Genomic DNA, 110,877 nt, shown 5'->3' with positions numbered 1-110,877 from the left:
TTGACTGACACATTATCTAGTGGAGCTCAGTGGACTCCCTGGAAAACCTTTCACTGATTTGATTTGAGCGGGATGTCCCTTTAGCTCCACCGTGTGGCTCATTCCTAGTATTACATCCCAGGGACGTGGCCCACGTTAAACTGAACTGCACGTTTAACCATGAACATTCAAACATCTTAAAACAGAAGGAAGCTGCACTGAGTTTGGTTTGAGGCACGTTTGTATGGATCCTTTTTATTATTTTAAATTACTCAGATGATTCTACCGTAAAATCATTTGATTTATTACTTTAGAAACATGTTTTGTTTTAATGTATAAAAGATATCTAATATTAAATTACGAATATATTTGTGTTTATTCTTTAGATGGGCCCTATAAAAGTCTATCATGGTCACTGAAAGGTGACAGCATGCTTCATTTCATTGATAGTTTCAGTCGGATTGTTTTAATGAGCGAACAGGAAGAAAAGACTTCAGAAAAAGCTTCAGTGCAGAGCTGAGGGCAGCTTCTGATCATTGTGTCTCCTCACCGTGGACACTGAAATGATGTGAGTGAGGGATCGAAGCCGCTGATCGACCTGTCACGTATCACACGTAGCGGACTGGAAATGACAGGAAGCAACTAATCAGGAAGCAGCAGGAGTCACATAAGATCAGCGCCTCCACCCAGCTGCTGCTGCTGAAGAGGCGAAGCTCCGCTTTCAACACTGCAACTACTCACAGAGGGTCGACACAGAGAGGTCGGTATGAAGCTGGCGGTCTCCCTGCTCCTCCTCCCCCTCCTGCTCCTCCAGGCGTCCGAATCCGCGCGCAGCAGGTGCTTCTGTGAGGTGAGCGACGTCATAAACCTCTTGTTATTCAGCATGTTCAACATTTCTGCCCGTAGGTTCTGCTGGAAGGCGACTTTCTGCATTTATCTTAACACTTTCACTTCCTAAAGCGCCACATGCTGTGTTCAAATGTATAGTTAAAATTAAAAGTACCTTTAACAGGTGTTACCTGTAAATAAACAACATATAGACCCGGCACGTGCTGTTACAGCAGCAATCCTCCAATAAGAAGCCAGCTAGAGCAGATTCATAACACTCATATAGTCCTCAAACAATCAATATGTCAAATATCAGCAGAGAATTTTAATTCAACTCTGACTGACTTATGTATTGGTCACAAAAGGTAATGATAATGATGATTATAATAAATTGAGGCAAATTCATTTTCCTGAGCACTTTGCGACCAGGTGTGGAACAGATAGGTCTTCAGTGAGCCCAGTTTATGTGAAAGAAACGCACAGGTCATCAGCTGTTTGAGTTTCCTCAGGTGACAGGAGAGCTGGACGACTGCACCTGTGACGTGGAGACCATCGACCACTTTAACAACAAGCAGCTTTTCCCCAAACTTCAAACACTTCTGGAGTCTGACTACTTCAGGTTCTACAAGGTAATGGCACGCGCGCGCACACGCACACTCACACACTCTCACAGTTGTGTTTTAATGCCTTCAGAGGACATTACATTAACTTACATTCTTTTTCTGGAGACTGAAGTCTTCACCCTAAAACTTAATGATTGACATCATGAGGACATTTGTCTCCATGAGGAAGGCGGGTCCCCACAATGTGATTGTGTACGCAGATTTATGTCCCCACAACATCAGTAATGAAAATGATGGACGTCTGTACTGTTCTGTACACATGACATCTACTTCCTGTCTGTCCGTGCTGGAAGAGGGTCCCTCCTCTGTCGCTCCTCCTGAGGTTTCTTCCTCGTCGAGGGGTTTTTGCGGGAGTTTCTCCTCATCTGAATGCACAGAGGGTGTCATCTGCTGTGCAGACTGTAAAGCCCCTCAAGGCAGGTTGTGATCTGTGGTTCTGGGCTACAGACTGTTTGTAACGCTTCCATCAGGAAAGCGGTACAGGAACATCCGCACCACCACCAACAGACTGAGGGACAGCTTCTTCCCCAGAGCTGTCAGAACTATCACCCCTCACTGGAGTGAGAGACTGTGAGGACTATGAACCACTGCACACTGCACTTTGTCCACCTTCACCTGCACCTTCTGTGTACTTAACATTTAAGTACACACACGCTTACCTAATTGTCAGCTGCATTTTAGTATATGCATTTTAGTATTTTTACTGCATGAGTGTTTATTTTATTCTTCTTTATTTATTATTAATAAAGGCAATCTTGAATCTTGAATCTTCTGAGCTTTGCCTGTTGCTGAGGACTTGCTGTGTTTGGACCTGATCCTCTGCAGGTGAACCTGAATAAGCCGTGTCCGTTCTGGACGGTCAGCAGTCACTGTGGTCTGAGGGACTGTGCCGTGAAGCCTTGCTCTCCTGTGAGTTCCTCCTCTCATCTACCTGCCGTAAAAGAAACCAATCACCTCCATTCACATCACACTGACTAAAACTCTGCTCACAGAACGAGGTGCCAGAGGGGATCCGATCGCCCGCCCACAACAAGGTGAGTCCGTCCACTATGTTCTGGGATTTCTGAGAAACTTTAGGGATTGAGGGGCAGAATGAAAAAAAAACAGGATCGGATTACAAAAGTTTAAGGGAGATATTAAAAACTAGACAATTCCGGCACCGCCGAAATTTTGACAGTGGCACGAGGGGGCTGCTGGTGTTATCTATGCACTGTTTCTCAAGCCTGGTCCTGGAGTACCACTGCCCTGCATGTTTTAGATGTATCCCTGCTCCAGCACACCAGATTCTAACGAATGGCTTGTTATCAGGCCTCAGCAGAGCCCAGTAACGAGCTGAGCATTTGAATCAGGTGTGTTGGAGCACACCTTACATGGAGCATGGAGTATTGGCTTACATGGAGCAGCAGAGCAGGGCAGCTGGTGCAAAATCCCTCTTTATTTAAATTTGGTGGAGGCCAACCCTTTAAAATCGAAATCAGGGGCGAGAAGAGACGCTTGTCTACAAAAGGATCCAAAAATTATGTGTCTCCTATTCTCCTATTATGGTCTTCAGATGGTCAGGGATCTAAAACCATAAGAGAGATCAAAAAGTGAGCCGAGGTTCATTTTGAGCTGACAAAATTATCTACGTTTTAAAGTTTGAATGAAGTCTCTAGGAGAAAGTATGTTAATTTCTTATGGGAAAATTTTCGCAGTTTTTTGCGAATAACTTTGCGAATTATTAACGAATCCCGTCATAAGTACATAGCACCATTCCCGATCGAACCACACGTCTTGATATATAGTTTGTGAGGGTTTTCTCAATAAAAAAATACACTGGAACCAATAACGAACTATGGAAGTTAAAGGCATTATATCAGAGTTCTGTATTACATCAGATTTTTGGATGGGAAAAAATAACAAATTGTGAAGTATTTAATACATTTGGGATTGTAACAAGTAACAATTTCTCAGTTTTATGTCTGAATGTTTGATTTTGGGACACTGTAACAATGTTTTGAGATTTAAAAAATTAGGAAATTAAGCCTATGGAATCATTTAGTCCAGGCATGTCAAACTGATTCCATAAAGGGCCGTGTGGCTGCAGGTTTTCATTCCAACCAAGGAGGAGCACACCAGGCTGGAATTAGTTAATCAGATGATCTCAGTCTTCAGCTGATAACTAAGTGATCCCTTGATGTTGATTGGTTGGCCTGGTGTGCCAAAACCTGCAGCCACACGGCCCTTAATGGAATGAGTTTGACATGCCTGATTTAGTCCATTAATGTGCATGTGTGTGTGTGAGTGTGTGTGTGTGTGTGTGTGTGTGTGTGTGTGTGCGCATGTGTGTGTGTGTGCTCAGTATTCAGCAGAGGCAAACGAGCAGCTGGTTGATTGTGAGCAGGCGAAGCAGCTCGGAGCCGTCGACGTCTCTTTAAGGCGAGTGTCGATCAGGATCGATCATTGTGCAAACATTAAAAATCAATCCAGCAGCGGTGGAAGAAGCACTCAGATCTGCTGCTTCAGTAAAAGTAGCAGTACCTCTGTGTACAAATACTCTGCTGCAAGTAATCATCCTGTGTTTAACATTGCACTGAAGTAAAGCACTCGTTGTGCAGAGTGGCACATTTCAGAAAAATATGTTTATTTTTGCAGTATGATTATTGATGTTCATCACTATAATATTGCAGCTGGTCTTAGTCTATTTTAACTTGCAGTATAATAATACACTTATTTATTGATTATATTTTATATTGTGGATCTGAATCCACTAAGTAACTAGTAACTAAAGCTGATCAATATAATTGAATAAAAAGTAAAATGAGTCCTCTGACATGTAATAATGATAATGATAATTATAATAATACCTTTATTTGTACAGCACTTATATAAGCAAGGCTACAAAATGGTTTAAAAAATATGTGAGAATAAAACAACAATAAATAGATGAATGTAGTGGTAATGGAAATACTCAGGTGAAGTACAAGTACCTCAAGTACAGCACTAGAATAAACATACTTTGCATGAATACTGTTAAAGATACTCAGGCTCATCCACAGTTCATGTGAGATGCCACGACACCTTTAAAGGTCGATGTTGTGGAATCAGCTCTGACTCAGCTGTGAACACTGGAGCTCCTGTGTGACCTTTGACCTCCGGACGCTGACAGACTCCTCTGCTTTCATTCCCAGCGACGAGACCAGAGAGGCTCTGCTCAGCTGGAGCAAACACGACGACGAGGCCGAGCGCTTCTGCGTGGTCGACGGTAAAATTCTAGCCGTCGGCTGAGCGGCTGGTGATGATGGTTGATGTGTGTTTTGACTTCCGTCACTTCAGCACATGTTGTCTTGACTCAGACCTGCTGACTGACACATGACATCCTCCTTTAAGCTGTTTGTGTGTGTGTGTTTGATCCCAGAAGTATCCGCTAGTTCTGCTGTCATCAGAATGGTTTTGGAAAGATTAAAAAAAAAAAATACGACATGTTTTCATTATTATTAATCAATCTGAAAGTATAAATGAAGAAAATACATCATTTTTGGGGAATGTGATGGCAAAAATACATTAAATATCAAAGATCACAATGCTAATCATTCATATTTTTGAAGAATGTCTTTGTTTAGGTGATGTGATGACATGCAGATTTGTTTCCTTGTATTTAGATTTCTTAACACTTCGCTCTGTTAAAAAGATGACAGCTCACAGATCCTAGCTGACTGAAGTGTTGCTGTTTCCCAGACGAGGCGTCACCAGACTCCCAGTACGTGGACCTGCTGCTGAACCCGGAGCGCTTCACGGGCTACCGAGGACCGGAGGCCTGGCAGATCTGGAACAGCATCTATGAGGAGAACTGCTTCAAGTAAACACTTTACATTAAGAGCTTCTACTGTAGAACACAGTTAAAGCAGTCATGCTATTAGCTCTGTGTGGCTGTAGGTGCATGAACCAATGCATATAAATGTATAGAAAATATACTGATACTGCTTATATGTGGTGTATATAAACTTAAGCTTAATTTTAAATTCCAGACATGTATTTGTAAAGAAGTATTTCTGTGTTGGGCTAAGTCTACTTGTGCTTATCTGAATACTTCAACAGCTCAGAAAAACAGCCTGTTTTGAGCGGGGTAACGATACATTTTACTGCTAATCCAAGAGGCTTTTTAAAGAGCTTATTTAGCTGAAGAAGGAGGAGAATTTTCTCCACCCGCAAAGGAAAACTTCATCCTTCAGTTCATCAGAAATATTCAAATTTAAAATCACTAAATCTGCAGTAAAACGTCCAATATTTCCCTCCGAGATGTAGTGGAGTGAAAGAGTACTTCAATTTCATTTGTACCTAAGTGCAGCAGTTGAGTAAATGTACTCGGTTCCATTCCACCACTGGGTGGTGTTTGTGTTAGTTCATCGCTCTTCCTTTACTCCCCCTCACAGACCGTTTACCATCAGACGTCCACTGATTCCCAGCAGCTCAGGAAGTGAAGGTAACAGCTCTCCTCCTTCATCTGAGCAGTCAGTTTATTCTGCCTGTCTGTGCACAACACCGGTCTGTTTATTACAGCAAAGACCTTCTACAGCTGGCTGGAAGGTCAGTGTGTCGAGAAGAGGGCGTTCTACCGGCTCATCTCTGGCCTCCATTCCAGCATCAACGTACACCTGAGCGCCAGATACCTCTTGGATGGTGAGACATGTTGTTGCACGACCGTTGCACAAAGACTTGAAGTCAGTAGCAAGACAGGAACGGACTGAATGTGTGTAGTTTGGACTTTCAAGAAAATCCTCCTCTGGCTGACTGATTGATTCCTCAGCTGTGCTGGTTTTCACTCTGGACCTTCCCTCCCTCTGTGAACCCCTTCAGACAGCTGGTTTCAGAAGAAGTGGGGTCACAACGTTTCGGAGTTCAGACAGCGGTTTGATTCAGAGCTGACGGCCGGCGAGGGGCCCAAGAGGCTCCGCAACCTCTACTTCCTGTACCTGATCGAGCTGCGAGCGCTGGCCAAAGCTCTGCCGTTCTTCCAGCAGCCGTCCTTCCGGCTGTACACCGGCAGACCCGAGGAGGACCAGAATCACAAAGACCTGCTGCTGCAGATCCTGCAGCTGGCCAGGTCAGTCTGAGTCCAGAACAGGCAGTCTGAGTCCTGTAGCTGACCCCAGAACAGGCAGTCTGAGTCCTGAAGCTGACCCCAGAACAGGAAGTCTGAGTCCTGTACAGACACCAGAACAGGCAGTCTGCGTCCTGTAGCTGACTTAAGAACAGGCAGTCTGAGTCCTGAAGCTGACACCAGAACAGGCAGTCTCAGTCCTGTAGCTAACCCCAGAACAGGCAGTCTCAGTCCTGTAGCTGACCCCAGAACAGGTAGTCTGAGTCCTGTAGCTGACCCCAGAACAGGCAGTCTGAGTCCTGAAGCTGACACCAGAGCAGGCAGTCTGAGTCCTGTAGCGAACACCAGAACAGGCAGTCTCAGTCCTGTAGCTGACCCCAGAACAGGTAGTCTGAGTCCTGTAGCTGACCCCAGAACAGGCAGTCTGAGTCCTGTAGCTGACCCCAGAACAGGCAGTCTGAGTCCTGTAGCAGACACCAGAACAGGCAGTCTGAGTCCTGTAGCTGACCCCAGAACAGGCAGTCTGAGTCTTGAAGCTGACCCCAGAACAGGTAGTCTGAGTCCTGTAGCTGACCCCAGAACAGGCAGTCTGAGTCCTGAAGCTGACACCAGAGCAGGCAGTCTGAGTCCTGTAGCGAACACCAGAACAGGCAGTCTCAGTCCTGTAGCTGACCCCAGAACAGGCAGTCTGAGTCCTGTTGCTGACCCCAGAACAGGCAGTCTGAGTCTTGAAGCTGACCCCAGAACAGGCAGTCTGAGTCTTGAAGCTGACCCCAGAACAGGCAGTCTGAGTCTTGAAGCTGACCTAAGAACAGGCAGTCTGAGTCCTGTAGCGGACACCAGAACAGGCAGTCTGAGTCCTGTAGCTGACCTCAGAAAAGGCAGTCTGAGTCCTGAAGCTGACCCCAGAACAGTGATGGGGGCAGTGACAGTGTGTTGCTGCTGTATTTATTGTGTAACTGGCGGTTTGTCCAGTGTTTCCTGTCGCTCTCTGTCTCCAGATCTTTCCCGCTGCACTTTGATGAGACGTCTCTGTTTGCTGGGGACGAAAAGGAAGCAGCCAAACTGAAGGTCGGCAACCATTTAAAACTCTGCCGAACCTGTAAACCGTAGGAATAAAGTCATGACACACTCATGACTCGACATCAACTGAAAACAGCGCAAAGACAATATATTTAGTGTTTGACCTCATCAATACTAATGGAATCATAATTCCAAAATCTGATCAGTATCATTCATTTCTTTTATATCTTTGTTGCAGTGAATTGTATCAGTGTAACATGGACAGACGAGTATTGATTAAGAAAGGTCTGTCCTGGTCCATCAAAGCAACACGAGTGTGTTTTCTTTCTCCGTGCCAGGAGGACGTCAGACTGGCCTTCCTCAACATCTCCAGGATCATGGACTGCGTGGGCTGCTTCAAATGTCGACTGTGGGGGAAACTGCAGGCGAGGACACTTTTCCAGCACTCGCATTGCTGATGTTCAGTGTGGGAAATGTGAAATAATGCAGTCCAACCCTCACATGTATCGCATTGTGATTTGCTGCCTTGTTTTGATCTCTCTCATCATCAGACTCAGGGATTAGGAACAGCGCTAAAGATTTTGTTTTCAGAGCGACAGATTGAAGCTCTGCCCACATCCAGCGTCCAGCGACCCAGTTTCCAGCTCAGCCGACAGGAGATCGTCTCCCTGCTCAACGCCTTTGGAAGGTGGGAGAGTTTCTGTCGCCATCACATCAGAATTTGCGCCATCTGTAAAATAACTCATATATGCATATTGATATCTATCAAATTATTGGATTAGAATTATTGATGCACCAGTGTTTTCATCACTTTAATGATGCAGCTGGTAGAGCTTATTATTAATTAATTTTTAATTACTTAAGATACTTCTGGGTAGCTTGCGAATATATCAGTAAAGTCTTATATACATATAGTAGTGAATTTATTTGTTGATTACATTTCATGTTATTAATCTAAATCTGCAAAGTATCATGTAACTAACTTGACAAAGTAAAAAAAGTATAGTAGTTCCCTCTGAAATGTACTTAGTTACTTTGCACCACTGGTTTTTGTGGTTTTGTGCCACATGTTGAAACCCGTCATGTTGTCTCTCCCTCAGACTCATCTTCAGGTTAAAGGTTGATCAGACAAACTTCTATTAAAAGTGACGTTTGTTAATCAAAGCAAACAACAAAATATGTGGATTGTGGATATGTGGATAACTGCCTCTTCATGTAATGTCCCACAGGATTTCCACCAGCATCAGAGAGCTGAAGACCTTCAGGTCGCTGCTAGCGGAGGAGCCATGACGATGGTGATGGGCCAACGTCCATCGAGCCTTCAGTCCTGCTGAAACACGACGTCAGAGTTCGGCATGAAGACGGAGTCACACTTCTGGTGAAATCTGAATCTTCTTCCAGGTGCCTGTCATTTCAAATGCGGCTGAAAATATTTTGCTGAGTGAGAGGCCACTCATTCAGTGTTTTTGTGATTGCGCTTGCGTCCTGAAGAGGGCGCTGTTTGTAAAGCAAACTCATTTTTACTTCTATGCAAAATGTAATTGCTTTGATAAGTCTTCATTTTAATGTAATCAAGAAAAATATGCAGCTTATTCAGTGGAAGAACTGGATGGAAATCAAATTAATATATTTTTGTTTAATTTCAGATGATTTTCTCTATCTACTGTCATGTTTTCATAAGACCATGACATGGTGTGTGTGTGTGTGTGTGTGTGTGTGTGTGAACAGTAAAACATCCACCCAGTTCTATCAGTGGGTCTAGGTTAATGGTGCCTTCAGGTACACCTTGTGAACTGAAACTTAAATGTATAGCTTGTAGTTGATATTTATTCATGATTTTTTAGCATTTTTTAAAATCAAAAATAATACTGAAACTTGTTTGCATGCTGGTGGTAAATTGTCAGTGAGCACAAATCACAAAACATTTATATACTATGATATAATAAAAAGTTTTGACACAGATATACAGGTGATGCACATTGAAGTCATTGTTATTTGCTGTTTCCAACAATGACAAATGTCACCATTGAGCTGTTGGATGAATTTAAAGTGTCAAATGATTAAATAAAAGGTGAAAAGAAAATGTGGCAGGGGGCAAAATGTGAAAGACACAATCTAATGTGTTGTAGGGCTGAAAAAAGTTTGAAAATAAAAGTATATGTTGATATCAACAAATAATTTAACTAAACTTTGTTTGGAGAATTATCTCATTATTATCATTATTTATTTTATTTACAAGACAATTCATTGTATTTATCTTACAAACATAAGATGAATTGGCTTGTAAAATAAATGTGTTTTATTATAATTAATCATTTGAATGATGCTTGATGCTGACAGACGACAGATTATATATATATGTATATAACACTTTAATGTCCTTTCAACCGTGGACTCTCTCTGTATGTATATATATATATATATATATATGGGAATGTGCCATTCCTGGCAAGAAAGGGACTCTGTGGGAAGGGGGCCTCTTCAAACTGCACATGTTGTTCAAGAATGGCTCCTTCACCTTCAAAATGTAAATTTGAGCCTCAACTCTTTCATCCAAACGTGTATCCATCATGCACAGTATGTCTATCTATTCTAGAGGAGGACAAGGACTGGAGACCAGCCATCACAATAAAGCAGATCTTATTAGGTATCCAGAAACTCCTAAATAAACCAGATATCCAGGATCCAGCCCAAGCAGAGGATTACACAATCTACTGCCAAAACAGAGTAGAATATGAAAAAAAAAAAAGTTTGAGTTTGGAGGTAAAAGAAAAATTATAAAGTTAAATTTAAATTTCACGGGTGAGAGAGATGAATTGGTTTATAAAATAAACTTATTTTAAAAATCCACCATCAATAATAATTTTAACTATTCTATGTATGTATGAAGGTAAAGGGAGATTAACATTTTGTTTTTACTATTTACAGGCTAATATATCTTACAAGCATGATGTGAATTAAAATAGATTTATGTTTAAATATCCACAATAATTTATACTATATTCAGAGGTATATGTTTTTTGTGTTTTTTTTACAATTATAGATTTAATTCACTGTATTTGTTTTCAGTAATTCTCGTGTGACGGGGATGTTTTTACATCCCGCAGTAGCGGTTTTTCCGACAGCCCTTAATGCAGCATAAAGCCGCGCCGCAGACACTGAAGGGTTAAACTGTGTAATAGGATGAATGGATATTGTGGTGAGCAGCATCTGATTACACGGAGACGCCAGTAGACATCGGAGGGGGAAGACACTTATTATCTAACAGAAGAAACTCGTTTTCATTCCCCTCCGAAGAGGACAAACTCAGTTTTTCCTTTATTTCAACGTTTCGCTGTGGAAATACAAGTTTACTTTTCAACCGAGGAGAGACGGTTTGTTGTGGTGAATATCTGGAGGAGCAGAGGGCTTCAGGTCGGGTCTTCTTATCGTATAAATGGCTGTGGGGGACCGACGGGTGACGGCGGAGCAAACTTGCAAGATGTCGCAGTTAGTGGAGGCTTAAAAGAGGACAAAATACTGCGTTTTTTTAACGACGAAACACATCTGAGTGTTAATCTGTCAGTCTGAGAGGAGGGCGGCTGCAGCTCAAGAAGGAGGATTTAAGTTTTGGTTTGTGCCTCCAGGTCGGAGCGAAACAGGTAAGAAACCTCACCTGTCTGCCGACAGCACATGTTGATCTTCTGCGGGCTTGTAATCCTGTTTTAGATGTATATTTATGTTACTGCGCATGTACCATCAGGAGTTTTTAACAGTAGCAAACCGAACGGTGTCCTCAACTGCCTTATACTGACAGTTGTCAGTGGCACCTAAGCTAACGTTAGCTTACACCCAAAGTTAGCTAGCATTTTTAAAGCTTTTTCAGATTATTGCCATTTCATTTGATATTGCCATCTTTATAACACCTTTCGTAATTTTACCTTATGTTTTTATATGAAACTGTATCCTTACTGGCTCAGTGCAGTGACATCTACAATTTATTTATAAATTAATGTAATGTTCTGTAATGTAGCAACTTAAACAAACCAATTGTTAACTTTAGCTAGCATCAAGGCGCTGCTGATAGTTTGTGTTGTTCCACCAGCCTGCCATTAACCTGCTTTCTGGAAATTTGCTCACATTTTGTTAATATTAAAAGGCTCTAAATATGCACTCTCATTCTCCTTTAGCTGACACTTTAAAGCTACAATAAGAGATTTTTGATCAGTAGGGGGCAGAAAAACTCCTAAAAAAAACTGCCCTGACATACCGTTAGCTTATGACATTGCTAAGGCTAAAATATTATTATTATTGTATATTTACAAATCTAGCAAACACAGGGTGACTGTATTATCCTGTAGGCAGCAGACATTTTGCCATATGAGGAGAAGCACAGATGTTAGTAAATAAAAGTTTAATACTAGCACTTAACACTAGCTAGCTTTAAAGATGTCCCTGTCTGTACAGTGTTATTAACTTTCTATTCTCAAAATATGTCAAAAATGAACACATCAGTACTCACGTAAATTATGCAAAGTTTACAGAGGCAGTTCTTCATTCTTCTTTTTCAGATTGTGTTTGAGTCATTGAACAATTCTTAAGTAATGGCCTTAAAACTATTTTAAGTGATTTTTGACAACTATTAGCTTTATTTATCCGCAACAGGGGATAAATTAAGTCTTATCTTATCTTATCTTATCTTATCTTTTCTTATCTTAGCAAGCTGCTATGGCTAATATGTCGTCTGACAATGGTTAATAAAGTTGCTTGTCATCCAACAGACACTGAGCAACGTTATCATCCCATTATAGTTGTCTGTGTCCATCTGATGAATGCAAGTCCAATCTTCACTCTCATAGCTCTGTTTTGGTCTCCACCACCAACAACCAGCTGGTCACTACATGTCTCAGTCTGTCACGGGTGCTGACAGTAGCCTACAGTAAACTTATGAGTTATGTGTTTATTTGCATACACACAGCACACAAGTCAGCTGTGTGAAAATAGAAACCAGTTTGAATGGTCTGAGTAAAATAACAGGTTACAACCACATAAAGGAATTATACAGTAACAACAGAGGTAGTGATAAATTCAAGAAGCCCAGAGGTTTATCATATGATGCCTTTTGAGAGATACACCAAACATCTGGAGCAAAATAAACCACGACAATACACTCATCTGTACAAGCTATGTAAAATGCAGGTCAAAGCTGATGATTTTTCCTACTTTGCTGGGTGTGAATGATGCCAAGTCTGCTGATACAATAAATAAAGTCAGAGGAAATGTGGCTTTTATAAAGCTTTAGAGATGCAGGATAATTATTTGTTTTTCAGTTGTAGTTGTAGTTTGACAGTACAGGTTACCTTTCACTGTTCCAGTGTCACAGGATTTAACGGTATGATATAAAAATGCAATATAATGAAAGTTTAAGGTTTCAGAAAGTACATTACTACTAAATAAGAATGCACTCTATTGTAGTGGCCCCGATTGTGGCCCTTTTGAAAACCCTTTTGATGTGTAATTTAGCAGTATTTGTCATGTTTTTAGTTTTGCATTATTATGGTAACAAATTGCAAACATTCGTAGGTTTTGAAGCAGCAACATTTCTCGTGACTTTTACTTTGGAAAAACAGGCAATTTACAGATCTCAGACCATAAAAATGACTTAAAATGCTTGTGAATCTGACACTTCATGATGGCATAGGAGAATAATTACCATTTGTTTTCATGCCTTGTGCTGAATGGACACAGTCTCCACTGAATAACCTCGAACCACCAACGGTTTCATCAGATGATGTGAAATCTCACCAGCCGGTAGTGTGTTTGCTGATAGAAATTCATGTGTGGGAGTTGCGTCGACAAGCTCCCTGACAAGCAGCAGTATTGCAGTAGGATATATGGAGGGGTGGGGCAGGCAGGTACAAACTTTCCCCCAGCTTCAGGCTTCAAATCCTGACAAGCAAGTGGAATTTCATGGAAACGTGAAATATGTCAACGGTGAACGTTAACTCCCACCCAGTCTGTCAGCTGTCCTCCGGTTGGCTCATTCATCAGCTTGTACTTTTTTCAAATTAAACTCAGGAAAGTGACACCAGAAATAAAAAGCTGAAGAGTAGGACACCAGGTTTTCTGCTTATTTTTTAATCACCTTTTCACACAGTTTTAAAACCCAGCTGATTGAAGTAGAGGACATTTTAACACGTGAGTTTTGTTCCCCATCAGAATTTTCTACTTTCTGATTATCTGTTTGCCGACATTTGTAGTCATTATTTTCCATCGGGTAGCATAATGACATTTTACAGTTACCGTAATGTAAAAGAGTATGTAAAATAGACAGACGTGTGTACTTAAAAAAACATTTTTTAAAGTTGATAAAAACATTAGATCAGGAGGAATGAATGTAATAAATATTTTAAAGATAAAAACAAAGCATAAAGAAACTAGAAGGACAAGAGTAAGAAATAAAAAATTAAACCTAGAAATTAATTTAAAAAAATCAGTGAAATGATCTGACAGGATTACTTCAGTCTATGCTAAGATGTAGTGTACATTTTTTTAAGGCACTTTTAGTTTATTTTTCAAATATTCCGGAAGGGCTGCTGCTCACAGTTACTTTCATTATTGATTCAAATACTGCGTATTTTCTGGGTTAATCAGTTGGTGTATAAAACATCAGAAAATTGTTAAAAATGCCTGTCAAAGTATCCTTTAGGTGCCGTCTGACCAACAGTCTGAACCTGCGAACCAGCAACAAATCCCCACATGTGAGAACCTGTAACCTTCAATTTTTTGGCATTTTTGCCATGAAAATGATTTGAGTAATAAGAAAAATTGCATTAATAATTTCTTAAAATAGCCGGTGATTAATCTGTTTGTCAGAGCTGTGTTTTGTCTCTTTGTCAGAGATTATAAATCCTGGGATCTCTGTGTTGCATTTTCTAGACAGTGAGGCTTAACGCAGTCATGCTGGAGTCAAATGTGAACAGCAGGGAAAACAGGTTCTGGGTTAATCTTTGGCAGTATTGCCTGAGACATGCAACAGATTGTGCCAAGCCAGCCCCAGCCAGCGTCCCGCATGCAGAACTCGGTGCAGAGCTGGGGGAGCTGGCATGGAGGCGGTTCTGGTCCTCAGTGATGTGGTTATGGTTAGAGATGAGCTGGGAGAGCAGCTGTGTGTGGGAACAAGGCTGAGTTGTCCTTTTCCTTCAGTCTCTGGTCTGCTGTGCTCCGCCTCTCTGTGATCTGCTTTCGTTTTGTTTTCTGTCCTCGCCTCGCCTGTCAGACGTTACAGGAGTGAGATCACCACATGAGTGGGAGTGTGAAATGTTGACTTAATTACTAAAGACCTGCAACTACATGTGATTCACGGCTTAGAGATCAAATGTTGCTACGGTGTTTCATGAAAATGAAAAATGTTTTCAGTAGTGTGATACTTAGGGGACAATTATATGTGCTTTCATTGGATGAGAAATGATGACTAATTATCATATGATAAAAGAAATAAAAGATCAAAGATCAGATGTATCAAAGATTTTATCCATCTATCTTTTTATCATGATGTTGCAACATCCATTATTCTCAGATGTGTCCGCTTCTCCTGATATTAACATTTGAGCATACTCCATGTCTGGTTGGAAATGAAGAGGTCGAGACCAGTTTTTTCCACTCAGCATTCTGGATTCTGTAACTCTTGGCCGGAGTTGCATGCTCATGAAATAAACACTGGATTTACAAATGAGACTTTTTTTTATCCCTGTAGAATGGGGAAAGATAAAAAGTAAGGAATTGGCTAAAAGTTTGATTTAAAGATTTAAATAATCATGCTTTTTGAAGCCAGGATGAGTCACTCTTTATTTGTAGCAGGCTGATATAACTAATCTCCATCATTGGGGATGAAGCATTGAAATAAACGACACATGAAGTTTGTGGATGTTTTGCTTTTGTTTTTTTGGAACAGGCCTGTCTTTGTATCGCACCTGTTATTCCGCCTCTGAGCTCTAATATCTGACCTCATGTGGTTTGTATTATTTAATGCCGTTTTCATTACTAACCTATTGCATTCATTGTTTGTGTTCTGAGTTAAGAGGGTGGGGCTGTCGGCTCTGGCTTGTGAAAATTCAAAAGTACTAATACTGGTGTCGAATTAGAAGTGATCCAGTCATCATAATGGCAGGCATTCAGAGAAGCAGTCTTTATCATGAGGATGAAGCATTTTTAATTCATAGAGATCAAATATAGTGTTCGCTGATAAGAAAACTTTACCAAAATTGGAGAGACGTTTTGTGATATTCAGCTATCACTGGAGTTTTAGGTTAAGCCAATCTTTTGATCCTACAAATATAAGTCAAATATCTGAAAAAGCCTTGATTTTTTTTTCAATCCCAGGTTTGGATCACAACAAAAACAAGAGCTCCTTGATGCAAAGTTTGTTTTCACAGTAAGGCAGCATGATGTTTTGTCACCATACGATGTATCATATGTTGCATCATCATGACTGCGTTGGATTTCAGACAAAGACATCATCTATATTACAACAGCTAAAATCAAAAAAGACAGAAAAGACAAAAGAGGAATTGATGTGTAGTAAATCAGCTGATGCAAAATCAGTTTTCAAAGCTGACACTCCTGTCCAAACTCATTGCCCAGGCAGGTAATTTTAGAGGTGTGAGCTAACTGCTCTGACCTCCTCTTATAGGGGCCGCTGCTCTCTGGCTGTTTCATTAGCCCTCCGCTACAGGCTCCATGTGTGGCATTTCACCACAACTCCCAGAATGTGCCACCTTCCAGCCGGCACCGGGCCATATAACGGCTGCTCGTCCAGCCCTGAGCGCCGCTGGTCTGCAGGGGGATCTAACCGCATGCTGCTCCGCTGTCTAACAAACCTCTCTGTGTTTTCCCTTTGCTGTCACGTCTGCTCCTGAGACATCCTCCTCTCCCCGTCTGTCCCTTTCTGTCTCTCAGGTGCCAGGAGACAAAAGGCTGTCTTCTGTTTGGACATCTGTCCGTCTCTATTTTCGTCTCTGATAAGGTAAGTTCTGCTGTCACTCTGGGCTCTGCTCTTCAACAGTGCTTGCATTGTTTTGGCGTGCAACATGTGGTTTGTCTGCTGTTTCTGTTGTTAATTTACTGTGCATACTCATGCTTATTGTGCTGCTGTCCTCTAATAACAGCAACATTTAACATGTTGCATTTGTGAGTCATGGAATTGCCTTCTGGTTGGTTTTTAGGGTTTTACACTCAGTGATTTCTGCTTGCACTTGCTGCCAGCTACATATCATCCTCTCAGTATCTTGTTTTGATGTCTTTTAGCCTCACAAATCCAGATGATATCAGTGAAGTCTAAAAACATACTTTGAAATGGGATTGAGCTGGATTAGATACGTATCAGACCAATGAAGTAAGAGGATTTTACAGCTAAATTACAGGACTCATCAGCTATCAAAATGTCCCCAACAGAAATTTATGTTTAAGTAAAATAAGGCACTGTCTATTTCTTGCCTCACGTTTATTCTAAAACAGATTTTGGCGTATAGTTTGGGAAAATTTGATGTTTTCAGAAGAGGGGCAGTGTTTTTCTAGATTGGAAATCAGAAGCAAAAGCAATGACGCCAGTCAGATGAAGGATGGGTTCATGTTGTCGTCGTGAGGAAGAGTCAAACACCTATTCTGCAGCCTTTTCTTTAAATGACATCTGTCTCAAGCAGATGTCTCCTCAGCCGTCCCACACCGCAGTGAGCAAAGTGAGTTTTCAAGCTAACGCTGACAGCACGCCCAGTTTAATTCAGAAGCAATGCGACATGTCCCTGTGTGTAAAGCCAGGTCAAACAAACATGCAGAAATGTTCGCAGGACATTGTTCACCACATACTCCGGTGTGTCATGTGATGGGACGAGCCGTGACAAATAATCCAGGATGTCCTGTGGTTTTTGTGTCCTTTATAGTTCTGATTTACTTCTGTGAAATTATGAAAAGAACAGGTTTTAGTGATATCTGTATTCTCTGTTTGGAGACTTGAGTCTACTCCCACCATGACTCAGCAGCTGGTCTGTCTGCCAGGATGCATTTAACAAACAGAGTGACTATCTGGGATCTAATGATGCCGTCAGCAGACGGTATCACAGGGTTCACAGTTCGATGCACTTGGAATGAAAAGAAAATATGACTTTACCAGATCTATTATTTATCCCGCCTGCAGTGCAAAATGTACAAACACCAGATTTTTTTTTACAGGTTTAGTATAAAAGTGCAAATCACCTCCTCAATAAAAAACAACAAGATAGAACATGTTGGTGATCTTTAGAGATTCTGGTAGGCTGATTTTTTTACCTTAGGACTCAACCAGGTCAGCTGTTTCCAGACAGGCTAAGCTAAGCTAACTAGCTGCTGGTTTAGCTTCATATTTATTGTACAGACATGAGAGTGATGTTGATCCTCTCACATAACTGAGCGAGAAAGCGAATGTGTGTGTTTCACAAAATGTGGGACTACTCCTGTAGTTTTCATTTTTAATCCTCACACAAACAGTGTTTCTGCAGGACATTTTTTAGAGCTCGTCAGCATTTACAGGCAGCAGTTGAGACCATTTCAAAGTGCTAATGGATGACTTTTAATTTCACCGTCTGACAGTGCGGTCCATCTTTCCGCTCCGTGATGCATGTTGTCACATTTTTGTTTTGTTTTATAATTTTGCTCAATATAATGACATTCGTATTGAGTAGTTTACTGTTGACTGTGAATAGTATGCTGTTAAACATTGGATTGAAGATTTAAAGCTGCTGGTTGTGACGATGGGGAGGAACTTCTTCCTTCTTACATTCTTACAGTCTTTACTCTTCACTCAGCATGTTTGTACTAACTTGGCAGTTGCGACGCCACCAGAAGCAGGAGGAGCAGTGAGAGTCCTGTCCTGTTGGCATTTTAGTGAAGTGTAACGTGGAAACAGGGCTAATAAAACAGCTTGTGGCCAAGCTCATCCAAGAAATGATTCATTCCAAAGACTACACTTACATTTACAAACTGTTTTTAGATGGATTTTAGTTCCTGACTTCCCTCAGTTGCCATTTCAAGGGACAGATAGTCGTTTATCAAAACAAAGCATGATGGTGGCTTCCAAAGTAGCCCATAATGTGGTTTATTTTTGCCAGCAGCAATCATCTTTGTGAGCATGGTTGTCATTTTCTTTCTTTAAACAGTCAGTGAGTCTCTCATTTGGGAAAGAGACGCAGCAGCGCTCTGGCACATAGCTGTTTCTCAGGCCAGCTGTTGGCACAGTAACAGCAGCTGGAGCAAAAAAGTATCACAAAACGCTTCTGTTTCTGGACGTCTGAAGCCTCCAGGCCCTGATGTGTACCTACATACTCTCAGAAACTCTGCTGGAATGCAGACATGCAGTAGCAGAGCAGCTTATGGACTAATAATCCTGCAGACCTCCACATGCTTGATGTGTAGAAGCATCTAGACGGAGCCCGGCTGCAGGGAAACTGTTGGTGTACATTAATCAGATTAATGACCGTGAGTTTTCCAGTGGAGCTTATGAGGTCTGGACCTGCCTCTCTATCTGTCACTCCCTCCTCCTCATCCCTCCCTCAGCTGGTCTCTCCCCTCCTCCTCCTCTTCACTGGCCTGACCCATTTCTGTATAAACCAACAACCAGAATCTCCTCCTGCCTCGCCGTGACTGTCTCTCTCTCTGCCATCACCCACCTCTTTAGCAGGCCTGTGTTAGATGCAGATATCTCAGGATTGTGTATTGGAATGACACGATCTGCAGAAATTCTTCACTTTGATCCTCCTTGTGCTTCTGAACTGAGATGTCTAGTTATTTTAAAAAAAACATGAAACTAAGACATAAATAGTGAAGAGACTTGTACTTTACATTGAGTGTGAGATGACTCATTCATCATCTATTTATTGTCATTGAGCTGACATGAGAATCCAGCCAATGGAGTTCTTTTGGCGACAGAATTAGGGTGTTTTTTCTGTGGTAGTTCACAAATGTACAGCTGTCCCACAGGTTTACAGCTATAAAAGTCTAAATAAAATGCTGTAACCTCAAGCAGAACCCTGATGTAAAAACACAGATGACAAATGCAACCGCAACATTTAAAGAAGTACTGCACGGAGAGCCTTTAATGCGTGTCCTGTAGGTTTAAAGGTGGTTATGAAAGGTTTGTATCTTGTCTGCGTGAATTCACGCGGACTCCCAGAGTCATGGCGAAAAAGTGTTAGCAGCACGGCTCTGTGTATGGCATATTAGCATTAGCTTAAAGCACTGCTGTGGCTAAGTTTAGCCTCACAGAGCTAGGCTCACTTAACTTTTTCATGTCAATCAAAGAAATTAACGCTGATTGAGGACTTGTTAAAGGGGTCTGTAGATGAAGTCATAAAGTAAACTCGTACATGTGCTCGTCACCATTTTCACTGCACTTTTTCTGATGACAATGGAAAATCATGTCCCCATTATTTAAGTCCGCCATACAGAGCTCTGATTGGCTCAGTTGTTTTTCCGACCAATGGAAAGAGCCACCAATGAGCACACATCTATTTTAATCACTGAAAGGTTTTTAAATGTGAGCAGCGATCAGAAGTCTGGAACCAGGTGTGCTTGGTACTCAACAGACACATTATTTCTTTAACGTACAGGCCCACTAGATAAAAAGACCGGTGTTTATGTCTTGTGGTGAGGCAGCCACACCTCAGTACTGCAGCACAAAGAGAAGCAGAGGTGTAGAATTCTGCTGTGAATGTCATTCGATATCTGTCTTATTTGTTTGGCTGGTGTATGTGTGTTTTAGCATCTGCATTTTGTGCACACATGCACTTCTCTTGCATTTATATGAGTTCGACAAACCAGCTCCACATGCCCTTTAAGCAGTATGATGGTGCTGTGTGACGGAAAAACCACATCAGAAGTTGTTTGCTTGTTGTCCTCCTCCTCTTCCTCTTCCTCGCTGCCCTGCTGTGTCTCTTAAGCTGGTAAACTTCCGTCTCTGTTTCACAATTTTTTTCCACACAGAAGCAATGTGCTGCACTTAGCTCGTCCCAAACTGAGTGTGTGCTCTCCCGAACTTCGCTCGTCTTTATCGCTTATCACTTCACTCTCTCATTCCTGTCTCTTCCATTTCTTTTGCTCTCTTTCAACACTCCTCCTGTTCTCTGTTGGTCAGGCCTGACAGTCTGCTGCCCAGCTTTGGATCAAGGGCCAGCCTATAGCTTTTGGATACCTTCAGGTGGTTAATGGACTGAATGAAAGTCAAACCAGGGGCTGACATTCAACGATCTAGAGATAAAGAAGGCATAAAAACAGAACTGTGATTGAAGACATTTGTATTGAGTTGGTGATTGAGTATTTGAGTAAGATCAGAAGTTATGAAAGCTGTTTTTAGATATAGTCTGAACAGGACAGTATGTCTGGAGATTATAGGTGATTTATAACCTGGATGGTTGAAAACAAGGAGAGTAGCTACTTAAAGGAAAAGTTTGACATGCTCATTGGATTTCATTCCAAGACTTAAAATATTGATACCACACTCGAGTCTGTATGGTACACGTGAAGCTGCCGCCAGCAACTCAGCACTTCTACACAGTTTGTACTTTTTGGAATTGATTAAATATTCGGTCATTTAAAGAGCACGACAAAGTGTTATCGAGTTATGTTGAACTCTGCAATAATTTCAGCAGCTTGATAAAACTGTGGCCTCTTGTGTCATAGAAGCCGGACTCAGAGATGTTGGCTTGAATCTGAAATCATCTCTCATACATGATAATTTATCACCTTTAGATCATCACATTGGCTCATACAATATGTCCCGTATGTATGTATGTATGTACATACTCTCCTACCCCTGTGCCCCCCTGGAAAACCCCAGTGACCATACTTTCCACAGCCCCAGCAGGTCCCAGACCTCCGGATGTGACATGAGGTCCTGGATGGCATGTGTGTTAGTGCCTGTCTGGTTAAACTGAGGGGATTGAACCTGAGTTCATTATCAGGAATTGAGGAATGTAAACACTCTCAAAGAACACACACACACACACACACACACACACACACACACACACACACACACACACACAGTTGGGATGGTGGTTCTCTTTTGGACTCTTCACATAAACTAAAACCAGCTCTTTCAACTGAGCACCTGCTCGTGGAGATATTCCTCCAGGCACGAAGGGCCCATGGAGCAATTAAAGGAAGTTGATACTAAAATATTGAGTTGGAATTATGTAGTAGTGTTTTTATCAATATTTCAACAAGATGTATTCTAAAAGGCATTGTGTAACTGTAAAAATGTGTACTAACCAGCTGTGATTGGTCAGTATCTCTTCACTAAATGTGAATTTCTTGAAATGACACACTGTTCAGTTGGCTTTATCTCTCCTATCTAGAGATAAACTTGTTAACAGACATTAGCTGAGAGCGCAGATCAGCGTGCATACTTCTTGCCACTCTAGCCTTCTCAGTGGCTCGATTAGGTAGCCCGTGGCAGGTACATACAGACTGAAACTGCACAGTATGTGGGACTGTCGTGACTCAAGGCAGTTGATGTAATCCGGCATCAACTGTGTACATATTGTTTTACTCAGTTTGCACAATGTTGACATTCTGCAGCGAAACAAGCTGGACCTCGTCTACCTTCACTCCTCCCTTTGTCTTGGCTTGTTTTTAGCTAAGCGTGTACTGCTTAATGCTAATGCAACTTTTGTTGTATATAGTAAGTAAGTATAAGTATTCAGCTCAGGCTACAGTACAGCTAATGTGGTCCGCCTGTTAGAGTCTAATCCCTTTACTGCTGGCTGTAGTTACTGCTGAACACACACAAATACACTCCTGGGACCTTCTCAGTGTGATCTTCCTTCCTAGCAAACAGGCGTTGAGTGCTGTGTGTCAGTGTGAGTCTGATAATGGACGCATTAGGAATTTAGAAAACAAAATACAAGATCAGAAATGAAAAATCTGTGCACTTCCACTAAGCCTCTGCTCCTGGAAACATCTCTTCTTTCATACTCATTACCATTCAGCTACAATGTAAGCAGACTTCAGAGTATTAACATGACATCTAATGACATTCCGATAAGGTTAGCAAGCGAACTTGCTAAGCTAAGATGGTATCGTGCTAAAAATCAACATGTTAGCATTGTCACCGTGAGAATGTTAGCATGCAGCTGTTAGCATTTAGCTCAAAGCGCTGTCGACAGCCTTTCAGAGATTGTAGCATGGCAAGAATTAAAGAATTAGATTACTGGGTATCAACCTCTGTTAAGACTTGTAATACAGAGCTGTTTGTGTTTGAATGTGGTTGGCCATGACAGTGGTTTGTAGCGAATTATGCGGTATGGAAGGGTAGCTCTCTGTTGACTTTTATGATCAGCGTCTGCACACCTCCAGCAGGTAAAGAGCAGCCAAACCTACTTGATTTCAGTGAGCCGCACCCAGATACTGACACACACACACACACACACACACACACACACACACACACTGCTCTCCTGTAGGCCACAGGACCAGTAATTAGCGGTCCATGGCAAAGTCACTTTTCTCATACTCACTCATGTTCTAGCATGCTGGTGACAGATACCTATGCTGCTAGCATACTTGACATTTTCCTGTGACACACACACACACACGCACACACACGCACATGCACACACACACACACACACACACACACACACACATCCTTCTTTTGTTCTGACCTGTGCTGTACAGTGTGGAGAGAAACTGAGAGCTCGGCTGTCTGAAGTGGATTAGCTACAATCTCTAAGAGGTGTGATGTTGCGCCGCTGTGTTGTTGAACGTCAGCATTCTGCTAATCTTGAACGTCACTCGTCTCCTCAGACACAACACACCCACCCGCACCTACAAATACATATTAAACCTGATCTCAAGTAGGAACACGCTCCTGCTTCTGCCGTTGGCTGGTCTGTCATTTCAGTGTTACAGTCTGGGCTAACTGTAGAGTTTATTTAGACTCACTCCCACATTTTTCCCTGCAGATGTCACCAAGCCTGCAGTTGTACACTACATCTAATTTGCCACCAGCGTGCTCCCAGTGCACAGATCCGTCGCTGTTATTTCGAGAGTCAGCTAGTTATTTTCAGCAAGAGAGAACATTGTGAAACACAGAGGAGGAAAAAGAACCAGGAACTTCTCACAGGCTTCTCAAGTCAAGCCTTGTTGTGGAGAACAGTCTCCTACAGATACCATTCAAAGTACTTTACAGAGTGATAAGTCTGTTCGAAGTAAGTCATAGGTATTATTTAGTCTAGTCATTTTGACACATTGGCCCACAGTATCTTTTCGACCATTTAAATCACATGTATGTTTACATTGTATGTGTGACGGCGGAGCCACTTTCACTGAACTTCATGACGGCTCTTCAGAAACCTGTGGGTGACGCCACAGAGACAACAACCATGTTTCATCCAGTCTGTGGCTTTAAATGACTCTTGTCAGTTCCCAACTTTAAATCCAACATTTCCTCCATCTGTTTTGCATTAAAACCCTCCCAACAGGGAACGGGATAGCTGCGGGAGGTTTTTAGTTTAATAAATGGCTATCTTTCCATCGAGAGAGCTCTGCAAAGTAGAGTCAGACAGTGAGTAAAAACTGTATACCGTATGTGCTAAAAATATAAACTCACAGCAACAGAGTATGACATTATTTGATGTCCTCAAATAATCTAACATTGCACTCCCAAAACACTGTCAGCTGATACTGGACAGTTAAAAAAGAATGACTCAAAATTAAAGAGGCAGAACCATTTTTTTTTCTTTTTTGTTCCCTGTATTCTTCTTCCTTGTGAAAACATTGGGGCTTCATTACCAACAATGCGACTTGGATCAGCATCGGTGTTATTGCTAAGTAGGTTTTCGTTTAAAAGGCATTTGCTTTGGTGCATAATAATAAACCGCCAACAGTCCAGTCAGAGATTTGGTTATGTTATGCTAGTGGTGGCTAATGTTGCCTTATATATGTTGAGCTGCAGTTTCTTCTCCAGCCTGAAGTTTGCAGATGTTCCAGGATCCAGTTTCTACATCCTGAAGTAGCACATGAACCAATATGCAATGCACGAAGCTTTAACTGGCTTTTTAAGTGACTTTGACAGAGAGGAGACTTGAGTTTTCCACAGTCTGCTGATCTGTGTTGAGCAGTAGGGTTCTGGTTTGTTGCACACAGCCAGGACTGGAGTAGTGGCATTGGTTTCCTCCCAGGTTGTTGTGTCTGCCACAGGAAGTCGTCTGGCCTTGAAACAGGTTTTTGCCCAATGAGAGGACGGGGTGGAGGAAGTGAATGTACAGAGAAGTCAGGTCACAGTGAACTGTTGACCGGGTTCATCAGTGGATTCACTGCAGAGCTGCACAGCTGAAGAAGTCTGAAATGACGAGATAATAAAACTGTTCTAATAATGTAAAATATGTCTTCAGGAGAAGTTACTACAATAACAACAACTACAATACTTTCCTTTTCTGCTTACAACTGATGTTTAAACCATGTATTTGTTGTGTATATACTATTTCTAAATGTTAAATGATGGGCTTTTATCATTGGCTGATGGTGACTCTGATTGACAGCCAGTCATCAACCTGGCAGAGAGTCGATGAGAAGTTGATCATGAAAAGAATGAGACCACTCTTATATCTGTCTGTTTGGTTTTTTCAGCTGTTGTATGAGGAAGGAAATGCATTCAGCTCATTTGTTAGAGCTCAAGGATACACACAGAAAGTTCAGAGTCACACTGAATAAACATCACTTTTGTTGGTTTACAAGACTCCAGCGGGCACCTTTAAGGTGCAGTGACAGGTGGTGTCATCTTCAGACTGTATCTCATCGCTCCGTCTGTCTTAGTCGTAGTTTTGATGATCATGAAGAGGCAGACACATCACACCATTCAAAGTGATCTACAGTATATGATATACGCATTATGATCAGAGATGTTTCTGTAGAAAAGTTTGCACAGCCTCTCTCTGATGAATGGAATCCATTGTGGAAGAAGAGGACTGGCTGACACAGATTCCTGCCTCAGTAACGGAGCGGATGTGTTAGACAGGGCATCAGTGTTTGTGGGACACACACAGTCCAGTTGTGTGCAAAAGGAAAATTGGGCAGCGACGTGGAGAAAACAGCCCAGTGGGCAGCGGGCGGTGAAGACTCTGCAGCTTCCTCAGTTGACTGCTGTGGAGCTGCAGTTTGCCAGAGGCTTAAAACTGTAGAGCTGCGTATAGCTGAGACGAGAGTGATGCCTGAAATAGAGGACACGTACTCTTTTAAAAATGTCTCAGAGAAATCAGAAAAGCCGCCTGACCCGTCTACAAACAATGCATGTTTTGGATTTTTTAGTATATGTTTATTTTACGTGTATATTTAGTTATTTAACTGCATCTTTGTATCACTACTAACATTTTTAAAGCAGGACTTCACAAATTGTACACATAAAGTTCAGTTCACTAGTATTTGTTAGTGCTTGAAAACAGTCATATGTCCTCTGTGGGTCTGTAAGAGCTGAATAACCTGATCCACATGACGAAACGGTCTCACCTCAACATCCAACATTAGCCGTTCTGGAGCCTTCAGTCATGTCATGTGATAGAGTTTGTCTTAGAATTATAGATATTCAAATACTAAATCAGTCTCTCACAAGTTATGTTATGAAATGAATTGAGTTTTCTTTTGAGCCTTGTGTGCATTTGATTGTGTTGTTTCACTTTTCTTATTTACAACCCTGATTCCAAAAAAGCTGAGATGCTATGTAAAACACAAATGAAACAGAATGTGATAAGTTGCGGATCCTTTTTGACATAAACTCAACTGAAAACAGCACAAAGACATTATATTTAATGTTCTCCCTCATCAGCTTCATTGATTTATGTAAATATCTGCTTATTCTGAATTTGATGCGGCAACACGTTTCAAATAAGTTGGGACAGGAGCAACAAAAGACTGGGAAAGTTGTGGAACGCTCCAAAAACACCTGTTTGGAACATTCCACAGGTAAACAGGTTGATTGGTAACAGGTGATAGTATCAAAAGGATGTGATTGATGACAGTTCATTTTTGTGTCCTCGTCTGTGGGTTGAGATTATCTGTGACTGGATTAATGTGAATTCATATGATGAGTATCAGGGCTGATTTCCTCGCTTGTGAAAAGTTGATGTGTTGAAAGTTTTCACCTGAAAGCAGCTGGAGGTAATAAATGATCTTCTCTCTCTGCAGTCTTTTCTGCAGCCGCCATCATTCCGTGCTGTAAGGCTGACCCCAAAATGTCTTCCAATGGAGACCTCAGTGACCTGGGCAGCTCTGACAGCTTCTGGGAGGTAGAGCAGAAACACACACACACACATTTCATTCACAGAAAACTTAAGAATAATGATGAATAAAATTATTATATTGTGCACTGAATTCAGAATACATGCTCACACATTAATGGTTTTTCAAAGCATTCACACACTGATGGCAGCGAGATACTGTTGTGCTAACCGCCTAACGTGCCGGTCCGACCAACGGGAGCAATTTGGGGTTCAGAGTCTTGTCCAAGGACACTTCAACATGGACAGCACCACCAACCCTGTGATTAGTGGACGACCCGCTCTACTTACTGAGCCACAGCCGCCCCGGCTAGCATTACTAAATCAGTTAACAGCATACAGCAGACATTATGATCTCTGTGCCTGAATTATTTTACCAGATTAGGTGCAGTGTGTGAATAAACTCTCAGAGCAGCAGGAGGCTGGAGCAGTCAGATAGCGTTCAGCGTGTCTGTCTGTGGTGTTTAGAGACGCAGACACTAACGAGCCCCTGCTGATTGACAGCTTCACAGGCCTCCAACAGGAAAAACTACATGCCTTCAACTCCTCTCACTCTCTGTTCTGTCTGTCTCTTTTACTCTTATCTCTGCTCCGGTCTTCTGTGCATCATCACCAGTTCACTAAACATCCTGCGGTGTTTTTGCCACGCTCATATTAGCATGCTGTCACATTCATTGAACTGGCAGATCAACTGATATAACAGCAGAAAAGGATTTTAATACCTAACCTCTCTTTCCTTAATCATTGTGTGTGTTGTGTTCCTCTGCAGCCGGGGAACTACAAAAGGACAGTGAAGCGGATAGACGACGGTCACCGGCTGTGTAATGAGCTGGTCAGCTGCTTCCAGGAGAGGGCAAAGATAGAAAAGAGCTACGCTCTGCAGCTGAGCGACTGGGCCAAGAGGTGGAGGAACGTCGTGGAGAAAGGTGATCAGCAGCAGAGAAATGGCATCAAAAACCAAGTTTGATATTTCACCTTTGGTGTGTTTTAAGGATGTTTGATCTTTTACACTGCCAAGGTCTGCAAAAAAGCCATTAAATATGACTGAAGCTTCAGCTTTTGCTGCAACCAATCTATGAATGAATCCCTACTTTTTTAACTCAAGAAACATTTTTATGGCGCTTCATGAAAATCTTTTAAGAAAAGACCAAAAGCTTTACAACATTAATTTGTCCTGTAATTAGACTTCAGTGCCCAGAAAAATATCTGTTGCATTGGAACAAGCAAACGTTTTAATGCTTAACATTCACTTCAAATATGGCAAACTTCTACTTTTACCAAAGTGATTAACTTTGATGTATAAATCGCTCACTTACTCAGTTTTAAGTTCAATTGATTTACAAGAACGCTAATTCAAAACATTGACTACTCACCAGAAGCGGATTGTTCCTTGGAATGAGGATATGTCTGTTGGTTCATCTCATTCAGCGAGTGAGAACAGGGTCTTGACGTGAGCCTGAGAATTGACAGTCATACACACAAACCAACCAACACAGATGATTGGTCACTGCCTGTTTCTTTGTTTCAAGCTAAATGTGCTGGTAAGAGTGTACCCCTCTCCCCACACTTATCCCTCAGGTCCTCAGTATGGTACTCTGGAGAAAGCGTGGCACGCCTTTATGCAGGCGGCCGATCGGCTCAGCGAGCTGCATCTGGAGCTGCGGGAGCGGCTGGCAGGCGAGGACAGCGAGAAGATGCGCAACTGGCAGAAGGACGCATTCCACAAGCAGATGATGGGAGGCTTCAGGGAGACCAAGGATGCAGACGACGGTTTCCGCAAAGCACAGAAACCCTGGGTCCGCAAACTGAAAGAGGTGAGGGCTGCCTGCGCTGTCTGCTTCGCTCAGTCGTGTGTCAGTGAAGCCGGAGTCAGAGGTCAGCAGGAGTTCTGCCACAGGTTCCTACAGCATCACCTATGATTTATAGTCCAGTGTCAGATTACGCCACCACAACGCTACACACGAGTACTTGCTGTTATAGTTACAGTGACATTTTAACATATATTTATTCGTCTAATATGTTGTAGTTTTTGTACAAATAACATTGAACTAATATTATACGTCTCTATGAGTTAACTTAGCGATAGAGAAGAGATGCGTCTTTGAATGGAGCCACTATGTCAAAGTGTGTGTGTGCGTGTGTGTGAAGGTGGATTCCAGTAGGAAGAGCTACCATCAGGCCAGGAAGGAGGAGTGGACAGCGGTTACCAGGGAAACGCACGCCAAGGCCGACCCAACCAAGTCACAGGAGGAAGTCCGCAAATACACGGTCCGGGTGGAGCGCTGCAGCCAGGAGGCCGAGAAAGTACAAAGCCCTCACACACACACACACACACACACACACACACACACACACACAGTCCCGTGTGCTGCTCCGCTTGCAACAGGCTGGGTGTGTCAATGAGTCCATGAAAAACATACCTGTGTGTGTGTGTGTGTGTGTGTGTGTGTTTTTTGACTTTTAAAACATGACCGGGCTTGTCTCCGCTGTTCTCTGCTCTGCTCGGCACAGAAAAAGCTTCAGGTCCTGAAGAGGGAAACGATAAACCAAAAACAGGGAAATCCTGACACAAACTAAGGATCAGTCGGCTCACAGAGCTGTGTCAGGCTACCAAAGACTCTGTAAACAAGTAGTTCTTCACAAGGAAACGACACCAGTATCATGACTCAATGTACAGAAAAGACCTAAAACACACATACCCGTTTGTATCCCTGCTACAAACATAAGAGCAGAGATCTCAGCCTGTCATTGTCACAGCTGTGTCACGATTGTTAAGTACTGCTCTTTCAGATTGATCCCTTCCAGTTCACAAATGTGTTGTATTTGTCGCTGGGTCAGCGCAGACAGCTATTGGCTATAACTTTAAACATTAAGATTTATCAGATTAATTTTAAGTATTATGTGGAGGAATAATACAAAAAGAAGCAGCTACACTTAGCTGGAGCCAGGCTCTTACTGCAATTGGTGGAAACCACCACACCTCCAGCACGTCATCAAGGTGAACAACAGCTGTCTCATTGAATGGAAAACCGCACGCTGAGCTGTAAGAGACCGTTTTGACCTGTCGTCTCTGAAATGCTTGACGTGAAACTGACAGAAGCTGAGAGGAGTGAAAACACTTCACTCACTGAGATGAAGAGGGGTTTGGAATTGAGCTAGGTTGAAATAAATGTGTTTTATTTTGAATACTCTTCAGCACACATGGACAGTGGATTTAGCCAAACATCCTGGTAAATACTGATATTAATTTCTGGGGTTCAGCACTATTGAACAGCCCTTAGCTGCCGATCGTTATATACACCAGATTCAGTCACAACTGCTCATCAGAAGCTGTAATAAGTGTGTGTGTGTGTGCGTGTGCGTGGCAGGTGAAGGAGCGCTACACAAAGGCCCTGGAGGAGCTGAACCGCTGCAACCCTCGCTACATGGAAGACATGGAGCAGGTGTTCGACCTCACCCAGGAGGCCGAGCGTAAGAGGTTGCGCTTCTTTAAGGAAGTCCTGCTCGACATCCACACACACCTCGACCTGTCCTCCAAAGACGGGTAGGACACACACACACATACACACACTTACGCACATCTCAAGAGAAAAGCAGGTGATTTGGTGATTCTGTGACTCAGACCGAAGGCATCCAGAACTGTCGAGGTTTCAGTGTGTGTGAACATGTTTGTATGTACACATGAGTTAATACAAAACTCGTGTTGTCCATTAACTATTGACCTCTCATTCTATTTAAACAAGCTACTGTTACCATGGTAACCGTGATTGGTAAAGTCCAACAACATCTTTGTCCAAATATTGCACAAAGACTAATCTTCAGTTAAGTCTGTGAATGTTGCAGTGATGAGATTTGGAAAGGTCCTGCAGTGGCTTTATTTTATTGTTTGTCTGCTGTTTCTTAATTATCTACTTTAGCCTAAAACAGTTTAGTCTCCGAAATCAAAGTCAACAGTTCAAGTTGATGACCTAGTACAGAGAGACTGTCCAGGTTCCTGGTCCAGCCCGACTAATGAAAGACCACCTGCCTCCTCCAGGGACCTCGGTCCAAGCCTGAAGTCCGGCCTCACAGACTGAGCTCTCACAAACTTTACTTTATGGAGTCTCTCATTACCTGAAGCGAATTACCATGCATGAGGGCGTTCATGAGTGGTTCCCAACCTCTTTAGCTTGTGACCCGTTAAAGAGTAGGTTCACGTTTTTTCAAGTCTGTCTTAAAACCGTTCTCTCGTGCCCACAAGTACATTTAAACCGTTTTTGGTCATAATGATTCCTCCTTCGTACCATCTGTAAAGGGATTCTACATGTGTCCCTTGTTAATGTGATTCCCGTCTGTTCGGTGTAAAAATATGTTCTGAATTTACGGCCAAGTCAAGTGGTTATCTGTCAAAATGATGATTACAGCCACTAAAAACAGATTCAAAGTACATATGGATCGTAGTTTTCTACGATAGACTTGGTAAAATGTGAACTCATCCATTAAAATGAAGCAGTGTCTCCATGCTACCACTTGTCACACGCCGCATTTGTTTTTGAGTCTCAAGAGTTCCCCCAAAGTGATAATTTATCCTCTTAATCTGTGAGATTTAAAAAACATTTAATAAATGTTAAGAGTCTCCAAGAGTTAAAAGTGTCAAGTATTTCACAGGAAAAGGCAAAGATTAAAGAAGCTGATTCATGGGTTTGTTTGAAATTTCTTTCAAATGTAACATACTAAAGGGCAGTTTAACAGAAACAGATTACATAGTATTATGTGTCAGAATTAAGACAAATAAGACAAAAATATATAAATATTTTATAGATAACAGGTATCTGTTGAATACAGTCAGCAGGATTTAAGAGGAAGTACAGTGTTCAAACAGGACCTCGGGCATTTACCGGCAAGTTGGGAAGGTTGAATGTAGTTGAAAAGATGCCGCTCTTTAAGTCTCTGAGTGTAAACAAACCAGCGCAGAGCTAATAATGCCGACTAGAAAATATGCACATGCAAGAGTCTTATCTGGACTTGTAAAGGTGCAGCCCGCAGAATACACATCGCGATCAGGAGCCTGCTGCAGTCAATATAACATCCAGTATATGAACACTGTAATTCAGCCACTTTATTTAAATTTCTTTATTTATTTTAGAAATGTGAAAAATATTGGAGATACATGGGAAACTTGTTAATTGGGAGACTGTGGGAGAGAAGGAGGTGCAGATGTGATGATTGACAGTCACTCTGTCCAATAGGTTCAAAGGTCTGTACCGGGACCTGGGTCAGACCATCCAAGCAGCCAATGACACGGAAGATCTCAGATGGTGGAGGAACACCCACGGACCGGGCATGAGCATGAACTGGCCACAGTTTGAGGTGTGGACAAACAGACAGAACGACAGACAGACAGACAGACAGACACACACACACACACACACACACACACTTCACTTTATTTCAATTCATACTTGGCATTATTTATATAACTTCATTCATTCATGTTTTTCATTGAACAAGAAAATAAGAGTACTGTGCTGCAGTAGTTGTTTAGCATGCGTGCGTGCGTGTGTGTGTGTGCGTGCGTGCGTGCGCACTTCAGAGAAACAGACTGAATATTAAACAGCCTCCAATGAAAGACTTGTTGTGTAACAGAGCTCTGAGTGGGGTCAGGAATGTCTGACACACACACACACACACACACACACACACGCACACACACACACACACACACTCTCACACACACACACACACACACACACAGGTTTATTTAGTCGTTGGCAGAAATGTACAGATTTCACTTCAGCTCTGCAGACTGGGCCAATGTGGACAAACAAATATTTACAGGTATGAAAACACAGACAACAGATTCTACAAAGCAGAAATACTACTACTACTACTACTGCTACTGCTACTACTACGACTACTACTAATAGTAATAAGCTTTATTTTTGTTGGACCTTTCATACAAGAAATACAGCTCAAAGTGCTTTAGAACAAAGAAATCACATGCACCAACTGTTTCACATAAAAAACCCCTTAAAACAGGCATAGAAAAGTAATGTAAAATACTGGATGGAGAATAAAACCACTGAATAATAGTAATAAAACATAGTTAAATATAGGATACATAAAATATTTTAAAAGAAGTGCAGCAGTGCACAAATGTGAGGCAAAGCACAAAAGTTTCAGGCTTGTATCAGGAAGTCATCGCTTGTTAAAGCCTAAAGTTTTTAGCTTTCTTTTAAAAAACATGATTGTTGCTAGCTGTTCCCCGTTTCCAGTCTTTATGCTAAGCTAACTCTCTCCTGCTGGTAGCTTCATATTTACTGTACAGAACTGAGAGCAGTGTTGATCTTCTTGTCTAACTCTCAGTGGGAAAGTGAATAAGCATATTTCTGAAAATGTCAAACTATTCCTTTAAAGCTGTTAAGCACCATCTGGGTCAGGATACTGAGGACTGATGTAGATCAGGGGAAAAACATTAGAAAAGTGTCATGATTACAGTTTTCTGTTATTTTCTTAATGTCTTGGTTGCTCTCTCAGGAACAGTTAATCTGCCTATCAGCTAACTGGCCTTGTGTTTCAGTTTTTCAGAACACACAGTACATTTGTTCTTGCTGATATCTTTTTGTTTCCCTGGAGACCAACGAGTTTGTTTCTTAACTTTTCTGTCGTACACAAGCCCTCAACCATCAACAGTTTCATCTCACGTATTTTGAAAACTCAGATTTTTAGACCGGCGTCTTTAGATTTATCTGCTCTGGAGAGCATTTTTGGAGCTTACGTTTTAAAATGTATCTGGGTTTTGCAGTTTCACTGAATACTTAAAGTCAGAAGAATCCCAGAGTTAAAAGTAGAAGAAGAGCGAGACGTCTGTTTTGAGCATCACTTCTTTCTTTAACAAAGTTCTTTCATTTCCAAAGAGGTTTTGTGAATGCAGCCTCAGGATGATATAACTGATTATGATCAGCTACACATAGACATTTCCACACCCTCTTCACTCTCTGTGATTCACCATGAAAGAATCATTGTATTATTCTATTTTCTGTCTGTAAAAAGATCTGCCGACCCAATTGTCAAGTCATAATAGAGATACAATCACCTGAATTCCTGCCTCCCACCCTCCACTTTTATTTTTGGCAGCTAGACACTGACTCTGCGTGTGTGTGTGTGTGTGCGTGCAAGCATGCATGCATGTGCGCGCTGCTCCAGACCAGGATCCTAGAATTTCAAATCACACAAAAGAGTTGACATATAATACCTAGAAATATTCTGAGTGGACCACAGAAAGTCTGTTTTCAGATTTCAGATGTCCGTTTGTCTTTTCTCTGCATTTGATATCTAAAAATCAGACGTCTAAAGGTTTGTTCACACAACTGTACACGCTGCAGTTCATTCAAACTGAACAGCGTTTGCTCCTTTAGTACAGGTTATGTCGGCCATGGCCCAAACAAAGCCTGTCAAGTGGTGGCACATGAGGTCGGAGCTGCAATGTCTTCATTTAAGGTCAACAACTGCAGGAAAAGATCCCAAAACACACATGGTTTCATAGGCACAAGGAGGCAGATGTTAACATTTGAAAACCACCACTTCCTTGTGTTTTGAAAGCTAAGCAGAACTCAATGAAGTCTGGATTGATTAACATATTCAGATGTTTCTTTATCTGTTATTAACTGGTGTAAAAACCAGAGAAGAAGACTAAATCTCATGTATATCAATGAGGCAAGACAAAATCACAGAAACACCTCTCGTTATAAATCAAAACAGTTCAACAGTGGCAAAAACACCTCGGAAACAGTTTCAACAAAAACTGAAGAGGTTAAATAAAGAAACAGTTTAACACTTGTTTTGGCTTGAGTCAGATAATGCAACACATTAACAAACACTTCAGTCTGCTTTCAACATCCTAATAAGCTATAAACCATTTATTGAAAGTTTATATTTGAATGCTAAATTAAAGGTAAAGTAAAGTTTTACCATATTAGGTTTTCATTGTATTGGAGAGTGGCAGCTGAGGCCTGAACAGTATGCAGATTGTACTCCTGGAAGTTCAGTAAAGCACAAACAGCTTAAAGGATAATTCAGCTGTTTTTTTTTTCCATGAAGTCAGGTGAGAGTCAGATGAGCATTTTCAGACCCGTGTCGAGACCAGGAAGTGAGTTTGTTGAAATCTGAAAACAAAACCAACCGAATGAGATTTTCTTCAGTTTCAGTGTCATGGACGGTGAGAATCCTTCCTGTAATGACAGGGTGAACTCAGCTCAGCCTCCACAGTTTTTTCTAGGCTTGAAAAGTAAACAGAAAGATGTTGGCAGAAAGAAATGAATCTCTTCTGTCCTCTGAGGAATCTCCTGGCGTTCCCAAAGCGCTGCTGACACGCAAACAGAGGGCCATTGTCCCAACACACACACGCACACACACACACACACACTTGTATTTCTGTACTTGTAAGGAGTTTCTCTTGGCCTTATTCATTCATAACGCAACAACATAAACTCATCTGCTGATGTTCAAGGCTGTAAGATTTAAGGCTTTTGAGGGGTGATGATCACTAAAATGTCCCAGTGGATTTGTGGTCTGTAAGGATGTGTGGTTCACACACACACACACACACACACACACACACACACACCTCCTGTAGTACTGATTGTTTGGAGGTTGTTCTGTACTCCACTGACACTGTAAATACCAGTAACTATATCGCCAGCCACCTACTTCTGTCAGCACCCTGTTATTATGGCCAGAGTGTGTGTGTGTTTGTTTTTGTCTGAGTGTGTTCTGATAGGCACATTGATCATCTACCTCAAGGCCACAGACTTCACAATAATTATATTTACCATATCGTCTTGGCAACGTGTTTTGTGTCCGAAATCCATATGTCAGAGGTTGTATATCAGGATACATTTTGGTTGGTTAAATGTCAAATCTCATTCAGTTCCTCTTGACATTGTCAAATCTGTCCATCAGTTAAAAATACGTGCGTATAAATTCTGTTTGCGTTTGCAGGAGTGGTCTCCGGATGCAAGTCGCTCCATCAGCAGGAAGGAGCGAGGCGGACACTCTCAGGACAACGTGGTCACCCTCACCAACATTGTCCCCTCAGGTGGAGATGACGTCCCGCCAAGCCCCATCACCCTGGACACCAGCAGGTAGGAGGACACACCTGCATGTGATAGTCAGCGTTATCACCATGTTGGATTATAAGACTGCAATCAATGCATGGTTTTATTGTTGTCCACAAACAGTTGTTCTCATTCAGAGGCAGCAGGTAGTTTAGTTTGTTACCTTGTAGTCACCCTGAGGAGTTAACCTCTTGTACGCAGCATGCTCTAATTGGTAGCTAAAAAGCTCTGTGTGTGTGTGTGTGTGTGTGTGTGTGTGTGTGTGTGTGTGTGTGTGTGTGTGTGTGTGTGTGTGTCTGTGTCTGTGTCTGTGTCTCTCTGTGTGTCTGTGTGTGTGTTGACACACACAACCATATTGCAACCATATTTACCATACCATGCACTCCCCACAAGCACTGGCACTAAAAACTCTTTGAAAACTTCCAAATGTTGTGTTTAGAAGAAGTTTAGAAGCTGCTGTCACATTAAACTCAATCAGAAAACATGAACAATGGTCGCCTGTCTCAGAGTAAATCAAAGTGCTTTGTGTTGTCAAGTTGTGTCGTAATGAAAATGTCAGTAAAATATGAAATAATCTGATTTTTATATTCCACTTTGCAGACTCGCTAGAAAATCCAATGATTGCTCTTAATTTAAGGAAAATCTAAAATTAGAAACAAAATATTTGGGGGGCTGGGTATAATGATGACTTCTAAACTTGTGGCGGGCCTCATGAAATGATCGCATTGTCCAGGTCTGATAGTTGAACACCTCTGTGTCATAGCATGCTATCATGCAGGCTGGCAGGCTGTGCTAGTTCTCCAAAGTGCGAGCACAACACTGATGCTAGCACTCAAGAGCCAGCAGATGTGCTATTGCTGGCATATGTTTATGTAATGGTAGCTGATTTGCAGTGAAAATCTCCATCTGTGAGCTCACTGTTGGTCCATAAACTCTCTGCGGCGTCCGAACCCTCTCAGACATTTTCACACACTCTGTTGTCCACTGGACATCTATAATGACGACAGCTGTGGTTGAAGTTATGTGACGGAGCTACGGAGCCTGTCTTAGTTTATTTACATCACCTCTGTTGGGCTACATTCTGCTGAGAAGAGAACATGCTCACCAATACCAGACCAGTTGGGTTTTTCACTCTTTGATTGTCTGGAACTCATAATGCTGCGTTCAGGTGCAACATTTGGCGGTTTGCTGGGGAACCTTTCAGATTGTGTGACTTTCTGTCTCTTCTCTCAGAGTGAAAGATTATTCGTCAGACTGGTCGGACGACGAAAGTCCTAAGAAGGTGCTGGCGGTGAACGGCGTGGGGGAGGCGGAGGACGAGGAGGATCAGGTAGAGGGGGTGCGAGTCCGAGCGCTCTATGATTACACGGGCCAGGAGGCCGATGAGATCAGCTTTAAAGCAGGTATTAACACTTACTAATGCTTACAGAGGAGAGGCATCACAGGGGACAGTGTCCATTATTGGTTTGATTGATGACTGCTGTCGTTTCATAAAATGTGCAAAACAGAGGTGAACTTTTAGTCTGAGAGGATTGTCTGTCAGCCTCCTTAGATTAAAACTAAAGACCTGCAACATAATCTCAAGGTTTTACTGTTCAATGTTTGCTGACACTGAAGCAGAGAAGGGTTGTTGTTTATTGTGTTGTTATTTATTAGGACTATTAGTTCAAAGTCACCGTTTGAAATTGTGACATAATGAGATCAATAATTATCTCGGGATGTGAGTACCACAGTAACAGTTCTGTACAGTCGGGGCGACTGTGGCTCAGAAGGTAGAGCGGTCGTCCTCCTCTCAGAAGGTTGGTGGTCGATCCCTGGCCGTGGCAGTCTACATGTCGATCCTGGAGCAGGCACTGTGCATCGGTGCGTGAATGTGTTAGTGCTCGTAATGAGCAGGTGGCCATGTGTGAATGGGTGAATGCAGACTCTTTGAGTGGTCGGAAGACAAGAAAAGTGCTATATAAATACAGTCCATTTACCATTCACAGAGAAAATCATGCTGGTGTGAAAACATTAACTGTGGTAATAACGAGATGATTCGACTGTGATTATGAGAAGTTATAAACTATAAAAAGCAACACCCACTGTCAGTTTCTGTAGGTGGGTTGTTTGTATCATGTTTACATAAAATACATACAAAAATACATAAAATACAATCAATACAAACAAATATTAGCAACAAACCGTCTGATCCACTCTGCTAACGCTCCAATACCTCATAATGTTGTTTTTTCACCTGAATATTTGAATATTAAAAAGCTTTTCCTCATTTACTGAGTATTTTGTGACTCACTGAACAACCTAAAAGGCAGTCAGCCTAAAGATGTTTATCAGAATTGAATGAGAAAATTCAGACCGACAAAATCATTTATATCAGCCAATTTGCACATTTTTGTGAAATTACAGCTTTGATCATTTTTTTAATCACTTTTAATCTGTCTTATTGAAAAGTCTCTATATTTTAGATGTCTTGTCCTTCTGTTCACCTGTGATGCTTCGTTCTAACCCATTTTCACACACACACTCATGTCAAACACGTGTCAGACATGATGAACAGATGCAGTGTGACTGTGATGCAGTGAGGACACACCTATAAAACACACCTGTAACATCTTCCCTCCGTCTGCACGTCGGTCACTGCTGTGAACTGTTCAGCTTCTCACTGGAAGTTCATGAATCTCGCATTAATGAGTGGGAGTCACAGAAACATCTCTGCTTTCATTCAATGAATGAATAGAAGTAAAACTTCAAATAGAAGCTGGAAATTAAAGATGGTCGGCGTCTGTGTGTTGAGCAAGAAATGACAAACAACTTGAGAACTTGAAGTAAATTTAACTTCTGTGGACACTAAAGAGGATTTTTTTCTCTGAAATTCTCTAATTTTATAAAATTATACTAGTGTTGTTCTTTAAAGATTTATAAAGCAGTCTTGTTTCTGTGACTTAAACTGGATCGTCATCGCAAATGTTTCACATGTGAAACCGCTGATATCATGAGAAGTGTGTGTTTCTGCTGCAGCTCGCTGCATGATGTGTGCAGCTGTGACAGATGTGAAATGTGAGCAGTTTGACATCTGTTTGGAAATAAAAGCAGCTCTAACAAAAAAAAAAAACAGAGGGTTGATACTTTTATTTTGGTGGAATAACTTGTTGCTGTAGTTTCCTCTTTTAGTTGAAAATAAAAAACTCAACTTTATTAAATACCTGCCATCTCACCCAAGAACTCAGCTGGTGTATGAATAAAACTGAGTGGTTTTATCGTCCTGATCCGCTGAATGTTTTCACATCTATCTGAATATCAAGAAGGCTAACTGTGTGTTTCATCCTAATTTGACGGATTATTAGAATAATCTGACACTTAATATCATTCACCTGTCCGTCAGGTAAATCAAGTAAAGCCACTTTTATTTAAAGTTTGTCAGTTTGGTTTGTTGCTTGATGAAACACTGTCACTAGATACACAGTGCTCGATGTATACAAACAATCAAACATATTTATTTTTCTTTTCAGTGAAATGAGCTCTTTAATCACCTGATCTTTTCTCTTCAATCACCTGATCTTTATCTTGCCAGTTTCTCTATAAACACTGTGTGTTCTGATGCCTGGAAGGTTATTACTGTTATATTCTCCTTCATTTAAAGAGTAACTCTTTAACTTAAACTCTTTCTTTTCCTTTTGGTGAAATTTGCTGTTTTGAATGGAATATATGGCGACACTGTGATTCATGTGGACACAAAATGAGACGGGACCCTGCTGGACCTCATGATTGTAATGAAACTGTTTTCCACACTGTGCTGTTTTTTGAGGCTAATCTTGCTGTTCATCAGTCTTGCTAATGCTAACGCAACCAGCAGCTATGTGTGAGAGCCTCGCCTCTCAGTTAACTTTTCAGGCTTGGCACAGCAGCTGCTACCACTGTCGGTGGGTCAACATACCAAGTAGACATCTTTGGCTCTGCTACGTCATGGTTCCCCATTGGCCTCTCACCTGACAAAGATGTTCCACAGCAACACACAACAATGTTAGCATCCATCTGGATCAAGTTTGTAGAACAATATGAACGCAGAATATCAGAATAAATCATCTGATGAATGTGAGTCTAATATTCACTCTTCGCTATATTTTTGATCTCCACTAACTCCTGAGAAACAAATGAGACCGTTTAGCTGCTAAATGCTCACCTGCTCGTCTCTACCTGTGTGTGTCTGCTGTTTGCTGAGGAGCAGGTAGAGAACTGTGGCTTTATCAGAACTTCTCAGGAGAAGCAGCTGCAGCTGTGCGTCAGTTGTGTTTATATTTATTTATAATAATGCACACAATCCAAGGCCTCTTCTTCAGGTCTTCCCCACATCTCTCTGTAGTAGAAGGCAGAGTCATGATCACCCGTGATTAACTCATTTTATGTGTGACCCACTGTTTCCACATCATTTATTTCTATAAAAAAAGGGAATAACGTGGATTATTTTTGGTGTGTTTATCCTCCCACCAGGGCAGGAAATTTGTTTTTGTCCCACCAAATTCGACAGTGAAGTTTTCTTTGGGGTTGATGAGAGTGAGGAGACTGCAGTTCAGTCAGCTGACTACCTCTGGCACAGATTATTGTGGTTTGTCCTTATAATAAAGACAAACACAAACAAATGAGACTGAACCATAATGTGCCATAAAAGCAAACACTGAACTAAAAGAGGCTGAAAAAATCTGGAGCTGCAGAGGTGGTGATAACTCTCTCAGGTCTGGATGGTGACTCACTTTACAGCAGGTTGGCCCAGATTGACTCTGGTTGGCCAGGTGGACTCTGGAGCTTTAGTCTGTCCTCTGTGGGTGGCCGTGCCTCATGGGGGTTTAGAGGGACACTGAATTAATGGGACCTGATGGGACCTCAGAGGGAGACACCTTAGTTTGGAAAAGCTAAGCCAAGGTCAGCTCTGCTTAGCCTGAACCAGGACCAGATGACTGATAAACAGGGACAGGTGACCTCTCCTGTTCTGGTTCTGATTGCAGTTGTATCTACTCACAGTGCTTTCAGCGTTTCTGATGGTGAACTGACTTTCCATCGTCTTCCTTCCAGGCGAGGAGCTGCTGAAGCTGGGCGAGGAAGACGAACAGGGCTGGTGTAAAGGACAGCTGAGCAGCGGCCAGGTCGGCCTCTACCCCGCCAACTACGTCCAGATGGTTTCTTCCTGATGACCCGCCCTCTCTGATCACCCAGCCAATGGTTCACCTACATTCAAGATGCCAGGACCAAGCAAAAGCTATTAGTACTGCCATGTAGACACGCCCTCTGTGAAACCAGACTCTAAAACTCGTCCCTGAGTTCTTTTTTTTTTTTTTTTTTTTTTTTTGCCGTTGCTGTTCGAGCTACGTTGTTGAATAGCAGCCAGTGGAAAAGTCTACTTGTTGGAGGTCAACGACATTGTTGTTTTGAAAGAAGCTCAACAAGCAAAGAGAAGTCTTCGGAGGCCTGCTAACATGCACAGACTGCAGGACAACGTGGGCGTGAGGTCTGGGAGGACACACATCGATCTTTCTATCCAGTTTAATCAAACTCTCGATTTTGGTTTTCCATTTGCTGACCTTATTTTATTTTTTTTAGTCGCTAGAGTCAGACAGTCCACATTAATCAAAGAAGACAAAGCCTGGGTGCAGCTGAGCTGGGATGAGCAGCAGTCAGCAACCACCACAGCTGACTGTGATTGGCTGAAACATCTGTCAATCGAGAAAACACAACCCAAAACATGATTCTTTTTAAAGAAATAGTTTGACATTTTGGTGAGTCACTTTGTTGTTTTTCTTTGTTGTTACCTTTGGACAGAGCCAGACTTCCTGTTTTGGCCTGTTGTTAAAACATAAGAGATCTTCTCATCGAACTCTTGGTCAGAGGGTGAGTTTTTACCAAAATGTCTTTTTTGTAGCCGTAGGGTCGTAATCATAAAATAAAATCAATTTGTGAAGAAAAGTCAAATGAACTTCCTGTGTGGAAAAACTATACGGTAGACAAGTTGGGACTTTCTAAGTAGGTTTCTGGGCAGTCTTGGATCCAGCATCTAGTGGCCATTAGAGGAACTGCAGCTGGAGGCCCATCTTCATCATCCTCTTCATCATGCTCTTCTCAGCTGTGGTGGTTGCTAAAAAAAAAAAAACCCAATGAAAGACTCTCAGTGCCTTTTAGTCAGTGAGGCCAGAAATGTTACAGCGCCGCCCTGCTGTCTGACAAAAGAATTACAGCTGTCTGCTGGGTGCCAACCAGCTGATGACCTCCAGTCTAATCCCAGTAGAAACCAGTTGATCTCCTGTTAGGACGAAACTGGACTTTTTCCACTTTGATTGGCTGCAAACCTTTCATTTTTTAACGGTGTGCTTCGGTTATTTGGTAGATTTTTTTAGGTGTGACACTGAATTCACTTTCTTTCCTCCTCAGATTTTTTTAATGTGATAGCTGTATGTTTATATTTAGTCGACTGATTTTGATTATGGACGGTTAAACTGTTGCTACCAGTTCCTTTGAATATTTTTTAAGAATAGCATTTTTACAGTCAACTTATTTACTTTGTAATTTATTTTACTCTTTAATTTAGTGATCATTCTTATTTTTTGACTGACTAAGGCAGGGAGAGTAAAGTTGACTGCTAGATTTGGGCCATTTAACCTGTGGAAGGTGGTTTGTTGCTGGTTTGTTTTGCTGTGCTGGGATCATGAAGCACACGCACTTCAAACTTCTAAAATAAGTGATAATATTTTGTGCGGTTTTGGGTTTCCATGTTTATGTTTGTGGTTTATGTGTGAGGGAGCCTCCTCTGTCCTGCTGATCCGAGCATCGCTACAGATAACCCATGTAGACATCCAATTAATAAGAGAGATGATAGAAATTAATGCTACTGTGCTTCTCCTTTAAATATTCCTTTTCTTTCAAAGACTGTAACTTGTTCAGTACATCAAAGTGGGAAGCAACAATAAAGAGCTTTCAGCAGTTGGAAGTTTTACAGACTTTATTTTGTTCTCAAATTGCTTTCATACAGTAATAATAAATTAATCTAGTATCTCAATACATGTCTGTGAAGTGCACTGATGAGTTGAGCAGTGGGGGAAATCATTTCAGACCTTTTTCCTGCTTCTGGATGTAAATGTCCCATTCATATTTCCCATAGACTTCTACTGCTGGGACCATCATTAAAGTCTCACAGTGGACTCATCAATACAATAGATTAACAGCTGCTTTAAACAATATCTGGTTCTTTGATAAAAAGTCTAAGTTACAAGGTTGTGTACATAAAAACTAAGCAGGAAACTTCCAATCACAAGCTTGAAACTGAGACATACTAAAAGAAACTGCATTTAATTACAATTAAAATTCAGTTCTCCTTTAAATTCAGATTCAAAGCTGAACAGCTAATATACAACTCAGAGTTTCTATGCACACAAGCTTTTACCTTTGACACTTTATCGATGAACCTGATATTTTGAAGGCACTTGTTCGTGATGAGCTGCAGAAGTGCTCCACCTGTGAGTCACATGATGTGGTCTATGGGAAAAATGAATTGGACTTTGACAGCTCAGCAGAAGTCAGCAGGTGGTGTTTCAGTGCTCTGGTCTGGTGAGGTGGTGCACAAGTTTTGAGATGGGCTTTATTTAAATGACAGTGGTGCCATCTGGTGGGAAGAAGCAGCTGTTTGTAGTCAGGAGGTGAACCCTTAGTGACATCACTTCCTGTAACTCACCATGAACTTTGTGGCTCAACCTTCAAGGTATGTACTTATTATGAAGTATTAGATCATTGTGTTGGTACTTTTACTGAACTAAAAGATCAGAGTGCTTCCAACAAAGCTGTCCATGAGGAGATGAGTTATGGGTTGGCAGTGGTGGAAGAAGTACTTAGGTAAAAGTTGTAATACCACAGTGTAGAAAGACTGTTACTAATAAAAGTCCTGCACTCAAACTTTTACTCAAGTAAGAGTTTACTGAAAGTACCAAAAGTGAAAGTACTCATGCAGAACAGCCAATCAGAGTACAGAATAATGTCTTATTATATTACTGGATAATTGAATGGTGAATAGTTGTTGATTACAATAGTTATGTTAAACCTTGCAGAAAAGTGCGACTGGACAACTTGCAGAAATTCTGCACTATTGTGAAGCTAATGGAGCTATTGTGAAGCTAACGATGCCAATTATTGGGAATAATATTTATTTAACTATGTCCCTGCACAATGGTTAGCTTCATGCTAGATCACTCTTCCATCCAGGAATGAAAATAAGATCAACACCGTTGTGGTTTTATGTTAAATGTTTAGTATCCAGAATAACAGAGGATGCTGACACAGATGGTGCTGGTATGAAATCACTCCATATTCACAACTCCTTATTAAGCATTTGGGTGTTCATAGTGAGCAGGTTATGAATCATTATCGTCATCATTTTTGAACCATCTTGTGTCTTATAAATGTAATTTACACATCAAAGGTGTTGCTTTGTGACACTTGAGGCCAAATGTCGTGTACCTGATATGTAAACGCTTTCAAAGTATTTTTATTCCTCCAGATTTGGCAGATGAATTCGTTTTGTGGGTTCTTTTTAATGCCAAAATACTGTTCCACATCCCGTCCACCAGGTGGCAGTAGTGCATCTACAAGCTGGCTCACCCCTGCATAAATCAAAAATCCAACACATGACTGTTATACAGCATGTAGAGTTTTAGGCCTTGTAATTAAACATTTTGAATCAAACTTGCAAATAACAGCAACTCATATTAGAAGAATTTTATTTATGGGACTTTGGGTGTAGTATTGGTGGATATAATCCCAGAAATGTCACAGGAAAGGGCAGAGCTCCACTTTATTGCACGAGTTCACTCATTTACTGACAGTTTTTTTAATGACCTGCAGCCAGTGTTTGAACCAGTAGGAAATTCATTAACTGATAAAAGAGCATTTCAAATTACACAGACCATTTTTGATTTTGCTCAGTCTTTAAATCATGTAGCCTGTGCAAGAATCACGAGCTAACTGTTCCAGTGAATGGGCCTATGCTAGCCATGCTGGTGGCTCTGTGAGGCAATACTTGTATCTAAAGGCTAATGTCAGCATGCTAACATGCTCCTAATGACAATGCGTACGTGCTGATTCACCATCTTAATTAGCATTAACATCTCTTATTAGCACTCCGATTGGACTCCCTAAAAACCTTCCTATTTCACCCACATGGGTGTGGTTCTGCAGGAAGACGCAGCAGATGCTCCGGTGAGCTCTGTGACCATTGGATCCTGTGAGCGAGGAAGGTAGAGTGCGTTTGGTGTGTGACCTGGGACCTTCGTCGAGGTTTGTGTGTTATAGGTTATTGGTGACTTGCCCTTTCACCTTCATGGCTCGGACTATCTTCTGCCAACATGGGGCGGCTGTGGCACAGGAAGTAAATTGGGTCGTCCACTCATCACAGGATTGGCAGCTCCTTGTGACCACATGTCCAAGTGTCCTGAACCCCAAAATTGCTTCCTATGGTCAGATCAGCACCTTGCATGCTTGCTGCCATTGGGGTGTGTGTTTGTGTGTCTGTGTGTGTGTCTCATGGGTGAATGAGAGGCAAACTGAGTAGTAATTGTGATAAAGGTGCTGTATAAATGCATCACCAGGGTCTTACAGATTCATCCACTGGATAACATGAATGTCCGTACAAAGTTTCACGCCAATTGTACATCAAAAAATTGCTGCTATTTTTTGTGTTTAGTTTTTTAGTGTTCAAGCATCCCCTGTTTGAACTGCCACCTTATTGTGGTGGAGGGGTTTGAGTACTCGAATGATCCTAGGAGCTATGTTGTCTGGGGCTTATTGCCCCTGGCAGGGGCAAACAGGTCCAAGGTGACAGGTCAGACTAAGAGCGGTTCCAGAGTCCCCAGTGATGTAAAAAACAACAAGGAAGTCTACATCACCCGGACTGGCGTTTCCGTGGCCCCACCCTGGAGCCAGGCCTGGGTTGGGGCTTGCAGGCGACTGCAGTAATTTAGTCGTTGTACCAGTCTGTTGTGGTGAAGAAGGAGTTGAGCCAAAAAGCAAAGCTCTGGATTTACCAGTCAATCTACGTTCCTACCCTCACCTATGGTCATGAACTTTGGGTCATGACCGACAGAACGAGATCCCGGATACAAGCGGCTGAAATGAGTTTCCAATGCAGGGTGGCGGGGCGCTCCCTTAGAGATAGGGTGAGGAGCTCTGTCACTCGGGAGGAGCTCGAGAGGGGCCAGCTGAGGTGGCTCAGGCATCTTTATCGGATGCCTCCTGTACAACTTCCTGGGAGGGTGTTCTGGGCATGCCCCACCGGGAAGAGTCCCCGGGGACCCAGGACACGCTGGAGGGATTATGGTCTGGGAATGCCTCGGGATCCCCCCAGGAAGTCTGGGCATCCCTGCTTAGACTGCTGCCCCCACAACTCAGCCCCGGATAAGCAGAAGAAGATTGATGGATGGATGGTGTTCAAGCTTTTAAATGTCCATTTTTCCCTTAACAATTTTAGAAATTCTAAATTATTCCATATTTTCCCTGCTTTCCAACTTTCCTTCCTCCGCTAGTTTGTCTGCTGATCATGCAGGACTTCCACAATTTAGTATTTAGATTGTTTCCTTCAAGAATACTTCTCTCCATCCATCTTTCCGTTGACTTGTTGATCCTTGTTGTCTAGTTTGTGTACCACTCTGAAGGCCTCCAGAAACTCAGTGAAGTCTATACTGCCATCCTTGTTGAAGTCGATACTTCGGGCCAGGTCATCGATGGCTCTGTCGTCAATATCAACGCCCAGGTGGGCGCTGAAGAGACGCCAGGTGTGACGAAACTCCTCAATAGAGATCAGACCTGAACATTACAACATACATACACCCCCGTTACTGAATTTTATGGAACACATTTTGAATTATTAACAAATCGTTAAAGAGATTCAGTACTTTTTTTTCTTTTTTTTTACCTGAATGGTCTTTGTCTATAATGTTGAATATTATCTCAATGTCTGTCCTGTATCTGAACAGAGTTTCAGCCAAGTTTGGAGTGACCTGAAAGGAGAAAAGAGGAAAACAAACGGTAGACTACTACACAGGGCAACATGTGTTCAATGACAGTCGTAGAATAAGTATTATAATCCTAAAAAGTACAGAGAAAAATTTTCCCTTACAAGTATCAGCAGTAAAATACTCGATTCAAAAGAAGAATTGTGTTTAAGTCTTTAGTTTAAACTACATGAATTAAGCAGCATAACGCAGCAGTATTGCAAGGTGTTTGAAGCTTGGCAGAGTAAATGAACTGCTTAAATATGTGCACATATTGCATATTAAATACTCTTTCATTCTGCATTCAGAAACCTTCTTTTCATTACTGACCCATTTAGAAAGACTTTTTGCACACTGTTTGTGGATTCTTGGATATAGTTGAGTTTAAACTACATCAATGCATCATTGTGTTGATAAAAATAAAAATAAAATAAAAATAAAAATCAACAAATGTCATCATGACACTTAAAAGTTCCTGGAAAAAAGAAAAAGAAATAATTATTATATTATTTTAATAATTATTAAGAAAGAATGATTAAAGTAAACCTGAGACAGAGGAATCCCTGGTTCCATATCCTCAAAGCAGGACTGATACTCCACACTGCCATCTGGTGCCAGACGGGCTAAGTGCAGACGCAGTGTCCTCCAGGGCAGCTCCAGCCTCAGTACAGACTCCAACACCTGAGCCCATTCACTGACTGACACACAACCTGAAAAAAGATATGCTTACATATAATAACTACACATGTCAGCCTGGGTGAACACATGCTGTAAGTGAGGCAAACGGAGTGAGAAAGGTGCACCAGTGTTGTACTGGTCGTACTGCTGGAAGCCCGACATCAGCTCAGAACGATGGGTAAACAGCTTCTCCTTCAGGGCCCTGAGAGCGGTGCCTTCAGCAGCTCGCACTCTGCAGACACACATGCAAACACAGGTCATTCACTAAGACTGAGCTTCTATTGTCATTATATCTGTCAATTATTTATTTGAATCATCTTTAATCATTCAGTCTATAAAGTGTCATAAAATAGTGAAAATGGCCATCACAATGATCAACTTAAACCAATTATCAAAACTTTTGCCATTTAGTTGTCTTTCAAAGAACAAAATCCATCAGTTAACTAATCATTTCAGTACTGCCACGCCCAGCTGTGGGTATTCTGCTGCATTGCATACATGTACCTCTGAGTCAGGGTGAGCTTGCGTGTTGTGCGGCTGACTTGGTACTGGTAGAAGCGGGGAACCAGTTCTCTGCCCACTTTGATGTACGCTCCACGGTTGCTTCCCTCCTCGTAATAGTTCGACGCTGAGAAAATGGTGATCACCTAAACAAACACGCGCACAATTATTCCTCCAGACTCAAACGTGTTTAGACTTTTTGGCCAGCGTGGATTCATTTGGATCCCGTCTACCTGTCCACCGTGACACAGCTCATATCCCTCCTGTTTGCACTCATGGGACCTGATGAGGAGCTGGAGTCCGTGTTGGAGCAGCAGTCTGCGGGTGACGTCCGGGCCGAAGTAGCAGCCTCCACCTCTGAATGTGTTGGGACTGCAGCCCTCTTGGGTTTTAGGGTCACTCCACAATATATCCACTATCTGCAGGAGAGCGGAAAGCAGAAAAAACTGCTCATCACACAACAGCAGGGCAGAGCTGAACCATGTTAATTTCTTTTCCAGCGAATCCACACATCTGACCTGTTTCCATTCCCGTTCATGTTGTGGAGGTGAAGGAGGGGGAACAGAGGACAGGGAGTCCAGGAAAGGCACTTGGACGACATTGATATTGTGAGGCATGCTTGGAGAAGACGGGCACGCACGAGGCGTGAGGCAGGACAGAGTTCGGGGAGAGCAGAGAGAAGAGGAAGACGAGGACGATGAGGACGAGGAGGAGGAAGTGGAGACGTTGCTGTCTTGTCGGGTGAGCCTGCATCGCCTCTTTCTACAGAAAAAGGGGTAGAAGAGAGGGTCTGTAAATAAGAAGGCTTATTGTACAGTGACAGAATAACAACACACATCTGTGAGCGTCTGTGTGCTGCTGTCAGACCTCTGGTTCTGGGTTGTTTGGTTCTTGCTGAAGCTGCGACTGCTGCTGGGGCGAGAGCCGTCGCTCGATCTCATCCTTTTCATCTGTCTGCTGGACTGACCGAGGTCCAGCTGCTCCAAACTGCGTCTGGGAAACCTCAGTGCAGATTTCACCTGGAAGAGTCACACGTCTTATATGTCGAGGTTTATATCCTACGTGGACCCCTGGAAGAGAAGCTTCTGCCTCTGTGGCAGCTAATGGGGATCCAAATAAAGAATAAAGAGCAGAGAAAGGAAGACAAAAATCAAGTGTACTGACGTATTTAGCTTGGACCTGCTTCTTAAAACCTGCATTAATTATATTTTTGATATTAACACTGAATCAAATAGCTGTAATGTACAGTAAGTGTTTCTACTGGTGCTAAAATCACAGAATATTCACTAAACTTTGCTACACAACCTTGTTTTTTGACTGCAAATGAGATGTATGGTACTTCAGTCTGAGCTTCACATTAGCACAAAAGCTCAGAGAAAGCCAGTGTATGATACCCAGCCAACCAAACAGAGCAGGGCCAAAATGACCTGCTAAGGGTCTCTGGAGCAAAACTGAGCTGGTGGGCCTCTATTAACCTCCTGTTCCTCCCAGTCTCTGATTTGATTAGATACAAGTCATTTAGGTGTTGAGTCTGATATAACAGAGGTGCTGAAACTAGATTTTGACAGAAAGTAGGACTCACCTTGAATCCCTAAGATGTCAGTTTATATTGTGAACATATTTCCAATTTAATTTTAAATTAGATTAACACAGACCAGTTGAACACAGTCAGGTTAACTGTTAATTGTTTGTCCGGGCCTCTAGTGGCCAAAATCAAGAGAGTCTGGGTGGAGGATGAAGATCGGCTGCTTGTTTACTGACCTTGTGCCTCTCTATGGTGCTGAGGTAGTCCAGGTCGGTCTGGTCTGAAATCCCACCGTGAACGATCAGGATCTTACCGTCAATGACTGTCGCAATGGGCAGAAGGCTGAAAACATCCTGAAACAGCTGAAGGATCTCGCGGCCGTGGGTCTGCACACAGCGAAAAAGGAGTCAAGTTCACAACTGGGGGCTTCAGCCAGCAGTAACATGCTACAACCTGCAGAATGAGCAGCTGAGCTCTGTACATAATAAAAGCAGAATAATGATGAGTCTGGACTTTACTGTACCTTGTACTTCTGCATGACTTCCTTTGTGAACCCATATCTGTAACATCAATGTAAAAACATACTTTACTACGTCATGTTTGTGGTGAACCTAGATGAATATGATTCTACTCCTCTTCTCACCCACCTGAGGTTCATTATGTGGTCTTCATGGTTCCCTCGGTTCAGGTGCATGTTGTCGGGGTAAAGCAGAAGGTAGGCGAACAGGAGCGTGACCACTTCAACTGACTTTTTCCCTCGGTCCACAAAGTCCCCATTAAACACATATGGCGTCTCCGCAGAGGGAAGGCCGTTCTGAACGACGGCAACACGACATAAAATGGACAATTTATCCACAAGCGTAGTCTTGGGTTCATGCTTCAACTATGTTCGATGTGCTTGTTTAAATTGTTTCTTTAAATCAGATCTGAATAAAACATTTTTCTGTAAAATACATACTGAATGACGCTAAAGAAAGCTGTTATACGTAAATATAGCTTTACCTTATAAAATATGAGGAGTAAGTCGTCAAGCCGCCCGTGCAGATCACCTGTACCAAAAGGAAAAATCACAGCAGTGGAGAAATAGGAATCTCATTTCTGGCTTAACTGGTGTCAGAACTTCCTAAATGGCACGAGCACAGAACAGTGCAGTGCTCCACCTCAACCATCAAACAATGTGTGTTTTTTTGTTTAGTCATGAGTATTCTTGAGTTTAATGAGATGCAAATCTGCAGAAGGCGGTAGCCGTGCAAGAGGAGTCAAGTGCCTGATCAGTGTGCAAATAAACAAGACCTCCATTCTGGGATCGCTGCCGTTAAGATACAGTCAGCTGTTTTTAAAACACATTTACACCATCAGCGATCACCTAACCAGTTAGCAGGTCATTCATTTATCCAGTGGCTGACTACACTGGTCCTAAATCAGCAGCATCAGTGCAGAAAATCATACAATGAGACTGAAGCGTTTTCACTCTTTCGTTCTCCTTTGCACACGGTTTGCTGAAAAATGATTTTGAGTCTTGAATTAACAAGTGAAACTGCGGCCAAGGTCACCCACCACATATAGTGATTTCTTTGGTGTAGGATGTTGACAAGTGGATGATGTTGGGCATCTGCTTGAGGAGCTTTTTGGTCTCGTAAAGCAGCTGCAGAACATATCTGGCATGCAGAGTCTGTGTGGAAGAAAAGGGAAGAGTCCTTAAAAGCAGCACCTAAAAATCTAAACCAGACAATTAAAATGAAGGGTGAGAGCGACCAAAGATCCTGTACCTGCTGCTCCTTAAACGCACAGAGGAGAGCGTTCGTATCAGAGACGGAGAGAGGGAACGATAGCCGGGGTCCGGTGTACGACTCTGGAACAGGGATCAAGTTATAGCAGGTCTCTCTGTCTAACCAGGGGTTGACCACTGGGTCCAGCAGCTGGGAGATCAGGTCTGGAGGACACAGTGTGAACATACTGAGCTCACTCTGACACACTGATGCCTTTTGAAATGACTGAAACAAGGAATCCTATCTTGGTGGTGTACAGCATCTGTTCTGCTCCAAACGTAGAATCACTGTAAAACCCACAACTGAAATGCTAACAGCAGGCAGTATCAATTTAAATCTTCTACAGCAGCAGTACATATATAGATGGATATAGAGGTAGATATATATTGTGATAATCTATTGATACTGATAGACAGAAATAGCTGTTTTGGGTTAAACATCCAAACTGAATACCTCACAAATGCATTCAGGTAATTAAATATTGCCATGAAGCAGTCTTGCCCATCGATCTGCAATATTACCATAATGGCCTAAAACCAGAGATGTTGGAATAAACAGTACAGCAAAATCTCTCAAATATATATGACCAGGTATCAAGTATCTCAAGCACTGAGAGAACCATCACACAGCTTTATACTCCCTGACTAACTTGTAATGTTTTGATCCATCATGGATCTTTGTCAGGCCTTTAAATGGGAACTATATCATTCTTTCACATCAAAGACTGAGTACAGGTCTTGAGGAGCACTCACTACATGTGTGTAAAATAGTTGTGTGAAACCTTCTGTGGCTCCAGCTGCAGAAAGATCTGATAAACTGCCTCAAATAATGTCACTTGAATCGTCGTCAGGTGGAGCTGAAGACTTCAGGTTTTACATCTGACAGTTGAGTTGTGGGTTATGTAGGCACCAGGGTTTGACAATGCACAGATTTTAATTTGTAGTTCCTTGTAATAAACAGCCTGACAAAGCCCCACATCCAGCTGTGTGTGACCTCGCTGTTGCATTAAAAGACCACGCCAATATGCTAATGAAAACTGATGAAAGCCTCTAATTTATGCAAACAAACAAGGCATGAACAGAAATCCAGCTACGGGCCTATTTCTCCTTTGTCTACTTCCCCCTTAGTGTCTATTAAAAGTCCTCTATTCTGTCACACACTCGCACACACACACACAGATGCTGTATATAACAAACACAGACAACAGAGTCTGGCCTATTCGCACCACTTATGTTGGCTCAATGTAAAACCCATGAAGAGGATGTAGATGTTCAGCAATAAGGGCTGACCTAAGGATTAGCTTGTCAGTGGAGCATTATGCTTTTTAGCTGGATGAGTGGGTCAATACATACTTAAGCCACAGCTGTGTCAGTGCAACACACCAACACACTGGCCTCCACATTCACAGTAGTTGCTAAGCAACAGGGTATACGCAATGGGTTTTCTAATCTAGACAAAAGTACAGCGGCATTACTAACAAAACCGGTGTTAATTCTGATGGAGAACGCATCTATATATAATCCTCCTGTGTTAGAGCACGTTCAAAACAGCAACCATTTGACCCCAACCGATAACTGAGAAACTGGTTGAAATAATGTATTAGTAAAGATTCATCTCTCATTATGTCCTCATATAAAACATCCCTCTTTTATCATTTCACATAATAACACACCAGCATCAAATAAATCTAAAAAATTATGTTCAAGCACTAAAAAAAAGACATGAACAAAAGGCAAAAGGGCTCAGAATAACCTCACTAATTTAGGTTTCAGTGTGTGTGAGACACAGATGTAGACCTGAGGATGCTGTTAGGACTGAAAGCTTCACACACACTGTGCAGAATAATAAAGTAGAATAAAAGCGCAATTCCTGCACTCACTGAAAACGTGTTACATCACATCCATATGGCAGAGCTGTTAGAAAATGTTATTTTACTCCAAAGCAAAAGTAACATCTTTAAAATGGAAACGGTGAAACGCACATAATACAATCGAATCCTAATGTTGCGTAGATGAGAGGATTTTGGCGCCTCACCTGGTCCATTTCCATTCAGGTGAGTGAAGTTGTCCAGCATGAAACTGAAGAAACTGGAGAGCTGAAGAACGGAAAACAAAATAAGTTTAAGCTTTGTGACGCCTCTGAAAATGAGTTTTTAGCGAGAAGAAGGTGAGAGTCACCTGTAGCTGGTCCTGTTCGCCGGCGTATTCAATGGACTGGAAGATGTTCCAGGTGTACCTGCGCCTCATCTCCAGACGGGCCATGTAGCGCCGGTACCAACGCTGGATCAATACAGCTGCCTTCATAGCTATGACAAAACACCAGCTGTTCATTTAGAAGGAGGCATGTTTAAACATCTCACATGGTCACACATGCACAGCTCATGGACAAATACAGGCAGACACACACACACGGATGCACGCACACATCACGCATGTCACAGAGTGGTCTTTAGAGATGAGCGGGGCCTTACTCAGAGCCGGGCTGGGAGTCTTAACTATGCCATCTGAGAGAAGAAAAACCACAATTCAGCACAAGAAACTGGTAATTGAATAAAATCATGTGCAAGGCAACGCGCATGTGCACGCACACGCACGCACACAGTGAGAGAGATAACAAGACACAGGGGAGGTCATGAGCAACAGTGGGACTGGAAAAACTAAGCAAATTAAAAGAGCTTTCAGGAGAAACAGCACTCATTAAAGAGAGGAGAGAAGACAGACGGCAAAGAGGGGCGAAGCACCATCTGTCAAACATCTGGGGTATGTGTGCAACAAGTGTGAGGAAAATATATTACTGCAAAAATTAATTACCGTCAGATTCCTACTGCACAGTGTGGCACTGAAATACTCTGCTAATAATGCACTATTAAAGGAGCACTTCCCAAATGATGCTACAAAATGCGTCACAGAGGAGATGAATGAGATAAGAAGAAACAGAGCAAGACAATAAAAAAAGAGGACAGCCTGACTGCAATTGAAGAGGGTGCAAACAGAGAATGTTTGACATTTTTCTTTAAAAAATGACTGAAATCATTAATCAGTTATCAAAATATCAGTTGTTCGAGCTCTAGTTTTAGGATGCACGGATGAGTTGCACTGTATTCACTTACATTATTCAGAATAAAAGCTTAATTTACTGGAAGTCATTTCTGAGCTTGCACTCCAATTAGTATCTGACACTTACGGCCTATTTGTGCTCATCTACCCACCGACCAGGTGGACCAACATGTCAGCTCATGTCAGTCAGTGTGCTTTTTCACACCTTTCCTCAGGGGTAAGAGGTCCAAATGTTCCCCAACATATTCCCACTGAAAGGACGAGGAGAACGTGAGTCAGCCCCGGACGGATTGAGGGGACCGTGATACAATTACCTGTCTCCACTCTGTTCCTTTGCGTCTCCGTAGCAATGGAGGTGCCACATCCCATGATGACCAACAAAGAGGTCCCGGGGTCACATCAGTCAGTTTTTCCCATGCTGGCGGCAGTGGGTCACATCTGGCCAGTGGCACGCGACAGCTGCGATGACACCTGAGGAAGCAAGAACAGCACTGCTGTCACTGTGCAGCAGCCAGCGGGGACCTGGACGCCACTCCTCTGAGGTCCTGGAAACTCGTCCAGTCCCGCGTCACAGCAGCAGGGTGAGGGTTTCTTCAGGAAGTCAGAGGCAGACAGAACAAAACGTCACGTGTTGGGTCACCTGTTGCAGTATTTGTACACGGGTGGAAAGTTTTGAGTTACCTGCACTTTTACTGTTTTCTGCTAAATTTCAGAGGCGAATCTTGTATTTCTTACTCCACTACATTTCATAAGTTTGTAACAAGTTGCTTGAGATTGAGATTTATAGCACGGAATAAAATCAACAAATAAATGATGATGTATTATCAGACTTTATTGATCCCAGGGGGTAAATCCACAAGCTACCCAGCAGTATATTTACCTTTACCAGTGGCAACATTAAAATGATGTCCATGAGTTCATCAAGTGATTCATATATGAACATGCATGTAATCAAGCTGTGCAAAAGAGATACAAAGTCAAAACACATCAAACTGGTGCTTAAGGCTCGATGCAGTTTTCCTTCCTTCTTTATTCCAACCTCCACCCAAATGTGCTTGGAAACCAGGCTTGTACACCTCAGAACACAAACGCCTGGAAGCATTAAGAATAAAAAGGGCTTCTAAACGGCTGCTAATCACGCTCCAACACTCTGAAACAGCCCCTGCCTTCACTGATCAGGGATCTGCACGGAACAAATGAAACTAGAGGAATACGCCGCTTGTTGCGCATCACTTTCTTACATCGTCACACGGCAGCATTTTTAAAACGACGTGCTTATTTTACGCATCCGGTGCATGTCGGTCTTCAGTGTTTTCCATGGTTCCTACCTGCAGCTTGTATCCGTTCGATCCGGAAATCATGAATGGGACACACAATCCATGTGATCGCGTTGCACGTCCTCTAAATGGCTGCTGAGAGACGGTTTGAGTGTTCAAGGTAGAAACATCGTCGAGGTGTTTTCCGGAGCGGCGCTGGACGGTGCAGGAGGAGACTGGAGCGCACAGCCAGGAGGCGGAGGCAGCACCAGGTGGACTGAAGCCACAGCTCCGCTGCTCCACCTTCTCTGCCGTTCCACCCGAAAACACCTCCGACAGATTTTACAGGTGTTTTCCTCCATGAGTCAGTTCAGTCGTCCTAATCACCTCTGTGCCGCAAGTATTTAGATTTACAAGGTTAATGGATAACCATGACAGCTGGTGTGCTTTACGGTGATCCTCAGAATTAATTCTTATAATTTCAGGTAACCTTTACTCTAATTTTAATGCCAAATTGGTTTCCTGTATGTGAAGTATTTTAGTAGCAGCTGGAGGGTCATTTAGACCTTTACACATCCAAAGACAACATCCACATGAGTGGACAAAGTAATTAAACAGCCTAAAGATGAATTTTTAGTTTACAACCCAACTATTGGAGAACCAGACATATCAAACTAGAGATCAGAGGGACAGAACAACTGGACAGCAAGTGAGGACAGATGTGAGCAACTGACCTCTCAGTTTATATTTAAGGAGGCAGTAGGGCTGCTTTTGCTCATCCTAAGAACCAGCTCACTCCCATCATCTTATTTTTAGTTATCTGCAGTTTTGACTGAAGACCTGATTGGACCTGGAAGTGAGAGTGCCCTCCTGAAGCACGTTGGCCCAAAATTGGTTTAATGGCTTTGTAAGTGCACAAAATTTGAGAAATGCAGCTCGAGAAAGCAAACCTACCCCAGCATGAACCAGATCAGGAATTTGCACCCAAAAACTTTGAACAAAATCTGTTCCTGCACTTTCCTAAATTTTGACATTTCAGTTGTACAACTTGAATTTATTGAACACATAATTTGCCATCAATCTTCCATAAATAAACAGCTAACACTGCTAGAGGTGACTGGAGGTTACTGACATTGCATCGCCATGCAAAACTTGTATAAAAAAGGGCAACAGATTAAAATTTAAAAACTCTTTAATGATAAAGTTAATAAAATTCTTGCATAGTTCAAGTCCAGCTCGTCACGCAGCAGCTCTCGTACGAATCCTCTGCCGCAGGAGTGTGACAGCAGCGTTGACCTCCTGCAGAGTGATGGCCCTCAGTCGGTTGGTTTTGGACAGCCGGGAAGCCTCTGAGCTCACCAGTCTGAGCAGGACCGGTTTGGGAAAACTGAGCCGACTGCTCAGGAAGTCTGGACTCCTCATCCCAGCCGGACCGACCTGCAGGAGAGACGACCAGAGGAGTCTTTAAATGGTTTAAAACCTGAGTACTGCAGCCCTCACAGGCCACTCTGAAAGACTTTTGACCTGCTTTTAAAAGGTTTAAACACCACATATCTGCAGACACACTACTGCCTTTGCTGCAGTTCTAACCTCTTTATGAGCTCTGTAGATGAGAGTGGAGTGAGCTCGAACCCTCCTCTTCGTTTGTGAAGGGATCCTGCGTGTTGCTCGTACCGCAGCTTTCATTTCTCCTTGTCAGTTCAGTAGGAAACACCTTCACAACTGAGTAAACTTACAGCAGCTTTTCCTCAAGGCCGCCGGGACTGAGAGCAGGACAGAAAACAGCGAGCGAGGGAGGAGTGAAAACGTTGTTTTGATGAGCACAAATTGAAAACAGCTTTGCTTTAATTGGGCTTAATTACTTTCAGCCGCCAGGTTTTGAAACCTTCAGTGAGAGTTCAGACATCTTTAGCCTCAGCAGTCAAATATTAGCAGGGACTTGAGTGACCGTTGTGGATTCCGATGTGGAACTTTTGTTTTCCACATCGCAGGTGATTCCACATTTCCATGATTTGCGACACTCTCCTGTGTTTATTTGCGATACAAATAAACACAGGAGAGTTTCCAGTGTGTTTATATGAGAATTTCACCTCCTGCATGCCTGTAAATCTGCTGTGGTTCAGAAAAAACACACACAAATCAATTCTAGATAGGATGTCCAAGAAATCAAGAGTCGATTCCCTAGCTGTTCTCTGCACTAGAGGGAACATTAATGCATCTTTAATGCGCCTGTTCATGGTTTCATTATGCTGTTAGAGATTAAAGGATGACTTTTTCGCTCGTTTACAACGTTTGCCTGATGTTATTCTTGAGATTGTGGGAGATGTAGGATGCTGATCGTGATTGCATCTTGCAACTGAATGCATTTTCTTCTTCTGGAGTGAAAAACGTCTCGCATTTAGGCTTTTCCTTCACCACTCACTACGTTTCTTATCACCAGAGGCACAAACTCATAGAGGAGAAAAATTTTGGGTTCATTTTTGAAGATTTTTGGGCCCCTTTTCTCTCATTTTACAGTTTATTTAGAACATTTCAGCTGTGAGATTCTTTCCGTTTGTTTTAATTGTGTCTGAGCTTAATGCTACAGTCCAATGAATCAATTCTTCTTCTGGATTACAGAGCCTCACAGTGATATTGATATTTAAGAGTTTAATAAAATCTAAAAAGCAATATCAGCTCATCTTTTTCTTACAAAAGCAAAATTCTCTAATTAAAAATCCTTTAAATTTGGCTACAGAGGATTTATGACCAATAGAGTGTCTGTCCTGAGAGGGACATTCACATCTTATCATATACCTCTGTATAAAAAACTGATTTCAGCCCATTTATCAGTTGGGTTCTACATTTTATTTCAAAGCAGAACCCATTCTTATTATTGATCGTGTTTTTTTTCCTGTTGTTAAGCCAAAGCAAAGTGTTGCAGTGTAGTCGATGAAATGTTGGCTAAATGTATGTAAATGTGTTTATTTTCTCTTCCTTCCTTCCTTTCTTTCTTTTAAATTAAAGTGATAATGCAAATAGAAAATGCAGCAAACACGAGACAAGCCATAAATTCACCGAAAAGTAGACCTTATGGTCAATTATATGGATCACAAGGCCCAGCATAAGCCATCACCACCCTCCATCCTCTTCTCTCTCTCTCTCTTTCACACACACACACACACACACACACACACGAATGATGCACATGCACACAACCCAGATCTGTCTCATAACCGATTGACCACACTGGCTTTAGTTTTTTCTGCAGGGTTTTTGACTTGACCCCTGTGACTGTGCAGTCATATCCAGAATGAGTGCCGGTGGTCGCTGATGGCGGTGGGTGAACAGCTGTAGGAGGGGCTTTGTCAGATAAGGACGGCATTAGGTAAGGCCATTAGCGTCCTGTGGATTATTGTAATCCAGCCTCTCTATCACTGCTGTCTTGGTTGCTCAGTCGGTCTGGTCTGGTTTGGAGCAGGTTGGAAGATGGCTCTCAACGCGCAGCGTTTCCTGCTGGCCCTGCTTCTCCTGGGAGCGAACGGTACGATTCCACTCTTTACACTCTGGGCCTTGTCATCCCAAAAATCTGTGTGATTTAGAATTGTAAATCTTTGGAGTCACCTCAACCTGGACAACATATCGAAGACAACCTCTGAAACCTTGATCTCAAAGGACAAACTGATTCCTAACTGGGAATTTGACAAACATATCAGATTTTCTCAGTAATCCTCGAGATTATCATGCAGGTTTTTCTCGGGTGACATCAAACTTGATGCTCAGTGTCTGTGTTGTGTTTACCTTCCTAACACGGTTAAACCGACAGAATGATGCACAGATTTTGTTTGCTACAATGGGTGTCTGCTGTTTCCTAACAGTCTTTTTCTCTCCTCTGTGCTTCGTCGGCCGGCTGGCATTTATTTTGTTTTACTGTCCATCTGCCCGAACAGTGGTTGTCAGCATTCATGCTCAAGAGGTACGAAGAGAGGTTTTTCTTAAACGTTTTTAGATCAGCCTCACCAGAGACATCTCAGCCTGGGGTTCAGCTTTCTCTCTCCAATTGATATTAGTCAATGTCAAATGATTTCCACTGAAAAAACACACATATTAGGAGCTTCAGTCTCTACATCATTGTCTTTTCAGTCACCCTTCGTATTCCTGTGAAATGTTTTGTTTTTGCAAACCGGCTGTATTTGGAAAAACAGTATTGATATCTTTGGTATTGATGATACTTTTTGGGTCTATTAAATATTGTTTGTGTGTGTGTTTTTATGAGGCTGGGGTGTCCGAGGCGTGGACCAGCAGGTCTTGCAAATGTGACTGTGACGGAGGAGAATCCCCGACTGAGTTTTCCTCCATCGGGACCGGCTCTTCCATGGTGCGAGGAGTGGACTGCATGCCAGGTGCAGTAAAACCCATCAAATACATTCCTCTCTGTCAAAAAAAAACCCAAAGCTGTTTGTTTTTTGGGCCAGTAATATGTGACTTCCTTAAAAATAGACCCAGTCGTTTCTATTTAGTGCCCTTGAATCTCAAACGGATGTTTTGTCACACTGGTTTTTGTTGCCACTCTTTGACCTACTAATTGAGAGCATTTTGTTGATTATGTTGATTTAACTGAATCATTAAACTAATAGTACAATTTGTAGCAAGAAGTGATTTGTGATGGTAGTGTTAGATTCAGAAAATTAACATGCAAAAGCTATGAGCTGATGAACTGAGAGGCTACAGAACACAGTAGGTCTGCAACTAATTATTGTTTTTATTATCTCTCATATATGAGAGGCTGAAACCACTGACTTTTGGGCATTTTGCTTAAAAACTGATTTAGATAATTTACCATCAAACTGGTCGCTGGTTAAATTCCCATCGATTGCCTCGTTGATCAATCAACAAATCTTTTAAGCACCACATCGCGGATGGACAGAGAGCTGTAATGTGTGTGTGAGCGGGATAGAGAAGGAGATTCTCTATATGTACATGCACATGCATGAGTGCATTAGACTCCAGATTTGACACCACAGGGTGGACATGCTCCACTGGACATCCTCAGAGAAGATAATGCAGATGGAGAGGAAAAGGAACAGAAACACTTGCGCCAAGGTTGCACAGTCCTCTGCATGTAGTTTTTCAATAATGGTGGTGGTCTACACACAATATAGACCCATATATAGAAAATGATGGGATTCATGTGAAAGATTTCTTTTTTGAAAAGTTTATGTTTCATTTAAACAAAAATCTAGATTAATAACAATCTTACTGCTCTCAGATTATTGGTGCTGAGTTTATTCCTCCAGAATGTTCAGGACTTGGCCTGGGGTTTAACTTTCCACCAATTCTCTTGCAGTGGGATCTGTTTTTGAGGCACAAACTGAAAGAAAAGGACTGACGGGAGTCTCATTGTGCCTGAGATAGAAAGATCAGGCTTGAATCGTGTCAAGCTTGAGGAGAGGAAGAAGGCAGAGGTGATTTTCAGTGAAAGGGTTTTCCTCTGTGAATGTGTGTCAACTGAGCCACAAATCACATGGCAACCGGTGACGGACAAGAGAAAGAAGTTCAGCAGACAATCATTATCTCTGAACACGATGCTCAGATTATGGGGTTCTTGATAGACTCTGCCAATCGCACAATCACAGAAACCAGCAATTACCCCGACATGGACCTGGTGATGATAGATGACGAGCGAGACAGGATTTCCTGCCCAACGTCAGACCTCAGCTCCTCGTGTCTCAACTATCTGTTTTCCCATTAATTCAGCAATCTGAGTAGGTTTTATTTTAGTCGTGAAATACATTTGGGAGGACTACGGAGTCACTCGCACTGTTGTTATGTAAACACTTATCTCCTGACTCACACAGGCGCTGCTGCTGCTGCTGTATGCATTGTAATACTGGGATTAGACAGGATGTGACCCTGTGCCAGATAGGCTTAAACCAGTAGTAAACAGAAGCGCAGCAGGTTTCTGCTCCGTGTTTCCACGGCTGACGTTTTCCTGAAACTTTAGGGGGAAAAAACCTCACTCGTGTGCAGCTCTATCGTTACTCCCATTCATAGTCTTATAATGTATACGTCAACAAAGGTCTCGCTCTCATGTGATATTAGTGGAAAGTGATCAGATCAAAACATGGAAGCAACACAGAGCTAAAGCTGCGGAGAGTAGAACACGGCCATCTGTCCGCCTGCCGCCCTAATGGACATCGCTGATCTCTCACCGTGGAGAATTAAACTGCAGGCTTTTAGGATGGGATATGGGTCATACTGGGGCTGCTCACGGCGGGGGCTTTGGGAGCGGGAGGATGTGAGGACGGGAGTCGGCAGGGGTGAGGATTGAGAGAGAGGAAAGGATAGACAGATGAAGAATTAAGCACCTTCCGTAGGACAGGCTTAGCGATGATCATTTGCTGGTCACATTTCAGTGTTTTACTGCTTCGCTGCTGGCAGATGTGTTTGTGTTCTTCTCTGTTGGGGGCGTGACCTTGAAATCCACGGAGCCAGGAGATCTTTAAGTGAAAAACACTGTTATTAGCTGAGGTTACAAAACAGATTTTAATCAAAACCTCTGTTGTCACTTTGTCTCTGATCCTCCTGCAGAGTGTCCGTACCACAAGCCTTTGGGCTTCGAGGCCGGATCAGTGAGTGCAGACCAGATCACCTGCTCCAACCTGGACCAGTACACCGGCTGGTTCTCCTCATGGCTCCCGAGCAAGGCCCGGCTAAACAGTCAGGGCTTTGGGTGGGTACAGGCCAACACGCAGACTTAATATTTCCAGAGAGTAGACAAAACTTTTGCACTGTCTCTGCGAGACGACCCTAATAAACAAACGTCTGGGCACCTGCCATCTGTGAGGAACAGTGCTGGATGCAATGAAATGGAAAAATGTAACCCGTCTCTCATTACATACGGTGCATTTGGAAAGGTTGGCATGCAGTATGTTCTTGCTGTGAAATATAAATAAGACGGGCAGTGTAAGAATGTATGTATATGCTACATGAAACTGCTGACTCTGAAGAGCTGTTATTCACAGTATTGAAGGCTTTCTGTTTTTTTCCCCTCCAATATTTTGAAACCACACACCACAAGTCACACAATGAACTTGTGTTGTGCACCAGGCTGGGAACTGAACCTCAATTCTTAATTTAGCTTCTCACCTGCCTGCAGTGATGCACAGGGGCATGTTCAGTCTGAGAACAGTGAGCATCATTTTGCTGTCGGAGGTGCATTACACCATGGTGTTCAACACACCAACACAGTTTCTGTGTAAGTGAATATTTTGCTACGTTTTGTGAGGGATGAACGCGCCCCCGGTGGTTACAGGTGCAACCGAGAGTACGTCTGAACACACCCAGCCATGCTGGTTACTCTTAAAGGGGGAAAAAATCCACAAAGAGAAATGTCAACCCCGTAAAAGAAGAAAAAAAAGGAGAAAAAAGAGGAAAATAATAATGATCAGAGTTAAAGCCTCTACAGTAGATATATGAAAAGAGGGATCATAGGATTTAAATGATAATCAATATGATTTTAAAGTACAATTTCTTTCTTTAAGAAATACTTAAATCTACTGCTATCAAGCCTTGTGGGGAGAGCTGGGTGAAGTAAAATGGAACAAAATGCTCGATATAAGCTGTAATACTTTCTGAGTACAGACTGAAATGTATCAAAACTGTCAAATACCTAAAATTGGCATAAAATGACATGCAACAAAGGTCCCAGGCTGATCTGTGGATGTTGCAGTTATGTGGTAAAGCAGCAGGTAATTTTCCCAGCAGACATTTTGACATGTGACAGCAGGATGTGACAGCAATAAAACTGATGCCGATTGAGTTTCATTAGGCTGCTTTTTTTCAGACTCTTGTTTTTGTGGATGGTGAGAAAAAGGCCTTTAACCTGCTCTGGTTATGTATTTTTAATTAGCAAATCTCTGTTGTCTGAAGCATCGTCCGCGTGTGAACATGTTGTAAACCAGCCCAACTGCTGCTTCATATTCAGTGTTTGTGTTCCTGCTCCAGGTGTGCCTGGCTGTCTAAGTTCCAGGACAACTCTCAGTGGCTGCAGATTGACCTGAGGGAGGTGCAGGTGGTGTCAGGGATCCTCACGCAAGGCCGCTGTGACGCTGATGAGTGGGTCACCAAGTACAGCGTCCAGTACCGCACGGACGACAAGCTCAACTGGATCTATTACAAAGACCAGACTGGAAACAACAGGGTCAGTCCAACCAAGCACTGAATAGTCGTTTGGGTCATTTTTCAAGCAAAACATGCTGATTCAAGCTTCTCAGAAGTGAGAAAAAAAACAGCTTTTATTTACTACATATCAATGTGATCAAATCTATTTTGGTTGTTCTGACAAAACAAACAATTTGAACATGTCACCTTAACATTTTACGGTTGATTATTTGAAAAATGATAACAATTGTTTGCTGCAGCCCAAACACATTATAATCATTATCGTAACCATTAGCAGTAGTAGCAGAAGTAGCAGTTTATTCACTCCGTCTCAACTAATCCGTTCTCCCCTTTCAATCCTTTCTCCTCAGGTGTTTTACGGAAACTCTGACCGCTCCTCTTCCGTGCAGAACCTCCTGCGGCCACCCATCGTGGCGCGCTACATCCGCATCATCCCCCTCGGATGGCACACGCGCATCGCCCTGCGCATGGAGCTGCTGCTCTGCATGAACAAATGCATCTGAACCTCTCCTCCCGCCGTCCCCGAAGCCTCGTCCCAAAAACATCTCCACCTAAAGCCCCGCCGTTAGAGCGCGTGGTCCGTTATTAAATCCACAGCTTTGGCCCCCTGCAGCTACATGTATAAAACCACAAGCTGAGACGAGATATCCTGTTTACGGCCTTTTCCTAAACACAAACAAGCAAACAGTTTGACTTATGCGATGTCATTAAAACATTTGTTTGATATGCTCAATGAGCTTTCATTCTCTCCACTCTCCATTGTCTGTGTTAAAGCAGTCTCACACTGGGGGCTTTAATTTGGTGAATTCTCAATAGATTGTTCCATTTGCAATGAAATGGCATAAATTCAAAGCAATAATTAGGCATCAAGAGCGAGAGGCAGCGTTGCTATGGAGGTTGTATCCACCATCAGCCCTCTGCAACAGGTCTATGAAATGACGTCTTCTTCTCCTGATATTTAATGGCAAACAGGGCATTTACAGTTCTGCACCTCTCAGTCAGTATCTCCTTATCTTCCTTAAAGGCTGGTGAAATTTCACATTTTATATCCTTCTGTCAACAAATCCCATGAAAAGACCGAAAACCAACAAAGAATCGATCCTACCAACAAGCATTGTTTGAGTGGCCAAAGCCTGATAGATCTTATTCTTAACAAAAGCTATTAAAAGAGATTTTATTAAAAGAGCCACACTAGTGACATGCTCCTTTAGTATCACAAACATGTGCACTGTGGTTTAATTTGACAGATATACACCCTCCTGCTGCTCTAAATACTCAAACCTGATCGAATGTGTATTAATCCGCAGCCAAAAATAGTCCCAAACAAATGCATTATTTACTCCTGTTTGAGTAATGGTTGCTAAATGAGACAGTGCCCCAGCTTTTTCAAAATATAAAAGTATTTCATTCTGGCCCTGTTTTAAAAAGATTTTAATCTTCTTTGTGAAAAAATGATTTTAAGGCAGGCAGGACAAAGAAGCCAGGAAATATTGAAAAAAGAGCTGACATCTTCACCTTTTCATGAGATTTGCTGATAATAAGAAAAATGTGGAATAATTTCACTTTTCTTTAAATATGTGTGCGATTTCACTTCCTGCTCTCTTTTTTTGTTTGTAAACAATTTTATCTCAGGCACTTTTTAAGAAAATATCACTCTTCAATGCTATATATAGATTAGCGGATGAAAAAATTCACTAATATTCAGATGTGGTTTTGTATTGTGGTTAACTCCTGATTTTATTTATTTTTTTCTGTAACATTTCAATTAAATTTCCCATGGTGCTTTGGGAACGCATTGCAGGGTTTTTATTACTCTGACTGTGTTCTTTATTGTATCTTTAAACTATTTCCTTGATTAAATAAAAACTTGTATCATTTCTGTTCTCATGTTGTGTCTGTACTACGAAACAAAATGTATGAGCCATTCAAAAATGTACAGTTGGCTTTTATTATGAGACCCTATCATTTTTAAAGTAGAATGGTCAGTATAGATACACTCTATTATTTCTATGTACACCCTGTAAGAAGTGGGGAAACAGCTTAATGAAAAAACAACTGATGTTTCAGGAAACACATTCATATTAGTGAACAAAAATATCCTCCTCATCTCAGTTCTCGGTGTGTGTGACTTACTGGGGGTTGAAGCATCCATTTCCATCTGAAGTGTTGAATCAGTAAGCTAATATAAGGCTTCGGGTCACTGGCAAGGCAAGCGTTGTCATCACTCTGTCCCATTAATGATATTGACAAACCCACGTTAGCAGTCATTTACAATCATGAGCAATCAGGATTTTCCATAATACACAACACAGGGTAATTTTACCTTCCCCGGGTCATGTTCAAGGACAAAGTTGAAAATAAAAAATGTATTGCAGAGCAATGTCTTGATTACATGTGGACACTTGCTTTAATCACAGTCTCCTACTGGAAGTCCTTCTCTGTGCTATATTTGGGTCCAATTTATCTCGCCTCCTATTTAGCTAGTACAGTCTGCATCTGTCTGAGTCTCCTTCTGAATGTTATTGCTTTCAATCAGCCATGTAGTCAATTGGTTCATTTGTTTTTTTCTCTTTTTTATGCTTTTGTAATTTCATCCTCTCGACAGATGAGAAACAAACACAAAATTCTCCAAAACTAAACTCTCTCATTAGTCCACAGATGTCTTGTGTTTTGCACAAAAGCATCCATCCCTCTTTCCTTCGATCCCTCCTTCTGTGATATAAAAGCTTTAAGCTTTAAAACCACAGAAGAAGAGGAGAGAATGCTGGATAACAGTAAGACTGGAAGGAAAGCTATGCTATATTTTGCCTAGGCCACAAATAGTGTATTATTCTATACAACTCAGGTTTTTTTTATCATCCACAGGTCAGTAGACAACAGGTAAATGCTTTCATGAGTAACCTAGTTAGGTAAAATCATCCCTGATCATGACTGTTGATATTAAAAATAAAAGCTGCAATGCGAATAAAGTAGGAAAACCAAATTCCAAGATCTACAAAAGGCATTTCCAAAAACACAAGCTTTTATAATGCACACAGAAAAATGTAAACACACACATTAAAGGATGAGTCTGGTGTTAGTCCATGTCTTCCTTATTGTCATCAAACCCCATGAAAAGTACAAAACCAGAGATGTGTTAGCGGACAGACCTGACGGGGCTTCAGACAGCCGTAGGACTTGAGATTAAAGCGTTTCAAGGCTTATTACATACCAAAACACTGCACAGCAGTTTGAGACAATTACTTTTTCTATCCTCATGCCAGTTGTGAGATGGCAAACTGAAGAAATATAGAGTTCATGTTATAGACAGCAAGTGATGTACCACTAATGTGCGCCATTATCTATCTGAGTGACGCTGCAATGATCGTGCATTGTTTTGCCTTAGACCTGCATTGGCACCCCCGCTACATCTCTGACCTGGCCTCACTGTAGTGAATGAGAGGGCTGCGTTTTTTCATGCAGGCCTACTGTTAGTCTGAACACTTGGATTAGTCCATCTCAGTATTTTCTGACTTCCACAGCCTGTCAGTGGCCGCAGCACCATTTGTTTCTGAAGGTTACTGAAGGTGTAAGTCTTTAAAAACGATTGGCAAATTTTTTAGTTTACTTTTGGAAAATTACCAAATCATCCCTGAAAACAAATGCAGTTTTACCAAACGCTACTCAGACAGGAGTAGCTTTTTAGTGCATTCGTCGGGGACTATTTTCAGCTGCGGATTGATACACATTTGGTTTTAAAGTAAGCATTAACAGCAGCAGGGTGGCATATGTGTGATTCAAAATCAACAACAGAGCCCATGTTCATGGTAATGAAGGAACATGTCACCCCGCGGTGCTCACTAATGTTTTGGTAACACAAACAGCACTTGTTTGCAGGATCATTCATCACTGGTTTTGGTCTTTTTATGGGATTTGTAACCAATAAGAATATAGAAAACACAACCAGACTCAAACTTTAAGATCTTAAAGGTTGTAGGTGAGGTATGCCTTTTTGCAGAGTGCTCTTCTTCTATCTTGAACACTTAGATGTTGTATTTGAGTTAGTCAGACCTCATTCCAGGAGGCGAAAGTTTCACCGCCGGTGGGCACCAACCTCTTGATGCCCGTTACTTGCTGTTAAGGCTGTAGACAAAACCAACATGGCAGCATGAGGCTGAAAAGCTGTTGCCACTGATAAATGAACTGAGGGACTGAAAATGGGGCTTCACATTTTAAATTGGTGACACCAAGAGCGGGACATAAAGTGAACTGACAAATACTTTAAGTAAAGCACAGAGCCTAACAGTCTCACTCTGGCTGTTCTGCTACCAAACCCTGTTGACAAATAGCCCGACTTGTCACAAAACTTCTAAACTGACATCATGAGGGCGATGGTCCGATTTGTACTAGATGTAAAGAGATTTTTTTTCCACTTTAGTATTTATCAATACTTCTTTACATTTTGATGGAACAAAAAGAAAAAAGTTAAAAATAGCATGATATAATGTGGAAATCTGTTAATAACATATCAAATTGAACAAAAAAAGACATTCACCATTAATAAATATTCCTTGTGACATATTGTATTATCAACACATAAATATCTATGAATTTCTTTGTGTCGAAACTAAAGCTCTTGCAATTACACATTTAATTCTATATTACCTTATAATATTCCCATATAGCCTACATACTGTGTCATTTATAGCTTATATCCTTGAATTGAAAACAAATAAATATTTAATAAATAATGCTGATATAAATCTCTTTTTTTCCTTTTTTTTTTCCTTTTTTGTTCTTATCAAATATCAGAGCTTGAAAAACATTTGAGTTTATTGGCCACCGGTGTGTCAGCGGCTGTCTGATGTGTTGCTGTAGTGTCCTGTGAGCAGAAGATGGCAGCAGAGAGGCCACATGGGCAGTGTCTCCTTGACAGAAACGATCAGCTTATTCTGATGTTCTGACCTTGTTATATAGAGAGAGAATAACATAGAACTGATACAGTACTGGCGTCCCGAGAGGGAGCGGGCCCTTTCCTATCTTTGACTCCCTAAACAGCACTGTCTCTGGTGTCTGTGTTTGGCCTGTCAGCGTCTAGTCTTTGTGGATTTGAGCATCAACAAGTAACTACGTTTCTGAATGAGGACTTGATCCAGTGAAATAGGCTTTCATGTAAACTTTCACTATAGTACCATGATGTCTGCGTCTGGCAGGTGCTTCCAGGATGAAGACATGTTGGAGGTGGTGTGGTTAAGGGGGGAGGGGGGGGGGGCGGGTGGATTACAGCGCGGTCTCCTTCAGGTCGTTGAGGTTTGGCATCCTGGTGCGCGAGGCTCGAGTAAAGGTGGGCCCGTTTTGCCCTGGTTTGATGCCCAGCTGTTCGGGGGTGAACTGAGCGCCCTCCGCCCGCTGTAAAGCAGACACGTGCCAGCTGGACTCGATCTGTCCGGGGAGGGGGTAGCTGGCCTTGCGGCTCTTAGCCTGGGCGGAGCTGCTCACCCCAACGTGCCCCCTGCTGTCGGCGTGCCCTCGACCCTCAGAGTAGCCCGCTTTGGAGGAGGGCTGCGGGGGGTTGGGGAGGGGGGCTTGGAAGCGCAGGTCTGGAGGAGGGGGAGGAGGAGGCTGTCCTTGATTTGAGGAAGAAGGGGAGAGGTGAAGGAGCCTGCGGAGTGATTTGAGTGGTTGACTCTGTTAGGAGGGAAAGAGATAGAGTTGATGAACGTTCCACGAAAAGGCGAAACCCATCAATGCGTCAGTCCATCTCTCATTACTCTGACTCTCCTGCTTCTGTGCTCATCCCTGCTGAAGACAGAAACCTTACACTAACTGTTGCAGGAATTGCGTGCAGGACTTTGTGTTTCAAGGCCAATTCTCTTTTTTGAATTCCAGTTGGAGGCTGTACGCAGCTGTAATGGCCTTAACATCCCGCCCACTTCTTTATCATTATTTAGTTCATCTCACTCTATTGAAACTATGTCTGTGTGTTAGGCATTTGCCAAAAAGTGACAAGCCCTGACATTTCTGTATGCAAAACCTCTTTGTGTCACGTTTTATAGGATACTACATGCACGGGCATGAGTTTTTAAATGTAAGCTGTGGAACCACATTGTATGACCTCACCTACAAATAGAAATTACATGACTGAAATGATTGAGATAAAATTTATTTATTCATGACTGACACTAAACTGCAGTAAACATCACGGCATTATGATATTGTGCTGATGGACTGCGCTCTGGGCCATGGTCTTCATGAACACAAAACTAAAGTCTCCAGTATAAATACCTGAGAGTGCGAGTCCACTGGTTTGTCTGGTGGCCAATCATTGACTCTCTCTCTCTCCCTCCCTCTTTCCCTCTCTCTCTCCCTTTCTCTCTCTCTTTCTCTCTCCCGCTCTCTCTCCCTCTCTCGGTCTCGGTCCCGGCTCTGTTCCCGCTCCCGGTCCCGGTCTCGGGACCTCTCGCGGTTTTTCCGTCGGCTGCCATGGTGAGAGGAGGACTTGGAGCTCCTCTGCAGGGACAGGTGTTCTTGTCCGTTACCAGGGACCTAAAAAGATACAGGGACATTGTTAGTAATTATCCCAAATAATTACTTCCTGTGAATGTTATTCTGTCCATGGTGAGGTTGCCACACTCATCTTCATCACACATCTCATTCAGATCCCGGTGAGGTTCTTCATGCATCCCTCTGGCAGCACCAGACAAAACACAAGGACGTGGTGATGGTGAAGACTTCATACAGAAAAAATCTAGGAGTTCTTCAACTGAGAGTGTTTTCACAGGTCCTGATAAGCAGCAGGGCATCATCATCAATTAATCTGTTGATTATATAGTTGGATTAATGATTAAAGATACATCATCACTAAGATCAGGAAGTAGTGGAAAACGCCCATTACAGTTTTCCAGAAGTCTTGTCAAACTTCCTGTTTTGTCCGATCAACAGTCCAAAAACAAAAAGAGATTAAAATTAAACTGATATAAAACAATGTCAATTATTGACTTAAATGATAATCAAATTATCAATTAGTCAGATGAAAATAGAGCTTTAGTGGATTTTGTTAACTTTGGAACTAGCAGGGCTAGCTGTGTCCCCCTGCTAACTGGCTGTTTGTAGCCTCTTATATAACGGACTACTACTACTACAACTACTACTATTTCCTCTTAGTATGAGTGTGAGTTTGGGAACATGCCGGTTAATGCGCTTATAAATGTGCTGAATATGTTCATGACCCTCATATGACACAATGACATCTGAAAAGAATGAGTCCCGACGTGCAGAAGTGTTGGCCTCACAAACAGCACACACTGCAGCATGAAATCAATGTCTTACAATGCAATGTGGATGCAAGGTGACTGCATCTGACATACATAATAGCGAGACAAAACGGATGCACAAACACCGTGCAGTATTAGACTCAAAACACATTTGAAATCCTTTCAATTTGGAATATTTCTCAGTCAATCGATCATCAGAGGATTTCAAACCAGGTCATTCTGGTGAATGCCGTGTGAGTTAACATGCAGTCGTAGTGTCGAGGTTAGATTACTGGTGAGGCAGGGTAGGGCGCGGGAGGCTGGTGTTGTACCATAGGCGAGGCGACTACAGGGAGGACTTTGACAGCTGAGTTGTGCTTTAAGCTATTCTTAGAGCTAAAGAGAGGGAAAAGGCTTTTCTTGATGCTGGGGTTCCTCCCGTCCTCCATGTCCGTCTGTGGAGGAGAAGACGCACAGCCACAACTCTCAACACAAATCTCTGACAGCGAGCAGAAAAAACTGCTGCAGCACCACCATCTAAAGAAATACCACTTAACATCGGATACAGAGAAAAAAAATCAATAATAGCATGAAGATTTGATTGTTAAGATAAACAGGAAAGAGAGCAGAGCGGGTAGAAATTCAGACCAGCATTAAAGGATAATTCTGTTTTATTACAGCCTGTGCCTTTTATTTTGGCCATCATTTTTATCTGTTATAATAACATTGTACTATCCAAAGTAATTGACATGGCACTAAAATGAAATCTAGCAGGGTGAGAGATGAATGCTAAGATCACACAGGCTGAAAAAAGTCACCATTTTAAAGTGCAATGGAAACAGACTTAAAGAATTCATTATAAGACATGTGACATAAGATCAAAAGAGCTTCTGCTCTTCTGGAGAGACGGCAAAATGGCGGCAGGCGAAAACTTCGGGTATATGTGGACCGATGAAGAGACTTAAACCTTTTATCCATCCTGGAATTAACAAATGAAACCAACATAAGTGCCACGTTTTGTTTGATGTGTGAGTGGTGCTTTAAACTCCTAATATTCCCTTAATTGTAGTGACTGAAAACGTACATTAATTCACATTTTCTTTTGCAAACTTTGTCAATTTTTGGTTAAAAGTGGCGCTCTATTTGGATGAAAACTTGACAACTACAGTTGCTCAGTGTTGTCGTGTACCATTAGCATCTCACTGCTCGTGCTTCATGGCCCGTCTGACTTCATATTCTTCATTCGTTTCCCTGATTTTAGCAATCAGCTTAGTGAGTTCAATGTTATTATTACTGATGTGAATGATGGCAGAAACTATGATAATAAGACTCATGTTGTAATAAACCAGAATTACTCTTTGGTGGCCGTTATCACATGTCTATTCACACAACGAGCTCATCATTTTCAAATGAATTTGCTACTAAAATAACACTGAAATAAACTTTCTAGACAAAGGAAACAACATCAGAGTGAGGAAAATATCTGCATGTATGCTGAATGAAATGACAGGTGACAAATTAAATGTTCTTACTATTTGTGTCTTCTTCTTTTTCTTTTTAATGGCTCTGAAGAAGCCTTGCTTTTCCTTCTCTTTGGTGGGCTCTGGAGGATTCATGACCATCGCTTCTGCGGCAGTCCTATGAGGCAAATGTGGAAAATTGCTCCAGTGACTCATGTTTGAAATTACAAGCTCAAGATTAAATCGTGACTTCTTCTCAGGGGTGCCTCAAATGCTAGGGCGAAAACTAAATAGATAGTGCGATGACTAGAACACATTCACAGTATATAAAAAGACACTAAAATAACACAGCAGTGGACTATAACTGATATCTGAATCATTCTCAGTTATAAGCTTTCAAGTTTCAGTCAGCTAAAAACTATTCAAATGATTCACTTCAAAATAAAACTTTAGAAAAACAAAGTTAGTTGGTTGTCAAGATCGTTCATCATGACAAGAAATCCAATAAATACAAAAAAAATATTTTTAAATCAATTAAAGCGATTAAATGCAAATGCACAATGAACATTTCCTTCTGCTGAAGCTTTACAGTAAATGCATTTCACTGGCAAAACATGACTTTTATTATGAAGCACACAGGAAATGCGCTGTGTTCGTCAGTGAGATTAGCATTTACAACTTCATTTTCTGTGTGTTTTGACAGCAGATTAAGTATTTCAAGGAGTAACGGAGCAAGAAGGAGCAGCTACAGAGAGCTGTTAGATGAACGCTGCACACCTCCTAACAGCAGGTGTCGCCAAACCAACCAGGACTGACATCTTTGAGACCGGCACTTTAAATGACCACATGCCTGACAACGTGCTTTCATTCATTCTATGATGCCTCACAGCAGCGTCACAAGTTCTCCTGAAAATCTAATGGATCTTAATTAGTGCTGTGACAGACTTCATGTGACAGTGAGTGAAACAGAGTTTGATCTGATGGCTGAATTTAGCATTAAATAAAAGATGACATGAATGTAGTTGTTCTTCATCATTCAGAGTCTACTCCTGCATGTTGTATTCTAGAAGCTCAGTTGCAGTATAGAAACGCATCTGCTGCATGGAAGAACTGTAAACTATGAACGCGGACGCTTCAGTTTAAGTCAAGCGAGTTTCTCACCAATCAAAAGCCGTCTGCCGTTTGGAGTGGTTGGCCAAGGCGACGGGATCAACGGCTCCGACGGGTACGACCGGCCCTCGAGCCTGCCCGACACCCTCGTGGAAAGAAGAGGAGTTATCTGGTCTGGGGGAGGGGACTGAAGAGAAACGAGGAGGAGAGAAAGTGATTAAAAGGGTGTATCTGTTTTTGAGCTGCATGTAAATTTCCCAAAATCCATCATGTCTGCCTTGTCTTTTTAAACCCAAGCTGATATCTGCTTCTTTTGTTACGGATTACTCAAAGTGACAAGTGTAGAAGTGCCCTTATTCTTTGATTCTACTTGACATTTACTATTAATCTGCCAGAAACCCCCAAGTTTATGCATCAGACCAATTTATCCAAAGCAGCTCTCTGCTAGTATCTCAACTTCAAAGTCTAAAATTTAGCTTTTCCTTCAAACGTTTCCTTTTGGTCCTTTTTTGGTTTGCTTTCCCCCCTTGGTCTATATTTCCCTCCCTGATTTAGAAAGCACTGAATGGTTTAGTGTCAGAAACAAGCTTCAAGAAGTCAGGAGGTCGGCTCCACTGAGGCGTTAAACCTTCCTTTCACTAAATCAAATTTTGTGATATTAATAAACATAAAATTCAGAGCTGATTATTCACATCTTGCACTTCAACTGCACTGTGTTCTTTAAAGTCTCCCGTTTATTAGTTTTACAGCTTCTTTTTTAGTCACTCTCAGTTGATCCTCGATTTCCTCCGGCGCCACCAGCAGGCTGATATTTGCTAATTAGCGAATGTTAGCATGCTAACACGCTAAACTAAGATGGTGAACATGGTAAACATCATAACTGCTTGACATCAATATGCTCGCACATACTGACATTAGCACCACTGTGCCTTAGCACAGCCTCACAGAGCTGCCAGCATGACTGCAGACTCTCATTCTGCTTTATTGTGTTTTTTCTCTTTTATTCCATTTGTGCTTTTTTAATCTGCTCCTTTCTTGTAGTCTTTTTACGTCCATCTTTTTATGCTGCCTTCTTTTATAGCCTGTCTTCGTGCCTCTTTCTATGTTATGTAAGGCATTTTTGAATTGCCTCGTTCTTGAAAAGCGTTACACAAACCAAACTTTTCTGATGCCACACAGCCGTTCGGTGATTCCTGTCCCTCACCTCGGTAGAAGCTGCCTACTCGCCGCGGCATGGACTCGGTGAAGATCATCCGGTTCTCCTTGGATGAACCTCCATCCTCACCGTGAGGGTCGTGATACATGCCCACCTAAGAGACACGCACGTCATGTGGACACACAAACGCACAAATACACACATGGACACAGGACCATACGTAGTTCCTCAGTGTCTTCAGCCTCGTGATTCACAATCTCCACTTAATCTCACGTCATTGCTTATCATTAGCTATCACAGTCTCTGCTGGCTCACATCACAAGACATTCGGGACAATCTTAGAGCTTTTCAGTGAGGTTACATTTATACCAGCGACAACGTGCAGTGAAGCTGTTGACTTGAGTAGAAACAGAAAGAGCTATGGGAGCCAGCAGTCAGAAGGGTGACCGGCTGTGTTTGGTAAACTGGTTGGAGGTAGGGAGGAGTCAGGGGGTCGGACCTCGTTTTTTGAGCGCTGTGTATGAAAAGCAGCAGTGTTGTCCCGCGTAGAGTCTTTGATGGGGGCACAAGGGTGGCTCATGTCTTTAGGGGACTGCTCACTCTGTTGAGAAGACGGACAGGCGCAGGTCAAAGCAGACTGAAGGAGAAGCAGCGTGAAGCAGAGGCAATGATAATGTGAGACAGTGACAGTCCCTGCACACATAAAAACATTCACCCAAAGTACATTTTCATGTTTCAAAGAAAAGAGTCACCCTTAGACGCTCTTTAAGATCTTGAATGTGTGTGTGTGGGCTTGAATGCAAGTCCGTGTGTGCACCTGATTTTCACCGACCTGCTGCATCGTCTCCTGCTGCAGTGAATTCCAACGTTTCCAAGATTCACGTTCAACACTTCCTGCTAAAAGTCATTAACTTGTGATGTTTGGATGTGGTTTTTAATTGCAGGTGGAGAGCTTCAGTGACAGTGCTGGTGCAGCAGCAATAAGTTAGTTAGATAAGAAAAAATGGACGCCTCTAGCCTGCTACACTGTCCTCTATATATGAATTACCTGTTGCCTTGCTTGTTTTTCGGTCCATTACTTGTGATTGGCCTTTTATTAATTAATCAGTTGTGTTCATATACTTTACTTTTAAAGACCCCCTGCATTTAAAAATCAAGTGTTTAACATGTCCATCTGGTGTTTTTATATGCTATAAGACACATTGTGAGTAAAATAAGCAGTCAATGCCATGGCTGTGCAGTTCCTTCTTGGATCTGCACCGGACCAATCACATCGTCACAAACACGGATTCAGGCAGCCAGAGTTTCAGGTAACATACCTAAAGAACCAATCCCTTCAAGCTATGGTGAAACGAGGAGTATCAGAGGAGAGGAGAGGCCAGGTGTAGCTACATATCGCTAATTTGCTAATTTTTGTCTTTGTTTATAGAGAGAAGAGTGACAGCATGGAAATTAGGGAGAGAGAAGGGAAGACATGCATCAAAAGGCTCTACCAGGTGAGCTACCTGGCCGCCCCAGGTTTAACATGTTGCCGACATGTTGGTCAGCTGGCAAGTTTATTTGCCTTGTGTTTTATCAGTTGGCTGCGTCCAAAAAAATCTGCAGTACGCTAGATTATGTTATCTGACGTTAGCCTGCCAAGTTACGCGATTATACGTGACAAACAATGAAGAAAGTTTTAAACATTGCAGAAAACTTCACATGACTGCTCATGTAGCGCTAGCAAGTTAATTAAGGGGCATATGGCACATGGGAGAAGTTTTCCCTCAGGGCTTTCTGCCAGAAAGTGCTGTCTGTTTGTTTGATGAGCAGAGTCGAAGGTGGACGGGTATGCTTACACCCACACATATTAAATGAAGGCAAAGGTGTAGAGTTACACCCAGTAACGGTGGAAAGTATAACACATCACTTGCACATAGATTGTAAACCAGCTTTAAGACACTGTCTTTTATAATCGAATTCTCTGTGAAACTACCGACAATCATACTGAAAGTTCAACTAACCACTTGTGTTGCTGTTACCATGGAGATGGCAACAGTTTCTAAGGTGTCCGCTGCCAGAAAAGAGGAGAACTAACACGGTATTCATCCTCGAGCAGCCTGCTAAACCATCATTTCTTTGTCAGATCAGATTTTAGAAATAGTGAGCTCAAATTCCGCCGACATAACCCAAAAAATGTTTGACTAGCCAGTGATAAAAATAAATATTACATTAAAAAAAAAAGATTTAATCAGAATCACTTAAATTTAGCTGGTGACAGTGTTCTGTCCCAATATTGTAGCTGTGGTAGAACATGTACTGTCTACAGTTTGCCCTCAGAATAAGAAAACTACATCACCATATGATATAATGGCCACTAATAGACCTGTTAATCTGCATTAACTAATTAATCAGTATTGTAGGGTGAATCTTTCCTTTAACCACCACCAAGCCCACAGGACTGTCTGCCACTAACCCTCGTCATGTCGTCAGTGCAGTCCTCTCTTGAAGAGCTCACGGAGTGTCCGGTGAGGGTGGTCCGGTGCTGCAGCTGGGGGGAGAGGAGTTGCAGGCTACTGGCACGCGTCGGTATCGTCTGCCCAGGTGGAGGCAAACCCGCCATCCCACCCTCGACCCCGTGTGGCCGGTGGCGCTCCCTCCTCACGTACATGGAGTGGCGTTGAGGCCGTTGCTGAGAGGAGAAGGGGGAGGTATAGCCCAGGCCGTAATGATAAGACTCGTGTGGGGAAGGCAGAGTGTGGGTGGAGGGCATCCCCGCTCCTCCTGGGTCTAAGAGCTCCGGAGCACCAGCCTCCTCTGGAGAGGAGTGAAAAGATCAAAGTCATTAGAGTTTGATTATTTTCATCATAGCTTATTCTCTTTGTTTGTTTTTATTATGCGTTCAACCTCTAAAACTATGTGAAAAATAGCTCTGACTGGTGTGGAGAGTCCATAGTGACGTCTTCAAAGCAAAGGTCCAACATCAAAACTATCAAAACTACCTCACATTTCAGAGGCTGGAGCCAGTATATAAATATTTCACATTCTGACTACTTAACTGATTAATAAATGATCAAAATTATTGTCAAATATTTTATTTATATTGACTCATCAATTAACAAAGAGAACACTACATGTCCAAGTTGTCATCTGAGCCACATCAGCAACTAAATTTACTGTACAGCACCAATTATGCAAATAGATAATATACTGGGAACTGGGTTTACTGCTGTGTTAAGTGATGGTTTTACTAGTTTCCTACTTGTAAATACTGTTAACATCAACATCTGACTTGCAATTACAAGCAGAAAACTGTATCCAAATTGATGCTAAACAAACAAGAATCCCTCACGCTAGCTGAAGTCTTATACTGGCCAGGCACAGTATTTTTTAACCCTAACGCCCCCGACTCTGCACTGCGTTGAGTCAAAGCTCAGAAGTTGTAAACACGGGCATCTCTCGCTGTATTCTTGAGATGAACACAGCATGAACACCTGCTACTTCTTCTCCTTCTTTTACTTCTTCAATGCTACCTCGCCATATGTACATTCACATGAATCTCATGTGCTTTCAAGCTGTTTGGCGCTTATCTCAAAGTGTGCAGGGGGGAAGGCCTGAAAAGGATAAATGTATGTCCACTAAATGCTAGAGCTCAACCTATCCAGTTCAAAATGAGTCATTATTTACATTACTCAAAAAAACAAAAACACATCAGCTCTCTGTGATGAGCCAAAATAATCAGTTTTGAAGAATTGGAAATGCATTCTTTCACCTGCTTTTAAAAAAGAAAATTCACTATACTGTACTAACAACAAGCAGCAACCTCCAGGGCTGAAGAATGAAGCCAATGGAAGTGCCAAAAACAGCAGTTCCTCAAATGGCCACTTGAGGCTGGCTCCAAAAGTGAGTCAATCCTCATAGACCCCTGTATTAAAATGCCCAAGTTCAGAGCAGAAATATTTACAGCCTGGTACAAAAACCAGTTTTGCTCTCTATAGCTAATTTCCACATTCATGACAACTGTACAGGGGGTGAATGCTTACGTAACTCACTCAATTAAATAATATTAAGGCCTAAAGTTATTCATGGCATGGCTGCTTTTGGGATGTGCAGTGAGTTTGGTGGGGTCAGGCAAAGTCTGGTTTTCTGTTTGTTTTTGTTTTTTTGGGTGAGGGTGGACGCAGAGATCTGGTGTTTGATGAAATGGATATAAATACCTTTTAAAAATCTGACTGAAGCCTGAGGCAAAATCAACTTTCCATTCTTAAATCAGTGGACAATGAAGTTGACTCATGAATACAAATGTGGCTCTTAAACCCACCTGGTGCTAAAGATTTATGTCTGGATTTGTGTCTGGATGAGGAGTCCAGTGTGCTGCTCTCCATGCGGACGTTGCCGCTGCTACGAGAGGCGGGGCTGTGCCCGGATCGATCGCTGTGTCGAGCAGAGGGGCTGCCAGGTGGCCCCGGCGGACCTGAAGGGGCGTTGAGGTCTAAACAGCTGGCAGGGAAGAAGCGGGCACCGGGCCCCACCCCTGCTGTCGTGTTGGAGTTTGGGTCGTCTGGGTGGAGTCGACCGTCGCTGAGGTTCCCCACAGATTTGGCATCGCTCAGCGCGCTGTGGCTCTTGGAAAGGCTGAGATACGAGGCTGAACTCTTAGAAGAGGAGGACATGGACCCGTGGGCGGAGTCGGCCATGCTGTGGGAATGCCGGCCGTGTTGTTTCTCGGCTCCAGACTGCAGCGTGTTGGTCTTGCCTTCCAGGAAGTTGTGGCGGCCGGCCTGCTGCTGCTGCTGCTGCTGCTGCTGCTGAGAGCGAGAGGAGCTGGGTTTGCTGTGGCCGTACTTCGCCCCGTGTCCCTGGTCTGGCAGCTTTGGGGAGGGTCCCAGGCTAAAATCAAACTCTGTCTTGCCTTTGGCTTCTTTGGGACTGAGGAGGTGTGGCAGGTTGTTGTTAGCCAGGTCTTTGCTGGACGAGGCAGAACGATTGAGGGTCTGGGACATGTACTGGCCCTTCGGGTGGAGCGTAGGACTTAAACTGGAAGGGGGCGGTTTGTTACCATTGAGGAAACTCTTGTTGCCAAGGTGATGGAGGTCACCATGGCGAGGGAGGCTGGAACATTCTTTGCTGTTGGAGCGACGGCTCGTGCTCTTAGTGTGACTCCTGGAGGGGCAGAGGGACCGGCAGATAAGGGAGCATTATAGTCCAGTTATATTGTTTTGTATTGTATTGATATGATCTGTGCCACTTGTGTGCATGCATATGCAGGGAGAGCTTAAAGTAATATTGGCGTCGGTCTCGGCCTGAAGAATTGCAGACTTTGTTGGGCTGAGGCTGGACAAGGGCTGGAGGTTACAGCCCATGCAGGGTGCTGGGTGGTTCCTCCACAAATCAGTGTGCAAAACACACAACTGTCTTAAAAAAAATATTCTAATACTTTTGAAACAGATAGTCCCCCCCTACAAAATACAATGCTGGACAAGTGGATGGTAAAACCCAAATTCCAAAAAAGTTGGGATGCTGTGTAAAACATGAATAAAACAGAATGTGATAACTCACTACTCAACTGAAAACAGTGCAAAGACAATATATTTAATGTTTTACCTCATTAACTTCATTGATTTTTGTAAATACAAGCTTATTCTGAATTTGATGAAGTTGAGCTAGGAACAGCAAAAGACTGGGAAAGTTGTGGAACGCTCCAAAAACACCTGTTTGGAACATTCCACAGGTAAACAGGTTGATTGGTTACAGGTGATAGTGTCATGATTGGGTATGAAAGGAGCATCCTGGAAAGGCTCAGTGGCTCACAGTTGGTTTGCAAATGATGGGAAGCATTGATGTTTTACACAGTGACCACATTTGTGTTGATCAAGGTCGTATGTATAGCCATACAGATCTAGTTTTCATTGAACAGCAGTGCTTTAAAAGTGTTTTGATGTGTTTTAATTCTATCCACATCATCCAGCTCTCGGTCCAGTGTTTACTAAGCCGGATTCAAAGTGGTGATTGTCAAGCTGACAAACAGAAGCTGTGGCAGAGCCTCACCTTGTGGGAACTGTGTTCTCTCCATGATGGTGTGTTTTCCTCTTGGAGGAGCGCGGTGGGTTGGGAGATGCAGGAGGAGGCCGCTCTCTCTCCGCCTGCCTCAGAGGCTGGAAGGCCGGGTGGTTCAGACTCTGCTCTGTCAGGTAACGCTCAGTGGGGTTTAGCAGCAACAGGTTCTGATGGAGGAATTTATTTTTACTGGCGTGTATCTCAAACTTTTTCGATGCAAATTATCGGTGGATAGATTAAGGACGGATAACACATCAGTTCATGTGAATTCCAAACTACTTAGAGAATTTCTTGGTCTTTTACCTTCATCAAATCCAACATCAAACCACTCAAGATGCCTTGGTACCTTCTCTCCAAAGTCTGAGGATGAGTAACAGAGGGAAACTGGCACACACACACACACACACACACACACACACACTGGATCAAATTTGTATCCAAACTGTACTTTACTATGTACTATTAGGATTTCCAGCGTACTACAGTAGATGTTCCTAGTAGTAAACAAAAGTAGCTCTCAGTTCAAAACACACAGAAATCTATCACTAGATCACACTAAACAAACTACCAAACACACACACACACACACACACACACACACACACACACACACACACAAAGACACACACACACAAAGTCCTGTACTGCCTCCTGGGACATTTTCTCTTGCTGCTAAACTGAACACCAACCACCTATCTCATGAGTCATACCAATCCACTCAGTCATGGTGCTGGGAACAGTGCCACCAGAGAGAGAGAGAGAGAGAGAGAGAGAGAGAGGGAGAGAGAGAGAGAGAGAGAGAGAGAGAGAGAGAGAGAGACAAACAGAGCCAGAGCTGCAGAGAGAAGAAAAGGAGATAACAACAGAGAGGAGAAGGAGGAGCAAGAAGAAGAAGAAGAAGAAGAAGAAGAAGAGGTTACTGTAGAGTGGATCAGAGTTAAACCGTTCCTACCCTGATGCCGTGAAAGCGAGGGTTGTTGTAGAAGAGCTTCATCTGCTCTGCAGGAAGTGGCCCCAAAACCTTCTGAATGGTGAAGAGCTGGAGACAAAATGAAGCAGCATCGCAGTTAATAGTGACGGTAGACTTCACTGCATTTGTGAAGTTTATTCTTGACCTTGGACACTGCAGGCGACAAAACGTGATGGTCAATTTGAGTGCACACATTTAGACGTGCGATTGTTTTGTCAACTTATTTCTCGAAGGTCAAGAACGAAGTTTGAATCAAATTCAAAGCCAACATGGACAGGAAGCCCTTAAAGTGCTTGAAAAATGGAATTTCAACATCTGCAGTACATTTCCATAACAACTGGGCCAACCGTCCGCTGGCGAAGATCATGTCACATGATCAAAGAGCCGCTGAATACTGAATATTGAATACTGAGTTCAATTGATTGAATGAACCTATGAACCTGCATTGATTGATATTTTATATATTGTCAATTTATTGCTTACAACAAGCTGCAAGCAACAAATTGACATATTGTCATCTTATATATTGATACGGGATGCCAGCAAACATTGGCTTATTTACACATCTAGCAGTCACAGAAATACATTAGCATATTCTCTCTCCTTTTAGCTCTGCTTTGCTCTCCACCAACTCCCAAAGAAAATGTAGCTGCTAAATGCTCCACTATGTTCACCAGCTAGTCGTTAACTTGGCCTGCCTGTTGTGTGTTTGCATACAGTCACTTTTTAGAGCTTTATACACAGCTGCAGGTGAGAGTGAGCGAAACAGTGACACTGCAGTCTGAAAAAAAAAAAAAACAGATCGGACTTGTTTAATTCAATAAATGAGAAAATAAAGACAAAATGTGGATCGCCAGAGCCCACCATGTGGTCCTTCAATTGCTTACCAACCCCGATGCCAAAAAATCTTGGACATTGAGTAAAAGTAAATCAGAATGCCATTTGCAAATGAACTGTGTTTACAAACAGCGGTTTTAAATGTTCCTGAGCTAATGTGGTAACATCCTTTATATAATCATGTGTTCACAAAGTAGTGAACCTCGCTCCATCCACACTTGTGAACGACTGAGTCTTTTCATACCCAATCATGATGCTATCACCTGTTTCCAATGAACCTGTTTACCTGTGGAATGATCCAAACAGGTGTTTTTGAAGCGTTCCACAACTTTCTCAGTCTTTTGTTGCTCCTGTTTCAACTTGTTTGAAACATGTTGCTGCATCAATAAGAATAAGCTCAGAATAAGCAGGTTTTTACAAAAATCAATGAAGTTGATGAGGTCAAACGTTAAATATGTTGTCTTTGTGCTGTTTTCAATTGAGTCGATGAGCAAATGATCACATTCTGTTTTATTCATGTTTTACGTCCCAACTTTTTGGAAATCGGGGTTGCAGTTTGTCTGAGCCATGTGCGTTAAAGACATGCACATCTGTCCTGTCCAGGTGTTGGGTCCAACAAACAGTAACTCACGTAGATTCACACATTCACACTGATAAATGCTTCCTTTAAAATGTCATCACCACTTGTGGCTCACCAACCTGATCTATCTCACTTTCCCCTGGAAACAAGGGCTGTCCGTCACTCAGCTCCCCGAGGATGCACCCCACAGACCACATGTCCACTGCCTTACCATAGGGAGCCCTGAGAAAGAGGCAAAATATTATTCATGTGGAGAATGTCAATGGCTTGTGACGACTTTGTCAATTAGATGGCGGGAGTGATGATGATGAAAATGGGAACGAGGATGATGGGGGTGAAAATGAAGTCATCAATATGAAGAGGAGATTATTATGAGAGGGATGGTGATGGGGGCGACACTATGAGAGGTGGTGGTGCAGTCGAATAAAATGATGGCTTCTGCATTTCTGATGGAGATGATCGTACAGAAGATGGTCATTTCTGAGAGAACGGCGCTGAGGAGTCTGGTGAGAAATGGCGAGAGATCTGGCAGCAGAGAAGCAGAGGAGCGGTGGTGTTGGAGGGAGAGAGTATTTGAGTGGGCGGCATTCAAACGCTGTCTCAATAAATGTTCCAGGGCATTTACTAAATCAGGCTACAGCAGTGAGGCTAGATGATGCTCAGCTGTCTTCGAGCTAGAATGGACATTCAATGCAGCAAAAGCATCACAAACAATTTAAGCAACCAAAACGAGCGTGAAACAGAGATTTGACATCAGAATACGGGGTGCACACGGTGGTTCATGTTATCCTGCTGTGTAAACCTGCAGCATTTTCCAGTGATTTGAATCAATATAATGAAGAAATGACACAAAATAACTCCTAATAAATGAAATAAAATAATGATAGGTGGCATTTACAATTTTTTAAATAACTTTCTATTTCTTCTGACCTTTTTAAAACCCAGTATGTCGAAAACCTTTGAAGTGGTAACCCTTCCCTTTGTCACAAACTGAGCTTGCACATTCGGATGAAAGTGACAAAGTAAGAAAATGGCCATAAAGCATTTTTAAATCACTAAGCTATGAAATATAAATTCCTTTAATTTGCCAAAGAGTAAATTCACACGCAAAGAAATGGACAATATGTCATCCTACATACGTATGTGTCTGCACTGGAAACAGAAAACCAATAAGACTTATTTAGTGTTTGTGTGGACTAGTGCTGTGTAAAAAAAAAAAAAAAAGACTGCCAACACCGACCACAGATGGACGGCATATGAAAATCCAATGCATTAAATTATGTTTTACAGCTGGGATTTCAAAGACAGATGTAATTTTTAATGTCGGTAATCATGTTTATATGAAATCCTCATAAAATCCATTCATTCATCATGATGTGTCAGGCTGATAAAACCACGTTAAAGACTGCCTCCAGGACTCCACAATGCTAAACCGAATATTAGGCTAATATCTTTGAGCTTTTAAGTGTCGGGCAGACACAATAAGACATCTGAGGAAGTCACCATAAGATGTAGGAAATCCTGATGTTTTTCTATGTTTTGCTGATGTTCTTAAAGATCAGTTAATCAAGAAACTAATTATGGGTTGATCTCATAATGGAAACATTTGCAGCCCTAAATTCTGCCACATATAAATCGCCTTCCTTAGCTAAATAAGGTATAAAAAAAACCTCACTGGATTATCTAAAAATGCAATGATAGTCACAATATGTTGGATATGACTGGACGCATAACTGTGAGGCTGTGCTGAGTGTAATGTGATGTGTCACGAATAACAGCCAAGAGCAGAGTAGTCATTTTATTGAATATTCTTATCGGAGTAACTACTGCTGTTCATTTCTCTGTGGACTTCCTGTCTAGTAATTCCCTCCTGGATCCCTGGAAACCATTGGCTATCTGTAGCCTATTTTAGTGCAGCTGACACTATTTTATACCAGGGATGCACTGATCCGCTATGCCAGATCAACGTTAGCACCTGTGCCTTAACAGCACCTTATGAAATGGATCAGATTTCAGCTGAGACTTCATGTTTTTTATGGCTGCATCCATACATTAGCTGTACACATATCTACATATATCCTATACCCACCTATCCTTTGGATGGTGGTGGCGAGGTGCTAATTGAAAGGTGGAAACAGGAGGAAAACTCCCAAAGCCAGCCATCGGGTTTAAACTCAGAACCCTCTTCCTGTGAGGTGACGGTGTTAATCATAGTACCATCGTTTCTCACTTAGTCTGCTTCACACACCTGCACGGTTCAGTCAGATGGAAATATTCTACACGTCTGCTGCAGCTTTTTAAAAACATTTCCTGAAAAATTCCATTTGGAAACTTTGGTCTCAGCTGTGTTTTCGCCATCACCTGCTTTCGCCAATATCTGTATCGGCAAATATCCTGAACTGAGGTATTGGGAATGGTACCGGCAGACAAAGTGATGGATCGGTGCGTCCTGATCTGATACCATCTCATTCAAAAACCCCACCCACCTGCTGCTCTGAGAAGATGAAAAAAGATGCTGGGAATGACTTGCAACAGCAGACGGAATGAAGTCCCTTTCTCTCGTTTTTCACATGGTCTCCTGCACACACACACTCACACACACGCAGACTCACCCCAGCAGCAGCTCAGGCGAGCGGTACCACCTTGTAGCCACGTACTCAGTGTAGTTGGCATCTGTTCCTTCAGACAGGTTACGAGCAAAACCTGAGCCAGAGTAAGACGGAAATGAATAAATCACACAGGCCTCATGCTGTATTTCAGACATACTGTACTACTAGAATAAACTACAATCGACACTCAAATCGGACGGTAATAACATGGTCATCGCATCATGTGACCAGACCTCAGCCCGCCTGCAGCGATAGTTATGTCACTGCAGGTGGGCCGAGGCCATGCTTCAGATAACTGGTGCACAGAGAGTCAATTTTAAGCATGAAAAATCACAATAAACAGCACGCCAGCTCCAACAGTGAATAACAAACAAATCTCACCCCAGCTGACTCAGTAGGGTTGCATTTGCCAAGTATGCAAAGCTAATTGACCGTGTGATTTTGCAAAGAGTCATCCAAACGTAAAACACACACCTGGGAAACTGTAAAATGACAAAACTCAGCTGAATCAATACAATCTATTAGTATAGTCACAGCAGAAACAGGTGGCTGACATTAACCGTACTTACTTAAAGTATAGCTTTGGCAGATTCATTGTGATAACAGCCACCGGAGTACATTTTATGGTGCTGGTTGGCCGCTTCCCAGTGGCAGAATTGATTCTTCTGATACGCAACTTACAAGGTGACAAATTAATGGTGGGATTTTTCACAGCGAACTGAGCCCAAGAAACCAAACTGCCCAAAATGGAATCACAGATATAACCGCAAAAATCACAGATAACTTGACAGCATTAGGAGGAATCTACACCTACAGCAGAAGGTCTCGTAAAGCACCAGTAAAAGCCGATTCAGGCTGACAAACAAACACCTCCATTTTACAGGAGGTTATTTGATGAGGCGCATCTTTTCACCGCGCTGCGCATGCAAATCTCTCGTGACAACGCCGCTGCTGGAGGGAGCAGAAGAAGAAGAACAAAGACTCACCAAAGTCGCAGAGTTTGAGAACATCCTCCGAGCTGATGAGGAGGTTCTCCGGCTTGATATCTGGAGGAGAGACGGAGACGAAAGGCTGTTAACAACATGGTTCAGTCGCATCACAAACATAACAGGAAAACATGCCTCAGAGTTTGTAGCCAGTGTTGTTACTTTAAAGTCTGTCTGAGCCCAAAATGTTTCTCTGACAATAAAAAAGATGTAGAGAAGCCGGAGTAGAGCTGCTCTATGGGACAGTTTGCTAAAAGTACTGAAAGTGACAAAACAATAATCATGTCTATGAAATGTTTTCCACATAGTACAACCCAGATTCCAGAACAGATGGGACGAAACGCCTCCTTCATCATTGAGTAGATGATCATTTGCTCATCTACTCAACTGAAAACAGTAAACATTAAATAAATTTAATGTTTGACCTCATCAACTTAATTGATTTTTGTAAATATCTGCTTATTCTGAATTTGACGCCAGCAACATGGTTCAAACAAGACTGGGAAAGTTGTTGAACGCTCCAAAAACACCTGTTTGGATCGTTCCACAGGTAAACAGGTTGATTGGTAACAGGTGATAGTATCATGATGATGGGTATGAAAGGAGCATCCTGGAAAGGCTCAGCCGTTCACAAGCAAGGATGAAGCGAGGTTCAACACTTTGTGAACACATGATTGTATAACGGGTGTACTGCATGGGCTCAGGAACACTTTGTAAAACCGTCAGTGGGGACCAAATCTGTTTGAATCGCTGAGTAAATCTGAGATTTGGGAGACAATACAGAGGCCCTGAACCAGGCAACCTTTAAATATTCATATTCATCCTAAATTGTAATAACATAACTCCCTGCACGTGGATCATTTACAGTAATTCTGTAATTTCTCCTTTTTAAAAATGAATTTCTTATAATTAAGCACCAACATCTGACACAAGGAAGATCACTTGATGCATGAAAAGTGCCACAAAATTCTTGAATCACTGGCAGATTTTGTCCCTTTATGCTAAAGCAAAAACGCAATTTTGATTCTAAACACAGCAAAGTGACATATGGATATTTTTACAGCAGAGACATGAACATAGACACAACGAAACTCCTCACCTCTGTGTACTATCTCATTCTTGTGACACCAGTTGATAGCTTTGATGAGCTGGTAGATGTAGCTGCGGACTTTATCAGGCGGTGCACCGTTGGGCAGTTCCTCTAAGAGCTCCAGCATGTTCTGCAAACCAAAACCAATCGTGTAGCTGCAGGTTTAAATGTACAATAAAACACAATGCTACTGAAACCTTTTTCCTGGATACTTCTTACAGTGGGGATTCCTCTCTGTAGCCTTGCTGTTTTAAATAAACCCTGACCTAGGGGAAGCAAGAGGGGACGGCGTACTACTACATGAAGATAAAAACTGTCATGAAATAAACACTTGGCCGGATACCCTGGCAACACAGTGGGGAATACCATTATTCACCAACAGCATAGTTCATATGTTGCCATGGTGATGCTTTTTTATGCTTAACTGAGCAGCCTGAACATGCTGAAACTTGGAGACACAGCAGAGCAGAGATGCTGTATGTGACGGGCGCATGATGTGCACACACTGAAATGATAAGAATAGTGTCATTAAGCTGACCCTCTCCACATATTCAAAGACAAGGTAGAGCTTCCCCCTCCTGCGAAACGCCTCCTTCAGCTCCACGATGTTGTCCTGCTTCAGCGTCCGAAGCATCTTCAGCTCCCGGAGAGTCGTCTCCTTGACCTCCTCATTTTCTGCGCGGAAATTAAAGAGACAGAAGTGATACAGCTGTTCTGTTCGGCTCTTCCTCCTCCCTCCCGCTCTCTCGCTCCTCCACTCACCTTCGCTGTCTTTGAACTTCTTAATGGCCACCAGCTCGTTGGTGTCCTGCGGAGAAATGAGGATGTGAGGCGTGTTAAGACCGAAGAAAACAACCAATCGAGCCACACAAAGGCCTCTGAGGCGGACAGACAGCTCGACGGACGCAGAGAACATAAAGATCGGCAGTCAGAAATAGAAAGCGTTTGCAGAACGAGAGGTGAAGAGGAGAAATGAGGGAACTGTGAGGATGTTTAAATTCATCTCCTGCTCTCCACAACAAAACACGTGTGCCCGAGTTGTGCCAACACAAGAGCCATGCAGGCGCTCTCGTTTCAATTATTTTACCACGGGGCACTGGCACACAACAAGCAGCACATCCTTGGCATCGTTAATATGCATCTTTGCTCTCCTTCGGCTTCCTGCAGGTTGCTTCACTGACCTTGCTGAATTTAACAAGCCGGTGTGGCTGCAGATAGAGTGCTACAGTTTAGACGTCAAATACATATTGCTCAGTTTTACCAGAAAGCAATAAAAGAGTAGGTTTTGATTGTATAGTGCAATTGTGCGCACAGCAAACATGAACAGGATTGTCACATGATAATCACATAATCACAGTCAGGAAATTGGGCAAAACATGAACACAACCAAATATAAATCGCACTTTCAGTGGAATATATCAAGAAATATCAGGCTACACCGTGAACTTCCCATTACTGAAAATAAGATGTGGATAATGGACTTTGATGGCTTAAATGATTCCCCCACTGGACTGTGTTTAGGGGGAAATATCCTCAAACGAAGGCAACAGAGGGGATGGAGCTTCACAGGTTTATAGGAGTACATACAGCAGCTAGCAGGCTGGTCAGAGCCCTGCACTTTGATGTTGTGGATGGTTTAAGCCAATATATAGGTTATAGAGCCTGACAAATGTGGAGCGCTGTGGCTGGATCATTCATCACGTTGCTGATTTTTGAGAGAAAAATTATGATCTTTTCATGAGGATGTCTCCTTACACCGCACAATACAATATAAGTATATTTACTGAAGTTCAGTACTTCAGTTTTGAGGTACTTATACCTAACTTGAGTATACCCTGTTTATGCTGCTTTATACTCCACCATATTTCAGACTTCATCTTTTACTTCAGTACATTTATTTTACTACTGTACTTACTTTGATTTTACAACTTACATACAAAACGGATGAAATATGATGCACTCTCTCACTCTGGTTTCTGTTATGTTGCTGATTAAACCAGCTCAGGTTGAGGTTCTGCTGGGATGTATGAGAGGTACGTGAGTCCCTGAAGTTTGGAAAAAAATATTTTTGATCTCACTGGACATGATTATAACTTGAGTGCAAATTGTCAGCTTGTGTGCATGAGATGAAAATATACATCATCTTTCAGGACCTTAATGTTTCCATAATTAAAACTCTGAAAGGTGCCAGTTTGCACTGTGAGTGCTTTTACTTTTGATACTTTAAGTAGAAAAACTAGAATTTCAAATGCAGGACTTTAACTTGTCACAGAGTATTTTCCCACTGTGCCATTGTTACTTTTACTTCATTAAAGGATCTGAGTACTTGCTGCATGTTTGGCATGTTTTGCAGCAGTTTTATGCATGCTTCTAACACTGAGTGGAGCCTCTGTGTTTCTAAACCGTGCTGCTCTCTCCTTACCACCTGCAGTGAGGACTTTGTGGCTTTAGCTTGTCTTACTGCTGCTAGCTGCCATTCCTGACTGGATTGTCGTGTCAAGTTTAAACTAAAGCTGCCAGATGTCTGTCAACATTAAAAAAAAATGTGACACATCCTTCAAAAAGACAAATTTTCTTGTTTTCCAGCAAGTTCCTGTCATGACATTTTTGTGCCCACACCTTCGATTAAATGGCCCATCTCAATGTCGGACCCTGAGGCTGTAAGTGGGTGAAGACGGTGGTCCAGAGGGAATCAGTCTCCCTCTGTCCTCTGCCACTCTCATGTTCTCCTATTGTCCTTTTGTTTGCGGGGTTCAGACAACAGAGTCAGCCTCAGTGCCGAGAAGAGGCCTCGCGGTGAGGAGCTGCATGCCGCCATTCCTCACACAAGACGATTGTTTGACTGAAAACGCTTTTTTTAATACAAAGCTGTCTGTTTAGAGCTTGATGAATGAGGCATCGTGGATTTACAGCTCTAACAACCCGTACATCACGTGTGCCTTTTCCAGCTCTGTGGCGGCACTTCGCAATGTGCTGATGATGCTTACGCTCACGTGTGGAGTCTCTGACTTCCACTGATTTACCTTTTGATCCGGTGTTAAGTCAGCACACTCAAAAATAGCTCCAGGCTTGCCAATTTCCTGCTGATGACACAAGCAGCTCGTGATTGTCGCATCACACAGAAGAGTAAAGCTTGAAAAATCACACTTTTTTGTGGCCTTGAATGTTTTAGCATAGCATGGCACAATAAAAGCACTCTGCCATCGAAATTGTTTAGTCACCCATTTATCTTTTAATATAAACACAAACAGACACTATCTATAACTAAATGGGACACGTGGGATATATATTTATTAATGGATCCCATTAAATGGAGGCAATAGGACAGACTCCCTTTTGTTTTCTCTTCCATGTTTTTATGTATTGATGGAAACTGCATATAGTATTTTCCTCATGCATTTATTATTATTTATTACATCAACTCAATGCCTGTCCGTGTTGTGCTACTCTCCATCATATAACTTACAGTCCAACCATTTTCTGTTGCAGACACATGCACGCAGTGAGTATTCACTTGAAAACCCAGTAAAAACCTTGGCAGCTATCAAGTCAGGAGCTCCACCTACACAAAGCAAACTTTTGATAACAGAAAATGTCAGGATCGGCTGTGTTCTCCTGCCTGTTTCCTTGTGTTTCATGTGCGTTCCCTCTCTCTCTCTCTCTCGCTGTCAGTGTGTCTTGGTCTGAGCCTGAGCTGAGCTGGACGTGGTTCAGCTGCTCCCTTCCTGCTGCCAGCCCACCTGCACACCTGTGGTTCATCAAGCAATCAACACTCACAGTATATAAACCCTGGTCCTTCACTCCAGGTTGTCACTTGTCTGCTTTGTCCTGGCTCATGTTCTTGGCTTTGTGCTTCCTCCATTCTGCCTCTGAGTTATTCTTCACCTGGATCTCCTGCCGTAAGTCAGCCAAACTCCCCGTGCCTCATATCCCTGATCTGCCTTCATCTGCCTTTCCTCCGCCCAGATCAAGCTCTGTTGAATTGCACATTCTGAACATTTGCACTGTCACAAATAAACTGCTGCACTGATCTCTCGCTACAGTCCAACAAGCTCAAAAGAAATTCAAGAAAACATTAGCAAATCAAAATACTGGCAGGACAAACTAATTTGGAAGCAATATCTTGCAGGTGAAGAGGTAGTCTTGGATTTAAGTATGTGTAGTTTTTACATCAATGTGATCAGGTTTCTTTATTTGTTCAGTATTTAATTCACTGCATTTGACTAAAATAAGAAACATTGCCATCGTGATTTTTTATCCATTAACAGTTTCTTAATTTGGTAAAAGACTTTTAACTTGAGGTCCATTTACTTCTGAAAATGTACAATATCACAACGTCTATTGATACTGTGATGTAAAATTACATAAACCACGAACGAGGATTAACCACACCACTGGCTTTTTGTTCTTCAAAGATAAAACAGTCAAAATTTGCATCTGAAACTGCAAAAAAAAAACTCATTTAAAACAGAACTAATGATTTCCATCAATGATTACTATCATCCATCCATCCTTCTTTGACAATCATTAAGTATAAATTTACAAAATAAATAAACATGATAATCAAAAGTAAGTTGAGCTCAAGATGATGTCCTCATGATGCTTATATTATTTTACTAAAGGTCAAAAAACCCCAAATTATTCAGATTACAAAGAAAACTGATGGGTGTGTGTTTACACGATAAACCGCTTCGATCATCAAAGAGTCACTGATAAATCCTCTGCTGATCAACTCCTGGTGATTAATTAACGTATCCCTCCAGCTCTGCAGTACAGCATAGAGATACTGTATGGGCACCAGGAAACACTGGCTAGCGTGTAGGTTGTGCTATTGTCACAAATTCAAGATAACACATAAGCCTCCATGCACACACCCACATACGCTAATACAACACTTCCATAAAGTGGCAGAACATTGCACAAACGCTAACACACACTCGCTCGGCTAATTAAATGTTCCATCGGACGCATTCTGTGCTGTAAAGTCAACATAATTTAAAGAGGAGCACACGTATAAAAATATAAAAATGCTTTTCATTCCTTCGTACTACAGTTAGAGTCTCTTCTGAGTCACCTGGCTGGGTGTTAGCCCGCTGCTCAGAGTCTCTGTGATTGTCTCACCCATATACAGGTCTGCTGTAGACTCCTAACAGGGTGACCCATTTACTGTCAGCATAGTCTCCATATTCAATACCTCCCTCTGCATCTCCTCCTCTCCATCACACACACACACACACACGCACACACACACACTGACACGTTCTTCTCTCTCTCTATCCCTCTGCCACCCTTTTCTCTTTTGCCCTGCTTCCAGCTGAGAAAAGTAAAAATAACTGCTCTCTTGCAGCAAAGCTAAAAAGCTTATATTGCCGTGGTCTGACTCTCTGGCTCGACATGCGAAAATAAATCCCCTACATGTAGCGTATTTCAGTGGGAAGCACTCACTTCTTAGTAACTTATTTGGGTGCTCAGTTTAACACGAGGCACACTTTGTTAGCTGGTATCTAAATTTGTATGAAATGGCCAGACTGATAAAATCAAAAACGTGCTGCTGATTCAATTAATTACGTTTCTGGCTTTGTTTTTTTGTTTTTTTTTGTACGATCTTCAGCCACAGTTTGTTTAAAGACAGTTTGTCATTTTTTAACGATCGACTAGTCCTACTTGTTGGCTGTTGCTCAGGTTCTTTGCTTTCATTTTTCACACAGTCGTTCAACAGTATGACGCATCTCCTGCCGCTTCCATGACACAGATTAGAAGTCATAATCAATAACGAGAGGCTTCTGTCTCTCCCGCTCTCTCTCTCTCTGATGCACACAATAACAATCAGCATGTTGGTAGAGAAACATTTGTCTCACAAATGCAGCATTTCACTTCAGCTTAAGTCCTTATTGAGGGTACTTTAGTGTTTCCCACATTAGAGACGAGACAAGCGTAATGTGACAGCACATTCACAGTCAGCTGCAGTCTGCATTTGAACGCATCCCATAACGCTGATTGTCCTTTAGTCCAGCTTTTATCTGCCTCTGTTGGGCAGCTTCCTCTCTAACCGCCACGTTCTGCTTAGCATGACATTATGTTCACGGCTGCAGAACGCAAACGTGTGCATATTTCGTTTTTTCACTCACTGTATATAATTTATGGCTCATTTTAAAATTTTCATGAAGCATATAGCGCTGCGAGAACTTCTTGGTCAATGGACAGATGTAGGGCGTAAAATGAAAGCATGCACAAATGGCACATATGAGAAAAGGGACCAAACACCAAGCACTCGCAGTGCTCCATAATGAATTAGCCTGTTTTAAATTCAGCAACACAGACTCACAGGTTTCACCCCAGCTTGGTTTAACATCCCCTTCATCTGTCATTCAGTGTAGGTAGTAATAACCTTGCTTCATTTTCATTTCAAAATGAGAGCAGGAAACAGTAATTATGATCAGAAATGAACAGAAGATTCACTCTGTGGATGTAAATCCTCTCTGAGAAACACATTAGCACAGCACCATTTAAAAAAATCCTGTCCTCTCTCCTCTCTTGTTGACTCTGCCGCGACTGTCACTCCTCCCACAGTCGTCCTCTCTCGCTCGACGTGTGGAATGAGGTGTTTTTAACAAATAGATTATGTTCATAAATGTGCTGACAGAAGAAATGACATGAAATGAGACAAAAAATATGGAATTCTGTACAGTTTGATCCGCACAGGCGAATCTTTGCTAAAGGACGTTTTGAGTAAAGTAGCTCGCTGTGTGTGCTAACGTGGCTCAGTTTGATTCACTTACGCAGAGCGATAGTATTTCCATAAGTGATCATTCTATTTTAGGTTTATAAAATCTATAAATAAGTGAAGAGGCAGAGTGGGTCTATCTGGAGGAAGAGACTCGGTGCTGTGCAAGAAGTCTTTTAATATGTTAAACGTTTTAGTCCAGAGTGAGATATCGTTGTTAATGAGATAACTGAGTGGCTGAAGAGTAAGTGCAGACTGTTTACCCCTGCCAGACCAACTTTGTCTCCTAGAAATGACACTTATATCGTACTGATATGCACCAGGAAAGCTGAATTGCTGTTAACACATTTGCCAAGTTCTAAAATATTGATATTAAATGTGTCAGCAAAAGGTTCACTGACAGCGGATTTCATTGGTTTGCCCTTCAGTGTCTGCTCTTGCAATATCTGCTTGTAGCATCCAAAGGAGTGATTTCCACACGTCCCTCCTCAATTGTTTCAGGTTGATTTTCTGACTGATGTTTCTCTGAACTTTGTTCTACTACTGTTCAGCCACCATAATTCACATGAGCGAAGGTCTGACTTGATAGAAATGTTTATACACAGGTTTGCCTTCAATTACTGCTGTCTGGTAAAAGCAATACACTGAAGGAGCAGCATGCGTGGTGCTTTTTCCCCCGAGTTGCACCTCTCAGGCTTCATACAGAACGGAAGTTGCTGGGGCTACATGCAGCCTGAAAGGAAACCCTGCAGGCACTACTCAGGGCTGTGAAAGTTAATTATTGTCCTCCAGTCCTCCAATGCAGTGCAAAAACAACATTTATCTATCTATACGGAAACAAAGGGATTTTAAGTTTGAAGGAGTTAAGGATTTTTGTTTGGGTTTCTTTTAAAGTTTGTAATAATTCTGAATGTAGGTCACATTATTACGTCAGCCTCAAATTTGATGTGTGAAAGCGGTGCCACGGGCTGAATGGAATGAGTGTAATAGCCGATATAAGGTTATATATTATTACATTTTCAGCAGTACTAATTGTGGAATTGACTCTCTGCTGTGACTCCTGTGCAGTTTCCTCCCAGCAAACGGTGCCTAAAATGTTCTTTAATTACAATTTTCAACTCTGCTTTTTCACACACTGTTGAATAAAGCAGAAAGTCTCAGCTCTCTTTCTGTCTTAGACAGAGCTGCAATGTGCTCTCTTAAAATGGCACATTTCTGACATGTCTGTCTATTACACATTATGTGTGATTAGTTGCAATTTGTATATCTGGGATTACTTTCACCACTGGAAAATTTTGTTTGGGAGTTTGAGCAAAAAGACCCCTGATTTCTTTTTGATTCATCACAATTAACAATATTTCTGTGCTGCTTTGCTATTACTGTAAACCAAAGCCAGGAATAAACAATGGCTGAATTAAAAATCTAAATGCATAAAAGCACAGACCGTTCATGATTATATTTCACCGCTGATGTCTGTCATAATTGATTCTTTGTATTTCATCAAGCAAACGTTGGATAAATTGATTTCATAAGTTAAAAGTGTCAAGCCCTATGATAAATTATAATAAAAGAACCTGTTGATGGTTCACCTTTCATTCAGATTAAACTCTCAGTTAACATCACTTTATTAATGAGGCCTTGAACACAGGTGCTAATAACAGTAGCAGTAATCTGCCATCAACCCTGTTACTGTCTGATCAGCTTGATAACAGTGCAATGGATTAAAGAAGTGTTTTCACTGATGTGCTGCACATGAATAGTTTCACTTTTTGTAGCTTTCTGAACACATTGTTCCTGCTCTCTAAACCATCACTGCACCACACAATATGGACAACATGCCAAACATTAAGCCAGTCTGGAAAATGCCTCCATGAGCCAATTTCATTGTACGCACAAATCTGTTGTGCCTGTGTACTAGTTCCAGGTCTCAGTCTCCTCAGCGGGTATACTGTGATTTGAGAGGTGGTCTGTTCAGCTGTTGCCAGTAATGCTGCATTTAAAAGCAGCAGAGAGTTTGTGCATCTGACTTTGGACATCTGACTTTGGATTGTGTTGAAACGTGAAGTTTCTTAAAAGGCTCCAAAACGGCCAAACATCAGCCCATCCCTATTTACTTAGAGCAATGCAAACAAGCATATGACCGTCAGGGTTTTCTGTATTTTTGAATTAATTAATTAATTTGACTTTTCAAAGATGAAATAACACATTCTTTGTTATACTATACTATGATAGCCAGTTGAATTCATGGGCAATACAAAACACCTTTGCTCAACTTAATTCACTCAAAAGCTTGCTACCACCTTATAGGGCTGTCATTTGGGTAAAATTTAATATTCAGCTTTATAATGACTCCAAATTCAAGATTTAGAGTGTGTAAGCACAACCAGCTGTGCCTGGTTCTCCTGCTGTTCTCTTTGCTAACAGAAAAGTGAGAAACCTAGGGATCTGCGATTTCAGATTTGATTTGATCGATGTAAAAATGGCTGAACAGACCTATTTTGGTCTCTTTTTTTTAGCTTTTTCTTCTTTTTTTGTACGTCTTAGCAACTTTTTGATTTACAACTCTGATCACAACAGGTTGGAAACATCGCCTTTGCTTGAAACAGCAAGTAGCCAAAGATACAACAGCAACGAGCTGGGATCCATGTGGTCAAGTATGTTCAGCACTGCTGGATGAGTCACACCGGCAGACCTTCCATGCATACCAAGCACATTAATAACATTAATTGAAGCACTGATTCAGAGAGCCCTGGTTGTAATCCACATTATACACCACTTCCTTGGATAACGCTCAGATTCATGCATACATTGTGACATAAATAAAGCATGTGAGAAAGTAGGTCAGTGCCACGTTATGAGTTTGCACGCTGCAAGCAACTGGTGACATCAGGGTATTGTAGACAGTATTTCCCAGCTTGTGTGTGTGAATGAGGTTGATTTGAATTAAAATCTGCTGTAGTGACAGTAAGGAAGGTCATCTGATGTTTCAGCATAGATTGATTATAAATTTCTATGTTGTCATTTTTATGAGATATTACACACCTATTAGTACTTAGTTTGTACTTTAACTACAAGCCCACTGAAACCAAAATATCATCCATTTTTGTTTCATTTAGTGCAACAACTGAATACTTTGATTATTGATGATTATTGATTGATGATGTTATTTTAGTGATTAATCGGTTGATCGTTTAGTTTATGAAAGGTGAGTGGAAAACACCAATGACAAATTCCCAAAGCACAAAGTAATGCCCTTAAATTGCTCGTTTTATCCAAGCGACAGTGAGAAGCTTGAACTCGTACATATTTGGCATTTTTGCCTGAAAAACGACCCAAATGTTGAATGGATTATCAAAGTAGTTTCATACATGTTTACATGTAATTCTTCATCACCATCTGATATTAATATCACAAAATACTCTGCAACACAGCGCCTTCATTTCACAATAATGCAAACTGTAAATATTTTAACACAAATGACAGAAATGATAAATGCTGTCTTACCTTATGCCTGCACTTAAGCACCACTCCATATGCCCCTGGACAGAGAAAGACACAAAAGATCAATAAAAAGTGCTTAAGTTTCAACATCTAATTATGTTTTGGCCTAAAACCTCGAACAAACATGCTCATATAAAACAAGTGCAGTAGGTGTGGATCGCCAGAGAAACACTGGTTAATAGGTGAGGCGGAGGCATGCGTACTCTCCCACACACTGAACACACACATATGCCTTTATCTTTGACCACTAACCCCACACTAACGCACACACACAACCAGTGTCTCTGTAGCTTTCTGTCTTTGCCAAGCACATCATGTTCTCAGCTGATCATCCATATTTCAAATGTCAGGTCTGCAGCTGTAAATCTGTATTTTAGGCAGGTCAGACAGACTTGCACTGGTTGAAGTTAATTATTTTCTATATATTTCCAAACTGTATTTGTCGCCATTCAAATCACACATGCAACACAATAAGGTTAGATAGGTAAACACTGCTAATCTCAGGCACTACACATTTTCTCCCAGTCGTGCCTGTATCAGTTCAAATGTCTTATTTAACTGGAGAAAGGGGCAAGAACAAATAAACCGTCTCCACAATATTCCTCCTTCTGGAAGCCCTATCACTGTATAACACCAACATTATAACAGGGCAATAACGTGTATTATCCCCCAAAGGTTGTCAAAATCAGAAATACTGTGCATGATAGACAAATGAATAACCAAACAGGTGAAATCAAGTCTTTGCCCATACAAATGGAAATCATCTTCAGAACAAAGGCCTAACGCTATCAGTCACATTATCACTTCTGATCTCTCTGATGTCCCAGTTGGCTCAGGGGGATGTATTTTAGCCGTCTGTGCCACCTGCACTGGTGTTCGTCCTGGGATCGAAAGATTTTTGTAACTTTGGTCTTATAAAGAGCTGAGGTCACACTCTGGTTCTAGCCTAGCCTCTCGTATTAGCATCTATAACAAACTGTCTTATCCTTAAGAGGGTTTTTCTTTTTTGAAACGGTAAAACAACGACTATGTAGTTGCCTTGTGGTACCTGTAGTTGCTGAATACTGACAGGTCTTCATGATCTAGTTACGATACCCTTTCATCTATGGATATGGGCAGAAACACAGTGTAGCAGAAAGAAAATTTGCGAGCTCTGCTTACACACAGATCACAAACGGCTGCAGCATCACTCTCCACAAGTAATTTCACTTGCAAATTGCTGACAAATTTGTGAGTCCTCCTGTACAGACGGTCTCACGTGGGTCGCCAGTATGCTTGTTTTGATTAGTGAAATGTGTCAAAGTGAACGTGAATGACTCAATCAAGGAGCTTAAAATTCTCTTGCTAACAGTGAGCTGAAACTAAAGATTGTGCTTTGTGGGAACCTGAAAATACAGCCAGTGGTTTAAATCAGACCAGTTTTTGAATTGAGGTCAATTTTGAAAGAATTCAGGAGTTGAAATGAATTAATACAGGGTTTTGTTTGTAATTGCAACAACAAAGTGCTCCGATTCATGATTGTAAGGCCTCTTCACTGTATTGGTGTGTGAGGCTCACAGGTACTGAGGTATTTAGAGTCATTTGCTTTGGCAAACAGAAAAAAGCATGATTTCTTTTAGGTAAAAAAAATATATAAATAATTCAAACTAACAGCAAATTCTGCACATGGTAGCTTCAAGACGAGCAAAAATCAAGAAAAATGTTGTTGCTGTGGCTTTAAATCTTCCATCACTTGACTCCAGTTCTTTGTGTGTCTAACTTTTGGATTCATCAATGCTGACAGGCACTGATGTAGATCACAGTTAGTGAGAATTATCAACAGTACAATAAACACTCGGTTACTCTGTCTTCTCACATTAGAGTGAAGCCAAGGATGCATGTCAGTCCGACTCACTGAAATCAGCTACAAACGACGCTGCAGACTGAAAGAAATCATTTCTGCATGCTTTGATGTGTGAAGGACCTGTGTGTGGAATACTTGCGAGTCATTTGGGGCTAGAAATCAAATTTTATCCTCATTTATTCCATTTTCTGACCAGCCATGAATGCTGTCACTGGAGCAAGAGTTGACCAGCCTTTTTATTCTTCACCAAAACAGACACACACACACACACACAGAAGCAAAGATGCACACAAACACACCGATGCACACAATCGAGTCTTATGCTCATGACCTCAGTATTGTCAATATTTTCTACAAGGATAAAAGTTTCACTGTGAGGGGAATAAAATTCTGCTCCGGAAAACTTTAATCCCTTTTCAATTCAAACTTTTCTCTAACTTGAAAGCACTCTAAAGATATTCATAGTCTGAAAAAATATTGCTATAAGCCTAATAAAAAACCAAATGTTATCGCTATCCAGTGAAAACCTGTATCTCCAATTATGGTTGCTCTCATATTCATCCAACAAATCCTCCAACTCTAACAATCAATTGTGTCATTTGTCACTGCACCAAAACAGCCTATAAACTGGCAGCACTCTGGGTAACTGTTTGGTCAGGTTTAGGCAGAAATATTTGCTGATGGTTAAGGAAAGATCGTGGTCAGGATTAAAAGAAAACAACCCTGGCGGCTTGCTTGTAATGTGAAAGAGATATTAAGCAGGGCTGTACCAACATCAAGCAACATCCACCTTCGGTCCTGACAGACAAGAGTCATGATTCACAAAGCCGCCAGAGGTCTTGGACACGCACACAAAGCTTGTTTTTGTCATTTACTGTAAATTTTCAAGCAAAAGTGTTCAAATAATGTCAAATAAAAGCCAGGGGTGCCAAATAAAGGCTGGGTGAAAAACAGCTGGGGGTGGAATTGTCTTCTCTCTCATAGCTCACATGGTAAATTCACCGTATTTGACATTTCCACAGCACTAATTGCATCACACTACACAGTTGTTCTCTTCATAACACAAATGCTGTTTTAATTCAACTACTTCATTCCAGTTGTTTTTACTCTGCTGGTTTTTCAAAGTGCGGTTCAGCTTACAGTCCGTGAAATTCAACACTGCCGCAGATTAAAAGCCCACCAGGAAGGGGATGGGTCATGGCCTTTGAGCTGCCGGAGGGCTTTTAATGTAAAACACCAACCGAGGAAGCGTTGGATTTCATTGATGTTAACTTAACAACACTTGAAGAACACACACACAACAAAATGGAAGAAATTGGAAACAACTGGAGAATAAAAACAGTATATCTGTTAGACAAGAGAAAGTCAGAGCAGCGGCGTGGCGAGCATGACAGGACTCTTATTGCACTGATGAAAATAGAACTGTGGAAAGAGCCACTATCAAGACGACACATAAACATAGAGGATGTTTGCATCAACAGCAAATTAAAATGGGAGCGGATCAGGATTGGATATACTCAGAAAATAGGTATAGGGATAAAGACCTATATGTCTAACATAAGTATGTTCCAGATAAATGCTTGAATTCCTCTACAGCCGAGGTAAATAAAGGCCTGGAAGTGACTCAAGAATACGCAATTTACTAATGCTGTCGTTTTCCTTGTGAGGATGGTCTCTATGAGCAACTTCTACAACCTCTCAGGCTCACAGAGCCCTCTAAAATCCCTCTGCATTGAGTCAAAAAGCTTGGAGATACAAGATCTGACAAGAGTGACACAGAGGTTTCAGCTGCACAATGCAAAATGCAGCTACAACGATAAAAACAGCGGATATGACCTCCCTGATCGCCAGGATCAGAGTTGTGGGTTAACAACAGTCCGTACAATCCTCACGTTCTGCAAACATGCAGTAAAATCCGCCGCGTAACACCACCCACCTTCTCCCACAATGCCAAGGACTTCAAACTTATTCATCACATCACCGAGGGCGGGGGCTCCTCCAGCAGGTGAAATGAGCGGCTCAGGTTTTAGCGAGGAGACGCCTGCTTTGACCGGAGGCTGGCGGAGTGAACTGTGGAGTCCAGGAGAAAGGTGGCGAGCGTCTGACCACACCCCATCTTCACTCCTCTCCTACGTCAGCTTCTCCTCTTCACTCTGCAGCTCTCTTCCAGCCTTTTTGTAAATGTCACTTTCTTTTATTTGTGGATCTGACCCAAGCTGTTTCAGTTGTCTCCGAATTCCCTTTATTCCATTATTTTAGGTTGCACGTCTTCTGCCCAAACCTCCGCACGGCCGTACCTGCAGGACCAGAGACAAGAAGCAAGATGTTATAATATGCTGCTGAAGGGTCATTCCAAGGTCCCACTTCCCATCATTCCTTGCACCGGCAGTAGCATGCTGGTGGTATTCCTGGTACAGATGGTGGCTAACTAGGACATGTAGATGCACAGGAAGGCATTTCCTCGAGGACACATTTAAATCATGGATGACTTAAGCCTGACTTCCACACACTCATCCTAGCAAATCTATTCCCATCAGCCACATGGTCAATCTGGACGATGCTGCAAGGGTGGCACTTTTAAGCCTGCTTTGCTTTGCAATGTCTAACTTTGTAGTTTTCTGTTGGTCAGTCGGTCTTAGGTGCAGTTTGAAACATCTCAACAGCAATTGGCTGTATTGTCATGAAGTTTTGTGCATATGCTGATGCCCCCCAGAGGATGAATCCGACTGGTGGTACCCTGACTTTTCCTCGAATGAGACATTTTTTTGTTTTGAAAGTGAAATGTCTCAACAACTATCGGATAGATTGGCATAGATTGGAACTTTCATACAGATATCCATGGTGCTAAGAGGAAAAATCCTAAGGACTTTGGTGACCCCCTGACTTTCCCCCTAGGGCCACCAGCTGGTCAAAGTTTTCACTTACCCACTGGAATATCTCAACATCTACTGGAACGGCACAATTTTTTGGTACAAGCGTTCGTGACAGTGTATCCTACTGATTTTGGGCTTTTCCTCTTGTGCCATCAGCAGGTTGACTTCTGTGTTTTTTAGTGAAATATCTCAACAAGTCATTAGTGGATGGCCATGACATTTGGTACAGACACGTTTCCCTCATGATGAATTTCAATAACATAGGTGATCCAGTACCTGCAACACTATGGACATTCCCATGAGCCTCATGATGATTTAACATCCTCACAACTCCCATTCCTCCTATGTGCTAACATTCAGCCCTTACATTGCTCTCCTCCCCATTTCCAAGATCATGATGTACATTTAAACACACTCAATGACAAAATATTTTGCCTGAGGAAGAAAAAAAGAAGCTCATGAGAAACAATTATATCCAAACGCTTAGATCTCCTCCTGTCACACATCCAAAAACTGACCACGGTTATTAAATGCCTCTTTTGTAACGCGAATGTTGTTGGACTGGAACCATCAAAGCTTCTCACAGTATCAGTCCAACTTCATTTGTATAACACTTGATTTTTTCAGCAGTGCAAAAAAATAATAAAATAAAAAAATATCAACCCAAAGCACTTTAATGTTGATTTGGCTCATGTGCCTGTGTGGGTGTTTTTCTATGTAGTGTACACCCCACACAGCTAAGTCTTACCAGGGGAAGTGATAAGGTGGATGCTGAGGCCATCCATGGCTAGTCATTTAAGGATATGGTGCTGCCACTGGGGAGTGATTGGAGCAACACTGTGCATTTTGTCCTAATAGACAAATATACACTAAAAGCCTGCAACTGGAGCAACCGAAGATGCATCATTTCCTGCCCTCCAGGAAAAATGTTCCTAAAAACTGGGTACAGCACGGGTTTACTGATAAGCTGCTGCTTCTCCTTGCAGCCATCAGGCAGACAGCTGCTAAACGAATATAAGGTGGAAAAATCACAGTGAAAGTCCTGGAGATACTGATAGAGCGGACCGGCACATTCATCTTGCAACAAGCGCCTGCATGCGATGGAAACCACGGGAATGAGTGAGTTTATGAGCGTGAATTTAATAGGCAGGTGCGTGCGTCCGCGTGCACGAGGGTGTGTGTGTGTTTGTGTGTGTGCGTGCGTGTGTATTTGAGGCGAGAGAGAGAGAGGGGATAGTAATGCTGCTCTCTCTGCACCGAAACTGCGTCTCTCTGATCGCTGCGTTGCGGAGCGCACCACCATTCCATCGCTGTCCACGCGTTTCTCAGCCTACACAGCAACCAGTGCATACATTAAATCGTAGTTCACGGACCAGTGTTCACGACAGTGTTGCACAACAACATCCACAAATAGCGTTTACCCACAACCCCGTAATTAGACATCGTTTCACGCACGCAAAAACGCATAAAGGGTTTTTTTTTAAAAAAAACATCCATCGCTGCCCGTCCATCACTCAAACCAATGAACCCCTTTTACCTGCAGATGTGATGTGGCGCCTATGTGAGGTGAGAAAGCTCAGTCCGTGAAGCACACAGTATCATGCCCGTGAAAACGATGATGTGGGAGCAAGGCGAAGAAACATCATGTGGAGCGACAGGAGGGGGGGGAAGCCCGGGCCTGTGCGTCGTGACACGGTCGAATATCCTCCTCACTCAGCCTCGGGATGGAGATAAGACCGAATCCGCAGGCATGACGCCGATGACGGGGCATCCATGTACCGTCAACACTTCTTCGGAGGCTCCGCGTTCATAGCCTCAGCATCAGCTGGTTATACCAGCAAAATCGTCATTCCTGTGAGCGACGCCGCGGACAGCCAATAGAAACGCGGACGTCTGCGCGTTCCAGCAGTGCTCTTCACATCCTATATGAGCTGTGGTAAAATAAAACTTTGGGATGGAAATGGAACCCGGCTCATGGTTTGCTAAATGCTAAGCATGCCTGATATTAATCACCCTCGGTGCCCGATTGCGCTGCCGCTTCGTCCCTTTTGCTCAATCCATGTTGTGCCAGTGATTAAAAATCCTCCTGCAGCTTGTCTCCACTCTCTCCCACCTACACCTCCCCTTCATGGCTGCACTAATTGGCGAAATCAGTGTGAATTCACCGGATTCACAGACACTCGGTCTGTTTCATAATGAGCAGGTGTTGCAATAGTATTTTGTGCATTAAATGTCACAGGCTGTTGCAAGACACCACCTTCCACCCAGAGGCCGTTCTGTGCTTGACCCCCACGCCACCCTTTCAGCTCATCCTTCCCTCTGAAACACCTTTATAAGAAGTGTCATTAGAATAATTGTTTTTTTTAAACAGATGTGGTTTAATGCAGCTTTATTCTCTGACCAGAACTTTTCCTGTTTTCCCTGTCAAACAGCAGGTTTCCAATGTAAGCAGGCTTAAAGTCCAGAATCAGAACTATATGAGTGCATAATTATGCATGATAGCACAGAATTTCATAACGTTATCAAATATATCCTGAATTGTATGACTGATGCATTTAACGCTACAGCTGGTTGAGATGGAGATAATGTAAGCACATCGTTGCATCATAATTTATAAGAATGTCATCTATTGTGTTTTCAAATCTTTTAGGCTAAAGGAAGTCGCTGTCAGATAAATGCAGAGGTTTGTCTGGAAGGCACTGAGGAAAAAATATAAAGTGGCGTAAAATATTCATGTAAAGGTACAAGTACATGTAATTCAGTACAGTGTAAATAACAAGTGGCCTGTATGATGGGACAGTGTGGCCTGACTCATCATTACTGTGGGGTATTATCATCAGATATGGAGCGACATTTTATATTTAACTTTGCAGTCACAGTGCAGTCGCACTCAGAAAATGTGGAACATTTGGTCAGAGTCGCCGCCAGAGAAAAACTTTCTCACCTTCTTTTACCGCCACATTTGGTATTTGAGAGGAAAGTGTTTGAGTATTTAGAGACCGAGATTTCAAAGAAATTATTTCACATTTTTGTCTGTGGCAGTTTCATCAGTGGAAAACACTGAGGTTCTTCATTCTGAGCCATATTTTGTATATATATATATGGAGTTTTTGAGCACGCACAGACTTTCAGTCACAACATTTGTTGACAATTCCATCATTATGTCTTTGGTAATAATCAGCAGTTGTGCTCAGTAATTTAGTACATTTACTCGAGTACTGTGCTTAATGTAAATTTTAGTTACTTGTGCTTTACTTGAGTATTTTATCTTATGCTACTTTGTACTTTTATCCCACTATATTTCAGAGGGAATTATTGCATTTTTTACTCCTATTACACTACCGGTTAATTTACAAATTAAGATGTCACACCTACAACATATTATCAGTTTACAATGAAATGAGATTGACTCTGCTGATCCCAGGGAAAATGGTTTTATTTCATTTATTCGAAGTATAAGTTTATTTGATAGCGACAACGCTCACTGATCAATGAAGAAAACACTACAAATGAATCGGAGTTAGCATAAAAGGCACATTTTTTATCTGATGTAGAAAGATATAGAAAAAAACACCCTAAAAATAGAGTGTAAATAGATTATTAATGTGCAGGAAATAATACAGGTCCACCAATAAATTATACCACAGTGACAGATTTTTTCTCCTAGTGTATGTAAACGTCTCACTTCAGTTCAGATTAACTCCACCAGCAGCTTCAGTGACATATAAATGTATCAGTATTAATAATCAATAATAAATAAAGTTATATACAATCACCCTAAGTGGGGCCATTCTGCATAATGAGTACTTTTTAACACTTGAGTGTTATTTGCTGATAATACTTGTGGACTCAAGATTCAAGATTTTGAATGCAGGACTTCTGGATCAGAGCATTTTGGGTGCTTTTTCCATCATTAATCATCAATCAGTTCAGCTCCTTCATGAATAAGTCTGGTTCATTGTATTATTGCAACGATGTAATCCACTAATGGGTTTTGGAAATGGCCTCTTTTTTTGTTTGTTTGTTTTTATTATTCTTCATTACCAGCCACTCACATGAATCTGACCTTCCAGCAGCTGCAGTTTTATCTCATCTGTCCTCCTCATCACCTCCTCCTGCGAGACAAACAGGAAATGCAACACTTCCAATTTTCGTTCCCGCACCACGTGCACTTTATTATCAAAACCCAACATGCAACAATATCCGCGTTAATAAAACGACTAATTAATAATTTCTCTCCTCTCTCCCTGCCTCTCTATCTCTCTCTCGGTGTTTTTTTTAACCTCCAGTGGAAAAATATGAATTACAGCACTGCGTGGTGGACATGCGCGGAGCTGCAGCGAATATGGCGGCTTGCATCCGATAGAAAGTGAGGAATCTCCCATCAGAATACCCTTTTCAAACGGTTGGTACGGTTCATGTCTCATTATTACTCTCATGTGCTGCCAGGGACGGGTTTCTCTCGCGTTTGCTTCGCGTGCTGCGGTGAAGGGCTTCGCCGCCGTCCGTCCCCGCAGGGGCCGACGGCGGAGCGTGTTTATACTGTATTCCGTGCAGGCGGACGGCTCGGTGCGTACAGTAGCGACAATGAACTCTGCAGATTTCCCGTCGCTTTCTGTCTGCCGGCCTCCTGCAGCGGATTACGCTGCAACTAAAAACCCGTTTGGCGCGATCGCAGCCTCACAGTGTCACGCCCGTGGCGGTAATGTAACGTTAGCGAGGTTTTCGCCTGCATGATGACCACCGTCCCGCCCACAAAATGTGACCATAAACCAAAATGAAAATGCGTCACAGACTTTTCTCCAAATTATTTTTTCATCCTCTGCCGATTCAGTCTCCCCCCCTTCCGAGCCTAAATCCTGCAACTGAAAGACAGAAATTATCTTTTTTTCTTATTTTAATTAACCACACATGCAACCTAGTGCCACAGCGGAATGACGCAACTTAACCTCAGTGTTGGTATGAAGAAAACAGTTTGCATGGAAAGATGTGCTGAAATCAAAGTTACCATCCCGGAGGTGACGCCCTGCTGCGGCTCACACCCCTCAGCCTCTCGGTGGTGATGTGACCCTTCGGCCCTCCGGTCTCCAGGCTGTCCTGCCTGGCAGAAAACCCCAGGGGAGCCTGTTATGGTGCCTCAAAATCCGTGTTTGACGCCCGATCTCATTATAATCCTATTTTTAAAAACAGGGTTATTTCCCCTCTAGTCCCCCCACAGATGGCTGTGCTGCAGGGTGAATCCACATAAACTCACTTTGTTTTTTTTCCAACGATTTCAAATAATTGCAAATGTAATTAGTTGATATGCAACTACTTATCATCATCTAAAGTGGTTAAGTTAAATGTCGCGCATTTGCAGCTTTCCTCTCTTTCCTGTCGTTATAATTTTGATAAACGACTCATCTTTTTCCATTTTTAAAGCAATAATGTGAAATATTTCCGAGTTCCAGGTTCGGAGTTGCGAGGATTTGATCAGGGCTGCAACAAGCGATTATTTTCCTGATTGATCCGTCTGTTTTTGAGTGTATTTGTCAAGAATATGTCTTTAGATTTTCTTAAAGCTAAGACTGGCACATTCAGAACAGCTCAAAACCAAAGATGTTCAGTTTAAAGTCACTTCAAACAAAGAAAAGCAGCAAATCCTCACATGGGACAGCTGGAACCAGTAAATATTGGCTTTTTGGTGATTAATGACGATCAGTTGTCAAATTGATGTCAGATTAATTTTCTGTTGATTGATTTATCAGTTAGTCAGCTGATTGCTGCTGGTTTTTCTTTGTCTGAAGTGATAGTAAGATGAATATCTTTGGGTTTTGAGCTTGTTGGTTGTACCAAAAAAAAAGAAAGAAGCAATTTGGAGACATTTAAACAAAATAAACTTTACGTTTGGTTGTGTTGATATTTTAGTAATTCTTCTGACTCCTGATCGTGAATGTAGGTTCAAATAATCATGTGACCCCTGAGATCTGAATGCCCTTTTCTTCTTTTTTCTACTTTCTTTCAACTTTCTTTTAGTTATATAAAAATGAAAATGTTTGTCTTACGTTTATGCCGTGAACATGTAAAAGAAACTGATCCAAATGCACTGCTGAGGATTATTTATTGATCACGTATCAGCAGAAAATTAATCAACAGCAATTTTGAGAATCAGTTGTCATTTAAGTCGTTTATGAAGCAAAAATGCAGAACGTGCTTCTTCCAGCTCCTCAGATGTCTGCATTTGCTGCTTTCCTGTTTTATTTCATTGTAAATCTCAAATTTTGGGATTTTTTGACCGATGGAGGAGATTAGAGGCCGCCAGCTTTGGCTCTTGGATCTTCAGATGGGCATTTCTCATGAATTTTCTAATATTCTATAACTTAGTTAATTAATTGTTTATGTAATCCACTTATTATTGATTTGGTAATGAATCACTTGTTACAGCCCTTGCATCAAAAGATATTACTGTACATGACATTTTGTCTTTTGTGCAACTTCAGGTGAAATTTGTACTTATAACACAATATTTGTGTGCTCAAATATCAGCAATGCAGGCAAATCTTTCATGCAAATCTTTTTTTTTTCACATGAGAAAAAATACGATCACCGACACTCTGACAGCTCCTCCTGTCAAGGCAAAGCTACAGCCTCCCTTAAACCAGGTCTTGGGTCATCTCTCAGATCCTCTCACTGTTCAGGTTTGTGACCATCACACTAATCCCAGATAAGTGGCTGCCTTAGTGGAAATGGAGGTTGTAAAAATTAAGTGCTTCCTGGTCCCTTTTTTTTTTTTTTTTTTTTTTTGTCTGACCCTCTTGAGTGAGGCAGACAGACCAGTGCAAACACTGCACCGGTCTGGATCCGGGCGAGGAGCAGAGCTGGAATCCTTTTCATGTCGGCCAGCAGACGTCCCACATCCACACTTCTTAATGGCTTTTTATGGCAGCCTGGAATCTTTATGGCGCCTTCTGACTCAATGGGATTCGCTGCAGAGACAGAGGGGTCTTCAGAGGGAGGGACCGCCACAATACATTGCAGATGCTAAAAGTTTTAAACCCAAGGAAAGGAGGCATTGTCTGGCTGCTGGGGAGATTTTAACCTTTGAATTTCTGGATTTAATTTGGAATGTGTTGCGGTTCTCGGATTATTTTTCTGCCTCATTCTGAGCTCTCGCTATGTGCGGACTTGGCTGCGCTCAGAGTTTTTGTGAACCTGGATGTTTGTGCCAGATCTTCAGCATAAACAGTGTGGTAACAATTTTATCTTGCTAAAAATTCTCACAGTGGCTCAGGTGTAAACGTTTGCGGTGAAGGAAAGCTGCTAAATCGAACCCGTTGGCCAGAGGAGGTCATATGGACGTGTGAAATAACAACACCTACCATTTATTGGACACGTTTTATTTTAAATCCCTTTACATCAGCAGGAGCGCACATGTTTGCAGTGTTTAGACTCTATGATAATTATCATGCACAGTTAAAAGGATTAGGTATTTTAATTGGGATCTAATGCATTTTTATGGCTGCTGGATGTTTCAGAAACTATAGAATATTATCTGTTTATATACAAGCTTTGAGTAACAGATTAGATATGACAGGATTATGGTAGTGTAGTTAGAAAGTATTAATAATTGTTGCCTGTGATAATTGCAGAATGAAGAATCAAGCAAACAAACTGCAGCAAAACAAAGAGTTTTTAAATGAAGGTTGGATTTGATTGTGAGATCTTCTAACTGTCAACAAAACCACGACATGTTAATCTGTGCCCTAATACAGACCTTCCCAGCGGCATCATGCTCAAAGCCCATGGGTTCCTACTGCAGACAAAAATCTTAATCATTTTGTAAACCAGCTGAGCTCAAACAGAACTCAAACAGGAGCAGACAGTGCATTTGCTAGGGACTATTTTCAGCTGTGGATTGATACGCATTTGTTTCTCCAGTGAGTGCTTATTGCAGCAGGATGCCTCCATGTGGGACTGGCTCAAAATAAACTGCACTGTGTGTGTTCATGGTCAT

The 110,877-nt window shown here is 42.0% G+C and overlaps 5 protein-coding genes across 7 annotated transcripts; 3 read left to right on the top strand and 2 right to left on the bottom strand.

Moving 5' to 3' along the window:
* The first annotated feature begins 471 nt into the window (after nt 1-471).
* On the top strand, nt 472-9,663 carry ero1a (endoplasmic reticulum oxidoreductase 1 alpha). The gene is made up of 14 exons (XM_041944542.1): nt 472-829; nt 1,317-1,436; nt 2,256-2,339; nt 2,423-2,464; nt 3,772-3,848; nt 4,601-4,674; nt 5,148-5,268; nt 5,843-5,892; nt 5,970-6,089; nt 6,267-6,513; nt 7,512-7,581; nt 7,872-7,958; nt 8,085-8,221; nt 8,763-9,663. The coding sequence occupies exons 1-14, from the start codon at nt 746-748 to the stop codon at nt 8,821-8,823; spliced, it is 1,374 nt and encodes a 457-aa protein (XP_041800476.1). The 5' UTR covers nt 472-745; the 3' UTR covers nt 8,824-9,663.
* A 1,098-nt stretch (nt 9,664-10,761) lies between these two features.
* On the top strand, nt 10,762-42,877 carry pacsin3 (protein kinase C and casein kinase substrate in neurons 3). Of its 2 annotated transcripts, XM_041938091.1 has the most exons (11): nt 10,762-11,174; nt 16,471-16,537; nt 26,722-26,822; nt 27,583-27,739; nt 28,392-28,627; nt 28,962-29,117; nt 30,182-30,357; nt 32,042-32,162; nt 35,793-35,935; nt 37,142-37,311; nt 40,976-42,877. In XM_041938091.1, the coding sequence occupies exons 3-11, from the start codon at nt 26,769-26,771 to the stop codon at nt 41,089-41,091; spliced, it is 1,329 nt and encodes a 442-aa protein (XP_041794025.1). In that variant the 5' UTR covers nt 10,762-11,174; nt 16,471-16,537; nt 26,722-26,768; the 3' UTR covers nt 41,092-42,877. The 2 variants fall into 2 exon arrangements, with proteins under 2 accessions (XP_041794025.1, XP_041794016.1); XM_041938082.1 differs by lacking the exon at nt 16,471-16,537.
* Nucleotides 42,878-46,514: 3,637 nt separating this feature from the next.
* On the bottom strand, nt 46,515-54,827 carry ppef1 (protein phosphatase, EF-hand calcium binding domain 1). Its single transcript, XM_041940436.1, has 18 exons — nt 54,773-54,827; nt 53,873-53,905; nt 53,580-53,707; nt 53,437-53,497; nt 51,403-51,566; nt 51,191-51,305; nt 50,636-50,682; nt 50,281-50,447; nt 50,157-50,193; nt 49,870-50,019; nt 48,976-49,127; nt 48,627-48,870; nt 48,342-48,527; nt 48,112-48,254; nt 47,733-47,839; nt 47,476-47,639; nt 46,851-46,935; nt 46,515-46,741 (listed from the first exon to the last, which is right to left on the bottom strand). The coding sequence occupies exons 1-18, from the start codon at nt 54,825-54,827 to the stop codon at nt 46,515-46,517; spliced, it is 2,265 nt and encodes a 754-aa protein (XP_041796370.1).
* A 4,192-nt stretch (nt 54,828-59,019) lies between these two features.
* rs1a (retinoschisin 1a) lies at nt 59,020-65,698 on the top strand. Of its 2 annotated transcripts, XM_041941182.1 has the most exons (7): nt 59,020-59,081; nt 59,175-59,237; nt 59,644-59,669; nt 59,970-60,096; nt 62,285-62,426; nt 63,701-63,896; nt 64,228-65,698. In XM_041941182.1, the coding sequence occupies exons 2-7, from the start codon at nt 59,183-59,185 to the stop codon at nt 64,378-64,380; spliced, it is 699 nt and encodes a 232-aa protein (XP_041797116.1). In that variant the 5' UTR covers nt 59,020-59,081; nt 59,175-59,182; the 3' UTR covers nt 64,381-65,698. The 2 variants fall into 2 exon arrangements, with proteins under 2 accessions (XP_041797116.1, XP_041797107.1); XM_041941173.1 differs by lacking the exon at nt 59,020-59,081 and having other exon boundaries at nt 59,150-59,237.
* Nucleotides 65,699-69,136: 3,438 nt separating this feature from the next.
* Nucleotides 69,137-88,592, bottom strand: cdkl5 (cyclin-dependent kinase-like 5). The gene is made up of 17 exons (XM_041940706.1): nt 88,482-88,592; nt 87,953-88,073; nt 86,854-86,913; nt 85,871-85,961; nt 83,378-83,480; nt 81,824-81,910; nt 81,175-81,255; nt 80,863-81,038; nt 79,136-79,977; nt 77,291-77,631; nt 75,335-75,436; nt 74,884-74,989; nt 73,731-73,866; nt 72,642-72,747; nt 71,442-71,564; nt 70,142-70,402; nt 69,137-69,544 (listed from the first exon to the last, which is right to left on the bottom strand). Exons 1-17 carry the CDS (start codon nt 88,575-88,577, stop codon nt 69,137-69,139), a joined length of 3,240 nt encoding a protein of 1,079 aa, XP_041796640.1. The 5' UTR covers nt 88,578-88,592.
* Between the last annotated feature and the right edge of the window lie 22,285 nt (nt 88,593-110,877).

The sequence above is a fragment of the Chelmon rostratus genome, chromosome 1, assembly GCF_017976325.1.
Source record: "Chelmon rostratus isolate fCheRos1 chromosome 1, fCheRos1.pri, whole genome shotgun sequence".
In the NCBI taxonomy this organism is placed as follows: domain Eukaryota; kingdom Metazoa; phylum Chordata; class Actinopteri; order Chaetodontiformes; family Chaetodontidae; genus Chelmon; species Chelmon rostratus.
Note: the sequence above shows the minus strand (reverse complement) of the source record. Positions and strands in the feature narration are given on the sequence as shown.

Coding starts and splice junctions, on each gene's coding strand:
- ero1a (XM_041944542.1), top strand. CDS start 746: ATGAAGCTGGCGGTCTCCCTGCTCCTCCTCCCCCTCCTGCTCCTCCAG. Junction 7,959..8,084: donor GACTGTGGGGGAAACTGCAG/GCGAGGACACTT, acceptor TCTCATCATCAG/ACTCAGGGATTAGGAACAGC. Junction 8,222..8,762: donor CTGCTCAACGCCTTTGGAAG/GTGGGAGAGTTT, acceptor AATGTCCCACAG/GATTTCCACCAGCATCAGAG.
- pacsin3 (XM_041938082.1), top strand. CDS start 26,769: ATGTCTTCCAATGGAGACCTCAGTGACCTGGGCAGCTCTGACAGCTTC. Junction 32,163..35,792: donor TGAACTGGCCACAGTTTGAG/GTGTGGACAAAC, acceptor TTGCGTTTGCAG/GAGTGGTCTCCGGATGCAAG. Junction 37,312..40,975: donor TGAGATCAGCTTTAAAGCAG/GTATTAACACTT, acceptor TCTTCCTTCCAG/GCGAGGAGCTGCTGAAGCTG.
- ppef1 (XM_041940436.1), bottom strand. CDS start 54,827: ATGGGATGTGGCACCTCCATTGCTACGGAGACGCAAAGGAACAGAGTG. Junction 53,708..53,872: donor GACTCCCAGCCCGGCTCTGA/GTAAGGCCCCGC, acceptor GTTTTGTCATAG/CTATGAAGGCAGCTGTATTG. Junction 51,567..53,436: donor CCTGAATGGAAATGGACCAG/GTGAGGCGCCAA, acceptor TGTGTCCTCCAG/ACCTGATCTCCCAGCTGCTG.
- rs1a (XM_041941182.1), top strand. CDS start 59,183: ATGGCTCTCAACGCGCAGCGTTTCCTGCTGGCCCTGCTTCTCCTGGGA. Junction 59,238..59,643: donor GCTTCTCCTGGGAGCGAACG/GTACGATTCCAC, acceptor CTGCCCGAACAG/TGGTTGTCAGCATTCATGCT. Junction 62,427..63,700: donor CTAAACAGTCAGGGCTTTGG/GTGGGTACAGGC, acceptor TTCCTGCTCCAG/GTGTGCCTGGCTGTCTAAGT.
- cdkl5 (XM_041940706.1), bottom strand. CDS start 88,577: ATGCTTCGGACGCTGAAGCAGGACAACATCGTGGAGCTGAAGGAGGCG. Junction 79,978..80,862: donor GAGAACACAGTTCCCACAAG/GTGAGGCTCTGC, acceptor CTGCCCCTCCAG/GAGTCACACTAAGAGCACGA. Junction 74,990..75,334: donor CACAGCGCTCAAAAAACGAG/GTCCGACCCCCT, acceptor CGTGTCTCTTAG/GTGGGCATGTATCACGACCC.